At 45.6% G+C, this 144,179-nt stretch overlaps 1 protein-coding gene across 4 annotated transcripts; it reads right to left on the reverse strand.

Moving 5' to 3' along the window:
- Positions 1-7,111: 7,111 nt before the first annotated feature.
- On the reverse strand, positions 7,112-118,769 carry Sec31 (COPII coat complex component secretory 31). Of its 4 annotated transcripts, none has more exons than XM_077649465.1 (27): positions 118,696-118,769; positions 118,130-118,248; positions 117,900-117,989; positions 115,697-115,892; positions 110,998-111,093; positions 110,311-110,448; positions 106,285-106,427; positions 102,829-102,940; positions 94,285-94,590; positions 91,512-91,754; positions 90,059-90,133; positions 85,293-85,376; positions 78,594-78,693; positions 74,927-75,108; positions 70,517-70,643; positions 67,158-67,306; positions 66,438-66,608; positions 61,084-61,389; positions 60,308-60,455; positions 51,369-51,555; positions 39,796-39,875; positions 38,240-38,388; positions 29,903-30,091; positions 25,320-25,361; positions 19,831-19,971; positions 17,898-17,969; positions 7,112-8,703 (listed from the first exon to the last, which is right to left on the reverse strand). In XM_077649465.1, the coding sequence occupies exons 2-27, from the start codon at positions 118,240-118,242 to the stop codon at positions 8,515-8,517; spliced, it is 3,828 nt and encodes a 1,275-aa protein (XP_077505591.1). In that variant the 5' UTR covers positions 118,243-118,248; positions 118,696-118,769; the 3' UTR covers positions 7,112-8,514. The 4 variants fall into 4 exon arrangements, with proteins under 4 accessions (XP_077505591.1, XP_077505590.1, XP_077505593.1 ...); XM_077649464.1 differs by having other exon boundaries at positions 85,290-85,376; XM_077649467.1 differs by lacking the exon at positions 25,320-25,361.
- Positions 118,770-144,179: the final 25,410 nt, after the last annotated feature.

A 144,179-nucleotide genomic window follows, 5' to 3' on the forward strand; every position in this document is an offset into this window, starting at 1 on the left:
TCTGCCCGAAAATTAGTTAATCTTGCAGCCTACAAATCATCTTTGCGCGCCTCCCTTACATCTGATCCTTGTTCATGTAGGACCGACAGGGCTCAGCGAGTGTTTTCTTCAGCGTTGAAGGCTATGGAGAGCTCCCAGTTCACTGTGCGTTCTGCTATTTGCAATAGATCACCATCCCCATGGTAGAATGACACGTAGGAAAGCAGCGTGGAGGACCCTTTCGCATAATTAGAGCCCGACAAATTGGATCAAATAAAAATTTTTCTCGGCTTCGTTTAAACGAACCATAGCAAAGGATGACTACAATAAAAATTTGAACACATATTTGCCAAACACAAAAAATAGGAAGGCTTTGCATCGTTTTATAGAACGGAATGTGAACTCCTCAGCCATGCAGTTAACCAGCTCGGTGGTGCTCTCTCCACATGAGGTGAAAGATGAGTTAGAGCGAATTGCTCAAGGGCTTGCTTCACGTTTTCAGGAGCAGCGTAGAGTGCCTCTGTTGGCCCCCTACCCTTGCTCAGACTATGTTGTGGTTGACAAATCAGAGTTAACTGCAGTTTCTTTAATGCAATCCTCGGCTCCGGGTTGGGATGGTGTTACGGTCCGCCTTGCTAAGCGGAAGATTGAAGTATCAGCATCAGTGACACTTGACATTGCTAAAGCATACGACAGTGTTGAACATTCGATCCTTCTCTCTAAATTGGCATTATTACACCCGCCGTACTACATTTATGCATGGATCCACGAATTTTTAACAGGACGGCAGTTCTTTTGCTCTGACGGTTCCTTCACCTCAGACACCTATGCCCAGACCAGAGGCGTGCCACAAGGTACTTTTGCCACTTCTATTAAATTCGCTGATGTGCGACATTCCAGTGCACCCCAATATACAGTATATGTTTATGCAGACGACATAGCCTTCTTTGCTTCTGCAGCAGACATTTATGCCCTATATCGTTTTCTCCAGGATTACCTCAATGCGCTCGAGGTTTGGCTGCATACATTAAATTTGGTATTAAATGTGCACAAAAGCAGCGTGCTAGTTTTTAAAACCAACATGTCTTTATATATATCGCTACACTATCGCTCTGACAGCATACCTCAGGTGGAATCGTTGAGGTGTCTGGTTTAGGGGGGTTTAACGTCCCAAAGCGACTCAGGCTATGAGAGACGCCGTAGTGAAGGGCTCCGGAAATTTCGACCACCTGGGGTTCTTTAACGTGCACTGACATCGTACAGCACACGGGCCTCTAGAATTTCGCCTCCATCGAAATTCGACCACCGCGGCGGGATCGAACCCGCGTCTTTCGGGCCAGCAGCCGAGCGCCATAACCACTTAGCCACCGCGGCGGCTCGTTGAGGTATCTAGACGTCATTTATCATGCCAGTATGGATTGGCGGCCCCACATAAAGACTAACGTTGAGAAAGGTGAGCGTGCACTAGGTAGGCTACAATGAATAAGTAATAGGAAATTTGTAATGCGCTGGTCTCCCTCAATCAATTTCCACCGCAGTTCTGTACCTGGAGGCTCGTATTCCCGACCTTAACTCCCGTTTTCACCTTTTAACTGTCAGGACTTTTTTGCGGGCATTTGAGTCGGCTTCCGGTGTGGCTACACCTATTTTCGTCTCGCACCCCCAGCCCTCTTTCTCAGTCCTCATTGGCCAAGGCACCGCCTCCCTCAAGTTTTTACTCACAACCTTTTATCCAACATTGGCGTGGATCTCAATTTTGTACGCAGAGTTGGTTGGGCAGCGTCCCCTGTGGATATTGCTTTTGATTATATTTTCCCACCTAATGCGAAGCACCTGCCTGCAAGGACATTAACTGGTCTCCTTTTTGATCACCTTGCCCATTTCCCGCAACATACAGTGATTGCTACAGATGCGTCTGGGGCCGGCCGGAAGGCAGCGGTTGGTATTTTTTGTCTCTCTCTCGAGGAGCTTTTCGGTTAGAGTCCCGGATTAAACAACCACATTTCTTCGAAAATTCCCACAACTGTAATTGTCTCTGTTTTGTTGGTGCTGGAGTCCACACGAAATGCTTTTTTGATACGCCCACTAAAGTTTTTTATTCCTGAATGGGTGAAAGAGGTGCGCTTCGTTTGGATACCAGGCCACTGTGGTATTTTACAAAATGGAGCAGCAGACTTCTTGGCAAAATCAGCTCTATATGCACCTTTTGCCTGTAGCATCCCTAATCTTGTTCTTTTCGGTATGACTCGATTTCAGCGTTTTCAGTTCATAACCGCCAAGTGCAACGATCCCTTACTCTCTACTGTTGACTGCCAACATCTCATGTACCCATGGAAGGCTCGTGCGTGTAAAACCCGGCAGTGTGAGGTAGCGATGACACTCAAGCGGTGCAGGATTCCCCGTTTAAATCTTTACTTATGTAGATGCAGGTTCAGTCCCACAAACCTTTGTGCGGCTTGTGGTGAAGTCGAGACATTGGAGCATTTCCTACTCTCTTGCCGGAGGTTTGCACACCTAGAAATTCGCATTACAAAGTTGGGTCTCACTTTGTCGGTTCCCCTCCTCCTCCCTTTCGGCGCGAGCACCAGGGGTTTTGCACTGCACCAAGTTTGCGAATACCTCCACAATTATATAACAGCTACCGAGAGATTCCCTTGCTAATTGTTTCCAAAATTTCCGCATTTAAAATAGCCTTTGCTTATTTTCATATATTTAATTCTCAGATATTCTCTTCCGATATTTTTTCCTTTTCTTTTTAATTACTCTGAAATTTCCCCCAAGACACAATCATTAGCTTGACACCAGTTTACCCTATTCTATGGAGTTTCCCCACTGAACCCTGGCCAATCCCCCGTCGTGGGTATGTGCCATGTCACGAAGGACACAAAAACAACACTGCAGTGCACACACAGACAGATGTTACTGACATTTGCGTCCACAGTGGAAACCGGGCTGCCAGTTTTTTTTTTTCCAATATGTATTATATTTTCTGTTTGGAATGTTCGAGAGCTAAAATCACTTTTACGTTTTTTACGAATGTCCACCGACCATTCTCGGACAATTTACGTCCGTCCATTGATGCCTATTTTGAGTATTCAGACACAGTAATGCAGCTTCTCCGTTATTTCAGAGAAGCTGATTGCATCTTAGCAAATGTGTGTCTGTCAGAAGCATTAAATATATATTTCTATGCACAGTTTATATTTTCAGGTAAAACTGTTTGAATCATGCAGAGCCACAGCACAAATTAGTTTTACTAGTAGATATTCTTTGCTTTACCCATTAACTCCCATGCATTGAAAACGTCAGATAAAGGTTATGAATTTCCAGGACTTCATTATTAATGGCTCTTTGACCGCAAAAATGTAAAAAGCTTCGAGATTCATAAAGAAAAATTACTTAGTTGACTTAAGCTCATTTTCGTAATATCTGAGTGCCTAAGGTCCACAAAACCATGTGCTAACACGCAGGCCCGTGTAGGAATTCAGGTGCAAAATTAGAAACTGCTCTATCATTTGTGAATGCAGCATTACGACGACATTGATCTTTGGCTGCTTTGCATTAGGGCTAGCTTTTGCACGAATATCTTTTCGCGGGCCTCCTGCATCTTTGGCATGCAGCTTATACTTTGGCCTCGCGTTGATAAATATGTTGAAGAAAGTTACTTGAAGTATGCTAGCAGTTCGAGTAGATTTTTGCGCTCTGTATCATATATGCAACGTCGGGCATCAGTAAGTTTAAGGAAGGTTCATCCTTTTTTACATGCTGCTGGCAAAATTAGAAAGAAAAAAAATATGATTTCATGGTTTACGAGGTTTGACGCCCCAAAGCGCGACTCAGGCTCTCAGGAACGCCGTAGTGGCGCCCTTTGGATAATTTCAACCACCTGGGGTTCTTTAAAGGGACACTGAGGAGAAATTGAAGTTGGCTTGTATCCATAGAATAGCAGCTCCTGATCACGAAAACGTCACTCTTACTGAAAACAAAGCTCTTGTAATGTAGAAAATAGCAAGAATCAAAATACAGGTATCACCGCCACAGGCCAATCTCGCAAGTACAAGCGTGATGACTTCCTAGGACAAGAGGCGCCACCTTGGATGAATTTTCGTTACTTCATGGATGCCACGAATCTCTGAGGCTGGCAAAGGAAGGTTGCGCGCCGCATCGCTAGCCGTCAGAAATCATGGAGTCTGCGTTTACGACACGTTTCACGTCACTCCGGGGGGGGGGGACTTTTCAACTTCGAATCCAAATTTCTTTGAAATAAATGCATCTTTCGCGCCAGGAAAAGCAGCAATAAAGCCATGAAATGCCAAACTATCAGATTTTGATAACAAAAAAAAATGATAGAGTTCTCCTCAGAGTCCCTTTAATGTGCACCGTTGCCGCACAATGCACGGGAACACGGGCCTCTTGCATTTCGCCTCCATCGGAATGCGACCGCCACGGCCAGATCAAACCCGCGTCCTTCGGGTCAGCAGCCGAGCACCATAACCACTGAGCTCCCGTGGTGGCAAAGAGGAAAAAAAAAAAGACCGAGCAGAGTTTTAGGCGTCCGAATACTTGATAGTTCTGAATAAGAACTGAATATTATATACGTTCCATTTCCCAACTGATTCGCAAGCTCAGCTTCTCATACAATTTGAATATTCTAGAGGATACTAATGTTCAAGACAAATTCAGTTTTCGAAAATGTATTCACAGAGTACGTCGAATCCTGCTATAACGAAATTCACGGGACCCGCGAAAAATTTCGCTGAAGCGGACACTTGGTTGTGAAATATGGCCAGAACATTGCCAGATTTGACTGGTCAGTTCATGAACATTTCTAAACATCTGTCAGCGTTAACTTTCGCAGTTTCAAAATCAGCGCCGTGGCGCGATTTTCATGCTGCTGCGGAAAACTCGGGCAATGCACGTATTCGTTTAATTAAAGCACACAATACACTGGCTACCAAACACACGCAAGTCACTGTGCGTTAAATAGGGGCCATATGCACATCGAAATCGATGATGTTTTGGACAACATGCCCGTCATGCAGTTGCTCCGGTTCTTCGAAGCAGTTTTGAGACGCACGATACGAACATACAGGCGACATGACTTTATGGTGAGACTGCAACCTAGAACCATCGTCACTAGGTTCACCAGAAAGGGGTGAGGGGAACGTTAGCATGACGCTTACCTGCAGCGCAAAACGAGACCGGAGTGCACTCACGGCGGCAGCTCACTTCCTGCGACGGCGTGGCGCACGCCGAGCGACGCCGGATTGTTGTGCACTATAATTGCTAGGCCAAATATGCTGCGCACTTTGAAGCTCCACCGCTTATCATCAAATATCTTAAGATTGTCAGCATCGACACAGTAACTGAAATGATTCTCGTTACGCCCTTGTCAGTAAAGCGAGCGGAAAAGCCGTGGGTCTCAAGCACGGAGTCCGAGCCACCGATCGCGATTGAGCCGTCGCCAAAACCGCCGCATGCGTCGGATCGTATCTTGATGCGTGCATGCTTTCTTAATCTGATTCCGCAGGGAGTGCCAGTAGCGCTGCTGACAGTGCAAACTGACTTCGGCAGCAGTTTTTGGTGAAATTTGGATGCGCAAAAAAAATAAATAAAAATGATGGCTGCTTGTTTTTAAAAAATTCGTTGAAGCGGAACCTCACTCCGCTAATTGTTCGTTGTGGGGGGAAATAATTGCATTGCCTTGTGTGAGTTGTTGACAGAGAATTCGAAATACTTAGCTGTGGCAGAAATTTCGTTGTAGCGGGGTTTGACTATTTCTGACACAGTCAAGCCTTGCCAAGCTTCACCGACAGTGACACAACATCCCGGCTCCATGCACCGTCCCGTCAGCCATGTGGTAGCGAATAGCCGATTTCGGTGTGTGTACTTAGTGACTGTGTGCCCAATTTTGTAGTACTTCACCTACACCAGTCATGAACAAGAAGGATGGCTGCAGCAAGCCATAAGCAAAGCAAAAGAGTACCGCCAGAAAACAATACGGAAATGCTGGGAATATTTTTCAGGGGCACCAGCATTAACAGAGCTGTGCATGAGGTGTGTTGCACTTAACGAACTTGCAGTGAGAAAACGAGGACGCAAGTGCTAAACACCAAAATGGGAATTATATAGTGGCACTTGATGCACAACCCTTCAAAGTTAGCGAATACCATGGATGAAACTTATGACAGAAGGTTTTTCTAGCAGCCCAAATCGAACTCCACTCTTGTGCGTGGCGCCACTGCTACTGCCTTCACTATTAAACATGTGAACATTGTATGCATTGCAAAAGGCATGGGAGTTTCATGTGCCCTCTTCTCACTCAACACTTTCAAAACCGTTCACATTAATTCTGTTTCAACACTGTTTCAGCCTGTGATCCCAAAGATCAGAACCATGCCATTTTAAAGCTTACTAGTCCATTCATCAACAAAGTTAATAGTCTCTGCATGCAAAAATAATTCTACTATGAGTAAATGGATCTAAACTTTATTTGACAATTGAAGCTAATTATTTATATTGAATTCTTAATAAAAATTCTTTATTTAGACACCCCTAATTGGATTTTAGCCCACTGTTTTAACAATACAAGTGTACCAATGGAAAAAAATCAGAAACCAAACCGTAGTTTGTCCCCACAGTGAAAACAAATTTCATTTGCGCCTTTGGGTCAGGCAAACACTTGTCTAATGGCGACTAAGCCTGGCTGTCTTCCTTTAAGAGATGTACAGCTTGGAGTTACAAGAAACAATTTTAGCTTCAAGGTGCATGCAATAAGGACACAGGATTGTACAAATCCTTTAATATGGCCAGTGCCACCAATGTTCTTATTTTTGAGACCTCGCAACTTCACTAAATGGCGCAAAAAAAAAATAAAATGCTTGAAATTGTACATGTGCCAACTTTACATGCAAGGAAAAATATAGTATTCTGAAATAATTTATATTCCACCAAATTTTCTGAAAAGCAGATGCTCCCACATAGCGAGCAGTTAAAGTAATAACAATGACACCAGCACTGCTACCTGCATGCTGAGTAAACTGCAGCAGCAAGAGTGCACAATGCTCACCAGAACTCAGTTTGCTGTAAGCACAGCATAAAATTTGATGGCATGGAAACTGAGCCCACTATATATAGTACAAGCATCTTCATTCCTTTTATTCCTCACATTGCAGCCATGTAAACACTGTGCATTAGGAGAACAAGACAAAATGACAAAAATGGTCTAGCTTTAAAAAAATAACATTCTACTGGTCACGTATAGTTCTTGTGAAATGAAGCAAAAAGGTTCAAAACAAATATTTTCACACGGAGGTACCCATCACTATGTTTGGATAATGCTCGCATGCATTCACCCACAATTGCACATTCTGCTCAAAGCATAATGATGCTTCATGAATACAGATTTAAGGATTTGCAACAATATGAAAAGAAAAAAAAAAGAAAGCAGCTCACTCATGTACATTCTAGACATTTTCCCTTTTTGAACCAATAATAGCTGATAATATGTGCCCAAAGAATGCATAGTTATATGAACAATTTATTCACAACAGACTGCTGCTCCTCAAGACCTACAAGTTCCAGCAACAATAACAAAAGTAATCCTTTCCTATGCAGAAGCACTTAATAAGTTGTTGCAACAAGTGCACACCGGAAGTAACAGTTTCTGACACCCACCCATAATCTTGAAGTCAAAGATGTGAACAAAGATGACGAAGAGGCACATAGAGAGCCTACCAAAGCACAAACAACCATGGACTTGGAGCTACTTTCTTTCATTGTGTAGAAGTATTGCATAATAGCACGTACACAATCATCAATACATCCGATAGCTTTAGCTATCAGGGGTTCTATTTTTCAGTGCTCTGCTCAATAAAAATGACAGAGTAACATAGCTCATCGCAAAGAAAGTAATAATAGTTAACAGAGTAACCCATGCATTGCTTAACCTTGCAAACTGTTTCAATTATAATGAGCAAGCCTGAATGAGTAAATGAGCACTCCTTCAATTTGGGCTTCAGACTACTGTGTAATGCCAGCCAGAGCTCACTAAATACCATTTCAGTGCCAAGAGCTATATAGACCCCTCAAATACCAAAAAAGTTAAACGAAGGGCAACCAACCTTAGCAAATATGCAAGTTCTGACTCTCCAAGCAAGGTTCTATGCTTGCACTATACATGCCTGAGCAAACCAAACATTTGAGAAGACAGAACTACTTGCACAATTTATAAACAAGCCAAACCATAATTAAACAGCTCTCAAGAACTACAAGGATTAAAAGCAGCACAAGAAACAACTATAGAAAACTCTTAAAAATATGGACATGATTGTTGTGCACGGCACACTTCCTAGTTCCATAGAAGGAAGGAAAAATGTGGTACCGAAATGCCATCAAAGCCAGCATCCTTTAATAGTAAAAAGTGGGAGGGGACTGCTGTTTTCGTTTCTCTTAAAACAAGTAAGAAGAAAAGAAAAACAGAGCAGTATAGCTATAGCAAGGCATCAAGCACGGGCAGGAACAAACAGGAATAGGCTACTGCAGACAGACACCCAGTTGCTGGGCCACTTGAAGCAATGCCTTCAGCCCTGGTAAAAAGCTGCTAGTCTCGGAGAAGTTCGACGAGGATACCAGATAGCTGTGGACGCTCAGGGCAGTGTTGTAGTCGCTCTGCTGGATGGCCTGTACAATCTGGTGGAGACCGTGCGTTGTCGTCGGTGCAATCTGCGCAGACATTTGATTGACTGATATATTTATTTACTTACTGATTAACTTAGATTTTTACATGCCGTATAAACATTGTGGAATATGAGGCATGACACAGTAAAGGGCTCCAGATTAATCCACCTGGGATGAAGGTGGTGAAAATTTCAGTACACAAGCGCTTTTGCCATTTCGCCTTAACCAAAATGCAGACACTACAGACAGGATCAAACCCGCAACCTTGATATCTGCAACCAAACACCCCAGTCATTAAGCCAAGGCGGAATTTCTATGGGTTTAAGTAGAAATATTACAATCTCTGAAGGGTGGCACATTTCGACAGCTCACCGAGCGCAAAAATGATGCAGTCATTAAACTGCCGCACCATAAAAATGGCTGCCTGCAGAGCTTCTAGTAGCCCCAGAGTCACAGCCAACATCTGCTATATTTTTTCTGTTTCTAAGGGCCTCAACGATGCACTACTTTGTTCTCTAAAAAAAGGGCACAGCACCAAAACTTCTGGTTAAGCAGCCCTACGAGGTGACAAAAAAAAAAAAAAACATTTCTTGAGAGCACGTAATAAGTCGAACCTTGCTACAATGAAATTCACAGCAACTGCAATAAGTTCGTTTAAGCAGAAACTTTACTATCGTGAAATAAGCCTGAAATGGTCATAGACTGGGCCAGATTGTTCATGGACTATGTTTACTTCCATAAAAAATTCAGGGGCGCACTCTGCTGACCTAAAGTGCAGTGAGAAGAAAGCCTCTAGGGCAGTGTTACTGCTGGTGTCGCTGATGTGTGGTGAAGATTGCCTGGGTAGGGCTCCTCTGAATGATGGTCGCACCACACAATGACATCACACGCTTATCAGCCACAAGGCTTTATCATTTTCTTTGTGCTGCCATTAAACTTATCACGACTGATCACAGTAGTGCATTCAGACTGTTGTAGTTGCTTTGGTGCCTTATCTCGATGACATCATCAGTTTGATTGACAGTTATTGTTTGACACTTTTCTGTGAACATACAGAAGAAACAACAAAAAAATCTTTGTCTGAACATTTGAATCACCAATTGCTGGGAGGAGTGGTGGATAGTTCTCTGCCCATTCTTACACTTTCACACAATCACACCGCTCCAGATATCAGCCAACATCATGCTGTCCCTGTACACATATGACAGCATGGCAGCTGATTTCATGTACTTGGTGCTTGAGGGCTGCACTGTTGCACAATCTTCAACGTGTGCACACTATTGAGCCAAGCCCATGTAAGCAAGCAAACACGTCAAGCCAAAAACGTGTGCAGTGCCTGAAACAAGGAGGGCCCAAAACGGTGGGAAAAAAGCCAAGGAGGCAGAACAACCAACATGCCGATAGCAAGCTCTTAACTGGCGTCCTCTTTTGTAGGCTTTGAGGCATTGAGGCTGAGCTTTGAAGCCAGAGGTCCATTAATATTTGCACTTAGAGACTCGAAACGCAGTATCAGCAATGAAAGAGTCACGGCTATGAAGCATTTTGCTTCATGTTAAAGTGCTTCATGTTTGCGATCTGCACTTCGAAGAGCCATGCCATTTTTATCCGTACTCTGCATCAGCGTTGTCTCCCACTCAGTTCACTGCTTCCTTTTTTACACGTTAGGGAGGAAAACTTGAATCTGACAAGTTCCTTGAACCATAACTATTACACAAGTTTACACAGCACAGGACATGCGGCAACAATTTGAGCGTGCATTCACATGTGGGGCATATTGTGGTCACCATGTCTTGATCAGCAGGGCATGTTAGCAGTGTCACTTGAAGTGCACACCGATTTCAGCTGCAATTTTTAGTGAAGCCAAAAACCTTATTAAACTCTATGAGCATCTGGATGTGCGGAAATAAACAAACTGGTGGTTTTATGTTTTGTTGCATAGCAAAAAATTAATTTTAAACTTTCTTTTATACTTCGCAAAAACTTCACTGAAGCTGAACTCTACTCCAAAAAAGTACAATATGGGCGGGGTGCATAGGTGCCAAATATTCAACCTGCAGGGGGGGAGGGGGGGGGCAATTAGCACCCTTTCTCTTTTTAATTTGTGCTGAGAGGCTATGTATGTAAACACAGGTTTTATTTATCTCTAGTTGGACGAATACGCTAAAAAGAATGAGACCATGGTTCTTAAATACTAAATAAATAAATGAACAAAAGAAACTGAAAAATATGCGAACTCTTGGTAGACATTCATAATGTCCTTAAACTGAGAGAAAACGCTGAGCAACACAATCATTTCCATAAGAGGCTAACAATTCAAATATTACAAAATCATTACAAAACTATTCATTTGTCAACACCACTGGGCAATGCAAACACTTCCACAATAAGCTAGCAATTCAAAAATTGAAAAGATATTTTAAATGCTTTGTGTCTAAGAAAAACTGGGCAGTACTAATATTTCCACAATAAGCTAACAATTCAAAACTTAAAGACGGATTATAAAATCATCTTTCAAAAATGTAAACGAAGTACCTCTCTCGATACAAAACAAAGGAAAAGGAGTGAAGATCAGAGGTCGTAGTGATGACATGGCAACGCAGGGTACTGAATGATAATTTTAAGGAAGGCGACAATTTGAGTACAGGGGCTGTGACAGCTTGAAAAATGCTGGTGTATGTTACTGTGATGAACTTAACTCTCCTTCATCTTATACGAAGGCTACTGTACAATCAAGAATTTGCTTCTTCACACAGTTGATTACCGAATGAAATTGTCCACGATGTCACAGATTTATTTTTCGGGCAAGCTCTTTGTGCCCATGGGGAAGTGCTATGCGATTTAACCACGCCTGTTCCATTGTAGACCTCAGCTACGCTTTGAAGCGACGGAAGCACGAAAACAGTCTTTCAGGTGTGCATGACGTGATGGGGTCATTTAAAGCAATTTGAACAAGCTTATCCACCACAGGCAAAAGATCTCGCAGCTGCTTATCGTTATCACCTGAAAGCATCTATACTGCACCCTAAAATGTTTTCAGATGTGTACTGTGCTGTCTTGCTCCATCTCCGAGCATACTACGGTGAAGGCTGAGCCATACAGGATCAAGGTCTTCCCTGTAAAAATTCAACATATATGTGTTGTCATCATTCCCTGTCAAAAACTGCTCAATCTGTGCCATGTGCTGCCACATTTCTAGTGCATACATGTTGTTCAATGAGGAATGAACTGTGTCCACTATCTTGTAAGTCCGCAGGAGGTACATGTCCTCGGCCGAACAAATTGTGTGGCACGGATCCGTCGTCATATCATTGTAGAATCTTCCTTTGCCTTGGCGCAGGAGCTTCTTTCTCTTTACCATTCAGTTCCCAAATCGCAAAATCCTTGCCTCTTAAGTTCACTAAGGCCCGAATTCTAGAATGCTCCTTATATTGTACTATTTCCTTGCTTTACATGACGAACCCTTCATCCTTTCTTCAGTGCAGGAGCCTTTACAGAGATCCAGCACATATTCTGAAAATTTCCTTCACCGTCCCATATGAAAGGAGAACCGCGGAAGTGCAAGGAAGCCGCCAAGCAAGTCTGGTTTGGGGATCGGTATCAAATAAAGCAAATATACATAGGCCCAAGCAGAGAAATAAATAACCGATGGGTGGATTTGTAATATTTACTGCATTTACTCGTGTAATTTGTGCCCACGCGTAATTTACCCACCAGCAATTTATCGCTCAGGTTTTTTAAAAGAAACTTTCACTCGCACATTTTACACCCCTGCTACGACAGACCAGCAGCACAGGTGCGTGCAAGGCAGGCCTGGGAAGATCGCCTAGCCGCATCGCCGTGTGCGGCTTCAAGAGGTGTGAGTGGTCGCTTTTCGGGACAAACAGTTACGAGAGCGAACTTCCAGTAACCGCCGGCACGTGCAAGAAACCGCCGGCACGTGCAAGAAACCGGGACTACCAAGCAGTTTGCTGTTCAGTTCGCCGCTAGTCAGCCGGGCTGCATGTTAGGGCACCGTTTTATCGGCTGCTATCCACATTTGCCTCTAACTGCAGGTTTTGTAATCCGCCTTTTTCACGACGCGACTGCGCATGCGCCCATCCCCTGGCGGCGGTGTCGCGAAACATATTGGAAGGGTCGCGCGCTCCGTCGAGACCGGCCGTGGGAGTGTAAACAAACCGGCTTCCTACGCGGGGTGCGTTGCTGCAGGCGTCGGGCGTTCAGCGCGACGCATTTGGCGATACTTAAGAAATGTGTTGCATACGGCTGCAATGCCCAATATGTAAAGGGAAGCAAACTCGGATTTTTTCGCTTCCCGGGACAGCCTTCGACGCGAAGCGTGGATAAAAGCAGTTCGCCGGCTCGACGATCGTGGCCGCCCTTGGGCACCGTCAAACACGTCAAGACAGTGCGGGAATCACTTTGTGACAGGTACGGACGAGGTACTGGGTTTAAATGCGTGTGCAGTCTATCACGAAGTGTTTTATTCATGGGCAGGAAGGCCTCGAATGTCACCACGGCACCCAAACTTCGTTCCGACGCTTTTTGCTTTCTCAAGCAAGAAGGCCAAATGGGCAAGTGCTGTGAGCCGCTTTCAACGCGCGATGGAGCGGGCAACGAAAAAGAAGCTACGAGATCATTCACGCATGGTGCTAAAATTTTGTCATAATCTCCTATGGATATTTTCTTGTTTATGCCACTACACCCTGACCAATCCCCCGGTGTGGGTATGTGCCATGTATTAACAGGCAGAAGAAGAAGGTGCGTTATGCGTGTGTTCGAATCATATCCATGATGAAGAGCTCTGCGTGGTATCTCCGGAATGGATCAATGTGCGCCTCTCACGCTCGTCTTTATGGACGCGCATGCTTGTTTAACCTATGCAGCAGTGTGTTGTGGGAAAATACAGTGAAATGCTAGCAGAGCTGCTTTGTTGCGAGAACGCTTGCGCTTTGATAGCTCGTGTAGCTATTCGGCAGCGCTTGAGCACAACGATTGCTTGTGGAAACTGTTGTCCCCAGTCGTTTTCTGTACTACGGCGTGCACGATGTAGTATCCACCTTTCATGAATGGCAGGCATATACAGCGGAAAACGCCAACCTCACTGATCGGGGATATTTCATTGAACATTATGTTCCGAATGTAGCCTTCATCTCTGAAGCGGCGGCCCTTGCTCAGCTGGTGTTCGCATCGCATGCCGGATGATGGAGATACTGAAGAATTTGCTCTTCGGTGGGCACTGTAGCCTGCCTCGGACTTCGCACCCAGCCATCAGTCAACCCTAGAAATCCTCCAGGTACCAGGTGCTGCCCAGGACACGCCATGGTTGAAAGATTCCAACAAAACGTGCTCCGCAGCGGCACTCAGTCCGGCCGGGTTGGGCGCGCAGTACCTACCAGTGAGCTTCTAGCGTTGTACGCGAGGTGGCAGCACAGGAAAATGAAAAAGGCGGATTGTATCCTTGCGTGTTTATTGTTTAGCACTGCGCACGGGCCATCATGCCATGCCGTGGGGATAGCATACATAAAGCGGAGCGGAGCAGGAGGGGGTATGCGTCCTTTATTTTGAGTAAACTTTTTTCTGGTCAGCAAGGGGAGAGAGTTGGGGTGTCAATGTACAGGTGGCAATACATAGTACATATTGCTATGACCTTGCGAAGTTTTTTTAGGGCACGTTCACGAAATCTCTGCGTAATGTGCGCACCCCCTCCTTTGAAGCCCTAACTTAAGAAAAAAAAGTGATCTTATTACGCGGGTAAATACGGTATATAAAATTATCACAGGCTGCATGCACATATTTTGTGACTTAGGTGTGTGAATTTCTTTTAATGTGGCGCAAAAGTAAAGTTCGTCGAGAAACGACGACAAGTAGCTGTTTTTTCAGCTTTTTGTACAGAATTGCTTCACGCACTATAGCATGACACCCAGAAAACATTATTTTACTTCTGACAAGTAAGATTTGCTATCCCAACTAGTGAGTTTGGGTTCATGGCATTTAACGTCCCAAACCGACTAAGGCTATGAGGGACGCTATAGTGGAGGGCTCTGGATAATTTTGACCATCTGGGGTACTTTAACGTGCACTGACATCGCACAGTACATAGGACTCTAGCATTCTGTCTCCATCGAAATGCGACCGCCACGGCCGGGATCGAACTCCGCGCCTTTCGGGTCAGCAGCTGAGCACCATAACCTCTGAGCCACCGCGGCGATTCCCAACTAGTGGCGTCTATGAGGGTACCCTGCTCCTGGGTCACGTCCTTTCCCTGGGAGAGCCGTATGCACGTTTGATATACTAATGCTATCATGAACTCCATGCAACGTCATTGCTCATTCGGCGCAGAGTTGGCACCATTTGAGGGCTCCACTCTGGTGTATCCCACAGGCCCGGTCACAAGATGCATGAGTGAATGCAGCTCCGCCAGAATAGAACACACTGACTCCTTCAAGAACCTGTATCTGAAAGCAAATTCTTCCTGTGTAAAGTTGCCCTGCATTGAGCCTGTCCCTCAGCCTCTCGCTGCAGGCGACGGATGCTTTTATACCGTAATTTACACGAATGTAAGTAGACCTATTTTTCTAAATTTGAAAATCTGAATTCAGCGGGTCGACTTAAAATCGAAACCAAAGACTCGTACCATAAATAAAGGTGAGACAAACGAGATATCAGGCATGCTACAGCGTGGTTGCATTTTTGCTACGCGGCTCCGTCGCATCGCTCTTGGTACTGGCCTTGAGCAGCTGCTATGTCAACGCGCAGAACCGGCATCTCTACCCCGCGTGCGGCGGCTGATGATGATGGCTGTCGATAAGCAGCAAAACGGCACCAGCCCACTCCCCACTCGTGGCCGCAGATTGCGGATGCTGATAACCGGCCGCGGCCCGATAATGCATTCGCATTCTACTCTTCATAGGCGTTGTCCAAGTTTTTGCTTTGTTTTTGTTTACTTTCAACCGCGCACTCGGAGCTCAAGGACGCATCGATAGTTGATGGAAGGGCCAAAGTTCCAATTGCGGCGGCACCGCTACTCGGAACTGCAGCGGTGCCAGGGAGTGTCGATAGGCGACGGAAGAGCCGACGCCGCTCACGTGTAGTTTCTCTTTGGCTCTGATGCATTTTACTACTGCCGGCTGCGTTTCACAAGTTTTTAAAGTAGTGCTTCGTCATTCGTCATTTGTGCTCCGTGTCCGGTAAGCGACCGGCACTCGTTCACGGCTACATTCAAGATTGCTGTCGTTCTTTACGCCTAAGAAACGAACAACTGTGTGCCAGGCCGCAAGTTCGACGTTCTCAATGGGTGATACAGGCATGGCGGCTGCAGCAAGACAAAATTTTCAGCTGTTCCACGCGATGTCGTGATGTGGCTGTTTGTGAAGTGCGGGATTTCGCTGGACGACGACTTTAGAACGACGTGCTTTGGGACCGCAGCAGCGATCACAACGGCAGCACTAGTGTGGATGATGGCGCAGTGTGGACGAGTATTCCAGTGACTAATACTTTTTCGTTTTAGAATGTGTCCATGGGTGCGGTGCGCCCACACACGGCAGCCGACAGCGGCTGGCAATTAGCGGAGGCTTCAGGATAGTGCTATCGCGTTCTATTATTAAAGGCCAAGTGTAAACGACCCCCCAAACTTATTTTTTTTTCTCTCCGAAATGTGATGTGGGGGTTCGACTTACAATCGTGTAAATATGGTAGATAGCTGTACTGGCCATAAAACAATCTTGGCGAAACTTTTCAGACTCCCGTCTGAGCACACATAGCTATTCGCAATTTTCACTTGACCAAGTTCAGGCGGAAGGAGGACGCTCGTCCTGCCCTCCCTCGATGGCCGCAGAAACTAGCAAGAGATACCTTAGGAGAAAATTGAAAAAAAAAAAATGGTTTTTGAGGAAAGGAGATGGCGCAGTAACTGTCTCATTTCTCAGTGAACATCTCAATTGTGCCGTGAGGGAAGGGGGGAAGGGGGAGGTGAAAGAGGTACTGTAGTGAAGGGCTCCGAAATCATTTCGACAACCTGGGAATATTTAACGTACACTGACATTGGCAGCACACGGGCGCCTTTTGCGTTTCGCCTGCCAAGGCCAGGTTTAAACCCAGATACTCTGGCTCAGTAGACAAGCGCCCTAACCACTAAGCCACCACAGCATATATTGCACTTAGGAGAAACACAAACGCACTTTCAGAGCAAGGACCGCGATAAGGAGATATTAAAATTGGTGCTGTGCTGCTTTAACGAAAGGAAGTTTCAAGAGAAGCCTTATTAAGGACATCTTAGTAAGAAGCGTTTCAGAATTCGAGAAAGGTATCCTAAGCAAGTAAGGCATCCTTCATTAGGTGAAGAGTGTTCTAGAATTTGGGCCTGAAACTCTTCCTAGCGGCCTAGACCATTTTTTCTAATTGATCAAATCTCAATGCTGCTTTCTGCAATGCATCGCCAGAATATGAATGTCAGGAGCTGAGCATGAAGTATGTATTGAACTTCGACACCACTTTAAAAAATGTGCTGGCTTTGGCTCTCGCGTCATTCTGTTCTTCTGATGCTAGGCCATGTAGAAACAAGATCAGGTCGCAATAATTCTGAACAACCAAACTCAAGGCAGTGGCCCCGAGCGTCCAATGCTGTGCTGTTCTTTTTAGGCAACTGTAGTTCTTTAGTTAATTTGTCCAAAACTGCACGGAAGAAGGCATGCTGTCTCAATACCCCATAACTCAATCTCTGGGGGGTGCACAGCCCCCCCTCCCCCTCCAAGGGGGGGGGGGGGGGGGGGGGCAAATTAATTGCATTACTCCGTGTGGTCAGCTAATGGGAAATAAGTCATTATGGCAGAAATTTCACTGTACCTGCATTCGTTGTAGAGGGTTTCATAGCACAAAACTAAATGAGATGCATATCTACGTCTGCGTTGTGACGTAGTATAAGCACTAGGCTTTTGAACATGCAAAATTACTTTGCTAGAGTTTTTTACTTTTCAGTCAAAAGTAACTGTACAAATCAGCTGTGAGGCATAACCAGAAGTTGTGAACAGAATTGTGCCTAAGAGGTAGTTCACTATGCTTTGATTTAAATAAACTCATATGCAACTTTCATTATTCAAATATGACTCTATATAAGACTTTTTTTTTACCACTATTCAGCACTTTCTAATACTAAGCTGATCCAAGATGAAATTTTGCCATTCACACAACTCTACCAGAAAAAAACTTTCATATAGACATGCATTACACAAGTCACTGCTTACCGCATTGTCTCGTAACCTGTCATACAAGTTTTCAAGCTTCCGTGCAACATCGTCCAGCTTCCGCTTGATTTGCTGACAAGAGAAGCATTCAGAATATTAGTGCCACTGCTTTCATTCCTCTATACTGTATTTTCTGGTATATAAGTCGCTTTGCTTTTTCCAGAATTCTCTGTTGGTGCATCTTATACAATAGCGCAGCTTAAATATCAGGAACAATAACATGCTACTGTACGTCATCTTTTGCCATGCCCAGTAATGAGGCTTGAAAAGAAGATCGATGTGTAAAAGATGGTTTGGTTTGGTTTACGGTGTTTAATGTCCCAAAGCAACTCAGGCTATGAGGGATGCCATAGTGGAGGGCTACGGATAATTTCAACCACCTGGGGTTCTTTGATGTGCACTGACATTGCACAGTACATGAGCCTCCAACATTTCATCTCCATCGAAATGTAACCACCGTGACTGGGATCGAACCCGCATCTTTTGGGTCAGAAGCAGAGCACTATAACCAATGAGCCACCATGGCGGCTTGATGTGTAAGAGAAGTTAAAAAAACCCCGATTTGTAAATATTATTTAACTGGTAGAATCGTGTACTCTTGCAACTTTCTGGTGTCTGCTTCGATGGCGTCTTTCTTTATCGCACTTGTTACAGTGTGTTTCCCATGAGATGTGCGTTTATCTTGTTGAACATAATGCTGCCTGCAAGGCAAAGGAGCAATACAAAATTCAAGTTTCGTGCAGTTGAATATGCACTGGAGAATGGGAACCGGCCTTTAAGGAGGCGCTTCGACGCAAGTGAATAAATGATTCAGAACTGGTGCAAAGCCGCAACAGCACATCAGTTGGTGAAGGCAACAAAAAAGGCGAACGATGGGAAGAAGGCATGCTGGCCGGAGCTCAAGGATCATCTGTGCGCGGTGGCCACTGCAAGAGTATAATTTCAGCGCATTCTTTAATGAAGAGATCCTAAAAGCATTTTTGCAGTGCTTACTGAATGATGGTTTATGGTATATGGGGGTTTAACGTCCCAAAGCAACTCAGGCTATGAGGGACGCCGTAGTGAAGGGCTCCGAAAATTTCGACCACCTGGGGTTCTTTTACGTGCACTGACATTGAACAGCACACGGGCCTCTAGAATTTCGCCTCCATTGAAATTCGACCGCCGCGGCCGGGATCGAACTCGCGTCTTTCAGGCCACCAGCCGAGCGCCATAACCACTCAGCCACCGCGGCGGGTGCTTGCTTACTGAATGAATAGGTGCGTATTATCGACCAGTGTGAATTATGTGAGATTTTTTGGTATGTGGATTTAATGTCCTGAAGCAACATATAGGCTATGAGGGACGCTGCTGTGAAGGGCTGCACATTAATTTAAACCATCTGGGGTTCCTTAACAATTCATAACACACTAGTAACAACACATCTACTTCAAATAGAGAACCAGAATGTACACTGACCTGCACATCTAGCTACACAGGGCAGCCACTACTGAAGTTAAACTGGTCCTTGGCAGGCATGTGTCAGCAAGTGTTGAATGTCTAACACACACCAGAGTTTCATTTTTTCAATGGTGCAGTTGCATTTTAGGCCATGAACTGAACCTATCACACTGAAATCTTAAACACAGCACCAAAGGCATGGTTTGAAGGGCACTTCATCCACACAGCAGCTTTGCAATGCATGGCAGCCACTTGAGTATTGCAGCACTCATCTCATCTACTTGTTTGTGGTTGTTGTCCGTGTTGCATTAAAATTCCATCTCAAATTCTCGCAAAAATCAACCAATGGCACTTCCAGGATCAAGCTGCTTTTGAACTGCTCACAAGTACAGTGCACACAATCTGCAAAGTGGTCATGTGCTTGATGTTGACCATGAAAGCCATTGAAAAGCAATAAAAAGCATGCACTATTAGCAACACTTGCTAAACTTACAGGGTTGGTTGCAGTTTGGGCACAATTCAATCGCAGCTCTTCAAAAACATCCTGCAAGACTTGGTTCTCCTTAGGGATGGGGCCTTTTTCCTTTGGTGGTGGTGGTGGTGGTGGTGCAGCTGGAGATGGGGACGCTGCCGCCTGATTCACAGTAAAAAAAGTCATAGTGAATCAGGTCACCAAAGCCCTAGTGAAAACTACCATGTGACAGCAAGGAAACATTTTTACAGGCAACTGCGTCAGCTGTGCACCAACCCTTGACTAAATTCGTAAACTCTGAAAGAAGGTGGCATGAATTCTCGAAGCTCAGAAGTTTAAAGGGACAATGAGGAGAACTCTATCAATTTTTTTTATAGCAAAATCTGATAGTTCGGCATTTCATGGCTTTGTTGTCGCTTGTCCGCGAGCGAAGATGCATTTATTTCAAAGAAATTTGGATTTGAAGTTCAAAAAGTGTTTCCCGCCCTCCGATTCAAACTCAGCGCACTCTTATATAAGACGTCACGGCGTCCTCTTATGACGTTACAGGACAAAGTGACGTGAAACGTGACGTAAACGCAGACTTCATGATTTCATCTAGCAGCAGCCGAAATGAAAGCTACCGCCGCCACATGTTGAAGGCATCTATCGGGGGTTACTACCGTCGCTTCGTTTACGTTTGCACCGGCGTCTTGCCAGCGTTACGATGGATCCCGTTCCCGAATTAAACACCGAAGTTCTCGCAAAAACTCCAGCCTGCATTTCAGCGACCTCAGCCCCACAAAGCGTGCGATGCTTTTGAGGGAGCACGGTTAGGTTAGGTGCTGGCGGGTAATTTCCCCCTTCCTCAGTGAGCAGCCGCTGCTAATTAAATATCTCAGCCCCAGTGCGGGGAGTCGCGAGGGGTGAGGACAAGGTCGGCACGTCGCACCCGTCGGAGGCTGGCCGACGCTTTGGGGCCAATGGATTGTGATTCCTTGAACGGCAGTGTTACATGGTGCAGCAGGCAGCGTCGAGGAGGTTTCTCATGGTTGCAAGGACCAGGTTATTTATTTATTTTTTTTTGCCACAAAAAACGGATGGGTGTTCAAGGGCGCTCGCGTTTAAAGTTGGCGGCTTGAAAGTAAAACCCGACACACGACGCTTCAATGGGTTCCGCGCGTTTCCGGAAGTACGGGGTCCGCTGGATTGGGCTCTCTCGCCTACTTGCATGTACCTTCAGTTGTGTACTGCGAATTAATTAAATTAGCCGAGAGCTCGAAGAGAACCGCTCCGCCCAACTGCAGAAGCTACTGAATGGAGCCGCAAAAAAACGAGTTGGAGGGGAGCGGAGTCACGGTCTCTGCAGGTTCCAAATCTCTTAACTGCCTTGTATCTTGTCTCCCGTCCCTAATAAATGATTTCCGTTACGTAGTTAAAAGTTGACTGGCACAGCCAGGAACGTTTCGCCGGGCGAGCGTACGAAGACGGTTCTCTTTATACTGCTAACTGCCTTGTACGATCACCGACCATCGTGCCGTCATCATTTTTCACTGACCGTGGTGATCATCTGACCAGCCTTAACAGGCTCCTTCAAAGGTCTAGCACTTGAAGCAGCACTTGGAGTTCCTTAAGTAAGGCATCCATGAAGTAAGGAAAATTCCTCCCAGGTGGTGTCGCTTGTCCTATGACGTCATCACGCTTGTATTTGCGCGGTTGGCGTGTGGCGGCGATACCTGTATTTTGGTTCTGGCTATTTTCTACCTTAAAAGAGCTTTGTTTTCAGTAAGAGTGGCATTTTTATGATCAGGAACTGGTATTCTAACGATAAAAGCCAACTTCAATTTCTCCTCAGTGTCCCTTTAAAAAAATGCACATAATTATTTGTCTTCATTGTAACTGGCACTTATTTACAGCAGCACATAGCATTTCTACAAAGTTTAATCATATATATGACAGCCAAGTTCTAAACATGAATATTCTTTCTTGAAGTGCGCTTTCCTTTTATCTCTTTTTTCTTGTATTATGGGTTATCAGTGCATTTATGACTTTTTACATAACTGAACTCACAGGAATAGACAAAGGATGCATCCAAACAGAACAGCACATATTAATGCTGACTGCAGCAAAAGAAGCAACAATAGAGTGGTTGGTTAGTTTAAGACACTATGGGGGCTTTGTAGAGAAGACACTGAGCTTGAAATCTTCACCTCTTAACCATTTTGGACATGTCTACTTTGTCCTGTCTGAACTGAAACATATCAAGAGCTGCTTATTCAAGGTTTTTTTTTACTCAAAAGCACTTCAGACAGGCCAGGCTTGTAACAGCTTGCTTTCAGGCCTTTTCAACCAACAGCAGCAACAGCTCGAATAATGCCAGAAACATGAAGCCTGCATACACAATAGTTGGGGATCCTTATGAAAAATGAAGGCAGAAGCAAAAATGCCCAACTACAATCTTATTTTTTACAATGAGATTTCCTGGGCTGATTAAAGGGGTCATGACATGAGCTACCATCAAATAGTGCTTTTACGCTGCAGCTACTAGCCATGATGTTATTATGCATACTTAAAAAAGAAGTTGGGCTCCATGCACGCATTTGAGCCAGAAACTGCAATTAGAAGTTATCAGCTCTAAGCCTCTTCCCCTTGGCAGCGACAGCTTATTGAAGCAGCCCGAGTGATTTCGTAACCCAACAGCACAGGTGTCTGCTGCAAAACTGCCGTGCTCACGGTCAGTGCGGAGCAGAGCATGACTACTTCAGTCCAGGCGTGGCACATTGTGGTGAAGTTGCCAAGAATGGGAAGATGTTAGACAGAAAAGGGAAGGACAGAGGCCTTTGTTGCCTTTGTCCCCTGGAGTGGGGTGTAGGCTCCTCATCACCATAGCAACCCTGTATTGTCTCTCTAACCTCCCCTCTTCACCCCTGCACCCCTAGCATGAACAATGAACAACCCACTCCCCTATGCTCACTACGTTTTAGCTCAGTTGTTCAGTCATGAGCAAGCACATGACCATCGATTTATGTAGTCATGGATCGCAAGCGAGCCAGTGTTGCCTGACTGCCACAGTTCAGGAGAATTCAATTACAAATTACTCACTGCACCAAATGAGCTCATATTTTGCTAAGTTGTTCCAAAATGCATAACAAACAACATGCGATTAACAGCTTGAGTCTGAAAAATCGTGTCATGACCCCTTCAAGTATAAGTCTAGAGGAGTAAATCTTTCTTTGTGCTCAAGAAAAAAGAATCCACAGAAACTGCCATCAATGATATCCTACAGTTGGAGACAACTAAAAAAAAAAAAAGCGGCTTTTCCCTGCACCTCTTTGCACTGCACGGTCCGGGATAGTCCCTCCCCTGCATTGCCTTGCCACTCCCTGCATTGTCATGCTTGTCACTCTAGCAGGGTCATGAGGATCTGCCCACACCACTGGCTGGAAGGGGGTCCTTTGACAGGGAAAAGTCGCTTTTTTCTCTCGACTTATCTGACTATAGTGTCGTTTCAGTTGCTGAAAATGGCATCTAATTAGTACCAATCGTGTGCTTGGCCTGTCAGGAAGAGAAAGGGGCACCTTTGTCTGTAACTCAAAAACCAGCTCATAGCTTTGTTGACCTACAAAAGGTAAAAGCAAGAATGATATGGCGACAACTAGCTCTCCTAACATTAATGAAGGTGACAACTAAGGACGCACTGTTCTTGACGCTTGTCAGTGGTCCAGGATTATCTTAAAAAACATTCTACTACAGCGACGGAAGTGGCGTAGCAATTAAAAATGAGCTCTCTCTGCAATTTCATGGCTTGAAATCCACAATACAAGCCTGGTTCTTCTGAGTGCTCGACAATGATTTCAGGCTAAAGTGAATGTTCATTTTTTTCTGCTCAATTCCTGTTGTGTGGCCAACGCTTCTAATCCACCTAGAAGGCACACAAGAAACTTTGAACATGTGTTTAAATTAACCTGAGGAACAACATTAGGCAGATGTTTTTAAAATAAATGAACGGTTAAGGGGTTAACTTTTGCAGTCACATGAAACAATCCATCTGTAGTCATCTAAAACCCTAAAATACCACTGTGTTCAGTATCACAAAGAGAAAACTTTTAAACAAAAAAAAAAAACTGTGAATTGTCATAGTCACATGCTTAGGAAGGGTCGACACGTGTCATGTCTGCCTGAATGCACTAAGAACACAAAATGAAACACAAACAAAACAGCAAGTGCTACTGATCTGATGGGACTAACATATGAAAATACCTAGATGCCTACATCCATGCAGCATCATTTCAGTGCCATCTCAATTTGCACAATACCAAACTGTTGCTCAGTGTACAGCCAGATGAGGACTAATGTTTCCAGTATCATAGTAATTTTTTTTAGTACAGTAGTTTCATTTTGTGCTCACAGTACACAACAGCTTTTCGCTATGGGAGTACTACACTTTTGCAGCAGCAATGCAAGCACGACTAAGGAGCATGGTCTGTGCAACGGCATCAAGAGAGAAAGAGTGTTAGTACCAGCAACATACAAGCATATCAGGCAGAAAACTGTTAGCATGACAGGTGCCAAGCCAAGAGTGATTTCAAGCCACTACACACTGCAGTCATGGTAGCTGCAAAAAGGAGTTTGGACAGAGTAAGTGACCAGTCTAGAGTTTTACCACTCTCAATGAGATAACAAATAAGACAAAGAAGCACATTTGTTTTTGCGCTGATCTCAGACGTAACACAAGCTATTCTTCAGGAAGGAAAGTACATATATACACCTATATATAGTATATACACATATAGCATTTGGTGGAGGTAACATGTGACGACGTGCAACTAGAGTCCACATTTGCATATTTCACAACTCGGCAGTTGGCCAAAGTAATGAGATAAACACTCTGAAATTAATCATTCCATGCGATAAGTCCTACAATATTATGCTACCAAGCTTTGCAACTGTAAAGTTGCTGCAAGATGTACTGACAGGTGAACACTTACAATACTTTGATGCAGTTTGTGCCTCCCCAAGAGGAGTAACATGATGGTGCCTGTGTCTAATATGTGGCTAGAATGTGTGATGCAAGAAGTGCACGTGAACAGTGTCATGTCTGGGCCTGCTGGTACACTACTGCAGATATCATAGCATACTATGTGGGAGCAAAAGTCGATGTTTAACACTATGCAAGTGACAAACAAGTGTTTGCATGAACTGTGTACTTATGCATTATGAGTTACCTTTGTCTGCTTTTCTATGAATCCACTTCTCTGCCTCTCACACTAGCTCCACCAACCTACACCATAGCTTGAAAATACATATCTGACCAACGGTCATTCTACCATAACCACAGTACAGATTTTTGAGCAATGAAAAAACTAAGCTCCAATAAACTACTTGAGCAAACACAATATGATCTGCGCTACTCTCACTTAGTTGTAAGTGAGTAACATTTTACAGTCTGGACTTGTCATGCACTTTTCCAAACACCCTGTTGCAGCCACTAGTATTACACTCCTCAGTTGCTGATGACAACGTTTACTTACAGTGGTGAGTGGATTGAGGATTGAAAAGTGAGGAGGATCATCCTTCACCGACAGAGAAACCCAACAAACAAAATGAAAACATAAGTAAGCCAGCCAACAAGCCACAAAAACCACCACCAGAAAAACAGATTGATTTAAACTGATTTGTGAGGGTTTAACGTCCCAAAGCGGCTCCGGCTATGAGGGACGCCGTACTGAAGGGCTCCGGAAATTTCGACCACCTGGGGTTCTTTAACGTGCACTGACAACGCACAGTACACGGGCCTCTAGAATTTCGCCTCCATCGAAATTCGACCGCCGCGGCCGGGATCGAACCCGCGTCTTTTGGGACAGCAGCCGAGCGCCATAACCACTGAGCCACCGCGGCGGCCACCAGAAAAAAAGAAAACGCTTTCTCACCAGTAGTCTTTCAAAGTCAACAAAACAAAGAGAGACACCCACAAGAAAGCAATATACAAAACAGAAAAACGAGTTGCATGAATTTTAATAGCTGAAGCACTTCATCTTTTCCTCTAAGTTTACAGTAAACAACATGTTGCTGTTATGTGGCTTGAAAGAACAGAATGCAAAAAAGTGTTATGAATGTCAACAAGGGACATAAAAAAAAATTGAACTTCAGTCTCTTCAGAGATTGTTGTATAGATTCCCATAAACTACCTGCAAAAAATTCTAGCTAATTTATGGGGGACGTGCGAATAAAATGGCCAATTTTGCATAAATTTTCTATTTTGCAATTATTTTTTCTTTCTTGTAAACCTCAAGTCTCTGCCTGCCATGTGATGCAAAATTATAGCAAAATATGCAGTAAAAAATTTACAAAATGGCTTTTTGTGTGTGGTGATCAAAAATTGAGCAAATAGTGCTTCTGATGATTGTGGAATCCAAGGGTTACCGACGACAGAGCACCACTATCTTAATGTCACCATGAAGAGGAGCGATCAGAAGATGAGAGATTCCATTAGTTGCAATGCCACATTTCTCTGACCAAAAGCAAAAGCACACGAGGTGATAAATGAAGCAAACAAGGAAGTAAACTTTAAGGTTAATTTTCTCAGCTTTCACTTCATCAGTAATTGCTATCACTCATCCCTTCAGCATTTCATAACGAATCACAGTAGAATGATTTTTTTTTTTTGACATGAATCCTAAGAAGCTGAGAAGTGCAATAAAGCTCTCAATTTTTTTGTGTTACTGTCTAATAGTTTTTGAAAGTTACTTCTGTATGAAACACTATTATGTAAATATGTATGCTGCTATTTAACTTTTACTTCCATATGTAGAGGGCTTCTAAAAAAAAAAACTATACTCCGTTTTATACATCAAGTGCAACGCTCTGAAAAGTATGGAACTAGCCCGGGCGGGAAAATAAAGGGAGGCGTGTTACTCCACGCTTGTTCTGTGCCCGAGTGGTCTATGGCACGAGAAAGCGACAGCATGATGTCAGCAATAACAGTGCATTTAATCAAGATCATGACAAATGTGTCATGTGGTAAGCCTACAGGCAGAGCAATTACTATGTTTCGCTCACCACAAATAACGCACTATTTTATGGTCGCGGATGCAGGCAGCGCAAACAAGAGTGATAACTTTGACAGCGTTGCACCTGATGTATGAAACGGAGTATATAATAGATGGAACTGGGCTTGTGAACATACAGACAAAAAAACTAGTGCATTTTCACATAAATTATTTAATTCCCTGAGGATAACTCTACGAGGTTGTTAATTGTAATTACTCAGCAACTATTATACAGCTAGCTTGAAATAAAATCCAGTTCTGAAATGAGCATAAAAAGTTACATACCTGAGCCTAATTTGATTACAACTCATGCATAAATAAAAATAATTTTAATTGCTGCATCCCCCCTTAAGCCACTCTGCTTGTGCACATCAGTGCCGTGCTACAAGGTCATAACTGAATGGACTCCCATGTGCATGTGTTCTTCGAAACTAGCAAAGCAATGATGTACTTCAGGTAGCTTTGCACATGACAACTGGGCACAATCCATTCCTTCAGTGCAATAACAGTCTATCCAGCAGCATGACGGTAGTGTGCAGTTTTTAGGAAACATCGAGCAGATGTCCTAATGTGTCACATGGAAGGCTAAAACCCATAACAAAACCGTTGACTGGGTTTACTCCGCTATATTTCTGGAAATGCTCTCCTTCCATATTGCGCAATATAGCAGATGAGCATCGGGTGAGGAGCAAAGATAAAAAGATTTGATCGGATGGCATGGGAATGGCTCATGGTGCAAAAGGCTACTAATTGAAAATTAATTGGGGGAGACATCTGTACTGCTGTCGATTTAGCCTGGCTGATGACGGTTACTGCTGATGTTTCCTTGCTAACTCTGCCTGCTTTATGTTTGTCTCATATTTGGTTTTCTACTGATATCTATGTACTCTTACAGATCCTCCCATTTTGGACAGGTCCAATAAATTGAACAGATCTACAAGCTCTCGGCATGCCTGTCTAAAAGGGAATCTATGCGATATCGATCACCACAGCTAGAGGGAGAAATAAAATGACTTTCCACATGACTTTCCACAACTACATCAAGAAAAGCTGAATGTAATTTTATTACAGATCAAACAAAACTACAGCTCCCCCAGAGAGATCATGAGCTACATCCTTAAGTAGTTAATTTGCACCTCTACATCTCTGCTGGCTACAGAGGTGCTCTTGGTGGCGACATGATCATTGAAGAAATTCTTTCCACGCCACTATGGTGGCAATATCTTATAAAACCATTATGGTTTAATAAAGTATTCATTTTTGTGTACTCCAGTCCTGATTGGACTACTGTACGAATAAGAAACACAAAGTGCACAACAGCATAGAAGTGCTCTTAGTATTGATGCAATCCCTTGGAGTTCTTTCTACATCACTGCAGCTAGAAAATTTTAACAGCATTTCTTTATTTGTTTTAACACGCTGCAACCCGTGCTGGGACAAACTGATGGCACAGGACATACAAAAAGCAGATAGGACATAAAATGAAAACTTCTTAGAAAAACATAAGAGCCCAAGCATAACATATAATAAAATGGAGACAACAAAGCAGCTTTATTATTGGTGACGCAAGAAAAGTTATGACCTCTACAGACTACCATCCTGCCCACTTATACTATAACGAACACTTGCTTGGTACAAAAGCAACCTGACTATCATGATGCACATCAGGACTATGGCACGGAGCCTCAAATAAAACAAATGACTGTGGACACAGAACTCAGTTACTGCAAACACGCAGGAGCCATAAACCTGTGTGTAGAGCCATAGATAGCCACATGACTTTGGCCTCAACTACAGATGTAAATAACCATCAAAAGCTCAGCAGCTTTTTGCTTTCTGTGCAAAGAATGTGAAAAGGACACTGGTTTTGTGGATGCAAGCAAAACACTGAAAAATTACTGGTCCAGTGCAGTTCTTGGTTTTTAGTATTATGATGCAAGTAACAATAGTAGAGGCAGAATGCTTTTCACCCCTAGTGGACTTTCTTGCATGCTAAAAAGAAGCATTCCGAAAGTTTCAGTACTCTATCCAGTATCTTATTTACGGACTCATTACCAACAAAACCACAGCTGCAACATGCTACTACCTACTGACCAGTTTTCCCACAGCATATTTTTGCTAAAGAATGGACATGACTCAATCAGATTCTAAGATTTGTTTTATTTTTCTTGAACACGCTGTAAGACGGTTGAGGATACATAAACCACTAAAGTATGGATGTCAAGAGAACAGCCACATCTTCCAGTTAAAAAAGCATACAGAGAAAACTTAGCTCTCTGATGAATGGAAAAACTGACAGTAGATGAGTCCAATAGAGAAAGACTCCTCACTCCACATGAGTACCGCAGCAGTGTAAACATGGTAAATTTAAGCAATAATTGTGCATGAGGTGCTCTACACAAGTCTGAGAATGCTGCAATATGTCTTCAGTCCAGCCAACTTTACTGACAATCACTACAGCCTTTTCAACTGAAGTTTTGTTAAGTGTAATTCAGCTGTGTTTGGGAACACATCGCCCACTTCAGCACAACATATGAGCAAGTGGTACAGCATACTCATAATCCAAAGATCAACACTAGTGCTAGTCAGTACCATAATTTGTAGTGGTAGCCAAAGTGATTTGTTGCTCCTGCACTACTCAGAAGCTCCTCCATTACTGCTATCACTTGCATCTTTTCCCCTTGCTCATGAACCAGCTAATACATGTTGAAAAGTGTGCTCATCAGTGCCTCACTTTGCTACTGCGTTTGTCAGTCATATGGCTAAAACTGAAAGAAAAGAGCACTGAAAGGAGACGTATGGCAGGCCTCGGCAACACTGCCAACTTGGCAGCATGCTCTAGCATGTACTCGTACATGGTAAGGTCATACTGAGCACTGAATGACCCCATCAGCCAGCCAACATTGTACATGCCAGGCAGAGGAACAGAGGCCTCAGAGCATAGAGTGAACAAAAAGCATGGCAAAGGGCAGATGTATTAATATTACTAATTTAAATTTTGAAGAATGTTGCCTTTCATCCAAAATGTTTCGCCAGCCTCTGTGCACAAGAAATATGACACTAACCTGCTGCGGCAGCACTTGAGTCGCCGAAGGCAGTGGCTGGGAGGCAAACTGTGGCATTGGGGGTGGAACATATCCTCCCTGAAATGTTGGTGCTGGCGTTTCGGGCACAGCTGGTGCTGGTGCACCCACAAGGGGCGTCGTAATTGGTGAAGCCAGGTCAAACGTCTGCACGGGCGTGCCCTGTGACAGCTGTCAAGGAAGAAGTGCTTTTCACAGTTTACCCCAGGAAATGCCATGCTTGTGAGGCCTTGATACAATAAAGTCCCACTCTAAAACAAAAGCTTTGTATAGTCAGAATCTTAGTGCAGTGGAAGTTTTGAATTATAGTAGCTCAAATGACATTACAGGTTCTTAAAACATTCCAGGTGGATTGTGACACATTAACCCTTCAATGCCCAGTGTCACGAATTTGTGACATACTGTTTCACGTGCCATGCACTAATTTTCTACATGAAGCTTGCATACAATGTTTGATGTCAACACGTTCTCAGTAGCCAGCATTTTGCGGTCAAAATGTTCATCATTGTGAGGAAGCTGTGTGAAGAAAAAGGGGGCGCGAATGTGCAATGTCCAAACAGCACTCAACTCCTCGTCTCACATTTTCTGAACTGTTGTGGGAAAAATTAGAAGGCATTTGTTGGATAAAAAATTGCCTACTGCTTCTGGGCCTTCGAGCTGGTCTTTCACTTAACTTGGGAACAGCTGCACGAACTCCATCTAATGCCCATTGTAACAAAATGCTGATTTCTCATAAGACATTTTTTATAATGGCTCTTGGACATATGAGTACATTAGCTAGCATAATGTGGAGGTGATGATTTTTTTATAATTATTTATAATTTGGTCAGTAAGGTATGAGGCCACTTTGAAAACTCAATCAAAAATGAAAAAAAAAATTGTTTCATCAAAATACCCATTAATTTCTGAATAAACTGAAAAAAATTATGCTGTCTAATCAAACAGTTTACATTTCTGTGCATGCCGTTTTTTTTTCATGATGATGAGTCAGTCTAGGTCTGTTTATTTCAGTTGCTAAGACCATAGATTATTTTGAAAAGAAAAAAAAACAAAAGACTGCCAGGCATGAGATATTGTGCAAAGGTGGACACCACCACCACATACCTCAAAGCCCGAATGTGGAGTCCACTGACTCTGGGAGGCAGTAATCTGCCTTTCCCTTCCTCAAAATCAATGCAAGTCTAAGCCTTCCAAGCCTACCGCTGGTTTTGAGAAAAGGAAAGGCACATAACTGCCTCAATTTGTAGGTGGGCTCCACCCCCTAATCACAGCATGATTGAGTTATCCACAGACCCAGTGAGCCAGTTACACTCGCCACTTAAAGGCTTTCCCACATACGCAGACACACACCACTGAAACCCGGGGAGTGTGGCTAGAAATGCTTTCACACTAAAAAAAAAAATGAGGGCAACAACTTTTGCCTAATTACCTTTTCCTGAAGTTTTTTTCAAATTGAGCGGATATTCGATTTGATATTCAAAGGCATCTTTGCTTAAGAATTGTATTCGATTCTTCTAGTTTTTTTTTTTTTTTTCAAAGAAACGGCTCCAGTAATGAGCGTCTGGTAGTGGTGACGTACTTCCCACGGAATGATGACAATTCGGCACACGCGTGGCCAACACTCAGAGGCAAAGGGATACCAAAGACGATAAAATGGTGCTTTTTTCTTTTAGATAGCTTCACCACCAAGCTCAAAAGCTGTGAGAAGAAGGCAACTTATAGAAGTCCTTGAGGCCGTGAGGCAAAGTGCGTGGCGCGCACAGAAAAAAAAAAGTACAGCTGGCTATGAACGCAGAACGAAGGCAGAGCGGGTCGCTGAGAAAGGAAAGACAGTAAAAGTGCAGTGAAGAGTAGTGAAGGGAAGAAACAGGCAAACATCTGCAGCACGGCAGCACTAAGTGAGCAATGCGGCCGCACCTCGACTGTGTCGCGCGCGTTTAACTATTCCCTCCTGAACAACGCTGAGGCTGCAAAAAATGACGCCATGTTCACGCAAAACTGTTTTTTCACATGAAATCGAACTCGCATTATATTCGATTCGTAGCGGCACTGTATTTGTGCAAATGCAGTACTATTGCAAGATGTAAACAAAATAAAAAACGTGATAACATAGAATGTGATAGCTGAAAATAAATGCTTATTCACATAAAGGAACAATAAGAGCAGGATGGAAGGTATTTATGAGTGTTCCTTTTATAAAGCAACACTGTGTTTAGTGAGTAGTAAATTACCAGAGAACATCCTCAGAGCCATGTCATCACCAATAACTGAAATAGTAAACACCATTATATAGTAAAGATTTTTGCTGGTTCGAGTCACTTTACTATAAAGGGGATCTACTGCATTCACACACGCTAATTTTGCAGGCTGCAACACTGGAATTTTCAGGAACTTCAGGCAATAAAAAGAAAACTGTATATTTTAGAACTTTTAAACTATTTCTTTTAACAATACTGTGCAACCCTGATTATGCGTCACCCGTTTATGCAACAACCTGCGTTTTACGACAAATTGGCACGGGCACAGCGAATCTCCCAGAGGGATAATGAATTATAAGTCTCGATTACACGACAGAAAAATATGCACTCCCCGCTTCATACAATGGCCGGCGGGAATCATCCGGAATTAGACACTGGCAGAGCACTTTATTGGCAGACGTGATGCAAACCAAGTTGGTTGTAGATCGTAATCAAGACAAAGACACACGCAATGATACGATCGAGCACACGACGGCCTGTAATGGCAGTTCTGCCAATGGCTTAGACTCAGAATCCAATGCGTGCGACACGCGGCCGTCAGGCTCGCCTGGCCAGTTTTTTCGCGTGCTTCACTGACAAAGGCGTTAGGGAAATCAAATGTATGTTCATACTAGTATGACATTATTGTACAGGTGGTAACTAGATTAGACATTTCCATGATCATTGGCGGGTATTTTGAAAGCGCTTTCCGCTGTGGCTCCAGTGCGGAGCACGTTAGGTCTAGTGACACCGAGCGAGCCAGGGGCCGTATTCCGAGTTTGTGTCATAATAAAAAGCGTCATAATCTGCCGCAGCGGCCACACCTGATTGGTCAAAAATCCGGAAGCGGATGTCGGTTCGGTTGCGACTGTGAGCGGTGGCAGGATGTCACTACGTTGCGGTTGCCGCAGCAAAACGTCCAGCGGCGCTTTTGCTCTTTTCCGAGAAAAAGAACGCGACCAATGCGACAGAAGAAACATTCAGCCACAAGTTTGATTGCGCATCTGATTCCACTGTAAATGAGTAATATCAAAGCTGCTTTATTTACCCAACTGACTTCAGCAAATACAAACAATATAGTTCAGGCACTTTTTTCTGCACCATAAAGGCCAGAGGTCTACTAAAGAAGAAAATACAGTCGAACACGGATATATCGAACCCACATATATCGAATTATTGTCTGTATCGAACTCGTCAATTATCCCCTTGAAAATTCTGTGTAAAAGTATAGAAATTCGTACGTTTATATCGAACGATATTTTTATCCGCCATTGGATATATAGAACGCCGCGCGATCTCGGCACTCGCTGCACCCGCGAGCTCCGCGCCTCCCTTAAAAGGCTCGGAAAATGTGAGAGCGAGGGGGAGGGAGGCTCGGACTGTACTCCCGCTGTGCACGCTCTCCGACTTGCCGAACAGCTTTTTTTTTTTCTCTCTCCCAATGTCTCTCATCCTTCCCCGGCGCCGGCGGCCTCCTCCTTTTGCCTTTTTTTTTTCTTGTTGCTTTTTCACGAGTTTTGCTCAGCCAACCACAGCTCGTGCCTTTCGTACGTCGCTGTCGCCCTCGGAGGTCGCTGTCGCCATCGCGAGCGCTTTGTTGGCGGAAGCTGCGCACGTGAATTCTTGTGTTTTGTGCGCGTTCTTGTGTTTCGTGTTCAATATTGTTTTGCGTGCGTCTCACGACACGTGTGTGACTGGATCGTGGTGAGCTGACGCGGAAGCAATGGCCGCAGCAAGCACAAGCAGCGTCAAGAAGCGCAAGAACCTGGACTTTGCGACAAAGCTGAAAGCCATTCAGCGTGTTGAGGCAGGCGAGAAAAGTGCGACGGTGGCAGACGACTTCGGGATTCCTCGGAGCACCCTAAGCACCTTGTTAAAAAACAAGGCGGACATAAAGTCGAAAGCGGCGGAGCAACGAACGTCGGGAGCTTGTCGTGTGCGCGCTCCTGCCCACGAGAAAGTTGAAAAGGCTCTCTATGCGTGGTTTTTAGAGGTGCGGGCTAAGAACATTCCGGTGGATGGCCCAATGCTAATGGCTAAAGCCAAATGGTTTGCCGCTGCACTCGGTGATGACAACTTCGCCGACAACACAGGGTGGCTGCAGAGGTTTAAGAACCGCCATAAGATAGTTGGCAAAACCATTTCTGGGGAAAGCGGAGCCGTCATCAGCCAGGATATCCAGCAGTGGATTTCGAAGGAATGGCCGGAAATTTGCGCGAAGTTTTCACCCGCGCAAATCTTCAACGCCGACGAGACCGGGTTGTTTTGGCAGATGCTGCCCAGCAAGACGCTCGACGTCCGGGGCAGCACGTGTCACGGGGGCAAGATGAGCAAAGTCCGCGTGAGCGTTCTGCTCGCTGCCAACATGGATGGCTCTCAAAAGCTCCAGCCCTTTGTGATCGGCAAAGCAAGGGCACCGCGCTGCTTCAAAAACTGTAAGCAGCTCCCCGTTCGCTACGCCTTCAATAAGAAGGCGTGGATGACGCGTCAGCTGTTTACAGAATGGCTGCAAGCGTGGGACGCTGAACTGGGCAAGTCGGGGCGTCACGCTTGCCTTCTCGTCGATAATTGCTCGGCCCATCACACCACCTGCGAGCTCGAAAACATCGCGCTCAAGTTTCTGCCGGCGAACACGACAGCGAAGTACAGCCGCTCGACCAGGGCATCATTAAGTCGTTCAAAGTCGGCTACAGGAGGCGACTCATTGATAGGCTTTTGGTGAACCTCCGCATGGGCACCGAGCTTAAGGTTGACCTGCTGGGGGCCATTCAAATGATGACGGGCGCCTGGAGAGACGTGAAGCAGGATACCGTGGCCAACTGCTTCCGGAAGGCAGGCCTCGTGACGGCCAAACTTCCCGAAACCTGCGAAGACGGCGACGGCGACAACGAGCGCATGGACAACGCGTTTCGCGAGTTGTCGTCCCTTTTCCCGGCTGCCGTTCCAGCCGAAGTGTCTGCTGACGATTTTGTGAACGTTGACAGCAATGTTCAGGCTGTTGCGAGCCTCGCCGACGAGGACATTGTAGCTGCAGTCGCAGGGACCCAGGCCGACAGCTCGAGTGGTGACGAAGATCCTGCGGACGAGGGGGCGGCTACACGCTCGTACTCCACCGCTGAAGTGGCGGCCGCGTTCAGCTTGATTCGCCGTTGTTGCGGCGACATGGAAGGAACCGGGCTTTCGCACCTGAACAGCCTCGATAAGATCGAGGTTGGAGTCTTTAATTTCATTTGCAAGGCGAAGAAGCAGACGAACATAAGCGATTTTTTTTCACGCAAATAAAGCATTACGTTGCGTCGTGTGTGCGGAAATAGTTGTCATTCTTGAATGCTCCGATCGGTAGGTCATCGTCCGCCACAGGTAAAGTCTCTGGGCCTGTATTTTTTTATATCGAATTTTTAATATATCGAATTAATTCGCGATCCCCTTCGAGTTCGATATATCCGTGTTCGACTGTACTGTACACAACCACGCATGGCTTTTCAGCGACAGAAGGCGGCCTCTACAGCCGTCGGTCGCCGATGGTAAATAAAAGGCAGCTAGCTTGTTCGCACAACACGGTGTTTTACATTTATCTTGATGAAAAAGGAACGGAGAAGAAAATTTGTAGCATGCACTCACTCGCTGCACAATGCGCGCTTTGTGCCGGTCTGAACCAAGATGCTGTGACGACTTGCCGTCCGCAACATCGCTGAATGTAAATTGGTGCTGTGATCGCACGGTTGTGCAGATGGTAATTTACGTTTTTTCATTCGTTTTATGAAGCACTGCAAATATATAAAAGGAATGAGCTAAAAAATCTTCTCACTCTGTTTCACTGGATATATGCATTGGGAGACTTCGCAAATGAAGTTTTGATAGGTTCGCCATGGTACGGAGCGCACGCATGCCCATTGACACCTTAAAACTAACTTGCAAGCTAACTCGCGAGCTCAATGATGCAGAGCCACACCACCGCGGCTATCGAGAACCATGAGGGACACCAAAAAACCACCTATGGCATGTCAAACGCTTCAGTGTAGCAGCATGTCACTGGCGACTCACCATCCGTGCACATAAGTGGTTTCACGCTGGCAGACATTACACACGATCATGGTGTAAGACGTTTCAACAGCTAAAAGACAGTTCTAGAATAGGAAATGCATGCTTGCGCGCAGTAAACGCAAGTATTTTGCGGGTCATTCTGCTTTATGTTAAATCATTCACCATATGCAGACGAGATAACTCGGCGATAACTGCGATCCACACTGAATGAAGAGAACAATTTCTGCAACAAACCAGTGCTCGTTAGGCGTAGGAGCTACCAAATCGCCAAACGAAATAAACAGGCCGAATTTATCGTCCATCCAATTTGTTATAGGCAAAACAAGATGAAGCGAAAGTCCCGTACCCAGTTCATAGCCAGTTCAGGGGCAGAAAAACGCAGTAACATTGACGAGTTCACTTCGAAGCGAGAGGCTCCACTTCAGAGCGCGCCGCCATGTTGGCTGTCGAGCATCTGCAGCATACGCTATGTGTTTGACGTCACTGTCCGGTTTCTTCGACCATTTTCGCTGCATCAGAACAACCACATCCGCTTCCGGCGTTTCGACCAATCAGGTGTGCCTGCTGCAGCAGATTATGACACTTTTTATTATGACACAAACTCTGAATACGGACCCAGGAGTGAGCGGCGCACTATCACCCGGTGAGCTGCACATCACTGCAGACAGTGCGCCGCCAGCGCATTCGCATCACATGCAAACATCGTGTTTTCTTTGTTCCTTTATGATGCGAATTCCCTGTATAGACACAGCTGCCTGCTGCCGTGAAGTGACAGCAGTTCTAGAGGAAGACTGAACAGAAAGACATGTCTGGCATGGTCGTACTGCGCACCACAAAACATCTTCGAAGAAGGGTTTTGAGGCGGGCTAGTTGGTGGATTTCGTTCATGATTGAACTGCGCGAAAGAAACGTGTGTGTGTACGTGCTTCTTCTTGGTCCCCGTTTCTTTCTTTCGCGCAGTTCAATCATGAACGAGATCTTCGAAGAGTCTGAGCAGCTGTATTTCTGATGCGTCGTCCAAATTATCATTTTTGAGATGCATGTGACGTCTACTTAACGCACAGTGATGGAAGCGCATGCGCTCCTCGTCTAAAGCCGCCTCTCCGATGCTCAAAAGCCTGACTGCGCGTGGTCTCAGAACTAATTCTCGCAGAATGGAAACGGGTGCTTTTACAACACACGAGAAAAAGAATTTTAATAATTTTTGAAAACTAGAGTAGCGGACGTGATTATTATGCGAATACGTTAGCTGTGAATGATATGTAATTATAAGACACCCGGATTATAAGATGGTTTCACGTGGTCCCCTGAAAGTTGTATAATGGAGGTTCTACACTGCACCAATAAAGAATTTACCATTATTATTTTTATTATTAAGCATGTTATATTTGATGAAATTTTCAACTAATTTTCTATCAGTAAAAAAAATTGCAAATTACAACCAAATTTACTTCTATTTCAAATGCAGATTGCAAGAAAACCCATTCATTTAGCTTTACTTTGAAAAGCTCTATATTAGTGTAAATAGGGTATTATTTTTAATTACCAGTAATCACCAACAAATAATGCCCGTGTTCACCACGGAAAAAGATGATTGAAAGCCATCAGTTGGTTCTTGATAAGGTCCAACAGCTGGGCCTTTCATGACTCTCATGACATGGACCTTTCATGCTTGACAGCAAGATGCTAACAACGATGAGAAATTTGGGGTTAAAGATAGAATAGTTTTCATGCTACTCCAATTCAAGCTTATGATGTAGGTCATGGTATTGAGTGTCATGGATTTTATTTGTGTCATTTGCACTTTATTATTTGTGCCATAAAAGTGCACTGGTGGTAGCAATACAAAAGGCCCCTTAATTTTTCGAGTGCATACTTTACTTTCTGTTCTATTCAATAAAGTGGCAATGCATTAGTCTAAGCCAACTTCATATTGTCCTCACTAACCCTTTAATACCTGCAGGCTATGCGAAAGAGAAGAGACCTTCTTGGAACCACATGCCACTTCCAAATGAAGGATTTCGCACAGTAATCCTACCTTAGCTGATGGCTTGACAGGAGGTGGGTCATTCCAGCCTGGTGGTGGTGCACTGCCAAGTGAACTAGAAGACGGCACAGCAGCTATGCTAGAGGCTGCAGGTAGTGGTGGAGCCAGCTGAGCTGTCTGAATGGTCGTGTTGGATGAGACTGCACCATGAAGAAAGTGGGCAATGAAACAAAAGTACACAAAGACACTACATTTTCAGCAAGTCATGCACTTACATTCAATAGTGCCATCCCTCCTAGGTCAAGAACCCCAGACAGTAGAAATTTATCTCAAGTCCTATGCTATGTTGTGCCGCATATCCGACCGCTTTGCTTTGGTGCATGAAAAATTCTTGCTTTGGGAAGCAGCAGAGTGATGTCAAACAGTAAATCATCAAAGACTGTGTGGGGATAGGCTTTAGCATCTTACATCCAGCTGGTAAACCTCAATACAGGAGCAAAAATCATCCACATTCCGCAGCCCACCACAGAGGCCTCCAATGAACAACAGAAATTACTTGTGATTTGAAAAATCCCACCACTGCTATCTCAAAATGTCTGTCTTTTTTTTTTTAAAGCAAAAACTTGAAAATTGAGAACATTAGCTACATAGTCTTGTTAAAAATTTAGGTCCAGAAAGCACCTTCAAAGTAAGATCCAACTGTGCAGTATGAAAACGATAGCATTGAGGAAACTGGCACTGCTGTACAAATGTTCAAACTATTGTGTCCAAATTCTCAGTACGTAAAAAAAAGAACTGACAGACGCTCGATGGCCTGATGCAACAAACTGTGTGAGCAGAATGCACATTTAGGATTATACTTCTTCATTTGATGCTTTTCCATTCGATGTTTCTTCATTTGATGTTTTTTATTTGATGCTTTTTCCATTTGATCTTTTTCCAATCTGCCTTATCCCATTGCCTGAATGTTGCGCCAATTAATTTCACTTTACTTTGGCCAAATTGTATTGCTTGCTTTTATGACTTGGTAATGATTTTATGCTTTACATTCGCTGCATTTACACTTTGCTTTACTCTCACTGGCTTTATGACTAACTAATGATTTTTTTATGCTTTCACATTCGTTGCATCATACACGCATTTTGCCTCCAATGGCACTCATGTTAGATCAGCCAATGAAGCGTGCTCGCTTTCGATGCCGCTTTCCCTCTCTCCACATCTGCCGAGGCATGATTTTCCCTCTTGCCTCTCATAGGGGGTGCTCACTCAAGCTTGACTTGCTGCAGGCTCTGGAAGATTCACTCAGCGGCCACAGAGAGACGCATGCTGGTACGTTTGTCTAATGGCTCTCATACTGCTGACACAACAAAATAAGAAATCTCTGGGCAACTGTATTCACTACCACTTTACTTGATTCGAATTCAAAGCTTGAAGAATATATGCACAGGCCAGCTGAACCCAGACGATTACTTTGAGTGGGTAAGCTAGAACAGCACTTTCTTTATAGTGCTATTATAAACAAGCGATATTATGGCCTAATTTAACATGCAAAATAATGTGTTTTAAAGGGTGTTTCTGACACCACTCTGCACAGTGCATATTCTCACCTGCCGACGGTCCATAAACATTTGTATACTGCGGTGTGGTGGAGTTTGCTAATGTGTACGTTGAACCTTGGTCTCCAAAGCTGGAAAAGAGATGGGAAAAGGAAGAAAATGCGAAATTAACAATAAGCATACTAAGCAGTACATTAAACTGAAACAAAACTGTTATACGCAAAGGAAATAGTCAAATGTTGCTAAGATGCACTTGCTTAAGGGCAGTTCTGCTCAGGATGTAGTCACACGAATTTCCCGGCTCAGCTTCCAACAAACCTCATGCATTCGGTGCCCGCTTACGATGTAATCTGTTTTGCATATACCTATCATCACTTACGAGACTGAAAGGGTCTCTTGTAAAGTTGCACCATGCAATGCAAGAAAACTTCCCCAGTGTACCTAACACTTAGATTGCGGTGACGTGTCGAGAGACACATGCTGGAGACATAGCGTAGCACACGACGAGTGCACTTGCAGCTTCTGACACGCCTCGAGAGAGAGCCCTCTCACTTACTGTCACTGGGGGCACCAGCGTATCTCCGCCCCACTAGATGTACCGCCAACCATCCCCTTCGCAACTGCCTTCACAGAAGAGATGAAGTGAAGGGCTCATTGAAGAAGTTTTGCAGCAGGAAACCATTGTGGAAATGTCACATTTTCCATGTTTAGAGACACAGACAGTGATGTTGAGACTTCTCCAGCGTGGTCGGAAAGTGACATTGTTGCCTCTACCACTGGCGACGGCTTCGAAGCTGAAAACAGCCCAGGTCTTACCATAGGAGAAACTGTGTGCACCTGGACGTGCTTTTCCTGTTCGCCCAAGTACAAGACCTAATGGAGCAGTTGGGACACAGTTTAAATGCCTTGGAGGCTGCACTAGTAGCTGCGAGGCAGCCTCGGAGGCAGACGTAAACAAATTTCTGTGGTCCTATAAAGCTCCTACGTGTGCATTCCTTCATGGAATACCTCAGGTATAACCCTTTACTAGGTCAGTGGATATACAGCAGATTCACAATAATTCAAACTCTGATAATTTGTACTTTTGGTTAATTCAAACAAATTTCAAAATTTTTGTTGGCAGCAATATTTGCAATGCATTTTAAAGTCGCTTCATTCGTACCACGAGTTCTCTTAAATTTGGTTAATTCGAACTTTCTGTCTTGCTCCGACGCTCCAGGCATGCAAAAGGTCGGCGACCAAGGCCGGATGAGTCAGGTTTGCGGCACTACATGAACCGAAAATCTGGCCCCTCCAACCGTGTTAGTGCCGGCGTGGCCCGAAAGGAGGGGCCACGTCGATGGGAGTTGCCCCGTCGCGGCATAGTTTCGTTTTCTGAGCTTCACTACCAGCCCGCAACGATTGCGGCTGCCGGATGCGCGTCTGTGAACTAAGCCCAAATGCACGTCGGTTTGGACGCTAATTGGCGCGTTGCTGGTCTTTTTTAGCGCGAAAGCGCTACTTCACTAGCAAAGCTGAAAAACCCGAGGTATGTGTGAAGCCTTAATCTTTGACGGAGCGCCAACGGCGGAGGCCTTACGCAGCTGCTGTGTCAACGCGTAGAACCCCCCCCCCCCCCCCCCCCCCCCCCCCTTCCACCCCTCTCCCCCTCCTCGAGGGCATGCGATGCCGGCTGATGATAAGATCTTGCATGTGGCTGCCTTTGAGGCGGTGTTGGCTAGGCAACACCACTCCGACATTGGGTATGCACTACAATTCGACTTTTCGACATTTGGATCATTCAGGCCTTTTTTTCGTCCCTTGAGGTTTTTACCCTATTGCAAAACCAGAGGATTATTGATAATTTTTTTCAACCACACTTGAGTCAAAAAACTTATCACTGCTTTTCACCCATATTTTATGTTGTGATAAAGCATTTAGCTACATTTGCATAGAGCAATAGATCCAAAATACCATTTATATGCATAGATACTGATACAGCAAATTGCATTCAGCCTTGGCTCATATTAATATGCACTTCTGATAATTCAAACAAAAATCTCTGGTCTCTTGAAGTTTGACATAATGGGAGTATTTTGTATTTAAGCTGGTTTCAGTTAGGACGTACCGCCACTTTTCACGTAAGTTTTTATAAGGTCCCCCGAGGTAGGTCTTAATGAGGTTTCACTGTACTATACTCCATTTCATACATAGCAGGCAACACTGCGGAGGCTGTGGAAGTAGCGCGTTTGCGAAACCATATTACTCCGCCACATATCATTCGTTCTGGAAACCTTGGTGAGTGTTTGGACAAAAACAAAGAGCGGCATAAAACGAAGTGGTAGCATTGAAAATCACGATCGAAGCTTTGAGGCACTCAGTGTTCAGGCCCTTTGGCTATAATTTTCGCTCAGTGTGAACTAATTTTTAGGTGCAGACTGAGTACGAGCGATTCGTCCTACCAGCCGTGTATCAAACCACCACATGTGATTCTTACTTCTCTATACTCCGTTTCATACATAGCTGTCTACACAGCCAAAGGTACGGAAGTAGTCCGTCAAAAAAAAAAAAACTAACAAAATGTGTCAGTCCGCCTCGCGTCGTGGCTGAGTGGTACGAAGCGCGGGCATGTTTGTTCATTTTGTGAGGGGGCCCAGGTTCGATCCTCAGCTTAGGTTTGTTCTTTTTTTTATCTTTTTTCGGCGAATCTCTAGATAGAAAGTCTAAATGCGAGCCATATATAAGTGGCCTTTTTTGTTATCAAAATGAAATGACTTCTTTAATAAGAAGCGTGCTGTTAACTTTTTCCGCAGGGAAACGAAAGTGAAGTGAGAGTTGGCAACGGACGTGCTGAGAGGCGCTGTTTTTCGGTGTTCACGGATTTTTTCGCATGCTGCACACAATGAATCATTAATTGTGGGGTGATAGAATTCAGTGTGGCTTCAATTATTTTACTCCGCCAGAAAGACCTTCTTTCTTAAACCTCACAACTGTCCGAGGGCTCACTCCGGTCATCTCGCCCACAATTGCGAGAACGTCACGCACAGTCTTCTCGGGGTGGAGCTTCCTTATGCTTGCGTAGACATTAACTATCACCGCCTTGCAGTCTTTAGAAAACTTTGGAGACTTCACCTTGGAAAAGAGGCGAACAGGAGATGTTTTCGAAGTCGAAGCGGGGGAAGAAAACAAGCGAGCAGGTGACAGCGACGCCATTTTCACAAACAGACCTGCCGGCTCAGCTGCGAAAACCTGATACAGCCGGCGCCTGAGAAAACGAAAAATCTGCGTCACTCGGTTCTGGAAAACATAAAAGAAAAATCAATCTATTTGCAAAATAAAACACTTCCATCGGTCTACTATAATATCAACTACTGTTCACTTTGCTTGTCAATTCATTTCTATTTTTATTTTTGACGCACTATATTATGATGCGGACGAGGATCGCAAACAGGCACCGTAGCCTTGGCTGCGTAGACAGCTAAGTATGAAACGGAGTATAAGTCTTGAGTCTCAGGACGAAAAATGTGGTGCGAGGTAAAACGCAGTCCAGGAGGTGCCAGCCACAGCACTTGAAAGTTTGTTGCAACAAAATATGGTTTTATGGTTTTTGGTTTTATGGGGGTTTAACGTCCCAAAGCGACTCAGGCTATGAGAGACGCCGTAGTGAAGGGCTCCGGAAATTTCGACCACCTGGGGTTCTTTAACGTGCACTGACATCGCACAGTACACGGGCCTCTAGAATTTCGCCTCCATCGAAATTCGACCGCCGCGGCTGGGATCGAACCCGCGTCTTTCGGGCCGGCAGCCGAGCGCCGTAACCACTCAGCCACCGCGGCGGCTGCAACAAAATATGGCTATGTTCAATTTGGTTATATGACAAACTACTTTTTGAGTGCGGACTTAGCCTGTGCGATCAGGCGCACTAGCTAGCTATTTACAAAATGGAGTACATTCAATTTGAAGTATATTGTAAGCACCATAATACATGCAGAAAGGTCAAACTGAAAAATTATTTACAACCATGCAGTGCCCTCATTTGTGCAAAGCAAGTTATTCTGTACTTAAGAAGTTAGTGAAAAGCAGCGGTTAGCTAATATTAGAAAATTTCGAATACAGTCAAACCCACTTATAACAATACCGCTTTTAACAATATAGCGGATATAGCAATGGACAGCCGCGGCACCGTCACCTTTGCGATGTGTTCTATGGTAAAATAAACTGCTTATAACAATGCTATCATACTAGATTGTCGGTAATAACAATTAAATGTAGTCATTTGGAGCCAACCCTAAAAGAAAAAAACTCGCAAACGCAGCTACCACGCCAGCCAAACCACGCTTACGGCGCAAAAAATGCGCGCGCGTATGCGGAGACGCCCGCACAGCGGCCACAGCGGCTGCGAAAAGATCACGTGACGACGCATATGAGGCGAGGCGCATGGGGTGAGCCGGAGAAGCTTATGACTCGGAGGAGGAGAAAAGACGGGCACTTCCTCTGGGCAGAGGTGGAGAGGGTAGGGAGGCGCTTCCTTTTGTTGGTTTTGTATCCGCGCGGGGAGGAGTCCATTATGAGGGTGCGCCGCCCATTGAAAATGCGTCACGGCATTTCAGTGTGGGCTGCCACATCTTTCCCACTTTCTTTGGCTCCTGCTTCACGAGCTGTACATGTTCCGAGGGCAGCGTACAGCGTCAAAGCCCGTGCGTTGCCAGCGTGGTTTTTATCATCTGCCATCACCGGCCTCAGTCCTGCTGGTTCTGCAAGCCCATCGGATTCCTCCCCAGAGTTCAACAATGGACGATTCTCCTTCAGGAAGCGCAGCCAACGTGGCTCTACCAGATCAACTGCTGCAGAAGAGAAAGTGAGTGGCAATATCTTTGGAAACAAAGCGGAACATTTTGAGGGAGCACCGAGGCGGTGAAAAAGTGTGCAACTTAGTACGCAAGTACGGCCTGTCACAGCCGACGGTTTCAACCATTATCCGCAACGCGCTCAAGATGACTGAAAACGAATGCCATGCTAGTGCTGGCCATGCTATGGAGGACGGCCGGAAGAGGATTCGGCATGGTGCCTACAAAGACGTGGAGGAGGCACTGTATCAGTGGTTCCTTAGCGCACGTGCTATGAACTTGCCAATTAGTGGCCCGATTTTAGCGGAGAAGGCGAAGCACTTTGCGTATCTCCTTCAAAACACCGATTTCCAGCCTGGTGGTGGCTGGATTCAGCGCTTCAAGGAGAGGCACGGAATCGTCTACAAGGCAGTCGTGGGCGAGGCAGCGTCGCTCGATGTCGACGCTAGACGGAAGTGGTTGGAAGAGACACTGCCGTACATCCGCGAAGCATGTGCAGACCGGGACTTGTAGAATGGTGGCGAGACCGGGCTATTCTTCCAAATGCTTCCGTCGAAGACGCATGCACTCAAAGGCGACCCCTGTAAGGGCGGCAAGCAGAGCAAATTGCAGGCGACCGTTTTCCTCTGTGCGAATATGGACGGCAGCGACAAGTGCCCTGCCTTCGTAATTGGAAAATCTAGGAATCCCCGCTGTTTCCGTGGTGCTGCAAGGATTCCAGTTCGTTACCGTCATAATTATTAAGAAAGCGTGGATGACGCGTGAACTTTTCCGCGAGTGGCTGTGCGAGTTTGATCAGCGGATGCAGCATGAAGGCAGGAAGGTGGCGTTGGTCCTTGATAACTGTACTGCACACCAGACTGCCCAGAAGCTGTCACATATGAAAATTTTCTTCCTGCCGCCGAACACGACTGCAGGCTTGCACAAGCCCATGGACGCAGGCGTGATTGCGTGCTTCAAGGCATTGTATCGCCGGCATGTGTTGAGCAGGCTTGCTCTTAACCTGGACATTGCTGCGCGTGAATGCCGACCCGCTCCAGACTTTAAGATTTCACTCCTGATGGCTGTTCAATTCATTTTTGGGGCATGGGCAGAAGTCAGCTCCTCCACCGTCATGAATTGCTTCCGAAAAGCGGGCTTCGCCGGGGATATCAGTGACACGGAGTGTTGCGAAGCTCCTGCCGATAAAGCGATTACAGAACTTTGGTCTACGGTGCGCGGTGATGACGGCGACGCGGAAGGGCTTGAAGAATTCTTGCACGCCGACGATGCAGTCACCACGAACGAAGAATTGACTGACGAGGCGATCGTTGCAGCAGTCACCGGCGCGGAAGACGATGACAGCAGCGATGACGAAGATGAACCGGAGCCTGTACAAGTTGTCTCTCATCAGGAGGCCTCAAGAATGATCGAGTCCCTGCGGGACTTCATTTTTGCAAAAAACCTTTCACTCGGACATGTCCAACATTTGGATGCCCTCCAGAATGATGTCAGCAAGATTTACGCGAAGCATTCGAAACTCCCTGATTACGGGTTTGTTTCAGCAAAGAAGTGAGAAGTGCAAGCTATTTTGCCCTATTTAAATGCTTTCAAGTTTTCATGTTTTCATTGTTTTTTTTGGGGGGGCACTAAGGGATTTTTCAAGCTGAGGCAGCCGCAGCAATCTTCTCGTATATTTTACAATGCCCCTTTCGGTGCCACCAAAACGATGCCTCGGCGGAGCTCGCATGTCACTTGCCGTCCGTGACCCCTCTTTGCAGTTGTTATGCTTTTTTTCGTGCAACCCGTTTATAACAATTATCGGTTATAACAATGGAATTTTCGTGGCACTTGAACATTGTTATAAGTGGACTCGACTGTAGTGAATCGAATATCATCTTATTCGATTTGTTGAATGAATGAAATGGTGCATTTTTGAAATTATTCGAAACCAATGGAATATGTTAAGTTTTATAATAATTTCTGAATAACTAGCACAAAGTTCGAATAAGGCATGCCATAGTTTCTTTCGAAGGCTACTTTAAATTAAAAAAAAAAATGGGCCCACTGTAACACCACCCACTCCTATTTAATGAAGTCAATAAAATCAGCAGTTTACTTCGTAACAGTGAAATTTCGCTACATCGAAATTCATCTCCAAGCATGCTAAAAATTTGCCAAAATGTGCTGTGGAACCCCTCCCAGGAGAAACCTTTACTTGTGCTGAAAGTGTTCCTTTATTTCTGCCCTTTCGTTGCCCTAAACTACAGCGTGATGTGCCATTAGGATTTCTATGAGTATTGCGTGTGTTGTGAGCTTGCACGCTGCCTCAGCACACCCATCGCGCTGAGCACCTTGTGGGTTACGGGAATGACGCACCCATCTTCAATTCTGGTTTTGCTGCTGTTGCAATCCACTCGTGTGTGCCCGAGCATACCACCGACACTACGACGCGTCCTGCTGCAGCCACCACTATCGGGGCCCTGTATAAAGGAGGTAGGGAAATGAATGAAGACCATCGGCGGCTGTAGCCACCCTGGCCGCGGCACACGCGGACATGCTTGCCGGCCTCTTCCACCACCTCTTTCTGAGAGGAGTGTTCTCTAATCAAGACCCAATAAAATGATCGAAATAAAGACCACCGATGCCTCATCACTTTTCTATTGCAAGCACGATTATGTGCATCTCTTTGCACATGCGCATATCATCAGAGTGAGAAGCAAGGTTGTCAGGCGTGAAGCGCGAGACAGGTTTCACAGCTGACTGGTGCAGATGGCACTGACCTTCACAGTCCTTTTACCAAGCTTCGGGACTTCATAAATGTGATAAGCGTGGCACACTACAGGCAGCTTGCCGCATTCGGTGCTGATTTCAGGCAACGTAGCAAGAGCTGCAGGCTGGCCTGGCAGACTGCGGCGACGCTTGTATAAGCCTCGCCCATACTACCTCATATGGCGTGGCAGGTGGTATGCTAGAATGGCCCGTATCTCGCTCGCCACACAACCATCATCGTTATTTCCATGTCTGCCAGCCGGGCAGCACCCACTTTTGCATACACACTCCGCTCAGCCACTCCTGGAGAGCGGGGTGCATACACTCTCCATTAATGTTTGCAAGGCTTGCACTAACTTATCCTAAACTATGATTCACTGCACAAATAGAGAATGCAGAACCTGTGTTCTACTGCAATAGGAAAAACTGAATGAAAAGATGGCGCTTCCATGTGAAGCCACTTCCCTGGCAAAAAAAAAAAAAAATTGTTCGGCCCTTACACGACTGCATATGGTGATTCCAGAGGCCAGGAATACTCCAGAATATATCAAACCATGCCTGCCTAAAACGTGATAAACAGCAAGTCTCTCACGATTTCACTGGCCTCATTTAATTTACCACCTCTTGAAAAGACAACGTGCAGCTGCCACATTAATAAGTACAGTCATGGCCATATTAATAAGGAGCATGCTTTGGTGATCAAATTCCTCTACCAACTGGCAAGGGAACTGTTAACACACCGAAACATGCACCATGTTATTTTGGCCGCACCTGTGCAATATGCTTTGACTGTGGGGATTTTGCTGGTTGCACATGACCAAGGCCCCTAACTTTCTGTGGTGGAAAGTTCTAAGTTCTGCAAATTGAAAACAAATAATCTGCAACATTCCATGGCTGACCTCAAATGATATTTAAGAATACTGCAGAATATTTGGAACCCAGACATGAATACAGTGTGAATTTTTTTGAACCTTTTTGTTTTTAATGTAGCTCTTTTCATTTCGAACAGCTCTTTGGTCATACTTCGAAAATTCCAATGTAGAATGATGTGCGTTTTTTTTTTCCCCGTTTGCTTCAGTGTGTGCGTGTCGGCCTTAACGTTCCATGAATATTAGATGCCATGTTTTGTAACTTCTGAAGGTGCGATTTTTGTCTTGTTTTGTGGGATTTGCTACATGTGCATTTTTTTCAGTACCTGTTCCTAGCCATTCCCCCCCCCCCCCCCCCTCCTATTAACTTGTACCTCACTTCTTGACTTGTTTATTTCTGTCTTCAGCCGTTTATATGCTGCGTTGTATATTTGTCAAGTTTTCTTTGATGAATCCCCCCCCTATGTAATGCCCGCATCGGGCCTTAAGGGTATTTGAATAAATAAATAAATAAATAAATAAATAAATAAATAAATCAATCAATCAATAAAGCGACCTTTCCCATCAGACTTAAGAGCCACTAGAAGAAGCTCTAGCTTTCCACTGACCTTGGGGGTAAATCATGCAGCGAGCAAGTGCAAAACGAGAAGGTGGCTACAGATACAGAAAGAGGGCAGTGCCGGTCATTGTGAATGAGAAGGCACTGAAGGAGTTGAGTGGAGTAGGGAAAGCAAAGATAGGCAAACGTTCACAGAACTGGGCAGCTTGAAACACCAAATAGTGACGGCACGGTGATGGCGGCAGCTGCTGCTGCGCTTGGCTTCACTCGATTGTGGCACGCAGATCTCAAGCATTGCCTCTTAAATAATGTCAACATATCCGCTGCTTCCATATTTTAACATGCCGTCTGCTTTTTTTTTTTTTCGATGCTGGGCTATGGTTGACCTGGAGAGTTCGAGATTGCATTGTAATTGCAAAGTATTTTTTAAAATTCGCCCGACTTTTTAAACTCCATCCTCACGTTATATTCATGCTATTAAGGTAAATAGTAGTCGTTTCCCCAACATACTGCCGTTTCTACTGATATCCATAACAATAGCATCAAAAAAGGGTATGCAGCTCCTAGCACACAATTCGCCACAAAATGCTTAAATCCGCAATTTTTTGCGGAATCGCAGGAAACTAGGGGCCTTACACATGATTGGACTTACATTCCCAGTGTAGTCCTATGGGGCTGCTGCCATATTAGACATGTGGCAGCCTGCATCACTTCAGGCTACCAGCATGGTATACACATCTGCCCTTGCCCTCTTGCTCCACGTGCAAACTTTGCTAAAGGAGCTGGCCTTCATGGCACTCGTGTATTCTCTCACCCTACAAAGAAATGCACTCCTCTCCCCCTGTTGGGGAGAGGACAGTACACAACAGTGCCCACATCTCATCTCTATTCTCTCTGCTGCCTGCAACTAGGCCGGTCAAGGTTTCATGGACATTCTAGGAGTTTCACCCGCAAGCCTTGACAACTGCACACCACTAGTAAACATTGTATACTGTATAATCTCGTGTAAAGGCTGCACCCGTGCATGGGCCGCATCACCTGTTTGGGACTAGATACAGTAGAACCTCCATTATACGACTTCCAGGGGACTGCCAGAAACCGTCGTATAATCGAAAATCTCACAAAATTGATGCATTTACGCAGTAATTGCATCCGCTACTCTGGCTTTCAAATATTAACTAAAATTCTTTTCCCCGCCTGTTATAAAAGCGCCTGTTTTCGTTCTGCTAGTTAGTTCTGAGACCGCACGCAGCCAGGCTTTTTGGCGTCAAAGAGCCGGCTTTAGAAGAGAAGCGCGTGCGCTCCCGACCCTGTGCGTTAAGTAGACTTCACATACACCTTGAAAATGATGATTTGGACAATGCGCCAGAAATATGGCTGCTTTGACTCTTCAAAGATGTTTTGCGGCACGCAGTACAACCATGCCAGCGACATGTCTTCCTGTTCAGACTTTCTCTAGAACCTCTGTCACGACGCGGCACCAGGCAGTACTGTCTGTACTAGAAATTCACACCATGGAGGAAAGAATAAAACACGATGTTCGCCTGCGATGCAAATGCCCCGGCAGTGTGCTTTCTGAAGTGATGTGCGGCCCACAGGGTGACAGCACACCGCCCGCTCGGTGTCGCTAGGCCTTAAGTGCTCCGCACTTAAGTCTCATCAGAGAGCTCTTTTAACTAGACGCAGATGATCATAAAAGCATCTAATCTTGTTGCCTGTACAATAACTTCATGCTTGTATGAATGCACGATTGATGTCCCTAATGCCTCCATCAGCGAAGCGCGCAGAAAAACTGGGCAGGCGAGCTGCCTCACACTGACAACCGTGGATCGCATGTGCAGAGTCAGAGTCCAAGCCGTCAACAGGACCGTCATTTAAGGCCATCGTGCACTTGATCGCATCACTGCGCGCACGTCCCTGTCTTGATTAGGATCTGGAACCAACTTGGTTTGCATCACGTCTGCCAATAAAATGCTCTGCCAGTGTCTCATTCCGGATGGTTCCCACCCACCACTGTATGAGGCTAATTGAGGCTTTTAATGCATTATCCCTATGGGAGATTCGACGGGCCCGTGCCAATTTGTTGTAAAATGTCAGTTGTCACATGAACGGGGGATGCATAAGTGGGGTTCCACTGTAAGTGAGAAAAAAAAGGGTTATACATTTTTTTTTTAATTCGTGTATGGGCTGCACCTTCAAAATTCACACCCAAATTTCTTTTAAAAATGCGGACCTTACATGAGTTTATACGGTTTATACCAGCCAGTTTTCTTAACTGTTCTTTCCTAAAAACTTATTTGCGTAGTACTCATGAATCGAACACCCCAGTACCCTTCATATGTCACAGGATAGGGAAGCTATGTATCTCTGTACGTCTTAGCTGAGAGCATCATGTAGCCCGTGTTGCCAAATGAATGATACATTTTCAGACACGCACGTCTAGATTGAACGTCAGAAATTTTGAAACACTCACTTGCACAAATTAGTACATGATGCCCACAAAGGCTCATGATGTAATTTTCGTTAGCTAAGGCCTACTTAAGGTGTCAAAAGCGTCATGCAGTGTGCCTAGACACATTCTGCACTGCAAAAAGAATAAGCACATATATGTCAGCTTACCCCTGATCCTCTGTGTAGTAGCCTGGTGCTGACTGCGACTGCGAATACGGCTGGGGCATGTAGCTCTGTGCCTGGGAGGAAGGGTAGGGCAGTTGGGATGGAGGCTGGTAGTATGCCTGCCCATAGCCCTGCTGCTGCTCATTGTACACGCACGGGTCATGTACACTCGGGTATCGAGACCGGGGACCTGCAAAGCAGACAACAGTTTGAGTACAGAGACTACAAGACACCTGGGACCACCCAGCCAGCCATATGTGCCATAGCTTCGTTTCCCATTACAATCTGGGCTGTGAAAATTCATGGGTTGAAGTGACATTGCTAGCAGGATTTAGCCTAGCCTTCTCGTGTCCCCCTCCCAGGTCAGTCAAGCCAATACAAGGAGCTGGTCTCACAACTGCAGATGACACAGCCATTACTCAAGTGAAATCATGCGAAGTCAAGGCATCTGCCATGGCAGCAGGATGGGTTATTCATAGGGGACATCTATTCTCCGAGACGCTCTGTATTCTGCTCTTAGACTGTATGGCCATAAAGATGCGATGCCAACCGTTGTACAGTACAAACATTTGCAAGGTGGCATTTCGTATACACAGTAGACTCCCATCAAGACGAGCTCGGTTAACGTGAATTCTAAAATAAGACGAACAATGTGAGAACATTTGGTTGTTTTCCCATAAACTCAATGTAAGAAAATCCGCTTAAGACGAACTGTCTCGCGTGCTTACCATTAAACGATTTTCGCAGCAACCGTGACCCTCGGCAACACAGCGCAACCATACTTGCGGAGTATCCGCGAGGCACTCTCCAAGCAAGCTACAGAAAAAACATTGAAGGAACGCTTCCTCACCAGAAAACGTTTCTCCGCAAGAGCTTTCCCGCACCTTTAGCTCAACCGTGCAAGGTAGCTTCCCTGCACCTTCACGCTAAGACACTGGGAGGCAGATGCTTCTTGCGGGTGCAGGTAGGGAAGGCAAGGGTCTTTCACACTGGCCGTGGCTCGACCTTGGCGTTGCATTCGCGTCACATGTCGTGCATTGCCTCCAGCGGACAAAAAAGCAGTGAAGCGTGGAGTATGCCTGCTAATCAGCTTGGCATTTACAAAATTAGATGGAAGCTGAATTTTAAACTGATACGGCGCAACAGCATGAGTTTTCACGGCATAGAGATCTGAATTGGCTACATATTGGTGCAGAGTCCGCATCGCCTGCGGTGAATGAAATGATGTGAGGTGCATCTAGTCGTAGAGTTGATACCAGCCATGCTACAAGAGGGGTGGGACAAGAGAGAGAGCAAGAGGGTCATATGCTTTCAGAGCCTGTACCGCATAACTAGCCAGCTGGGTGCCTTCAATGCACTTGAAGCCATTGGTGAAGAACAGGACAGGAAAAAAACACAAATAGTGATTACTGCAGATGGAAAAGAAAAAGCGAAGGAAAGAAAGAACTAGGCCAATGCCACTTTCAAGTAGGATGATGTGAGCTTTTTCATACCTTCACTCTTCAGCTCACTTCATATACAATGCTGCCATTATCTTATTATGTCCGGCTACTCGAATGCTCTGATGCAGGCTTTAGCAGCTCTTTTAAAGAAGACCAAGTGCTCTCATTCTGATCCATGTGAGTCACAACACCACTCCGAGAACAAAAAGTATGAGGTTATGCCCTACCAACACAAAGTCTCGCATAATCTGAAGAGAATTGCCTCGAAGTATGGTGTACAGCTGGTGTTCTCTATGCCGTGCAAGCTGTCACAGCTTTGCAGACTTGTAGAGGAAGGGCCACGTCGCCGTGCTGATTGCCAAATGAAGCACCAACATGTGTGTGTTACCTGCAGCACTGGTGCCATCCACCAGACACCACTCAGCTGCGACAGAGTCTGCACCGGCCAGACTGGCCGGTGAATTAATGAACACCTCGGGAGCATGCATGTTCCTTGGGAAAAGGCAGTGGTTTGAACCTGGCACTCCATTCTAAAAAATGCACAAGCGGTTCCAGTACACTCCACAAAACCACTACCGAAGGACGCGGCAAAGAACAGCTCGAATGAGAGATACTATTGGAAGCCTGGCTCATTCATGACTTGGGTGAAAAGTGCGTCAGCGATACCTCAGTGACATTGCTACAGAAAGAGTTGCTGTTTATGTGCAAGTAAGGTTAGTGGTTTGGCCACGCTCCTTAGTGTCCTATCTAGTGGTATGCACATGTGGCATCAATCCTTTGATTAGATGTTGGTTGTCAGGCAGTCTGGTCACCGGAGAGAAAGATTCAGAATAAAAACAGTCGCATGTAACGTTTGCCCCGTCCAGTTCTCTTGTCATCTTTCTGAGCGCTTTGAAAATTTAGGATGCTGTACCAAGTAGCCCAGCAGACAATTTTGTTAAAGCACATGGTCAATGTGGTGATGGTGCTGCAGAACTCTGTACTTATGTTCACATCGGTCTTATCTGATAACCTTTGATGTGGCTCTCTTCAAGCAGAAAGGGCATGTGAAAGCCATTTGTTGTGGTACTTTTGTTCATAAGCTTCTACTCATCTTTCCATATGCTGCGACATCGTTCCTCAAGCTACATTCCGGTTCTTTTGTTTTTTTCCTTTATCCACCTACAAAGTCGACCCTCACGTTACAATCGTGGTTGTGTTACATTCTGCTAAATACTATGGTACATAAGTGCACCATCGTCAATTTGCCGGCAATGATTTATCCTGGCGTTTCCATGTGATTAACCTGACATCATCTGTTAATAAAACACTTGTGTTCTTAACACATCCCCTGCGGGATGCCCCTCAACATGTCAGACTACAAGCATACATTTCACTCATCAGAATTAAACTGGAATATGCATTGGTCATCTGGAACCCTCATCAGGCATATTTAACAAATACTTTCAAAGCTATACAAAACAGAGCCCAAAGATTCATTCACTTCTCATACTCATACGACGTTAGCATATCATCACTAAAATTGCAATCACGTTTTTATAATCTTTGTGCTCACCATACCACTGCCAGTCTTGTCTTGTTTCGCAAGTTGTTTTATTCACTGCTCAGAAAAGTACGCCAACGCCCACCTGCGTACGCCCACCACGCATATCCTGTCGCATCAGTCACCCTCTGCAAGTTTTGAGTCCACGTGCCCGTACTACTATTCCTCATGAACTCAGTTTTTTGTCGAGTAACAGCTGACTGGGATGACTTTCCCCACTATATTGCTGCCATAACCTGCCCATCAACATTTATGACTGCTGTCAATGCCTGCAACTTGTAAATCCCACCTCTTATGCAACACCCGAAAGGGGGTCTTTAAGGAAAATAAAGTGATGTGATGTGACTTGAAGCAAGTGGGACACATGTGTCCCGCTGTCCTACATAGGGCAGGTTGATTGTTTCGACTTGTGCAAATTACCCTTGGCTCGCACTCCAGGTTGCTGCACATGACAGCTTTACACATGCTGGGTGGGCAGCATGTGGGGTAAGCAAAACTGCGTTCTCTAATCTTGCCAGCACTTGCCATGCTTGCTTTCATCCTGCTTCAACAGCATTTGCTCATGGTTACGATGCTACAGGCCTACGCACCCACATCCAGCCATGATGACCAGACTGTTGAAAGTTTCTATGAGGACGTAGAATCGGCAATGGATAAAGTAAAATCGCAGTACACTGTACTGATGGGCGACTTCAATGCGAAGGTGGGCAAGAAGCAGGCTGATGACCACGCGGTAGGTGACTATGGGATAGGCTCTAGAAATAGCAGGGGAGAGTTATTAGTCGAATTCACGGATAAAAATAATTTACGGATCATGAATACCTTCTTCCGCAAACGAGAAAACAGGAAGTGGACCTGGAAGAGCCCCAATGGTGAGATTAAAAATGAAATCGACTTCATACTATGCGCTAAACCTGGCATCATTCAGGATGTGGCCGTCCTCGGAAAGGTGCGTTGTAGCGACCACAGAATGGTAAGGTCTAGAATTAGCTTAGACTTGAAGAGGGATCGGAAGAAGCTAGTGAAGAAGAAGACCATTAACGAGTTAGCCGTAAGAGAGAAAGCACAGGAGTTTAGGATAGCGCTGCAAAACAGATATTCGGCTTTAACTGAGGAAGATGATCTTGATGTTCATTCAATGCACGATAATCTGACATCAATAATTACGGAGTGCGCAGTAGAAGTAGGCGGTAGGACAGTTTGAAAGGATACCAGGGAAGCTATCTCAGGTGACGAAAGATCTGATTAAGAAGCGCCAAAACATGAGGGCATCTAACCCTACCGATAATATAGAACTACCGGAGCTATCAAAGTTAATAAATAAGCGCAAGGTAGCCGACATAAGGAAGTTTAATATGGAGAAAATCGAGCATGCTATAAAGAACGGAGGTAGCCTAAAAACAGTGAAGAGGAAACTAGGCATAGGTAAAAACCAGATGTACGCATTAAGAGACAAGCAGGGCAATGTCATTAGCAATATGGATAAGATAGTTAACGTAGCCGAAGAGTTCTACACAAACCTGTACAGTAGCCAATGTAATCAGAGCGTTAATGAGAAAGACAGCAGTGCACAGCAATGCGTCATCCCGCCAGTAACGAAAGATGAAGTAAAGAAAGCCTTAGAAGCAATGAAAAGGGGAAAAGCAGCTGGGGAGGATCAGGTAACAGCAGATCTGTTGAAGGATGGAGGGGACATCGTGCTAGAAAACCTAGCCACCCTGTATACGCAATGCCTTATGACCTCGACTGTACCAGAAGCTTGGAAGAATGCATGCAAACATTATCTTAACTCATAAGAAGGAAGACGCCAAGGACTTGAAAAATTACAGGCCGATCAGCTTACTATCCATTGCCTACAAAGTATTTACTAAGGTAATCGCTAATAGAGTGAGGGCAACGTTAGAGTTTAATCAACCAAATGATCAGGCAGGCTTTCGTAAAGGATATTCCACAATAGATCATATTCACACTATCAATCAGGTGATAGAGAAATGTGCAGAATATAATCAACCTCTATATATAGCTTTCATTGATTACGAGAAAGCATTCGACTCAGTGGAAACCTCAGCAGTCATACAGGCATTGCGTAATCAGGGGGTAGAAGAGCCTTATGTCAAAATACTGGAAGATATATATAGCAACTGCACAGCTACTCTAGTCCTCCATAAAGTCAGCAATAAAATTCCAATAAGGAAGGGCGTCAGGCAAGGAGACACGATCTCGCCAATGCTGTTCACCGCATGTTTACAGGAGGTATTTCGAGGCCTGAATTGGGAACAGTTGGGAATAAGAATACATGGAGAATACCTAAATAATCTGCGATTTGCTGATGACATTGCCTTGCTGAGTCACTCAGGAGGTGAACTGCAAATCATGATCAATGAGTTAGACAGGCAGAGCAGATCGATGGGTCTAAAAATTAACATGCAGAAAACCAAGGTAATGTTCAACAGCCTAGCAAGGGAACAACAGTTCCCAATCGGCAGCGAGAGCCTAGAAATTGTGATGGAATACGTCTACTTAGGGCAGGTAGTGACAGCTGATCCGGATCATGAGAGGGAGATAACTAGAAGGATAAGAATGGGGTGGAGCGCATATGGCAAATTCTCGCAGATCATGAGTGGCAGTTTACCAATTTCCCTCAAGAGGAAAGTGTACAACAGAATAATCTTACCGGTACTCACCTACGGGGCAGAAACGTGGAGGCTAACGAAAAGAGTTCAGCTTAAGTTAAGGACAACGCAGCGAGCCATGGAAAGAAAAATGATAGGTGTAACGTTAAGAGATCGGAAGCGGGCAGAGTGGGTGAGGGAACAAACACGGGTTAATGACATCCTAGTCGAAATCAAGAGAAAGAAATGGGCTTGGGCAGGGCATGTAATGCGAAGGCAAGATAACCGCTGGTCCTTAAGGGTAACGGAGTGGATTCCAAGAGAAAGTAAGCGGAGCAGGGGGCGGCAGAAGGTTAGGTGGGTGGATGAGATTAAGAAGTTTGCAGGCAAAGGGTGGATGCAGCTGGCAAAGGATAGGGTTAATTGGAGAGACATGGGAGAGGCCTTTGCCCTGCAGTGGGTGTAGTAAGGCTGATGATGATGATGACGATGCTACATAAGAAAGCAGTGAACCAAATGTAGCTGGGTGCAGTTCACATCATTTGCCTCAGGTATAAATAGATGTCTTTCACTTTTATATAACTTCGTGGCTTTTCCAAGATCAGTTCTTGATAAAAGTGATGCACTTGATATCTTGGGAGACTAATCTATCAATCTAGACAGACTTAGTATTCCTCTTTAGTGTACCGGCAATGGCTAATGACGCACAGTGTAACCTATAACTAACATTATTCGACATGTGTGACTAGCTACATGTCGAACATTTAGCACTTCTTGGGGAAAGCTGGCCCCAATTTCATGCGCACCCACTCAAATACTTTGCCTTGTAGTAACTGGAAAAACCTTCCCACCCTTCACAGCTTCACTTTCAGGAAAACCCCTGTACCAGCCATAAGTAAACAAGGGCAATCTGCAGCTTTACAATCCAAACTTGAGTCTTCCCACACAGTGCTAAAACCTGCCATCTAGCCCACTTCTGCAAGGAACAGGTACTTACTGTATCTGCTTGTGTAATTTGTGCACCCCTAATTTATAACCAGGTTTTATAAAAAAAAAACATTTACTCGCATATTCCGCGATCCCTGCTGCACAAGCACACCGGCGCGGCCACGTTGCAGCGTGCAGCTGCAAAAGTTGAGTGGTGTCCAAAAAGTTGCAATTCATTTGTAAACTGGTTCCGGTAAATAAAAGTTAATTGCACACCATTTACCCAGCTCGCTCGAGTCAGCAGTCGCTTTCCTGTACCAACGGCTGTGAGATCAAACTTACAGTAACTTCTGCAGTGTGCGTCGCGCCAGGATCCGAAACTACCAAACAGTTGTCTATTCAGTTTACTGCTAGTAGTCAGCCAGGCTGCATACGAGTGTGCCATTTTATCGCCTTGTATCTCCACGTGCCTCTGACTTCTACCTTTGCAATTTTATCAATCTGTGTTTATTGCTTTAAGCTGTGCATGCGCCGTCATACCATCACGCGAGGAACTACCGTATTTACACGATTGTAAGTCGCCCCCCCCCCCCCCCCCCCCAATCACTTTTCCGAAAAAAACAAAAAACTTCGAGGTTATTTAAGCTTGGCCTTGAATAGCTGAATGCGACAGCATTAGCCAGCGGTCGCCGTTTATCGCCAGCCGCTATCGACTGCCGCGTGCAACCGTGCCCGTGGGCACATTCCAAAACGAAAAAGTGTTAGTCGCTGGACTAGTCATCCACACTTGCGCCATCGTCCTCACTAGCGCTGCCGTCGTGATCGCCGCTGCGGTCCCACAGCATGTCCTTCTAAAGTCGTCACCCAGCGAAATCCCGCACTTCGCAAACAGCCACATCACGACATCCCGTGGAACAACTGAGAAATTTCCTCGCTGCAGCTGCCACACCTATATCACCGGTGCGAACATCGAGCTTGTGCACCGGCGCGCAGTTGTTCATTTCTTTGGCGTAAAGAATGACAGCCATCTTGAATGTAGCCGTGAACGAGCGCCGGTTGCTTACCGGACACTGAGCACAAATGATGACTGACGAAGCACTACATTAAAACTTGTGAAATGCGGCTGGCAGTAGTCAAATGCGTCAGAGCCAAAGAGAAACTACGCGTGAATGGCGTCGGCTCTTCCATCGGCTACCGACACTCCCTGGCGCCGCTGCCGTTCCGGGCGGGGGTGCCGCCTCGATTGGAACAGCGGCCCTTCTATCAACTATCAATGCTCCTTTGAGTGCCGAGTGCGCATTTGAAAGTAAAAACAAAACGTGTTGGGCGCTTGAACTTCCCGTAGAACGTGACTGCGTTATCGGGCCAGCAGTAGTCAAATGCGCCAGAGCCAAAGAGGAACTACACATGAATGGCGTCAGCACTTCCGTCGTCTAGCGACACTCCACGGCGCCGCTGCCGTTCTGAGTGGGGGCGCCACCTTCATCGGAACAGCGGCCCTTCCATCAACTATCAACGCTCCCTTGAGCGCCGAGCACGCATTTGAAAGTAAAAAGAAAACATGTTGGACGCTTGAGCTTCCTGTAGAACGCGACTGCATTATCAGGCCACCTTCGCTTATCAGCAGCCGCATGTGGGATAGCAGTTTGCTGCTTATCGATAGCAGCCATTGGCCGCCGCCCGCGGGGGGAGGGGATGCCAGTTCTGCACGTTGACATAGAAGCTGCTCAAGGCCAGCACCAATAGCGATGTGACGGAGCCGCGCAGCAAAAATGCAACCACGCTGTAGGATGCCCGATAGCTCATTTGCCTCGCCTTTACTTATAGTGGTATGTTTTCGTTTCAATTCTAAGTCGACCCCCCCCACTTCGGATTTTCAAATTTTGAAAAATAGGTCGACTTACAATCGTGCAAATATGGCACATAACGTGGGTCTGGGGTGAGCACACGGGGTTTGTGTCGACTTATTTTCAAAGTCAAGTTTTTTGAGCCAGCAAGGCTTGCGAGTTGAGGTGTTGATTTATATGTGGCAATATATCATTTAGTAGCATGTTATGACCTTTGTAGAGTTTTTCAGGATGTGTTCGTGTTTGTAGAGTTTTTCAGGATGTGTTCGTGAAATCTTCAAGCAATTTGCACACCCCTTTTCTGAAGCCTTAACTTTAGGGAAAAAAAGTATGCAAATTACACGAGTAAATACGGTAAATGAATAATGCACAGGCCAAGAAAATGAAGCGCCCCTTTTTGAGGCACAAACTAACGAAACGTGGGTGTGTGCAATTGGTCACTATGCCCCAAGGGTGATGGCATGCCTCATTTACCCTTTCTTATTCCATCAGCCATGGCACTGCCCTTTGGAGAGAGCTTCAGGAGAACAGGGAGGTCTGACAAAGTCTTAATGCTGCCCATTTGGCCTACCTTTGCTGTGCGCAGAAGATGTCACAGGGTCCACAGGAGGTGGCGGTGTGGGTGCAACTGGAGGCTGGAAGACAGGTTCAGAATGTTGAGACACAGATGCCCCAAAGCCAGCATATGATCCCGAATCCCGGTGGGCAAACTGGTTAACCTGAGGTTTAGAATAAAAAAAAAGAAAGCCATAACACACGGCTTGGTAAAAAATGTACTCACCAGTCACATTTAGAAGCCTGCCTCTGGTGAAAACCTGTACAATGGACATAAAGCCATCAAAAGAGCAGGTGTCCAGTACACTGTGCCTCCGACTGTCTCGGCTTTGCCATGCCATGGCCTCTTGATGTGTAAGCCGACATCCTTTTATTTAGTTGCAAGGCCCACCCTCTTATTACAACAAACAGTGAAGGAAGTATTTCAGTTCGAAGCCAGAAAAGCAAAGCTCTTGGTGGAACATTACACATTGTAGGATTGTTTTAAGTTACAATAAAAAAGCATGAGCGAGCCCGGGACCTTTCACGACGTCTAAGCAAAACAGCATGTGCATGTACCCCCCCTCTCTGTGAGCTGGAAAGAAGACGGAGGAGGAGACCCAGAGGGCGGAATGGTTTAATGCTATAGGAACCTGACAGTTATGAGAATAAACAGGCACGCCGCACATTTTTCCAGCACTGCCGTATTGCTCCTAAGACTGGTGTCAGCAGTGACATGCAAGTGCCTAACTATGGTACATGTTTGCAATGCAACAATCTTGCATTCAGCCTATACGATGGAGTGGTACTCACAGGGGCTCCAGCTGGTGGGACCTGCTGGCCACCTTGGTAGAAGGACTGAGACGAGGACACCGTGGAAGCCATGCGTGCACGTGATGCTGGTGCAGTGCTACCCGTGAAGCGGCCTCCAGCCCCAAGAGACGACAATCCGGGTCTTGAGCTTCCCATTGTTAAGTGCCCACCATGCTGTACATTGCCAGCTGCTGCTGCTGCTGGTGGTGAGAACTGGCCTCGAACATCCACCCTTGGAAAGGGAAAGTGTGGCGATGGCATGCCCAAGTGCTGGCAGATACGATCCCGAAGAATGGCCAGCGACGGCTGCATATTCGCCAGAGAAATTTGTGAGCAAGTGATAAGTTTCGATCTATGCAAGATTCTTATACCCCTGTCACATGGGCATTTTGAAGGCCCTCGAACTGATAGCCTATCGACTCAAAGGCGATCGAGTGCTGCTACACGGGCAGTTTCAATGGCGATCGAGTCAATAGCCTATCGAGTCAACGGAGTAGCGCAGAACTCCATCGAGATTTCGAGGGCCTTCGAGCGCTGCCCAAGGTTGCTAGCGTTGCTCCGAGCGGCGCCAAGCGCACTTTCGTACACGACACATTCAAGGTGAAAAAACATGAACAAACATTATTCGCATAAAATTTAATGTAAGCAGCCTGTAAAATTATTTTAAAATTATATTAGACTGGTTTTAAGCGCATTAAGCGCATTCATTTTGCGTTGCAATCTTTGCGTTGCTTGCGTACTTAGCGTTGACAACATGGCGGCACCCTGCCCGCCCGCTTCACATCGATAACAGCTTCGTCGCTAATCCCTCAAAGCAATATCGTGTTCTAAGCTGTTGTATTCGCCTCCGATTTGCCCATTCTTACTCTCGCATAAAGTTTCAAGAGAAAAATAGTTCTTGTTTTTCAGATATCATGGCGATTTCCCCGGTCTTAAGCCTGACGAAGCAGCGCTCCGACGCAGTTGGACTGGCTTGGTTTTGGCTCGTCTTGTATTAAAGTGGCTACAGCAGTGTATGCATATGTACGTCGCGTACGTGCAATTAAAAGGGTTTTTAACGACTTTCGCGTATGCCTGTATTTCAGCATTTAGTATACATTTATCAACTATTTTTGTTATTTTTGCAAAATCCAAAGTAGCGATTGTGGCGCCACTCATCTGTGGCGTAAGACACGAGAACCATTTCAATGGCCATTGAGATTTGCCGTGTAGCAGCGGCGAGTTCGATGGCGATTGAGAATCTCGAAGACCCTCGACTCGAGGGTGATTGAAACTGGCCGTGTGACAGGGGTATTAGAGTGGCTACAGCAGTGTTTGCATCTGTCCGTCGTGCATGTATTTCAGCATTTAGTATACATTTATCAAATATTTTTGTTATTTTTGCAAAATCCAAAGTAGCGATTGTGGCGCCACACAAGCTTGGCATAAGACACGAGAACCATTTCAATGGCCATTGAGATTTGCTGTGTACCAGCGACACAACTCCTTCGAGTTGAGAATTTCGAAGACCCTCGACTCGATGGCCATTGAAACTCGCTGTGTGACGGGTATTAACTGGCAATACTGCTTAGTGCATGGCTGAAGGCACTACAGGCCAGTACTACTGAAGAACAAATTGAACATTTATCTGCAGCATAACAATAGTAGCCAGGGTGCACACTAAGCTTTATGACAATTTATCCCAATTTATTTTGCAATATGCAGCTGACCCACCTAACTAAGACTTCCTGTCATTCTGAAATTTATACAGCAGATTCCCTTTAAGGTGAACATACTGAGACCTTGTAAATCTGATTGTCTTACCAGGAATTCAGCTTAACAAATGTACTGAAAACAGAAGAATGTTTACAAGCACACAAGCACTGCTAGTAATCCAGATATGCGACAAACAAATACTATAAAGGGGGTTGTAAAAATCATTACCACTTTGAAACAATAAAAAAAAATGCAGAAATCCGATCACAGTCAACTGTCCAGTCGTGGGATTTAGTTTTCTATGGGAATGGCTCTTACATTAAACAGAGGGAACGTGCTAAATGTTTGCTAAAACCTCCACACAGCCTTCCATGCTTGTGAAATATTTACTCGCTTAATCGCGCCCTCGTGTAATTTGTACGCCCCTATTTATTACCTGGCTTTATAAATAAACTTTTACTCTGATATTTTACGCACCCTGCTGTGCCAGACCACCATGTCCACAGGTGCGTGCAAGGGAAACTTGAGAAGATTGGCGGGGCTACGTCGCCGTGTACGGCGGTAAAAGATGTGAGTGGCGAGGGGACGAACTGCATGCAGTTTACTCGGCTTGCTCGCGTTGACAGTCACTTTCCCAAATGAACAGCTGAGATTGAAAACTTCCGGTAACCACCGGCGTGTGTCGGAATCCAAAACTACCGAACTGTTTGCTGCTCAGTTTCCTGCTAGTCAGCCAGGTCACATGCAAGGGCACTATTTTATTGCCTTTTATTTCTATCTGCCTCTGATTGCTGGCTCTGCAATTGTATCGTAGCGCGTTTATTGCTTTGCGCTGCACTCGCACTGTTATCTGATGCCACGGGGAATTACATAACATGGGGCGGGGTGGGAAAGGGATTTATTCTTTATGTTTAGAGTAAACTATTTTTGGGGCAGCATGGAGTGCAAGCTGAGAAATCAACATGTAGGCGGCTATAAACAGTACAGTCACCGACAGATTTTTCGGACACGGCAGGACCCAGAAAATGGTCCAAATAATCGAACAGCCCGAAAAAAACTATTAACGTCAAAGAAATAACTTTTCTGCAAAAAAAAAAAAGGCTTTCAAAATTGAGAAAATCGTTGCTCTTCATGTTCTGCCTGCAAGCGATAATATTAGATTGTATCTGAGCCTTAGCTGTGTTTTCGTCACGTCCGAACCCTCTCACGTCACAATACCACACAGTGCGACGCAGCCGCAAGTCATGCTGCGAACGAATGAACAGTCGGTTTGCATGGGCAATGATGCTCGCGAAGACTGTGAGGTAACCCATGGGAAGACGGGACTGAAAGAGAGTGCCCCCGAATGCACTCCCCCTTCCCTCTTCTACAGTGTTTGCTACCCCACACCGCGGGTGGCATTGTCCAAGCCGCGGCGGACACTGCAGCTGTCCCGCTGTCCCGTAGTGTCGTTCAATGCGACCACGCATTCTTTGTAGGCCATCTTGATGGCAACGAAGAACGTCCCATTTTCTCGAATGGCAACGATGGAGAGCAAATAGCCACGCCTATCCAAGCTAGACTGTCCAATTCATCCCGTCAGAGCCCGCCGATTCCATTTAAGTCCATGATGATGATGATGATTATGGATATTCATGGCGCAAGAGCATCTATGGGCAAAGATCGCCATGGCACGTGGTATTTTTCGATTATTCAAGGCGAGGTCAAAGACCCATTTCCCAAGCATTTCACCCCTCATAAGCCGAGCACTAGGCCAGGAGAAAGCTTGTACCCATTGTATCACCGATGGGTACCCGGCAGCACTGGGGATCGAACCCCGCACCTCCCACATGCGAGGCGGATGCTCAACCACTTGGTCACCGCTGCGGTGTCCCTTTAAATCCAAGATGGCACCACCCCAGTATTGTTGGCGTCTACTTTCGTCCAAAAAAACTAGCTTTGGTAGTCCGCAAAGTCCGAAATATCGGTCAAGAAAATGTACACGTTCCTATGAGGTGCGTGACATTTCCTTGGCTAAGACCAAAATATCGTGCAAGTCCGAATTATTGGAGTCCAAAAAATCGGTCAGCTAATGTATATAGTACTGTGTATTATGACCTTTGTAGAGTTTTTTTAAGACATGTATGCAAAATCTTGGCATAATTTTCACACTTGCTTCCTGAAGTCTTAATTAAAAGAAAAGTGCACAAATTTCATAAGTAAATACAGTAACCTACTGAAAAAGTGGAATGTGCTTCATAGCACATGTCATGTGCAAGGCCACCTGCAATTTACCACTGCTTAACCATGTAAGAAAAAATGTCTGTGTACGAGCCCCTTCATTTGTGTTCCTCAGGTACTGCAAGAGTATTTAATGTTAAGCAATGTGTACACGATGAACGGCTCACATTAACAAGAATTTTTCACCAGTGTGCCTGTGGGAAACAAGAAAGTCCCAAAGCTCGTCAGCTTATCAGGGAATTCAAACAGGCACAATTTCACTGTACAGCAAATTACAGCATATACAGTCAAAACTCATTATAATAAAATGGTTTATAACGAAATAATGGATATAACGAAGTAATGAAGGTTACCTTGGGGAGCTCGTCAACACAGATTATAAACTAGCTAAGGCTATAATGAAATAATCGCCGGGCCCCTTCAACTTTGTTATAACGAGGATAAACCGTAATTTAATTAGCAAATGTGCTTCCACAGCAATCATTCCTGCAGGAATTTGTACTGTGGAATGTGTGTATTGTATGTGAGTACATTAATACAGCTTTCGTGTTCTGCAAGCTTTTAGGGCGAATAGTGCACCCTTGCATATCCTGAACTAGGCCGTGCTAAGTTATCAAGTTCACCAAGAATGCACTGAAGAAATTGAGATATGAAAGCTCGTTAATTCGAACCTCGATAATTCGAATTTTCGGATAATTCGAACTACTCTACTTGGTCCGGCCAAGCTCCATACAGATCTGTGTATAAAAAAGCCCGTTAATTCCAAAGCGAGTCGGTTCCGCTACGGATAATTCGAACTACGCGCCGCCGCGTCTGGGCGGCTTGGCACACACCACGTGGCCAAAAAGAAGAAAAAAAAAGCACCTCCGCGTAGTTAGAGGCTGCGCACGTGCTAAATGGGGACAGAAGATGGAACCAGATAAAACTGTGGAAGAGTGCGTAAAGCCCAAATGGCGCCATCACAGGCGTGGGAGGGTAGGGGTTGGCGAACGCGGTGGCGGCTGCCACCGCTCTTTTCCGCGCAGCCTCCGAAACCCTGAACTACCGTCGCGGGGCAGCATCTTGGCGCACTGCCAAGAAATGCGTTGTGGACACTGACGGTGCGAAACGCAGGGAAGCATTAACGACTGACGCTTTTTTTTCTTTCAAATTCTTAGGCAAAAATCGGGGGGTGGGTGGGTTCATTATGCGAGTGGGTTCGTTCGTTACGCGAGTAAATACCGTACATGTACCGCAATGCAAATGGTTCTCGTCAGTTTTTTCGAGGCCATTCGATAATTCGAACATCGGATAATTCGAACTTTTTTCCCGGTCCCGTGAAGTTCGAATTAACGAGCTTTTACATATGCTAAGCTGCAAAGCTCACGGAAGTGCAAGCAAGAGCTGCATGCGAAGCCTCCCCAAGGTCCGCACAAACAGACACAACTGCCATGACTCACCGCAGTAGTGTCAACCAGGTAGTTGATGGCACTTCTCAGGCTACCCTGGGCAGCCAGTAGCCCAGCATAGTGGCTCAGCAAGCTTGCCAGCACTCCCGATGCAATGGGCTGCGGCTGTGATCCCAGCTGCCCGAGTGCTGCTCGCAGCATCATCACTTGTTCTACTAGTTCCTGCAAATCCCATTGAAAAACTTCAGAACTTGTCGCTATGCAATTTGTGGAACAAATTACTACATGGCTTCTTTAACATTAGGATGCCCTTCGCTGCTTTACTTTTTGAGTACGCACTGTTATAATCATGTATAATATGCCTATCTATTTGGGCAAGCATACCATTTGGAGCTTTATTAGCATACAGTAGGGCTCAGCGAGAAGATCACGTGCTCATGGGACAGCTGGTTGGTGCAAGGCATGACAGCAACCACAGTTCCTTGTGCATGCCACCAACCACTGATTCACACACAATGGTTTACATCATTGCCACCACTGATGTCCTGGTTGCTCCGCATACATGCCATGTAAATTCCAGTGAAAATAGATGCGAGACACACACATTTTAAAATAATTCATTACAAAATTGTTTGTATGCACACAGCTCCTACAAGGCCATAAAGACCTAAGCGTGCCATCACACTTTCTATAAACAGTCAGCAGAATGGACAATCTCATGCGGTTTCTATTCCGGCCGCCTAAGCAGAAAACAAATAACAGAACACTTGCCTGCAGTGATTGCTGGCTGTTGGACCTGCTTTGAACACGCACCCAACACGTGGCCAACTTCTCCAGGTTGCCCGCACAGATATAGCATAGCATTGCATATGGTAATAATGCTGTGTTCTTCTCGTTCTCCAGGCGACTCCCTAGGCTCTCTGAAAACCCAACGCCCACGAAACAAAGAGCATTACAAAACACTGCTCTTCTTGCCTGTGGCTAAGTTGCCCATTTCTGCTCAGTCCTCGACAGCCAACAAACCGAACAGAAACATGCCTGGAAAAGTGACAGGAGGCTGGTTGCATGCAGTTTTATGTACAGCACATCAGCAACTAAAGATGCGCTCTAATTACACTCAATGGCACCTATCAGCATTTCCTGCAACTGCTCACATCAAACCGTATCAAAAATCTGCAACTGAAAGGCTACATGCACATCAATGCATGTGTACCTTCCAGTTCACATCCACTCCAAGTCTATGCAGTTATGTTGGCAGTCTGAACCAATAAGAACGATCATTTGCAAAATTCAAACATGTACTGGAGCTCGTTTACTCTGCATGAATGGATCAACATTTAAAATTTCAAGCTTGAAACAAAGGATGATACAGAGTACAGTACAAGCTCCAAACAATGAAGTGAGTGAAATGACAAGAATTTTCTACATACTAACTGGAATTTCAAACAGAGCCAAATGAAGATAGTAAAAGCATACATGGTCAATCATGTTAAGTTTTATGCAAAACAAAGCAATTTTGTTACCACAAGGGTGCACTGCTAACACTAGCATCCCCCTAACGGACTTGGACAAGCGAAAGCCAGGCTCGTAAGCACACTGTCATTTCTGGCTCATGACGAGCTCAACTTGTGTGTTTTCTGGCACTCTGTCTCTGGTTTAAGGAAAGTAGGGCTCGTCCAAAGCGTAAAATGCGTCCGTTAGTGGATTAAAGTAAAGAGCCTCTGAAACGATTTGCACCAAGGCTAAGAAAGTGAAAGACTAATTAATAGATAACGAATCACCCATCATCCTCTCATTAAAATTTTGGTTCTAGTTTATGTAGCACCGAGGATATTGGCAATAAAAACGACCCTCTCCCTTTTCTCTCTAACTCACACATCAAAGTGAGCAAAAATAAAAATAAAAATTTAAGATTACAGGCCAGGACAATGCTCCGCCCACAAATATACCACTGTGCTCGATCATTTAGCTCAGGAAGGCACGCTGGCTCGCCCTCCACGGCCAAACTGGATGGAAGCAATGCACCATCACCTCCAGATCGTATGTGTCCATATACCTGCTTCAGCCGGTCCGTCTCCAAATATTGTAGCAGTTTTTCTTGGAATTACAAGGTGTGTCATTTCAAGGCAAGCCAACGACAACTCCACAAATACTGAAATCGTATGAATCGTGTGACATCTAAGAAAGGATACGCACACGAAACTGGCAGCAGATGCCACCGCGAGCCATGGGAATGGGAATTTTTAAAAATTGTTCATGAACTATCAGTTCATTTTTGTGGGCTTGAACGTGGCATGAATGCTCAATAGCCTTCAGTCCACATAATGCCCACATTCTAAAGCAACCTTCAAAACAGTTTCATAGACCATTAAGGTGAGACACCGGTCTTTGGGACCAAAAAATGATCCAAAAATAAATTTTTTAAAAATGACATTTTTGGAGCCTGTAGCAATTATTCTTCTACCAGTTTTCTCCTCCAGGAAATTGGTATTTTGACCATAAAATTAAATTTAGATCACTGTGTGGGCTCAATTCGTGCAGGAGCAGGCGATTTAACACCATGAAAATTTTGGACACCTGGCTGTCTTAGTACATCAATATCTCAACGTCTAGGACAGATAGACATGTCATACTGTTTGCTAAGGGAAGCTGAAGGCACAATGTATGCAATAATCGATGCACAATTGTTCAATCATGCTTCAAGAATTTATACTTTTGCAAAGTTTATCGATGCATGATATTCACACTTTGAATGCTGCTATTCTAAGTGCTGTAAAGTTACTAATGAGGGCAAAATGGAAAAACCACTTTGATTATTGCACTCTTTACTCACCATACTATGTAGCCAAGGGTTTATTAATTATTTTTTATTGAGCCATTTTTTTGTAATGAGGTACTAATAAACGACTAATTAAAATTAATCATCTTATGAACAAATGAATTAATTAAAAAGCAATTTGATATTTGAAATCAGTCTAAAAAACTGAGCAAGGTGACACAGGTTCATTAGGATTGGACTAAAAATAAGGTGTCCCCCTTAAATGAAGCAAACGCCTCTCAACAAATAAAATGAGGATAATCACATGGAATCTACACCCAATGAGAACGCTAATTTCCTTGAGACCTGTCTAAAAGTCAGAAGTACTGACAATAAGAGACAGACTAACTCTCTGCGTCCATCTCTGAAAAAGTACAAAACACAACTACCAGTATGCTAAAGATGGAAGGCACCCCTTCCCAACCCCCTCCCACCCCAGGCCCGTGGTCAAAACGCAGCGCGAAGATGACGTATGGTCGTAAAACATTTATTTCAATGTGATGGTATCGCAACATGTACAAAATATTATTGAGCAGTAGCTTTTAGTAGTATTGTCAGGAAACCTGCATGGCCATAACCCTGCACTTTAAACGATGGGATAGGTCCAAAAGAGTAAATATACGGGGGAAACTTGGCGCCTGCATTAAATAACTAGGGGAAGGCATCCCCCCCCCGTCACAATGCGCCTCGTGCTAGCTGCCTCTCGTGCTCATGTCGTCACGCTTGATTCGTGAATATCAGTTGGAGAAGAGCGGCTGCGGCACCTGCAGTCTAACTCGCTCCGCAGAAATCAAGAAAACCGCGCGCCCTCACACTAGAGCACGATCCGCGGCCGCTACGGTGATCCGATTCTGCGGGGAGCCAGTGCTCATGAGCAGATCGCCGTGAGGTCGTTACAAGGCACCAAGCGACGGCCATCTGTCCGCAGCTGTCCGCACCCCTGCCCCGTTGGCACCGTTTAACGCGTGCACACTATAGACGCACGGAAGCAGATCGTGGCCACCGAGCACGGTTACGGCGCGAGCGCACCGCGGGTAGCGCAGCCGCAGACACCTGGCAAGTACAGATCTGGGCTCCACACTTCGCGCGGGAGCGCATACGGGGCTTTGGTTATGTGCGTGCCGTGTTGCGATACCGGAGTATGAACAAAGAGTTACAGAAATGCTATTCGCTCGAGACGAATACTTCGAGATTTCAAATACCAAACATTCGGTTCGAATCAAATACTTTACTACTCGACCAAATATTCTAAATTATCAAAAATTTGCACATGCCTACTTCTCAACATGCGAAAACTGTGGCCAAGGCTCACCACACAGCACTGCGAAGTCCTCAGGCTTAGCATAGGTAAGTACAGCAGCCAAGGCCTCTTTCCAGCAGCTGATCTCGCAGTTTGCCACCACATGCGCCCAGTTGGAGTGCACAACAGCCGAGATGAGCTGTAAACATAGAGCAGGACATGCACCAGTTATGTTGGCCCAAGTGTCCTGAACTATAATTAAGCTGACAGCTTGGTTACATCTGCTGTTCACTGTACTTGCCCGCATAAGACATAAAATAGCCCGGCACTGTCTCTTAGTTGTCATGATGTTAAGCTGCTGAGCCAGAGACTATGGGTTCAATTCCTGCCAGCAGCAGTACCATATCTATCGATGCAAAATGCAAAAATGCTTATGTACCACGACTTCAGTGATTATTAAAAAACCCCAGATGGCCAAATTCAGTCCACAGCTCTCCACTATTGCTTTATAGCCCTCAGTAATGCTATGACACGTAAAAAAGTATCCAATAAAAATTTAAACATATAGCAAATACAGTAATCCCTCGTTATAACGAAATCGCTTTACTCGAAATATCGCTTTATTCGAAATTTCTTCTGGTCCCGACCCAAACGCATGCATTTGTGCATGCAAGTGGCGATTGGAGGCATCGCCGCCGCGGCGGCGACCCTTTTGCACGTGCAGTGACAAATTAATACCGCCGACGAATTAGCCTCAGGCAGGCAGAGAACAGGCCACAAAAGTACCAAACCTATGACCGATTACCTGCCTAGTAACGGGTACCAAGCGAGTGCTGAGTGCCCCCAGCTGTTTACAGCTGATGCGAACGGAAGCATGCCCAAATCGGTCGCAGTCGCATCACTGGTGTCCCCAGTGATAGAATACAAACAAAATAAAATTTTCGAGACGCTTTGCGATGCCAGAAAACCGCGGTCTCGTGGATGCCGAGAAGTGGCCAAAAGACCACAGGCAGACTAGCACCGTAGCATTCCAAGGGGTGTGCTCGGTGAGCAAAATTTTACCGCTCTAAAGAACATTTATGGCGCTGAAACGTGCCAAAAAGCACAAAAGAAGTGTCCCTCCAATTATGAGCCCATTCACACTTGAGAGTCGCGAGTGAGGTGAGCTTTCGGCACCGAACTGAGCTGCTCCCTGGCTGCCGTAGTCGTCGCTAAGCCTGTTTCACATCGGCCAAAGCAGACGAAACTCTCGAAAGCGCGCGAACGTCATTTCCAAGAGTTTTCGCTTCAAACGAGAAGGCGACCCGCAGGTCGCGTTTGCAAGAGTGAACAACAGTGTTGCTGAGCTGCTGTCTGGTTGCAAGCGACTGCTGGTCGCACGCCGTTTGCCGTGTTCGACGCGAGGAGCTATGTTAACAAGTCGGGAAGACGACTTTGAGGAAGCCGGTCCAGAAATTTGCTTGCCGCTTGTCATAATCGGCCTGCATCGCAATAAAACACAGCCCCTAGCTTCGTTGCACTTTTGACGGTGCAAATCGACGATAACTTGCCGAAAACAAGAAAAATCTGAGCGTTGCCAGCGGCGAGTTGGGCTGTCAACATGGCGGGTCAATGCAACCACGGTTTTTTTCCCCGGCGATTTTCTCGAGCCGGTCATACTTGATTCGCGCCATCCGACTCGGCAAACTGTCTAAATGCTTGGTAGGGTCATTGAATTTTGTTCCTAGACATCTGTCAATGGCGCGGACGCAATGCTGCGCAAACACTGACACTCGAACCGTAGAATTAGCGCAGTGTCGTCGACAATGGTGCACCGAAAAAATCTCGCTGAAAAACTCAATTGCAAATTTCACAGCTGTACACCTTGGGAAAAAAAACTGCCCATAATCATGGGAAACCCCTACTGCAAACCCGTTCAGTTTTCACGATCGTGCTGCGTACCTACAATGAACGGCTAATCGTTTTTTGAGCACAACAAACACAACCTCAGACTTGAGCCACGGCATTTCCGTGACACCCCCTCCGCATGAAAGCGGGCACTGCCTTCGCGATTCGAAATACCCCGAAGGTTGAATGCATGGGCGGCGACCGCGGCCTCGTGCAATGCTTGGTCAGATTAGAGCAGGGGTTGCACGCACCCAGTAAGAACTTGAAACAGCCAAAGCTCGCTGCCTTTCTTGCACCTGAATAAAGGTTTGCTTCGCTGAATACATTGTATTTTGACTTCCTCGCTGTTGCGGCGCAATTAAAGCTCGACTGCTTTAGATTTTCTCGGGTGGTCGCTTATATCGAATTACCGCTTATAACGAATTTTTCGCCATCCCGCTGACTCCATTATAATGAGGGATTACTGTAGGTGTTTAGCATAAAACTAATGAACATTTTAGAAAACACACCACCATCTGGTGCATGCTATGAGAACTACATTGTATCCACCATAACTTGGATCTGACACTTGCCAGACTACATGTGAGATGGACTGTAGTACTGTGTCTGGTGACACCAGGTATTTTTGCTCCTCCCTGCAATGCCGACATGTTGATTTGTGCCTTTCTGCAGCCAGCACAGTGCAAGAGATGCACTCAGAAACAAGGCACATACTTGTGCGAACTGTATATTGACCGGACGGTGTACTGAGCGCATGAAATCACAACGTTCTTCATATTTCCCGATTTTGAAAACACTTGCTGCACCATTTCCTACCACGCAAAACAGGTTTAACAGAGTTCTCTGCATTTGACATGGGGCCTACTGTTCTGATGCACTAAAGCAGGTGCTTTTTAGTGGGCTACACAGATGCACTAAGAGTGCTGCGTAACGCAAAACTTGTTAATGGTGAAAAGAAGCAGCAAGAGTATCTGCACGATGGTGAGGCAGGGTGGACGGTCAAATGATCGCAGTAAGACTTCGAAAGAAGCTGCTCTGAGAGTGCGTACTGTTGGACCGTGCTCACCTCCAGGCATCATAGTAAGCTTTCAGCTGCCTTTGCCAAAAACCATCTGGGACTATAGTCATGCTCCTCCACGACTGTTAATGCACATTTGCTTTCTCCTCCACACATGCACATAAGTTAGCAGTGACACCGCGAATTCCACTTCGGCAAGTGCCCAAGAAATGGCAGGCAGCATAGACCCGTGCAGCAGTGACATACGCGAAGTACAAAACTTGCACACAAATTACAATTCAATTAAGTAAAATTCAGAAAGAATTATTGAAAATTAAACATACAAAATAGAGGCATTTTTATATATTAACAGACCACAAGTGACATAGTCGCATGATCCAATGGTTGAACACAGTTTGTGGAAGGCGTCATGTACCTAATTGCAGCCAACTGCCCTTGTGTTCAACAGCAGCTGGAAAGAATAAACACCACTCAACTAATCAGCAGTCAAAACTGCCTGTGTAACAGAGGTATCAACCTCGTATCTCTGACATCCTTTATCAAGACTGTTCCAATGAGTGGAGTGTTTTTTACACGATCATCCAAAAACCTTTTGCACAACACTGCCTCTAAAGCACTGTAGAATTAACCACTTAGTTACTTCCCTAGTGCAGTGTGTTATAAAGTGGACCCTTTACCAGTCACCACTGCCAACATCTTTGTCCCAAATGAAATCTATGTTTCGAATGCTCTTGCTAATTACTGACAATGAACAGAATAACAGCATACTTCATACTTCACTGTGACCATAGTCTTCTCGTCCAACATCTTTCATTCACTCAAAAATCTCCCTCTCACCGATCTACATGGTGAAGAGACCTTCTAGAAGCAGCCAAACAAAAGCAGAGGTTTTTAAAAAGGAGTGCAAGCAGCTACGTTTTGCCCATTTCATCTCTCACAATGTTGTCAAAATCAAGAGAGAGAGTTAGTTCTCTTTAGAAGTGTTAAAACTCTCCTGCCTACACCATTAAAACTGGACCCAAATTGCACTAAAAATTTATGAACAGAAATGGGAAAAAAGCTATTCCTTTCTTAACAGCTTTCGAGCCACAAGTGGATTCACTTTTGCTAAGAATGGGCTGAGCTGTACATTTACAGCTGGTCCAATTGCCAGCAATACTGTCCGTAATTATAGCTACGGCATGAACAGGCACAGCTAGGGCTATGCCAATGTCACACTGGTGTCACTATACAAGTTTCGAAAAAGATGTAACCACTAGCACATTTATGAGGTGCACTTCACAACAGATGCGAAAAACAGGTGTGAGAAGTGCCTAATCTCGTCTGTTGTTTCTCTTGCCCTGTTCACATCTAAATATACTTCACGAACTAGCCTAAGCTCCTATGCTAGTGAACTATTATCAATATGCACTCGCATACGTATGACACTTAGCAGATGAGGTTGAATCATACAAACAAAGTGCTTACAACCATAGCAACTTGAAAGATTTATCGACAGTACAACAAGCTTTGACAGTTCTCAAGCTATGAAACGCTACTGAGCAATCAGTTCCGGCAAAAAAAAAAAAAAAACGTGCCTTAGCTGAATCTGAGGTAGCCTGTTTGAAGAAGCGGCACTGAGTTCTCTGCAGAAGCGCGACGCCCCCAGCCTGCGCCAAAATAAGAGCTTCAGCCCAGCGGCCTTCCTGCAGGCACAAGTTCACTGCTGCCTCCACATTGCCTGTCAGCAGTGCCTTGTTCAGCAGGCCGTCCGTATCCCCTGAAAGAACACAGGCATGCACAGAAGTTTTGCAGAGAAGTCACACAGTATGTTTCGACATATACCACGCGTCCCAGCCAAAAGTAACCAAGATTTTAAAATATGCAGTGTGTCCTGGGCGAGGTAAACCAGATGAGTGCTGTTGACAGTCACATCGCCTAGTCAGCAGTACGGTTAACCCTCGATGTAACAAACTTCAATGTAATGAAATCCTCAATGTGACGAAGTATTCTAGTTTTCATTACTTCGCCTTCATAGGCCACTGTGTATCTTTAGCTGCCGTATAACGAAGTAGATTTTGCCATACTTTCAATGCAACGAAACTTCATTGCTGGTTGGAAATGAACCTGCGGAAAAATTGTACCATGGGCGCGAATGGTTGAGCAGAGCGTGTGCTGAAGCACGCATTGGAGCCCATACATAATAGTGTGTGCCGCCTGCTTTTAGAGTGCATAGCCAGATGCAAATATACAATGAGTGTCCCGGTGGTGAGCCTGCTGCCGGCTGTGCCATTTGGGTAGTACAGGCAGGCCTGGCATGAGTGCCTGACCCTGCCAGGCCAGCCTGCAGCTCTTGCTATCTTGCCCGAAATCGCACTGCGCCAAAGACAGCGGGCAGAGTTTTTCGTGTTTACAGATTCCCAAAGCTTCATAAAAGGACTGGAAAGGTCAATGCCATTGGCACACCCGTCTGCTGTGAAGCTTGTCGTGCGCTTCACTCTGGCTGAAACATGATTACTAGCGCTAAAAAACACAAGGGACAGCTCCGCTCCTTGCGTTATTCGCCGTAAGAGTGAGTGGTACCTTTTTGTACATATATGCGTATTGTCTAAGTGGGAAGCAAGGTTGTCTGGTGTGAAGCGCATGATTAAAGAAGAAAAACGGGCTAGTTGGTGCTTTTGATTGACTGGCTGAAACATAGTTACTGGCACTAAAAAACACAAGGGACAGCGAAAAGCGTGTGTCCCGCCAGTATCTTTTCGCTGTCCCTTGTGTTTTTTAGTGCTAGTAAATATGTTTCAGCCAGTATTACGGCGAACAACACAAGGAGCGGAGTGGGTCTGATTTCATTTCATTGCTTTCATTTCATTTCATTTCATTGGAGGAATAATACCTTCTCGCTCTCACTGACATGGAGAAAAAAGGGGGGGGGGGGGCAGACGCCGTGGTCCGCCATGAGGATGGCTACTGCCAATGGCAGCTTTCCTTCCTTGGTTTCCATATCTTCTTCTCACAAGGCCGCAGCGGTGGCAGCGGTGAAATGCACTGTCGTGTTGGCAGTGTTCTCGGGCACTCACAAGATTGGTTTGGTTTGGGGAGTTTAACGTTCCAAAGTGACTGAGGCTATGAGGAATGCCGTAGTGAAGGGCTCTGGAAATTTCGACACCTGGGGTTCTATAACGTGCACTGACATCGCACAGTACGTGGGCCTCTAGAATTTTTGCCTCCATCGAAATTCAACCGCTGCGGCCACGGTCGAACCCATGTCTTTTGGGTCAGCAGCCGAGCGCTATAACCACTGAGCCACCGCAGCGGCAGGGCATTCACAAGAGGATTACGATGGTAGCAAAACCAAAACTCAAGACGGATGCGTCATCCCTATCACCCGCGAGGTACTTGGCACAATAAGACGTGCTGAGCTGGCTTGAGATCATATATGAGCAAGATGCGCGTAATGATGTTGATGGCGAAGAAAAAGGAGGAGGATCACTTTCATCGTGAATAAAGGTTTTTCTTTGAGTTATCTGCAGCGCATTTTTGGCAGATTCTAAACATGCTAGGAGACGAATTTCGATATAGTGAAATTTCGGTGTTACAAAGTAAACTGTGGATTTTACCTACTTGGTCAAATCGAGGTTTAACTATTTCTTTTGTTTTGAAAACTAAATCAGTGACGACCAACTACCGCACATTTCCGCATACAAGACGACCTTTTACAAAAACCACCACCTGAAATTAGGGGTCGACCAATACGCAGAATCGACCTTTTGCTGGGTCTAAGGTGGGTCTAAGCCACTGGTGTACGAGCCCTGTTCCTGGCAAAATAGTATATGGAGCTCCACATATCAAAGGAAATCATTAATTAGTATGCAAATCAGTTCTGCTATGAAAAATTCGAACTGTGCACTATTTACCCCGCTAGCTCAAGCTAGCACTCGTTTTCCCAGAAAAGCAGTAGATGGCGTGACAACAAACTGTCAGCTACCTCCGGAGTGTGCGTGGTACGTGGTCGTGTGGTTCTGGAATGTGGAACTGCAGTACCATTGACTGTTCAGTTTGCCACTAGTCAGTTTAGTCACTTGTGAGCATAGAAGCCAGGATGGGGCGCCATTTTATCGCTTGTGATCTCCATCTGGCTATGACTGCTGGCCTTAAAATTGCATCATTACGCATTGCATGCATGCCACAATGCCACTTCCAAGAAACTACATACCGAATGTGGCAACAGGCCTCGAGTGCTGTATGCGTCGACTTACATTTCGAGTCAACTTTTTTTTTTTTTGACCAGCGAGGACTGCAAGTTGGGGGGTCGACCTATATGAGGCGTCGACTTATGCGCAGCAATATAAGTAGCTATGTTGTTGTCAGTGGCTATTTATTAATAAAATAACAATGGAAGGAAATGATGCTAAACCTGAAGCACCTGAGCTGTGGCTAGCAGGAATAAAAGGAAAGGGAGAGGGAAAAGAAAGGGGGGAGCGAGAGTGAGAAAGGATAGTGGTAGGGGGTAATATGCACTATGTACAAATACAGAATAAAATATAAATACCTAACTTTTTAATTTAACTTCTTAAATATAGGTGTCAGGAATAAAGCGTCAAAGCAGAAGTTGTAGACTGCCTTGAAAAACAGCCAGCCGAAATGTTTGCACCAAGGTACCATTTACGTAAAGCATCTTTTTTTTTTTTAACTGGCCTTGAAAGAAAGCTAGCAAAATACAAAAGCGCCCACCAGAGGTGCTGCTTCAGCATCTGAAGGCACGTGGAGGCTGTCCCTTTCTAGGCTTTGCAGGTGCACTAGGCAAAAGATAAGCGCAAGCAGCTGTCACATCCTAGCTTTCTTTCAAGGCTAGTAAATAAAGCTGCGTAAATGGTACCTAGGAGCAAATATTTCAGCCAGCTGTTTCTCAAAACAATCTGCAACTTCTGAATTGACACTTTATTCCTCAAGCCAATATCTAAAAGTTCGATAATTTGTCTTTACTAATTAACTTTGGACAGCAAAAAATATACAGCAGATTAGGCCGCATGACTCTCAACAGCCCTCAGTTGCTTTCAATGGGCTAGGACACTCAGTCTTTTTTAAAAGCTTAGTTACTTTTAGCAGGGACACCTGGTTTAGCTATTTGTTTCCAATTTGCCTCATACCAGGAACGTAGTGCTTGCTCAAGCCTAGTGTTCCCTTTCTATATGTCTGCTTTCATGCAGCAGTTGGTCAGACACTGAAAATTACAGCTACCCAGTCAGGGTAATGTACCTCACTCACCTGAGTTTGTAGAGATGGTGAAGGGTGTGAACTCCTTCTCCTTGTGCTTGGCAGCAATAGAATCAAAGGCACTGGAACTATCCTCCAAGAGTTCACCATTCTGGAGAACAGCGGCACACAAGGAGACAAGTTCATAGCTACAGCTTTAAAAAACAACAAAGCAAGACTTCCACACAGAACAAGCAAAGCAGAACTATGCTTCAGAATCCAGGTGCTAAAAACGATGTCTGGCAGAAAACGGCATGACAGAATGCTGGCAATAAGCCAGTGCACTTTAATACTATTCAGATGACTTGGTTACAAAAATTAAGTTGCAAAGGGTAAAGAAAAGAGACTAGAAAACAGACTAGCATTCATAACCTACAGCCACATTACCAAAACTACAGGCAAAACACTATAAAACAATGATACAAAACACACTATTAAAAACATCATTTGTACATTCATTGTCAACCCTAACCAACCTGCAACCTATGAGTTTAGTGGGGTGAAAACAAGTAACAGAAAGAAAATTTGTACCCAAAGATGTTAAATTTACACTATCATTTGCACGGTGTAAGTAGAGAAGGCATGCACTAGTTTATAGCAATGACAATATCTGCAAGGACGACTTCAGAAAACAAGCAGTTCTTACTGCTGAGGATTTCATTTTCGATTTTGGAATGTGTGTAGTCCGTAGCACAATAAAAAATGAAACTTTAGTCAAGCTTTCAAGAATTACCCAAAATGCTGACATGAGTGGAGGCTCATACGCTTGCAAGTACCAGCAAACTGGGCCAGGCTTTGACACAATCCATTTTTAATCCCATTTCTGCACACCGTCAACTGTTACCTAGAAAAAGATGCTACTCACTGGCTGAATGCCAGCAATCAAAAGACGACCATGTTCATCAAATACTACATTTAAATGAAGTAGAAACAAAAACACCAATACAGTAGAATCTCGGTGATACGAATCTCACAGGGTCGCGAAAAAATTCGTATCATCCGAAATTTTGTATCATAGAAATGAACAAAATTCGTATGCAGAAGCATGAAAAATGCATTCACGCAGATCTGTTTATGGCTGACGAGATTTATTTGCTGCTGTGCGGTCACAGCTTGCTGCTCACGGTGCGTACCGCAAGATTCTATCTTAACTTTGGCGATGTGCGGGCCGAGCACCGCCGTTCACTGCGCATGATGCGTGCAGCACGATTAGCAACCGCAACTTTGGCAATATCCGGGCCGCGCACCGCCGCTCATTGCACGCGGTGCGTACCGCGTGATTTGCGATCGCAACGTCGGTGATGTGTGGGCAGTGCTTAGTGCTCGAGGGTGCAGTCGCGGCTCACACATTCGTATTATCGGAAGAGACGAGGTAAGAGAGTTTGGAACATCCGAAATTCCACACATCGTACACAATGCATTCTGGCAGGGGAATTTCCTGAATTCGTATCATCGCGAAATTCATATCAACCGGGTTCGTATCACAGAGATTCTACTGTAGTAAACATACTTTATGTGGGTATTTTAGTTCAGCCAATGTAAAGCTACAGGTTAGGAAGTAAAACGTACCTAATTTCACAACACTTTTATAAAAGTACTTACAGAGCAAAATATTCTCAAAACAAGAAAACCTTACGAACTAAAAAATGGAAATGAATAGAAAGGCTCATTAATATGCTTTCTAGACTAGAAAATCTAATGAAGCAATTAATTCAACACAGAAAAATTAATTCAAGTGAAATTCCACTACAATTTAACTCTTAGTATACACTGCTGTTTGTACCACTAGATGCAGTTGAGCACGTAATGCAGAATGCAGAAAAGATGGAGAAGGTGGCATTTTAGTAGAAACCAAAAGAAAAGAAAAAAGTAAGAAAGATAAAGCACACAGAACGAGTGCAAAAGTCAACACTTAATTGATAAAAAACAAGGCAAAGGGTGCAAAATGCCGGTATCCTTTCATGCCTTTCAACCTCTTTCCCTATCAGTTAACCCCACAATAGTTTAACTTTCTCGTCTTAGTACTACAAGAACAGTTTAATGTTGCCTACTACGAAACCTGTTTCAAGTTTGAAAGTTTTGAAAGTTTATACATACTATAACTGGGGGAGAGGAAAAAAAAAGAGCTAGTGATTTCATATTCCATACTATCATTTGCCTTGTTATCTGTGAAAGTTGCAAAAACAGGTGTACATCCTCCTAGGTATATCAGGCCTAGCAAAGTGTAAAGTGCCAAAGCAAAATGCACCTGAAACAAAGCAGTGCATAACCCACATTGCAAACAAAGCTCCTGTTATGCAGTGCTTTATAAGTGAAATGTGCCATTTTTCTTTCCGAAATCATTACTGCACCTTGAGAGAAAAGTGACATCACAGATCAATTGTACAATCGCAGTTGTGTGCAGATTGCCACACCTGTGCGTCTTGCACTGCACTCCACACTCGGGAGAGCTAGCTGCAGGGTTCTGGTATGGTGGACAGGCTTCTGTGCAAATGTAAAGCCGTTTCCAAGCCTCAGGCATGCAGTACTAAGCCCAGACAAGTGACAGAAATGGTGCAGGACATGCAAGCCTCGAGTTGAGTTCAATCTTGAGTTCAATACAGCATTCATAAGTCACACACGTTACATTATCTAAGCTTCAAGAGAAGCAGAGAAGAAGAGTGTGAAAAAGAAGCACAGCAACTTACACTGACGTCTGAAGAGGGAGAACTAGACACCTCTGAGAAATCGTCATCACTCTAGCCACAACACAAGAACATGCAAAAGGAAGAAGATATGGGAAAGAAAACAGAACAAAAGCAAGATGGCAGCAGCAGCATTTAACACAACAAGCCAGCTAACCCCTTAACAGTTCACGGTAAATTAACGTCTTGCACTGTCTGGTGACAATGGCACTGTCTTGAGCTCATTAGATGGAGTTGCATCAGTCAATGGCAAATCGTTTAAGCATTAGCCTTTTGGAATAGGATTTTGAGGCGGGTTAGTTGGTGGATTTCGTTCATGATTGAACTGCGCGAAAAAAACGGGGACCAAGAAGAAACACGTACACACACACACTGCGCTGCGTGTGTGTACGTGTTTCTTCTTGGTCCCCGTTTTTTTCGCGCAGTTCAATCATGATTGGAATAGGAGGTGGTGCAGCTCAATTCACCGCCAGGTGCATTGCAGCCAAGACAGCTTGCCATTTAGTAAGGTGGCCATGCATATAGATGTTGAAGGAGAAGGAGCTGCCATCCTCACTTTGCACAATGGATGGTCTCAGGTGTACAGGTAAGTGCCCAAAACTCCACAGATGAATAATTTAAAACAAAAAAAGAAAATGAGACATTATAAAATCAAGGGTAAGTGCTAGGAAGATGGCATGGCCCATTCTGCTGCACCCTTCACAGTATGAAGGTGCTAACAGTGATAACCAATCTGTCTTCAGTTGAAGCAGACAAACCTTCCCAATGGCTTACTTTTGAGGGTTCACTCAGAGTTTCATTTAACATCACGACTACCACTCTCCAATAAAAAATGTTCCTTTTGAGGCCTTTTTTTTTTTCATCTGTGATTACTTGGCTGATACAATTACCACTGACACAAACAATTAGGCATCATGGCATTTAAAAATCCAGCAAGCTAAAAGCCCACTGACCACTGGGTACTCTGTTTGGAGAAGAATGCTGACCATTAAGGGGTTAAAGCAGGTAAAATGAAGAGGCGGAAATGTGCATGCTTTGAAATGGATGTGCAGTAGGTGAAAAGTCTTGCCCTTTAAAGCAGTGCTCATTCATTACAACCTTTTGACCCCAGGCAAAGAAGTGGCTCATGCTAAATGCAATAAAAATTTATGCGGAGAACAGCTCAAACCTAGGCATGTGCGAATAGTGAATGCTTCATTTTGAAGTGAATAGTTATTCTGTTGAAATACTTGTTTTGAAGCGAAGAGAAGATTTTCGAACCTTAGTTTGCAACCGGAGGTGCAGTAGTAAAAAATAAGGCATTTTATTAGAACTGAACAGCATGTGCTGAAATACATGGTTTGCAGTATTCACGAAAGGAACTAGAATAAAAATCGGACAAAACAAAAATAAATGCTTCCAAACTTGCATTAGGCAATGTTCAACCAGCAGCAAGCCAAAGTGCACTGAGCATCATAGCCTCAAGCTCTTACCATAAGATTCTTTACATGCCGCTGATTTTAAATATAAAAGTAGCTAACAGATGTTTGGGAAACCGAAATTTTAGACACTATTCATACTTGCGCGGCACCGAGTTACACATCCCCCAGAGTTCAGTGTACAACCGTAGCTAAATGTCTCGGACATGTCTTATCTGATGCCGCAATTTCTCTGACCTCATTCGTGCGGCGTAGTGCCACTGCAGGAAGATGCTACTGCCCGAGTATTCTGTTACGTGAAAGTCGCAAGATGTCAACGTAAGGCACCGCACGCGCCGCCACACACCAATCGGAGGACGCAGTAACCACGACTTCTGGGATGGGCCTTTGCATAGACCAATGTTGCGCGTAGCGCTATTCCAGATGAAGGCATGCCGATGGCATGGGCCAGCACGAGGAGACGCAAGCAAGCCCTGCTCCCCCGCGCATATGTACTGCTGCACAACGGTGCAGGAAGCACCTATCCATGCAGGGCAGATTTAAATAAAACTTTTCTGCGACAAGTCTATCTGTCTAAACATGTGAAAAAGAGAAGCGTGGGAGGCATACCCCTACACCAAGGTTTAACCTCTAACTCAATTTATGCAAACAATGGGGCATCACCTGCTTCGAAGTTGGTTTTCAGTGACGCTGCAACTAAGAAAGCCAACGTCGACGAAGCATTCGCTTCGCGCTTCGGTGATGTTGGTGGTTCTGCATTCTTATCTCTTAAAGTGTCCTAGCACTAAAGCCTCCCAATCTCAGATTTCGCTGGTGTTTGTTTGTCCGAAGCCTCTAGCAGGTGTCCCACCTGCCACAGTTGCCACCTGCCAATTGAGTTGTTGGCAACCTGCCAGGAGGCCAACTATGCAAAACACTTTATGGCAAAACACTCTATGCCTGCGAGTGGGTTTTGAACCAGTGGCCGTGAACAGATAAACTTCGCTGGCCACTGCATTAGACCACCAGGTCATAGGCACGGCCCAATATCCCATGTTTAACTGCCAGTCTCTCGTGCTGTGCTCTGGATGTCATTGTCTTTATCAATTTCCATCCATGAGCAATGGATCCAGAACACACCGCTCGCTATCGCAATGCCCTCTTAAACAGAGCCTCGAACTGAAACCAAAGTGAAAGACAAACTGTGAGTGCACCTAACTGGAATTTGGCCTAACCATGCTATATCATCTGTATTTTTTTTTTGTCACCTTTGTGTTCGGGGCCTTCTGTGTGGCGAGCTCACTTTAGCATCTGGGCTTTGTCCCATCACATGCACTCATCAGCGACGTGCCCAACAGTGCAGCCATCGAAGGCTGAGTTTGTGGACGCAGCCGTTGAAGGCAGAATTAGTGGACACAGCCGCCGCGCTGTGTGCACGATACATGCAGACATTCAGCACAGTGTGATCGCACTGAAGTGTCACAGCGTGCATAAGACCATCGACTGCTTCTCTCAGTAGCTTCTTTTGTCTAAATTCCCAAACTTCGAAAATATTTAAAGTTTTTGAATACTGCTATTCGCTTCGAAGCCCGCATCAAATACCCCAGTATTCACTTCAATATTTGAAACGTTCAAATATTCGCACCGCCTTACCAAATCCAGTGGTACTAAACTCTTAAAATTTACCACATTTTTTGAAAAGGGAATTGTTAGAAAATGTAAACTATATCAGTATTAATATTAGAACTGATAAAAAATACTCAATCATTCAAATATTATATATATAGCACTTATTTTGCAATTAAAAATTCCATATTCACACACTTAGTTTTCTGTCACAAGGTAAAACTTGCACATACCATGTTTCTCATCCAATTAAAGCATCTACTGCAACATCACAGGTGCCATTTAGCAGCACTAAAGAATTTCTCAGTGCAAGTTTATCCACTACTGTTTTTCAAAACCTGTTGTGGTGTGCAACACTTAATAACTAATCTTTCTGCTACAAAGGCATCTGTGAAAAGTCCAATGAACATAACAGACTCTCACGGCCTTCCTAATGCTATGGCCACCTCCATCAAGGCTTCTTTTCTACCATGATCAAACTCATTTCACAAAGCTTCCTGCTGCAAGCAGTCATGCAGCGTTACCAAAAGCAAGCATTCAAGTGAGTGCTATTCATTTACACCAATTTTTAAAGTTTTAGGCAATTATCACAAGCAGGCAGTCTGCATTCACTCCTATTGCCAATTGTAAGGTGCTAGCAAAGAAACGCAGCTAGTAACAAAGCTTATGCTTTACATATGTCCTTTGTCTAACCATGGCACACTTCTTTTTCAATTCTGGAATGAGTTTGCATTTGTAAAGGCAGGGCCTGCATTTCATTGTAGCACTTATTCTGCCTCAACATGCCCTAAGCCGAGCACACTGTCATTGAATGCTCCCACAAAAAATTTGAACTCATAATGACCAATTCTAAGAATACAGCTGTAAGTCAGGATTCCGCAACGCAAAGCATTACAGGTTCACTACAAATGTAGTGATCTCAACTACCCAGAACACAGGAAGCAGATTCATGCAAAGGCGACAACAAAGAATAGACAAGACACAATCATGAAAATACATACTACCGTTGCACTGAGCGACACACTGCCAATGTCATTGGAAAGGTCCTGGTCATCTGTATCTTCAGACTCCTGGCCAGTCACAGACAACTAGTCAAGACAAAATGTAAAGAGCAACCACTCTAAGAGCACTATGCAGGTTTTGATGTGGACGGGTCACATGATGCAGAAAGACAGACTTCATTTACTATAGGCTGCAAAAGCAGCATGCCAAAAATAAGTTTCTTTAAGACAGGTGTGGTTTGTGTCGCAGTACAGCCCTAAAAAAAAAAAAACAGCTGGGGGCGATACTCTAGAGCTATCACTTCAGGCACGTTTTCTCTTTGATGATGATGATGAATTTTTATGGCACAAGGGCATCTGCGGCTGGAGAGCGCCATGGCACATGGTATTTTTTTGTTCACTCAAGGTGAGGTCAAAGACCCACTGTCTAAGCACTTCATCTCAAAGAAGCCGAGCACCAGACCAAGGGAGAGTTTGCACCCATTTTTTCACTGGTGGGTACCCGGTGGCACTAAGGACCGAACCTCGCATGTTTTCTCTGTGTGACACCTTATCTGGTGTGGTGCCTTACTGCAGCACAGGGCACCTGCCAATGTCATCATGCTTTTGCTCCACATATCATTGAATGCAGTATACTTGGGCCACATCCAATCTTGCCCTCACCAGCGGTACCAGACCACTTTCCCAAGCGTGTAAGACTGCAATTGTACGAGAGTGCTGCTCTTATGAGAGGGCCATCACAGAACATTGCATGGTTTGCACTCAACAACACAATTCCATATTACATTTACAGGAAGTCTTTACACTTCATATTCCAAGTGGTGCTCATCACTGAGAAACTATCTGCATTCAGTACAACAGTATTACAGTAGATTAACATTCATGCGATATTTCATGGTGCATTTCGTTAAGCACCAAAATTCCTGAAAAAACTTGCCAAAGAGCTCTGACAGTAAATGATGTTATTAGAAAATCCCTACTAGCACCACTGAAATTACCAGCTTCCAAAAGCTCACAGAGAAACTCAGAAGTGCATGTCCCAAAACAACACTTAGACTTCAAAAGGCAATGTAATTGAGATTGTTGGACTAATTATTTCTCAAAGGGTTCTCAGTGTGCACTAAAGGATTTAGGCAAGAGAATTTTTGCATCTTACTCCCATTAAAATTGCAGAAGCCCACAAAGAACACCATCAGCAAACAAGAATAATGCAACAAAGTTGTGTTTTCAGACTTGGATACGAGGCAGCAATAGCCAGATGGCAATACAAAGTTAGTAAGAACGTGTGCTAAAGATTGCCATGTGCTACACATTTATGTACACAAAAATGCGTAACATACCCCCAACAACTAGTTTCACCACAAGGCAAAAAAACAAACACATGTAATGACAATACAGTAGAACCTAGCTGTGACAAAACTAAAAAAAAAAATACATAAAATTTTTACCAAGCAAATTGCAAACAGCAAGGAGAATAATAGAGTAGCACAGGAAGATGCTTTGATCCCAAACATTTGGGAGCCTAAATTCCTTACGCTTCTATGGAAGGTGCTTAATAGGAATCATTCAAGCTCAGTCAACTCTCAATAATTTTAACTCGAAGGGGACCAGAAATTTGTTTGAATTATGCTGAGTTTGAAATAAAGGTTTAGGTTTTAGGGGGTCTAATAGCCCAAAGTGACTCAGGTAATGAGGGACACCATTGTAGAGGGCTCCGGATAATTTCAACCACCTGGCATTTAACTGCACTGACATCACACAATACATGGGCCTCGAAATAAAGGGAGCCTTTAATACACTTGATGCTTGTGGGAAAAAAGCATGAGCTTCAATCCAGACGTTCAAATTAAGCAAGTTTTACTAAATTCCACTGTATGTATTTCGTTTTGGAGGGGATTTTGAAAAGCAAAGCTTCAGTTGGGCACCTGATGATCACACAATACATGGGCCTCGAAATAAAGGGAGCCTTTAATACACTTGATGCTTGTGGGAAAAAAGCATGAGCTTCAATCCAGACGTTCAAATTAAGCAAGTTTTACTAAATTCCACTGTATGTATTTCGTTTTGGAGGGGATTTTGAAAAGCAAAGCTTCAGTTGGGCACCTGATGAGAAAAAAACAAACAGTTCAATAAGTTCACAGATACTATGACACCATAAGAGTTCACATGTTACAAATCTCCTCTGACAGTCGGGATGTCTAACCAGAGACTGATATTAATTATCCCCAAGCATTGCAATGAAAGAAGAATAAATAACAAGCAATATCATCTTAAGGAATTAAGTCATGAAGAAATGTTAGTTTACCTACTTATCTGGAAAGCTGAGATGTTTGCAATTAAGGGCTGGACTTTTCAGTTTAAACAGAAAAAATAAAAGTACACATAATTCATTTTTCAAAATTCCGTTTTAACCAAAAAAGGTCAGTATACTTGACATTCAAGTCACAGGCAGCTGGCTAGTGTTACATTCAGGCAAAGAAAGAAATTAACAAGGTGCAGAAGCCAGGGGTGGGGTGAGATGGTGATACCGCTGGATTAACGCTCGCAGTTGTGCATTCTGATGCCTTTTATCCAGACAACTTGATCGTCAGTGAAAAATCCATGAGATTAAATGTCAGACAGATGCATTAAAAAATTTATTTTTTCCACTGACGATCAGTGACTGAAACAGATTACCTGCTGGCATTGTTGAATGCTCCACTGAAAGCCAGTTCCACTTATTCACATCAGATGTGTGGCCGGACCTACAATTGTCCTCTTCTCTGTCTGTCTGTCTGTCTCTCTGTGTGCATGCATGTGTGCACGAGTGTGCGCATGAACACGTTTTTATTTATTTTTTGTCAGTGTATTTTTTGTTTTCTTGGCCTTACCTGCATATGAAAAGTGTGCCATTCCCCTCTGCTATAATGCCTTTGCAATAAATAAATAAATAAATAAATAAATAAATAAATAAGTAAACTGTGCCGCTACCTTGCATGTCTTAGCATACTAAACGGCTAAACGTCCTCGCCAAATGGCGTTTGTTAATGTAGCACTGTTGATTCACTATCATCACTTGCTTAAGGCAGTTACTTGGTTAACAAGGTTTCTCCACTGCATGTAACGGCACCTGATGCAAAACCATGCATAAGCGTCACAAATGTGTGTTATATTCTGGCTCCTGTAACTTTTCAGCTGCAGTTCCATCACTGCAGTCAACACTCAGACCAAGTGATGCCTTGCCTTACTGACCAACCCTGCACAACAACCCAAAGATAACATGATGGCCAAGTTTTTAAAAGTCAAGTTGTGTTTTGTCAGCCGGTTCCATCATTTAACTTTCGTTACTTTTTTCAGGCATTTCCTTCAACAAGTACAGCTCTATGCTCAGTCACGAGGCAAAGGAAAGTCAGTGCGAATGATATAATTTTTCTCTTAATGTGGTTTGATGTTCCAAAGTGACTCAGGCTACGAGAGATGTCATAGTGAAGGGCTCCGGGTAATTTCGACCACCTGGGGTTCTTTAACGTGCACCGACATCACATAGCACACGGGCCTCCAACATTTCACTTCCATCGAAATGAGACTGCCGTGGCCAGGATCAAAACTGCGTCTTTAGAGTAAGCAACCGTGCACCATAACCACTGAGCCACTGCGGCGGCACCTGCAAATTGTAGAAATATCGGAGGGGAAATGCGTTGTTCATCTGCCGGAAGAAGTATCAGCTTAATGGCTATAGCAAAGCTACTCAGAAAGAAATTTTGTCTTTTGTGAACCCATATCCAGCAAACTTTTGTCCATGACTGTACGATGCTCGGCTGCTGACTCAAAAGATGTAGGTTCGATCTCAGCCACGGCGGTCGCATTACGATGGAGGCGAAATGATAGAGGCCTGCGTACTGCACCATGTCAGTGCACGTTAAAGAACTCCAGGTGGTCTAAATTACCCAGAGTCCTCCACTATGGCGTCCCTCACAGCCTGAGTCGCTTTGGGATGTTAAACCCCATAAGATAAATCAATTTAGTGCACTTTCTTAAAAGGCTGCCAGATATCATCGCTCTATTCCAAAAAAATTAAATTCACCTCCGAACCCTCTTTAATACCAGTAGTCTGGGGCTTCATAGATAGGTCTCACACATCAAAAATACATCAGCTCCACGTGCAAGTTGACTACCCCAATTTCTGATCACCATTTTTGCAGGACGTCGACATAGCTTCAGTTAGCATGATGAAGCTTCAATACTCTCTCCCTTTTTTTTTCATGTAGTGGCCTTGTGCGTTCAAATGCCTGTTGTGCTGTTCAACCTTTTTTGTATGCCAGAAGTATTCAAAATATTCACTAAATGGCTTACTACCACTCATGAATACCACTTTGTCACGGAAAGAAACTAGTAATTCATCCATACAAAATAATAGTCGCCGAAAGAAATGCAAACTGTGTTCTAGAATAAGCGCCAGAAATTTCCAACGATTTTCAAAAAATAAAAAATTAAAAGTCCAACCCATATTTGTAATGCAAAATAGTGAACTTCAGTGCGACCCTCAATATTCTTGCCATACCATACCACTAACCCTGCATGCTATGTCAAATATCTGGGAGCATTACAAGAGCTAAAATATATCGCTGATAGCAAGTGTGCTGTTAATTGAATTAGCGAAATTTATTTACAAAGAGGTGTGTTCTTAAGTGAATTACAAAGCGAAATTTATTTATAAAAAGACCAAAGTTTCAAAATTGCAAACGCTTTGACAAGAAAGTTAAGCACGAAGCATAGAAGACAAATTGTACCTGGCTTGTCACATCATCAGGGTCATAGCCAAGGAGTGAAAGCATTTTTGCCCTCGGAGATGTCTCAAAGTTAGCCTGCAAAGAAAAGCAAACAAAAATTAGAGTTGAGGTCATCTATATACCAGATGTCATGGATGCTGCAACCATGCTCTCAGCTATGAAATCCTTAACCACATAAGAAAAAAGGGGAGGAGACATCACGAATACTACATTAACAGTTGACGTTGCCAAAACGAGATGAAAAAGGAATGTTATGCACAATGCTAGCATGATAGTAGCTTTGGTTTTGGAAAAAAGAATGGCGCCTTTCTTGGCCTTTTTGTGTGTCATTTTTGTGCTATTATTTTTTCCAAAAGCTACGCACCATCTTGCCCCATTACAAGCTTTGTTGAAGTAGCTTTGGTGGAGGCGTTAATAGCAAATACAGAAAGTGTGGTTTCCTCAAGCACACCTTATACAGTCACCGAGCAATTTTTCGAACTTGAAGGGAACCGAAAAATGGTCCGGATAATCAAACAGTCTGAAAAATTTGTGAAGTACAAAAAAATCACTTTATTGAGATGAAATCGGCTTTAAAGTCACCGATTTCACCTTGCGGAAAATTTCTCTTGCTTGCGACGATTTGCGACTATATTTGCACCAAAGTTGTACTTTCACTGTACACGCTAGACAGCAAGGTCACGGCGTTCAGTTGAATACTACCCACGCTTCTATGACAGACCCGGCGGCACCGGCGGGGCCATGTTGTCCACAACCTGGGTGTGCACCACACCGCTCGTCAAAGACACGCAAGGACAAGGCACTTTTCGTTCAAAATGGTGGAACCGCCGGACCCAATCACAAAACGGCGAACAGATGTAACTTCGTGAAGACAGAGCGCCACTCGGTCGACGCGGTCGGAGAAACCCAAGTGACGAATGTACCCAGGCTCGAACCCAACGGTGGCGGCCGCGTTTCTATAGAGGCGAAATGCAAAGGTGCCCGTGTGCTGTGCGTTGTCAGTGCCAATTGAAATTAGTCCGAAAAATCAAACTTTCGGACTTTTAAAGTCTGAAATATCCGTCGCGAATATCTATGCGCTTCTATAGGATGACTGACGGCGCCTCATTGAAGTCCGAAATATCCTACAAGTCCGAATTATCCGTCGGCTACTGTACGCTAAAGCCTTCAGGCACTTGCAGATCATGGTGAGTAGGTCCTCTTGCTTACGATAAAGTTACACATGGCAATTTGTGACCTGAGTGCAACAGAAGCTCCCGAAATCAGCAGACGAACATCATATGCCACAGGCAACCTGAGCTAGAACTTTAAATAAAAGAATGACACAGCATATCAGCTTGATTCTAACAATCTCAGAAAAACATGCGAAGAAAATAGCACGCCCGTGTCTAAGTACCACAACACAGCCAGTGGTAGACATCCAATGTATGAAAGTATGTCAAGCTGCACACACCTGAATGAAGGACCAGGCTAGCCTGAGATTAGGGTCTTCATGGCAGTCTTGAGCCTTGCGCTGGCAAAAGTCAGCAAAAGCGCCCGTGCTCAGTGCAGCCTCCAATTCAGCTGACTGGGCCATCAGGGTATGTTCTGTTACTACTTGACTGATGTGGATCAGCTGAGCCAAAGGGGCACCTCCAGACGACTGCTGCTGCTGCTGGTGCTGCTGCTTGGTAAATGAAATCAGCTTGCCTCCAAACTGCAATAACAACCCAAAAGTTGCATTTTACCTGTTGACACTGAGATGAGGAGCCGCCCACCATAAGAGAACACAACCATATCTCTGGAAAACCCCACCAGAAGTAAAACGTTAGCCAAGTGCACTGCTGTTTTTGCCAATTTATTATTGTACAAACATTACTTGGCTCATGCATGACGTTCACAGAAAATATAAATGTGTGGACAGAAAGTGTAGACACTTACCCGAGCTTACCCAAGTTACCAAGTAACTTGGGTAAGTTCGGAGGACACCGCCCAAGCTGCAGCCAATGGGAGAAAGCTCAGGTAAGCTTGGGTAAATTCAGAGGAGCGTCGTGCCAGCAGCGCGAGAGGTTGCTCGGTAAGAGCAACATGAGTCGCACAATCCCTATAGGTGGCTGTGACAGCAACAGCCACCTGTCAGTTGCAGTGGTGCATCGCATAACCGCTGCACCACTGCGTTGGTAGTGGTCCGAGGACTCGCCGCGATCTGTGGATGTTGAGTAGAGAGTGACCAATTCTGCATATGTGGGCATTAACCCGAGTGGTGTGCGGTTTGGTGGCCAATGTGAACTAAGTTACACAAATGCACCAACAGACACAGCAGTAGTGCACAATGCTTTTGCATTCATAGCACGTAAGCAGACTTAAGTGCCCCCGGTATTTTTACCCTCTTTAAAGCATTAAAACTAGTTAAAAGCATGATGTAGTATAATACTGCTCCAATAATAGCAGGTGCTCAAAAACCCGTTTATTAATAACGCAGGCATCAGCAAAATTTTATTCATTTCTTGATGTATTCACATGAAATTTTTTTAGCATATTCAAAATCATTTTGACTACTCTCACAAAATTTCGCTGTTATATCACCAGGAAATTGTTTTCCAATATATATATATATTTCCTCTGATTCTTGTAAAAAGGCTAGAGTTAGGAAAATGTGGCAGAAGGCTGGCTCAACACTCATTGTATTCCTACTGGCGTGTTACAGGTCAAGACATTTTTAGAATTTTTTTTTCACAAAGCCCAAATTTTGGTTTTGAATTTTTGTGACGCAGTGTCCATTAACATATCTAGAGTGGGAAGAAAACTTCATACAAGAAATTTAAAATTCACAAATTTTAAAAACAAAGAATGTCTTGACCTGCAATATAGTCCTAAGAGTGCAACAAACAAAACAAATGAGATCAAGATAAATAAAACAGTAGTGAAGAAATCTCCTCAGCAAGGTGAGTCATCTAGGCAATATCGAAAAAAAAAAGGCCCATTGTTCGAGCGTTTCCCTGCAATGCGAAGCAGCCGAGGTTCACATATGAATTTTTTTAGAGTACTTCCCAGTCAATTTCAGCAATGAAAATATTACAGCACAAAAAACAAGGCATACAGGCGAATACAACAATTTTCAAAAAATCAATTTTTTCGCCTGTTTTACGAATTTCAAAGCTGCATCCCCACTTCATAAGCTGCCTTAGTGACACCATTTACACACATTCGATGCACGACACTGAACTGTCATATTATTTTACATCCACTTCAGGGTAAGGGTACAAATCTTTTGGTAATGAGGACACAGCTACCACCACATAACAGCAGGTATTAAATAGCATCGGCAAAAGATAGATACACTTTTCTTATCATTTTATCGGTCCCCATGAGTACAATATTATCTACTTTAACTGCTCTGCTTACATCACCCTCTACAAACGGTTCTCAATCTTTTCACCTTCATGGAACACCAGTGGCTTTCATAAAGTCGAGAGTGTGACGGAATCCCGTCTGGCCGGGGGGATACATTTCAAAACAAAGAGACGCCGACCAGTAAAACGAAAAAATTGTATTGACGTTTCGGCGCCCAGAACGGGGGCCTTGTTCACAATGGAAACACACCAAGAGGGTTCGTCTTTTTAAAAGCTATAGTAATCGCCGTAAAGATCGCGCGTAAATCGGGTTAAGATTGCCCTCGTAATGAGGATTAATCGTAACGAGGGCAACCTTAACCCGATTTACGCGCGATCTTTACGGCGATTACTATAGCTTTTAAAAAGACGAACCCTCTTGGTGTGTTTCCATTGTGAACAAGGCCCCCGTTCTGGGCGCCGAAACGTCAATACAATTTTTTCGTTTTACTGGTCGGCGTCTCTTTGTTTTGAAATGGCTTTCATAAAGTGCTGAGGAACCCCATGTGTAAGGACTTCTGTCTCTTTCTGCTTAACATGCATACCAAATACAGCATGGAGATGCATGGCCCCTCGAAAAATGCCCAAATTCAATCATGATTACCTCCGCAGTGAAACATTCTACAATAATTGCTATATAGCAGGTGAAGAGAAAGGTGAAGGTTAAGGCATGCATGACTTAAGGTGCCTAGGGAACTCAAGGGTTCTATGGAACCTACTTTGAGAACCCCTGTCCTACACAGTGCATATGCTATTGCGGAATTCTCAAGCAAGCTTAACAGCAAACATAAGCAAATGCAAACAAGAGCACAAAATAATGTAGCAGTTCCAAGAAAGGTCATAAAATGCACAAACCCCAAAGGAAGCACCAACAGGCTTGCGCAGCCATTTGGGTGGCTTGAGGAGCGAGATGGTGCCACCACGCTGCTGAAGCTGCTGCTGCTGTTGTTGCTGGTATGCTGGCGGTAACTGGGCGAGCGTGTCAGCGCCGGGAAAGGATTCAGCCAGCCGAGAACTCGCTTGGGCCTGCTGCTGGCCACCAAGCAGCGAATAGATGCCAACATGGCCATCAAAGGAGGCACTCGAGATGACCGCTGGGTTACGTGGGCACCACGCCACATCAAAGTTCCACTGGTTACCAGTTGGAATTTCACACACCACCTGCATACACCGGAAGATTCCATTGATATCTCCCCAACAGACTTTATCACAGTCAGATAATCAGAGTGCTGCCTCAGCCACAAGCTCAACTATGGGCATTCCAGGATGACAACCACATTCACTCATGAGTGGAGACTGCAGATGCGTTAGCCCCCTCCCCACCAAAAAATCCCCTTTATGTCATCACCCATAGCACCCATAGGGCTTCACTGTAGAAAGGTCTGCAACATGAAGCATACAAAATTTTGAGAACATTCATACATACAGCCAGCATCTAAAGTTTACAGGATGTGGGTTTATTTCAGCACAGGCATATTTCAGCACAGTCGGTACAGCAGTCGACGCAAGTATAAAAGATGACATGCATACTTAAGCCACTCGTATCAATACCATAGGACTGGGTCGCAAGGCAGTGCTACAATGTATTTGTTGCCAAATACATGCATGCTGTAAAGTTTTGTTTACGACTGTACATTATGTACTACAGTAGAACCTTGATAATACGATCCCGACTGATACGAATTTCGGGATGATACGAATTCATAAAATGCCCTGGCCAGAGTGCATTGTGTGCAATGGGCAGAAATACAGATGTTACGAACAACACCCCGCCCCACTGAGGATAATACGAAACGCGCGAGCCGTGACTGCACCCTCGAGCACCAAGTACTTGCCCGTACATCGCCGATGCCGGGCACCAGTCGCGTGATGTGATCACCAGTCGCGTGATGTGCACTACGAGTAGTGAGCGGTGGCGTGCATCCCGTACATCACCGACGTCGCTATCACTAAAACAGTGAGTGGCAGCGCGCGACCAGCACAGTGGTGACGTCGCGAATCAGTAGCATCGCATGGCCCGTACATTGCCGACGTTTCAAGTCATCAGTGGCGCGTGGCCGTATATAAACCCGGTCAGTAGGAAACAGGTCTGTGTAAATTCTGCATATGAATTGTGTTCACTTTGGAAGTTACGAATTTTGGATGATACGAATTTCAAATGGTATGAATTCTGGATGATATGAATACTGGATGATATGAATTCTGTATGATACGAGCATTTTTCATGACCCCTTGAAATTAGTATGATTGAGATTCTACTGTACTATGTAGTCACGGACAAAAGTTTGCGGGATGGGGCTTTGCGGCAGAAAGTCTATTCCAGCATAGTCAAGCAAAACAGGTCAATTGAAATCAGATTACTGAGGAGACATGAATGGCCCATCCGCTGGAACAAAATATACCAGCTGATTTTCTAGCCAGTTAACAAGAAATGAATTTTTCGCATGAATCCGTACCCTGCAAACTTTTGCCCATGACTGTACATTACCACCTGCTGCTCTTTCTTTTGGTCGTCCTTACGCTCACTGTCTTCTTCTGCACATATTACTTTTTTGAACACATACTTCCAGGTGCATTTTTTTTTCTCAGCACAAAGCTGCACCATGGATCCTTCACATCATCATTTTGTACTTTTTGGCTACACTCTGTCATTGCAATCCACCTTTTTCACAAACTGTAGCAACCCCTAGGGAGTAGCAAAAATTTGCTACTGGTGGAAAAAAAAAAAAAACGCATGTGGGAGAGAACAGGTGCAATATGGTTCCGCGAGGAGCCAGCTGCAGCACCTGCTAAGTGGCAAGCGCGTGCTTGACAGCTACTGCCACCTGTTGCAAGCGCCTGTCACTGACATGAACTGCACATGCACAGCAGGAGCTGGCAGTTTTTGTTTTCAACCAGTAGAGCTGGAGGAGAAGAGGTACAACACATGCGCACAGCAGCCATGTGAAAAAGGTGAATTGTCCCCTTTTTCTTTCTATTCTCCCTTTCAATGCCTTTTCCCACACAATGCCTGCTCACTTATGCCCTTCACCTTTTAGTGTGAAAGCATTACTTATTGCGGTCCCCACCAATAATCTCGTGTGAAGCCTCACAGTAACTTGGGTAAGCTTGGGCTAGTTCGGAGGAGTGTTGCGCAAGCTACAGCTAATCAGAGGAAGCTCAGGTACATTTTGAGGAGCATCGTGCCAGCTGTAGCCAATGGAAGGGTGACCTTGGCCAAACCTAGCATAGCAACAGCTCATGCAGAAAAAAATATATATATTGCCGCAACTGGGTTTTGAACCCGCGGCAGTGTGAGCAGATCAGTTTCGCTGGCCACTGCATACTATGCTATCACCGCAGCCGATTACGGCTCGTTTTTAAACTGCAACACACTCTTGCGCTGAGCATTGCACACTGTCATCTTCATCAACTTCCATGTGCGAAATTAACAGATCAGCTGAACCAATATCGTCACCAGACGTGCCGACGACTGAGCAAACCAAAACCATGAGCCGGCCAGGCTAAACACATACTTTCACACGTCTACTCGGATTAACTACGTTAAAACCCTACCACTTTTCTAAGGTGTTGCTCACTTTCTCCCTTAGACTCCCTTTAAGATGAACTGAAGAGACCATAAAAATCTGTTCATGTTACCAGATGATCATCTTAACAGATGTGCCCCCCCAAATGTGAACATGCTAGGTGTGTCCAAATACTGTAATCACCCATGTAATAAACCCACATTTTTCCAGAAAAATTGACATCAATTTAGGGGCAAGGTTTATTACGAGGAAAAAAGTTTTTACTGATATTATTGCAAGAGTTGAAATTTCGTAACATACGTTCTTCCGCATATCTGCCCGCCCGTCTATCGTCTATTCATCAACAAAAGCATGTGGTCAGCAGTGTTTCGTGTTGCCGACGTTAAGCATCAATCATTGCGAAAGGAGTTTGCTGTATCACAGCACCATCCAACAGTTCTGTGATAGTTGATGGCACCGGGCAATTGCGCCGAGATAAAGCGCACATGCTGAACATGCAACATGCACATGCCCTTAATATCAAGTGCACGTTTTTTACGCAAGGTGAAAAAAAAATTCGCAGGGCAGTTACAAGTGTGTAATGCAAACATTTAAGCATTAGCTGTGGTGTGAGAGAGGGTCAGGAATTTTTGCTCCTGATCTCGAGCTCGCCAAATCGCTTGCGGGTCTAAAGGTCCTGCTTCCTTCATAGCATTTCAGTGTAGAGCATGTTTCATAGGGTTCTGGTTTAAACTGCTACTCTCCTCTCCGATGCTCGAGATCTTGCTGGCTTTACAAGCGTACAATGGCCCCAAGCAAGCCACCACAACCGCCGGCGCTTCTGTCAAGTGTGCACGGTGTCTTGACACCCTGTCAAGTTCGCCAAGCGTGCCACCCCCGCAAGAGCTCTCATCAAAAGGTAAACATGCCATGATGTTATCAGCACACAGCATCTTGGAGCGCTCCCAAGGTCTGTGTAGTGGACGGCGCAAGACTGAGGCACATGCTAAGAAAAGCTAACGCTTAAAAAAAAAGTTGATTCTTTCTGACAAAAGTGTGTTGGGGGGGGGGGGGGGGGGGATTCATTACATGAGTAAATACAGTATACATTACAAAAAAAAACAATAAAATGACCTTGCAATGAGAGGATAATTGCAGAGGGAAAGCATACTGTACTGCCTATATATCCATGAATTCAGTGAGCTGAACAGCGAGGGCATGCAACAAGCTCCTACTATCCTACCTGAAAACGGCATTCTTTTCGTTTGTCCCCATCTTTTTGGCTCTTCCACAGCGACCACTACTTGTGTGAAGTTTATGATTTTTGTTTTCCCCTCGGCTCCAAATCCTCTAAGGGTGCCCTGCAGGGTAGTTGTGCATCTCTCTCTTATCTGACTCCTTCCACAAAATGCTACCAACTCTACAAGCAGGCGCACACATGCTTTTCCATCCATCGCATGCAATGCGCACACAGCGCCAATATCTCACCACCTCTGCATCAAAAGAATGCTTGCTGCTAAGATGAGTCAGAAGAAAATTCAACTTCCAACTGCCTAAGTCGTAAGTAAACAAGTATGGTGCACCCCATGCCTACACGCTTATTAGTCCTACAAAGGAAACGTGTCATGTTAAGCATGCATGATGTAGACATCTGGCCTCGTCGATCTCTGCACTGCACACAGGCAGGCGCGAAGGTGCTCTGCCTTCACCACCACACTGCAAGAAACCTTTCCCCTAAGAAGTTGCAATCTTGCAAGACAACTTCCCCACACGTTTGCACAAAGGTGCAAGGAAGCAATCTTGTGACAGGGGGGGGGGGGGTGCTTCCTTTCTTGGAATCCAAGCGTTTTATTATTGAGCTTCCGCTCAGCCATTGTTGTACCGGGTTGTAGGCAACCTGCCCTAGGTGGCAGGTGGCCACCTACATCACGTGACCATGTGACGACTCACAACCTGCTTGTCGGATTGTGATCAAACTGCCCACCGTGGCACGTGATGGTTCAATTGTTGAGTGGTCATGAGAGGCTGCTCGGGAAGAGCAACCTGCGTCCTGCAAGTCTCACCGGTGGCAGTAACTGCCATCATAAGGCAGCAACTCATCGCTTAACCGCTGCACCACTGTGCCAGGAGTGGTATGAGGACTCCGAGCGCTCTATGAATTTAAAGTAGAGAATGACCAATTCCGCATATGTATGGGCATTAACCCATTAACACTATCGCATCATACCCTGAAGCTGGAGTCCTTAATCATCAAGTTAAACTAAGCACAACAACTAGTGCCCGCACACCTATGTCGCATTTGGCCTAACCAAGCTAAATCGGTCGTTTTTTCTTTCTTTCTTCCACGGTGCTGTGTGGACACGCCACATGTACCATTGCACAGTGTTACCATGGTCCGTGGCTGCTGCGAAAGTCCATCTTAACCAAAGGATACATGAAACAATTCGTCTTGAGCATTTTTTTTATTTTTTTTACATTGAATCTCACAAAAAAAGCAACCAAATTTTGTCATACTATTAGTCTGAATAGATATTTACTGCCTTTTCCCTCCAAATGCAACACAGAAAAACACTTTGGCAACTTGGTAATTGCAAATGCTAGTCAGTGCAGCAGTTGCAAGAATTCTTGCTCACTGAGTACAGTTGAATGAATACAGTTGCCGGCAGATTTTTCACTCCGTAGCGACCATAAAAAAATTCTAAAAATCAAATTTTGCGGTAAAAATCATTATACATCAATTTCTAACTGCCAGTATGTTGGAGTATATGAACACTGATATGTACATTTAATTCACTACAACACTTATACCAGCCTGCTTCAAGGGCTGGAATGATAAATGATGTACAGTCAAAACTCGATTTAACGAAACCCGATTTAACGAAAATCTCGATTTAACGAAGGTATCCTAATTCCCCCTCAGACGCCCATAGGGTTCAATGCTTTGACTAACCCGAAATAACAAAACCGATTCCGTGATCTGTCCCGATTTAACGAACCTTTTTTCGAGAAATAAAGGTGAAAAAGTGTTAATTTTTGGTCTATTTTGTAGACAGCACCCCAAAATTTATTGATTGCGAGTCAGCGGTAACAGCGCGGAGCATCTTCATCCCGTCGCTTTTTTTCAAACTGCGCGGCGCAAAACGAGTTTTAATTTTGAGTCGAGCTCACGAGATGGCACCAGCAGTAAAAAAGTTTCGTGCCACATTTCATAGATGGCGCTGTTGCAGTTCGCGTGTTTTTTTTTGTGTGTGTTTGTGTGTTGTGCTCTGTGTTCGCTCTTGTGCGGATTTCCCCGTGCCTTTGAACGCACGTCTTTGTCAAGCTCAGCTTGTTAGGCCTCCATCAGTCTAGCCTTGCTATCGTGAACGCGGACGTGGTGTGGGCGAGCAAGCGCGCCGCTAACCCTCCTGACTAGCAGATGGACCCCTGCAAGGAACGAAAAAGGCTTACCCTGGACGAGAAAGCGGACATAATTCGTGCTTTGACAAGTGGACAGAAGAAATGTGACGTGGCTGCATCACATAGCATTCCAGCGAGTACTCTCTCCACAATATTGAAAGGGAAAGATGACATCCTCCGTGCCACTTCGTCGGGGAATCTCTCGCGCAAAAAAACGCTGAAGACCACTCCTCAAAGCAAAATGGAAGAGGCCCTCTTCGCCTGGTTTATGGATTTGCGGGCGAAGAATAGTACTATTCCCGTGAGTGGAGACCTGCTCCAACAAAAAGCTCGCTCTTTCGCGTGCTTGCTGGGCGACAACGAGTTCAAGGCAAGTCCCGGCTGGCTGTCGCGCTTCAAAGAACGACACGGCATCGTCGGGAAAGTGCTTAGCGGTGAATCAAGCAGCGTAAGCATGGCTGTAGTCGGCGACTGGCAGTCTGAAAACGTGCCCGACATTCTGGGAAAATATGCCCCCAGCGACGTCTACAACGCCGATGAGAGAGGTCTATTCTACCAAATGCTGCCTAAAAAAACACTCGCCCTTAAGAAGCAGGCGTGCCACGGCGGCAAACACAGCAAACAAAGGCTGACTCTTTTGCTGTGCGTCAACATGGACGGCACCGACAAACGAGACTCGCTTGTCATCGGAAAGAGTGCGAGGCCGCGCTGTTTTAAAGGCACCAAAAAGCTTCCTGTGAAGTACGTTGCCAATTCAAAGGCGTGGATGTCGCGTGCCATTTTCGCTACATGGCTGAAGGAATTTGACAGCGACATGTGTCGCCAGAAAAGGAAAGTGTGCCTGTTGCTGGATAACTGCACGGCCCACTACGTTGCAGAGGTCGAGCTGACCAGCGTGGAGCTCCGCTACTTCCCCCCAAACGCAACGTCCGTGGTTCAGCCCTTGGATCAAGGGATAATTAATAGCGTGAAGTGCGCATACAAGCGTCGAATCATCGACAGAGTTCTCCTCAACCTGGAGCTGAAGCGCGAGACGAAAATAGATATTTTTATGGCGGTTGAGATGGTGGCGGCGGCTTGGAGAGCATTGAGGCCGTCGATAATTGTCAACTGCTTCAGGACTGCCGGTTTCGGTACACTAGGCCCTGAAACTGCCGAAGCTGGTCCGGACTGCGCGAGCGCCGTGCACGAGGATGAAGATGCCTGGGAACACCTTCGCTCAGTGGATGAAGTGCCCACAGGCATAAGTTTCTCAGACTACGTGAACGCCGACGCAAACGCAGTCACAACGGAAGTTTTGACTGATGCCGATATGTTGCGGCTTGTAGGAAGCGTGGAGGGAGTGACGGCTGAAGACGCTGCCGACGACCCTGCAGGTGCCGAAGCTCCCGTGCCGACACCAGGTCAGGTGATGGATGCTCTCGATCTGCTGCGACATTTTGCCGGCGCACACGAGGGGACGGAAGACGCGCTGGACGCACTTCAGACCTACGAGAAATCGGTGCGGCCGTTGCTCACAAAGCGCACGCAGGCAAAGATCACCGACTTCTTTGGCGGAAAATAAATTTGTAGTCCCCTCGGGCCTTTCTTGTCGAGTAAGAATTTTTGTTGTTTCTTTTCATACGCGCTAGCGGTGCCGGTCGTGGTGTTGGCGCTACCCACTCGAAAGTAGCGCGGGGGGTCATGACGATGACCATACGGACCCCCAAAGATTGCGCTAGTTGTATGATTACCAACTTTGGCGCCAATTTGTCATTAGCTGTGTGGCTTGTTGTCCCATCGGCGGTATTTAGGGAAGATTGTTGCGCCGCTAGCCGAACCGTCCTTTGGGTCGGTGCTACCGGCGTGAATTCGTCACGCGCGAGTGCGACGAAAAGTGAAAATGGTACGTGCTAACCGATACGACCGCGATAAGCTGGTACGGTTTATGCGGATGCAAAATGCATTATGTTCAATGGGTGCTCAGTCGGGGACTTGACTTTACTACTTTTAAAACGAAAGTACTGTTTAAGCGGGTACATTTTAACGAGGTTTTACTGTAATCGAATGTACTGAATTATGTGTCCAAGAAATGCCTCATTCAATTTAACGAAGTTCTCTATTTAACGAAATAATTCACGGCTCCCCTCAACTTCGTTAAATCGAGTTTTAACTGTATAGCAGTTATAGTGGAGTTTTTTTTGTGTCTCACGTGGCCTAAAGACCAACTACACATCACAGATATTGTTCACTTGATGAAACCAAATCCAAAACATCGCCAAAAAGAAATTTAATTATGAATTATTTAGTGGTCATAGGCAAATATCACATGGTGATCCACGTAATTAATGTCTAATGCATCATTTGAAAGAAGAAAATATGCAAGCAAAAGTCTGGTACCTATAGTCCTTTAACTGTTTCAAGGCATTTGGTAAGTTTTCAAGGTCCTTTTATGCCACTACATAGGAACAACAGTAACTTGAAAGCGGGGGAAAATGGACACTAATTGGCTTACCTCTCCACCTGGTACATTGGAATTTGGGTTCCAGCAGAGAATCCTGTTGTCCTTGCCACATGATAGCAACAAGTCTGGGTCTTGCGGGCACCAAGCAATAGACAGGACACCTCTATAAACAAGATGTGCAAGTTTGATGAGCCAGACTAGCAACTCACAAGTATCAGCTACAATCACAAAATCTGCATGCTCAGCAAGGAACATTTTTTTAGCAAAATGTCTCCAGAAACTGAAGTCTGAGATGCCTTTCAGTTGCATTTTTGTCAGCCAGTATCAGCTCTAATAAAGAAATACTATACTGAAGATACTAACTTGCACACATTCTTGTGGTTTCATTCAGTAATGATGGCCAGCAGGCCCCAAAGGATGCACATACATGGACCCAAGATAAACCCACTGCTATCTAGCACCACACACAGGAAAGGGCATTGGTTTTGTGCACATCTTCACTCTTTTGGAAAGAAAGTTTAGCCCGACTAGACTTGGGGACAATTTTCTGTGGCATTGCATCAGAAGCTAAGAGTTCGATGTAACAGCTTCTACAAGTGTACTGTTTTGACGCACTCATGAGTCAACCACACAGATCAGGAAACTAAAGGCTCGCACTTGTAGCTTCTGCAGCAGTGCCACAGGATACTGTCCCTGAGTAAGCTTATTCTCACCTTCTTGTACTCATGGAGACAACTACAACATATGCAGCAATTGTTTGCAGAAGGCCATTAAAATAATTTTTCATTGTCTGTACAAATTAAAACATCTGCTTTACCGAGTGATTACTAACGCATGGCCATACTATACAAAGCTCAAAAAACAAAAATAAGAAGTGCTTTTTGATAGCGCAATTGCAAGTAATTTGACAGTATTTCAAAAAATCAAATTAATTTGAAGTATGAATTCAAACATCTGCTCCTGAAACTGAATTCAAAGTTTTGAGTGCACCATTTGCACCTAGAGTGCACATCATGTGCAAATCAGTTCCACTATGAAAACTCAAATTGTGCGCCGTTCACCCGGCTCACTCACGCTGGCAGCCACTTTCCCTGACGAGTGGTAGACAGCGTGAGAGAAAGTTCCTGGTAATCTGTGAAGCGTGCATTCGGTTTGCTGCGAGTCAGTCAGCCACATGCAAGTGTGGAAGGCAGGGCAGAGTGCAGTCATCACCTTTGATCTCCATTTGCCTCAGACTGCAGGGCTTGTGACTGCATCGTTACATGCTTTCTGCTTTCAGCTGCATGCGCCACTATGCCACACCACAGAGGGTGGGGGGTGTTCGTGTCAACTGTACTACCTGTCCACACTTGCGCCATCATCCTCACTAACATTGCCATCGTGATCACTTCTGCGGTCTCACAGCACGTTGTTTTAACGTCGTCGTGCAGCGAAATTCCACACTTCGCAAACAGCTGCACCACAACAGTGCGTGGAACAGCTGAAAATATTTCCTCGCTGCAGCTGCCACACCTGTATCACCCATTGTGAGCATCGAACTTGCGGCCCGGCGTGCAGTTGTTTATTTCTTCGGCGTAAAAAATGACAGCCATCTTGAAGAGCCGTGAGCGAGCACTGGATGCTTACTGGACCCACAGCAGAAATCACGACTGACAAAGCACTACATTAAAAACTTGTAAAGCACGGCCGGCAGTCATGAAATGTGTGGGAGCTAAAGAGAAACTATGCGTGAGCGGTGTCGGCTCTTCCGCAAGTTACCAAAACTCCCCGGCACTGCTGCCGTTCCGAGTGGTGGCACCATGACGTATCGACACTTCCTTGCGCGCCGAGTGTGCAGTTGAAAGTAAAAAAAAAAGATTGGATGCTTAAGCTTCCCCTTAAGAGTAGAACGCCATTAGCGTTATCGGGCCGCCGTCGCATATCAGCAGCCACAATCTGCTGCCACGTGTGGGGAGGGTGGGTGCCGGTATGCTGCCTATCGATAGCCGCCATCGGCTGCCGAACAAGGAGCGGGGGTGCCGGTTCTGCGCCTTGACGTAGCAGCTGCTTAAGGTCAGCACTAAGAGCGATGCGACGGAGCCGCGCAGCAAAAATGTAACCATGCTCTAGCATCCCCGATTTCTCGTTTGGTGCACCTTTCTTTATGATGCTATGCTTTTGTTTCAATTGTAAGTCGACCTTCACCACTTCGGATTTTCAAATTAAAAAAAAAATATAGGTCGAATTATAATCGTGTAAATACGGTATATTTGGAGCAACTTTTTTTGTCAGCGAGGACTGAGAGCGGGGGGGTGGACTTATATTCAAAGCCGACTTATCTGCGGAAATATTAAATCTAAATCCATTTTATATTATAAACCTCTTGCAACACACTTTGTACTGAAAGGAAAAAATGTTGAAAATTTTAGATGTCAGTGCATTAGAATAAAAATATTTTACATTGATGTACCAGATGAACTACCGTAAAAACCGAAATATAGGTCGAACTTTTTTTCAGAAAACCATGGCAAAAAGTCGACCCCCATCTTGTATACCGATCATTGGTGGAAAAACTACGGAAGTCTTGCAACAATGGGCGGCTGAAGTGAACAGCCTCCATCACCATCGCCATCAGCAGCAGTTGTCGCACCGCCATTTTGCGTTTCCGTCGTTACAAAGCTATTGTGGTTAAAGGCTGGTTTTTCACATTTTGTTTCAAAATGAGTGGAAGCCAACGACAATTCACCATCGCCTTCAAGAAAAACGCGATTGAGTATGCGGAAACTCACGGCGACCTGGCAACCGCAGCGTATCTAGAATTGGAAGGGAAGGTTGAGCTCCGTGCAAGATCGCTGCCTATGACTGCCGAATGCATCTGCGTGAAAGCGGTAGAGATCGCGCGTGCCTCTAGACTCATGAGGGCGCAATTCAAGGGCTTGCCATCCTGGGTGCGGCGATTCATGATGAGGAAGGGCTTTGCTCTACGGCGCCGTACTTCTGTGTGCCAGAAACAAACACGCGTGTCAATGGGCGTGCGATACTGTTAAAAAATTGGCCAAGTGTACATACGAGCTACATGTAAATGAAAATAAATACTGTCACCATTGTGCAACCTGTTGAGTCGCATTTGTTTCGAGGTAAAGGTGTCTTTCGATACTTTTTCCATTAAATTTTTTTTTTATTTTAGAACTGGTTAGTTGGAGGGTCGACCTATATTCCGGTCTGACCTATAGTCCGGTTTTTACGATATCTGTGGACAACCTCCATGAAAGATATTTTCTAAAACATCAAGTTTTTTTCAAATATGACTGCAATACTCTTTAAAGGTCAACTTGTAATGTAATAACATCCTCTAATATGCCCCAAAGCTTGTGTACACAGGGGTTTCAGTAATTTTATCAGATGCTATGACAGCAGTTACAAACAAGACCTGTAGTGACTCTGGGCTCTCGTAAAGTGATGCAGTGACTTTGGCTCCGTAAATTTTGAAGTAAAACGAGCAGAGACAGAAATGCATGGAGCACTCACTTTTGGTGGTGTTCGAGGGTCTTGAGTGGTGAGGTGGCAAAGCGCAAGTCCCACAGCTGCACAACGGGTGCATGGTCATCTTCAGAGGCCAAACAAAGTTGGGTAGCCACTTCAGGATGCCACGCTACAGCCTTGCAGTGCACCTGCACACATACAACACAGTGCAGGCAACGCCGTACTGACACACACCTGGAGTTCACAGGGCTTAAGTAACAGAACTAAATCAAATGCATGAATCCCCCCATACTGCCTTGGCAGCATCACATTTTTTGGCTGAGGTCAACATTGTGCACCTTCACACATTCCTGTTGTCTTGAACCCATTACTGTATTCTGCAGAGGATGGAGACCAAACTACTATAATTCAAAAAGCTTTGAGCTTGCTCCTTCTCAAGAAAAAAAAAAGAAGTTGATTACAACAAACTTATCACTTGCAATGAAAAGCTTTCTCATTTTCTTGTCCACACTAAGGTTGAGAGGCACGCATGTGAGCACCTGCATAATTCAGAAGCATTGCCTCAATCCTTGTCATTAAAAGAATTTCAACACACTAAAGCCAAGCTGTCGTCCACTAGTGCTAGCATAAAGCTCCCCAGCAGCAGAATGTACTTTGTGGAGGAACTTTTTTTCCTTGTGTGAACTTATTATGTGCCACTTGAACTAAGACACTGCCAAAAGTAAACTGCCAACTGTTCCCACAGTTACAGTGGACTCCCATTAAGATGAACTGCAAAAAGTCGAATTCCCGAATGTACCAATGAACAATGTGAGAGCATTTTACCGGTTTCCCAAAAACCCAATTTAAAAAAAAATCGATTTAATGTGAACATTTTTGCATGTGCTTCCTGGTCAAGATGAATTTTTTCAGTGACCAGGAACCACAGCGATGTTGTACATCTATATTTGGAGCATTCATGCAGCCCTATCAAAGCAAAGAAGGCAAAAAAAAAAGAAATAAAAGCTTCCATAGGCCTTCTTGCCTGCCAGAGGTGCGTGTGGCATGTGACACGCACACTGATTAAGTATGGAAGGCAACACATGCGCAGCACAGATATCTGGCATGGTCATGTATTGGCACAACATGTTGCTTGCGGTAGAAAGTGAAAACACGGTGCAGGTGAGCCAACTATTTGAGTTCGTAACAGCTACACTGCAGAAGGAGCAAGACAAGAAAAAAATCACAAGCATCTAATCTTGGCACCATTAGCCTGCAGGGGGCATTCAGCACAATTACCCCCATGGCCGAGGGAAAGCATGAAAACAAGGAAGAACTAAACACAGCAGTTGCCACAGAACAAAGAATGAGAATGAAAAACAAAAACAAATCAGGGAACCCTAGGGGCCCTTTCCGTTTCTTGGGGCATGAGATGTTCTAGTGCAATAGCTGTGGGACCTGCTTTGGGCCCACTTTGATAACTGCTGTGGGCAGCCCTTTGAAATTGCTTTGGCATGGGAATTTGTTAAATCTCGCTGCTCTGGAAGCTCCTTTGAAATACTTTGTATTCTTGTGGGAGTTTCATGGGAAGCATTTTGGTAACTGCAGTGGAAAAGAACTCTCAGGCAGGGGCGAACCTTGCATTGCGAGGAGGAGAAGATTCCGAGAAAAGTAACTGTCGCACAAAGAGCAAACTGTGCACTTGAGCTCAGTCACAGGAATGTCATTTTAGATTTTACTGGTCACGAAACTTCCCACAAAGTTTGATACAGGGACAAAACCAGCCCCTACAAGAGGCGCCGGCATTGACTGGTGGGCAAGAAGCTGCAGTTCTGTTATGAAGAAACCCTTGCACACGGAGAGGTATATTGGTGCAAAATAAGTGTCAAAAAGAAATTGTCAGTTTAAAAGGTTAAGCACAGAATAGAATTCAAATAATTAACCCCTTAGCAAACTAGGACAAGCCAAGCTCATCATAAGCCAGCTGTCATTTCTGGCTCATGACAAGTCCAGCTTATCATGCATGTGCATGTGCGCGTGTTCAATGCTTTCACAGTGCTTTAGTACAGGTCCTAAGGACAACAGGACATCAATGATCTCTCAGGCCATGTGTATATTGAATGGCGCCAATCTTTGTTCAGAGTGAAGGCTGCCTTTTCCAATCAATGGACGTTATGGTGCAATCGCCTTAGGTGGCACACCAAGCTCTCCCATAGTGTTATGCAGAGATTTCCAGACTTGTAGGAAAGATCAAAGGTCTTGACTGCAGTTAACACTGCAAGGAGGAGAAGCAGGTTATAAGAACAGGAAAGGCAAAGCGCCTGTCACACGAACTGCAAACTGCACGCTAGGGCACTCCAGCCCAGTCACACTGGGCACTACAAAACCTACCAGACAGCTTTCCTCAGTGGTTTTCAGAGCTACTACTAGGGGCACTGTGGTTTTGTGTTCACAAGCCAAGCAATATGCGAAAAGAGCAATCCGAAGAGTGTAGACCATACAGCTATCACAGTAAAAATTTGACCAATGTCATTTCTAAGCAGGATCAGGTCAGCTTATACCGTCGTGCTGCTGGCATTGCTGGTCATACCAAACTCCAACCCCACCAGTCATGCCAGACTACATCGCTTCTGCCCATTCCAGTCATTGTTTTCATGTTACAGTATTTGTACACACCTGGCACACTCACATATCCTTCTTGAGGGTCCTTCTGACAAGATAAACTTCTCATGCTGCAAACAAGTTTCCGTGGTCCCTTTAAGTTCGCCTTAAACCATCATAACCATTCAAAAGCTCAAAAAAGTGAATCATGAAACACTAATGTAGATCATAACAGTGCACATAACTCTTGGCCCCAAAGTTCTGCCCATGCTGGAAAGGTAGGTGGCAGGAAGAGTGTGCTTCAAGTAGCTGGTATTTTTATGCATCCTTAAGCACAAGCGACACTCTTCAATTTCACATAGGTTTGAATGAAATGGTCAGATAATAACTTGCACAACAGGTGCATCAACTTGGCAGCTATTGGGCCAAGGTGTGCTGGGCATGGCAACCTGTGGTATGCTATGACCATACTTCCATTATTTCGCTAGTAAATAATCTGTAACTGCGACACCAGCTTTTTCTGTCTAGCAACTGCTTAATGGGAGTCTACTTTCAAGTTCTTTTGGAGTCTACTTGTCAGCACATCATTCTCAATTTTGCCTGTTTTCACGTCTGGGACATTTGTTACGGCAGCAAGGTCTTGAAACTGCACAAGCAGTTCCATGATAACCAATATTTAAACAGATAGCAAATGCCGTCTTAGCAGCCAGATGGCAAATGGTAACAGAGTAGCATAAATTAAAGAAAAATTAAAACCAAAATAAGCAATGGCACTTGCCGTGAGACAAGTGAGGCTCTTGACTCTGGACAAGTGTTTGCACAAGGCCATTAAAACAACCCTATCTCCCAAGGGATCAGCTTCTTTACATACATGTGCATTATAACATAAGGATTCCATTAGCCTTTCTCAAGACCCAAAATGTGTCTCAGAACAGCATACATAACATCTAAAGTCTGACGAAAACTCGTCTGGTCGGGAAGAAGATTCATGAATGAACAGCATACATAATGGCTGATTAATGCAGGCCAGCAACACATCAGAACAACACTTTGTGCTATATCAGCACATGCTATTTATATACAGTCGCTATGCTATTTATATACAATTGTTGCGCCACACTCCATGGGTGAGCCACAGCCAACACCAGTCACACTTTTTGATTAAATCCTTAATCTCTGACCATAAACTGATGATTGGGGCTAGTTGATGTAGCATTTTTGCAATGGAAGTGCCAACTTTGACACGACACAGAAACGACAAACAGAACGACGCAACATGCCCGTTCTGTTTCGTTGTTCTGTTCGCAGTTCTGTCAAAATTAGTGCTTCCATCGCAAAAATGAAAAAAAAAAAAGTAATCTCTGTTATCGAGTCTTGTGTCTCATTTCGCTTCAACTCTGCATGGACCCTCGAAGATGTTGTGTGATGCAGCTCCAACCAGGGTCGTCACAATACACTACTATCACTAGGTAGTTATTCATTAACACTCACTCTGGCAGTGGTGTCCGACACTTTGATAATGGGCTCATTCTTGCGCAAATCCCATACAATGCAGCGTGCTGGAAAGGTTGACGCCAGGATGTGCTGCACTTGCCGGTTCCATGCCAAGCAGCTGATGTCCTCATGAGGCTGTTAATAAAATTACAAGACACACTTCGGTCACCAATAACTACCAGACCATAACCTGCTCTCTGGCACAAAAAAAAAAAGCAATGGCAGCCTTATTCTTTTACTACCTCCCTCCAAACAGCAAATTTTGCTAACATGATCAAGCAACACATATATCATGCGTAAATGACCATAAAAGTGATGGTTTCATTCTGACTAAGCACTGGTTACCTATACAATAATAATACCCGTGCTCGTTGTAATGAGGTTATCCAGATTTCCAAAATAACGGGGTTAATTAATGATATTTTACTATCATGAGAAGTACAACCAGGCCAGAATTATGAGGTAAACCATGTCTGACATAAGCATGGCTACCTGCAGCGAAAGCAGTAAGCAAATAAAGTAACACAAGGCCAGCTGTGAAGTCTCTCACAAAGTGTGTCAGTTTCATTTCCAGCAACAATAGCTGGATGCTTAAAATACGCAGGTTATTTTAATCATAACTAAACATTATAAATACAACATTAAGAATAAACAGAAAAAGTAGATGCATCATGAAAAACTCACCTGAGACTTGGCTCCTGGAGTCATTGGTGCATTAGGGCTGTTGAGATCCCAGATGAAGATTTCTGAATCAGTTGACCCTGATGACAGAAGGTTTGCCTGAAAAGAAGTAATTAACAGTTAGCCTTCACTGCAGCTGCAAAGAGTAAATGACTGGAAATCACTTATAACACTTGTGAAGGTCATCACTTCACGTTCATGGCTTCAACTGCAAGCCACAGAAAGTTGTCAGTGAGTAAAGGAGTAAACACAGTTTTCTGACGTATGGAGGAAAGCAATCATGATGCAGGGGAGGAGATTGATACATCTTTCCTCCTCCTGCTTACTTATGCAGTGTTAGAATTTAAACCTAGCTGAGTTGGTATATACCAACCTGATGTTTCTTGAAGTACAAGAAACATGGACAAGGCACACTTGCACAGAGAACATAACAGTGAACAAGTGAAAAACTCAGTATATGATATGCTGAGCTTGGAAAACAATTATTTTTGTGCTCCTTTAGTACACTTTAACAGAACAAGATTTTTTGAAAGCATACATAAAACCCAGATGAGTCTTCAGCAGGAATTTTTACACCTTAGCTAATTCGGATTTTGAGCAAAGAAAAAAAAAGAGAAAAGAAGGTGTACTAGGCTAGCTGTCGTGGATTCATGCTTTGCTTTGAGCTTCTACATATGGCATGATAGACGCCATACATCTGATTTCAACTGCGCGCCTATGCAGGCAACCATGGTGCCCAACAACATAGCAGTCTCATAATGCCACACAAGCGTGACAATCTCCTGTTCTCTGATAATGACCCTGCCCCAAGGTGTGGTAGAGAGGGCTCAGTCAGCGCCGTTAAGTTGATGTCTTTGGGGAAACAGGGTAGTGTATGGGATTAAATTGAACCATTCTTCACACCTATTAGAAAGGTAGGATGCGATGTCACCTCCCTTTGTGCAGCAGCTTTTGGGCAACGAGCAGCCCTCAGTTTGAGCTTTAGTGTGAACCTTGCAACAGTATGGCGGCTCGCAAGGTTCAGGGTTGCCACACAGGAACCTTCTGCCACTTACCAAATCCGAGAATGAACAGGGTCTACAGACATAGTGTGGTTGCTTTAGTCGCACAATGCCACATAGCTATATATATAAGAGAATGCACATCAGGGCTGAGATAATATAACGATTCTGAAACTAATTCCACTCCATATTTGTATTTCCCACCCTCTTCAATGGTTTAAGCGACACCACACCTCATGTTCGCTCTTCGTTACTGGCTCAAGCCAACAACAGCAGCACTGTGGTGCCTCTTCAGCCACTGAATAAGGGCAGGAAATACAAACACGGAATGGAATCATTATCCTATACCAGCCCAGGCTTCACCTCAACATTTTCAATCCCAAAGTGCTGCACGCTGCATGCTTTATTTGTAATGCTGAGGAATTCTTGTCACATTTCTGTGCAGAAAATATTTTTTTGATGAATCAGTACGTATATTAAAACCTCGTTGATATGTTCCCGGTTCATACAATTTCCCGGTTCGTACGCTCAAAATAGCGGGCATTAAAAATGTCCCGTATAGTTACACTATTTCCCCTGGTTAATATGTTCCCAGATAACACGATTTCCCAGCTACTACATTTAAAATTTCCACAAATCGTGACCGTATAATACCTTTATTGACCAACCGAGTATGTGAAAACATAGAAGTGGGCCAAACATGAGGGCACGCGACTTGAAGAGCTGGAATGCAGCGGCAGTCACCCGCCATGGTGGCTTCTCTGCAGTGCCTCGGTGCGAGGAGGCGAAGCACCACCACCGCCACCATTGCCACCAATAGACTATTTCGCGACCCTCGGGAAAATCGGCTTTTTGGGCTGTGGGGAGAACGTGGGGGAGCTAAATCCTCAACTCTTTCCTGTACTGCGAGCACAGTCCTGTGCCAATATGGCGCTAGGATACGAGAGAGCCGTTTTTGCGGGGGCGCGACATGAAAGAGGAGAAACGCTCAGGTTTCTTCGCGGTGCATAAGGGCAAGGGGCCCTTATAGGCCCTATGTAGTCTATGAACTACAGCGATGCGCTTACATGGGAGCGAGCCGGGTCTGGGGAACGCAGCTTAAAAAGTAGAAACGCTGCGTCAGTCAGCCGCCGCGATGGCTTCCCGCATTACTTAGCTGCGAAGCGGCGAAGTATCCCTAATATGACAAGGAACAAATTTTGCTAATAGGTGCGAAGGGGCGAAGCATCCCTAAAATGACGAGGAACAAATTTTGGTTACTTTTGTCATTGTCGTCGACGGACCGGATGCGTGACGAAGTTCCTTCTGCACTTAAAGGGGCTGCGAAACACCGCATGAACGGATGCCAATTACACTTCAGATGGATTCTTTGTCACACAGATGCTGACTCAAAAAGAATTACGAGAATCGATGCATAGGAACGGGAGTTATTCAATCAAGAAATTTCAAAATACAACCAAACAAAATGCTGCCCTCAACTCGATTTTCGCGCAGCTACCCATTCCCATTTCACTCTCCCAATGACGACACTTAAAGCGACCAATCAAAACAGCCTATCTGAGCACGTGGCGGAAGTTTGCACTCCATGGTTGCCTGTTCTCTGTAACTCGTTCATGCCAAGGCTGGCAGCGCCGTTTGCATGGTTACAACAACCATGTGAACGCCCAGCTGACCCAGCGATGCTCCACCGTCACGTCGACGGTGCAGAAGGCAACACTGATCAGTGACGTTCCCTTACTTATGGATCCGAACTCGAGCGCAAGATACTGTGACGATGTGACAGCCTGCGCAAAATATCAGACACATTTAGCATAGCACGTACCGCTACTGCTTACTGCCAACCATCGCTCGTCGCTCCTAGCGCGCTGGTTGGTCACGGCGAGCAAGGACCGTGCGCTGTTGACGGGAACGTGGCGCCATCTGGCGCCGCCGCCCGGTGATCCTCCACAAGCTGAATATGCGCACTGCCTGCTAAATGTGAAATGAACGCATCCTTCCTTGGAACCGAAACAAACGCTTATAGAGTGCAATGGCGCGATCGGATCGATTCCGCAAAGCCACTCTCCGACACATAGAGAGTAGCCGTAAGTGATGAGTGCTAGGTCATAGGATGTTTACAGAGAGGCGCAAAGTCCTTCGATGCAAACAGTAGCCAGAGCCTCTGGTGGTGTATTTTGTTTTACTTTATTGACAGTGCTTTTATCTAGGGCAAACAAATTGGTTTTGTAAATGTAATATAAAACACAAAAACTTGACAGAACGTATCTCTAGTTATGAACACAATTTGCAGTATATTTACTCTTTGTCCAATGATCAAGCCCGCTCTAAGTGATGTCATATCCGCTGCTAAAAACTGCCACTGTATGGTGACACCGTCAGCACCACGAATTTGTTTCTGCGAGACAATTAAAGTATTAAAAACCGCAGTATACGCGGTACGACCGATGCTAATAGCATCACTATAACTCATTCTATGCAACCAACAGGCAAAACAAATCACTGAAAATGTGTTTCGGGGCCCCTTTAATACAGTGCAAATGAGGACTAAATTCTGCGGGCATAAGAAAATGATCTAGTCAGATCTTGAGCCCAGAAATGTTAATCGACACTTTTATCAAGTGAAATTGTCGATAAATGTCTGTACCTCATTCGACAGTTACATTTTTCAAAATTAGGCAGTTTTATCACAATGCATTTTTTCAGCAATTTTTTAAAAAACGTATCAACGAAGTTTCACTGCAATATATAGCAAATTCAAGCTGCACATGCCATCAGCCAGGGTGAGCAAGAAAGTGATACATATATAAGGTTAAAATCTTCCAGAGAAACAAAAAAATGATTATTAGCATGTGATGATTTGTGCATTGCTCCACCACATGTATGTGTGGAAAAAGCATTAGGTGGAACAAATTAAATCCACCTTCAGCCTCTGTTGAGTGCTGACTAAGTAATCTGAAAGTTAAATACAAATAATTAGCAATTAAGAATCCAGAGTACAAATTCGTTTAATGCATTCAATATTGCTGATCTGTTTGTGGTGTGCCAAATACAGAGCAGTGAATGTACAGCTATGTTAACACAGCATGATAAAATTTTTAATCTCTGAATGATTTTATTTATAATGAGCACATGTTGCTTCTCTGAGCTAAATTTGTCATGCACATCAAGCATGCAAGTTAAGCAATAGCGGCCAGCACCGCAGAAAGAACGCTAGTAGCCTCAAGAGCCATGGGATCAATGTTCAACACATCTCTTTACCCCATGCAAGAAATGCTCAAAAGAATGCCACTGCATAGCACAGCAAACAGTTGCGGATGTTTTGCCGAACGCAGCTTCGGCCAACTGCACAACCCATTATAGCCGCCACGATCAAACCAGTGGCTAGACTATGCTACTTCCCCAGCATGGCGGCAACCTCAGGAAAAGGGTCTATAGTAGGTATTACTATGGGTACAAACAAGACAAGAAATGGGCCCGTCGAGCATCATAGTCACAATCGCATGACAATGTGATATGATATATACCAATAAAGTAAATAACATTCGCAATCTTAGAAGCTGGAAAAAACTGACTGACACCTGTTCTTTAAAAGGTGTAAGCACCAGCAAGTGAAAATAAGGACTCCCTTTGCTTGTCCCTGTGCTTGACTGAAAATACTAATCAATGATTACTGGATAAATAACACACCTCAAAAAACATACCTGAAATGTGTTGAAGTCCAAAGCATACACGGGGCCTGTGTGCTTATTCTTCTGACAGATTAGCGCATCCTCTCCTTTGATGAGCTTTGCTGGGTCGTAAACCAACAAGTTGCCTGCATCAGCACCGCCAACAACCACTCCGCTGGGCATTTCACCATCTGATATCCCGTGACAGCCCCAGGCAATCTTGTGAAACCTGAGCGCATTAAACACCAGTACTTAGACACATGAACAGCAGTATAAGAGCACTTCGACCAACCAACATTAAGTTATGCCAATTAAATGCACTTCACTATGGCTTAACAGCATAGCTACGCCCCTCCACAGTGTCAGGGTGATAAATGGTAAATACAGAGTGCTTATCCTCTCCAGCTCCATACAATTTCCTATCTTTAAAATGACACACCCAAACTAGCCTCCCTGTTCACAGCTCTGTGTCATATATATTTTTTCATACTTTCACATTAAAAAAATAAAGGTAATCATGCCTGGCCACAGCACCAGACCGAGGACTCATTTATAAAATTTGCAGCGAGTTCACCATGGATGTAAGCAAAAATATGGAGAATAAAATTACTTGGCTTCAAGGGTTCGTAACATTCAACATAATGAAACTAGATCATGCAACCACAGGCATGCACCATGAGGGGGCAAGGGGGGAAGCTGCCCCCAACAGACATGGAGATGGGGGATGCAAATTTTGTACCATATTGTTCCCTGCTGCCCAGAAGACAAAAAAGGCCACTACCTGAACTTATCCTTCCCCCCAAATGGAGAGATCTGTGCACGCCTATGCATGCTACAGTTGCAAAAAAAAAAAAAAAAGATAAGGCTAAGGGCTGCTACACCTCCTGAATCTCTAAGGCCCTTCCATATGTGCAGACTCCCAACATTTAAACTGAAAGTGCCCCCTTAAGTTTAGATGGAAATAGAATGGCAGTAGCTACAGTAGACAGAGCACTTGAAGCCTTAAATGTAGAGTATATTTCCGTAACGAGCCTGTCCAACTAAAGATCAATTAAATAAACCTAGTGAACCGACAATGGTATAGAGCTTGCCATGCACCACATTATTACCTTAGTAAATGCATATGTTTTACACAGCTCCTAGCTTAGTTCAGGCAAACCAAAAATTTACATGGGACTGTACAGCCCGCCTTATGTTTTCATGGATCATAGAATATATTTTAGAGAATGATAAACCCAAATATTGCCTATGTTAAATATATAACAAAAAAGGGGGGGGGGGGGGCACCTTTCACGGGTTGCACTGACACAAAAGCTTTACCAAACTCTGCAATATGACGTGTGTCACTGGGCTACATAAAGTAACCCTTATGCTATCACTGTTTAACTACTTGTGACAGCTCAATGAACAATAGTTAAAATTCTTTCACAAAGCTGCACTAAAGCATTGCAATGAAGAGCTGTGGCCAGGTCAGTCAGGCGTAAGCAGACATAGCATGCATATGTAGGCAGTGCAAACTGATGGCAGCAGTGTAAGCAAACATATAACATGCACACTAAGCAATAATTGCTATATTTTAGTCTTTGCTATGACAATTTTTTACCACAATGTAACTTTTCTGCACCAAACGTACAATTACACAATGAGGCACACACACTATACTGGGGATGTCCACATTAATTCTGGCACAATGCAATTGTTATAAACAGGCACCAAAATCTTCGTACACAGGCATCTTTGCATTCCGCCTTCAAAATTTTATACCAGCTTACACACACCTCTTAAACATGATACAAATATTGCCAAAATTATTGGCAGCGACCAACAAATAATGTGAAGAGGAAAGACCAAACAGCAACAGGCCCAATCTTGCAATTTGATCTATCCTTTGTATTAAAAAAAAAAATTGCGCAGAGTTTCAGGCACACACGGGCTGCACAAGGGCAGAGTAGCCCACATCAGAGAAGCTTGCAGACCTATCCTGCAGGTTAGCCACGGTTAGGTCTGCAAATAAATGCCTTAAAAATCTAAAATTACATGAACAGGCAAAGCAATGAACGTCCACTCAAGCTAACATTTTAAAAATATATACAACATGATTTAAATTTTCAGTGCCGCAACATACACGTATAGCATCAGCAAACTTTTAGTTTCTTCGCCCTCGCACAAACCCCAGCCATGACATACCAGGAGTCTGCCACGACCAAAGGCGCACTGAAGCACACTTGATGCTCACCTGTGATCCGAATCCAGTGATCCCACAAGCCCCATATCCAATCCGGGTTCCGTAAGGTTGAGTGCATATATCTCCAGGGCAGCCGTCGTGCTGGAACACAAAGTGCAAATGAATGAACGGGCAGCAAACGTAATGCAGCAAACGATGGAGCAGCCGAACAACAAGAAGGCATATAAAAATCAGCGGTTACCAAAAGTTACCAGAAGCAGAAATCTCACTAGCGACAGTACCTGAACGTAGAATCCAGCTGTTGAGCTGCTGTGCCAGCTGCGATGTAAATCGGGTGGTGCACCGCCGGTGACCACGCGACATTAGCCGTTCTATCTATTTCTTTCACCTTCATGTTTGCCTGAAATCGGGAGACAAGCATAAAACTTAATGACGGTACGAGGAAGATTTAAAGCGTCTAACAGGAACAGCCTACCGTCTCGATCAGTTAAATCCACACTCAATGAACAACGCTCAGTCAGCAAGATGTTTATACGCGATGTCACAAGTGAGGCGACCTGACACGTCTGAGAGCAAGCAAGAGCTGCAGGTAATTAAGGCTGAACCTAATCAGTCGTGGTGCATTCCACGGGCAAATGCACGAAACCCTGAGGAAGACGGATCAGTGGAAAGCGATTTCATTTTGTCGAGCTACCATCAAGCTCAGCTGAGCTTACTAGAGAGCAAACTGGTCGTTCCCTACAAACTGTCGCCGGCACGCTTGAATGTCGGTCGTGCAGCAGTTTTAAGAGGTCCTACGATTAGACAAAAAGTTCAGAATAATGGGAGAAAAAATTAGGAAGAGTACCGGCAATCAAATCCAACGTGGCAATAATGCGTGTCGCTATTTCGGCGCCCCCTGGAGGAAGTTTTTCTTTTGACAGCCATAGCAAAAAATCCAGTAGCCCCGGTTTGGCTGGCTGTGGCTTCACGCGAGACGCGAAACTGAAACTGATTTCAGTGTGATAGGTTCAGTTCATGGCCTAAAATGCAACTGCACCATTGAAAAAATGAAACTCTGGTGTGTGTTAGACGTTCAACACTTGCTGACACATGCCTGCCAAGGACCAGTTTAACTTCAGTAGTGGCTGCCCTGTGTAGCTAGATGTGCAGGTCAATGTACATTCTGGTTCTCTATTTGAAGTAGATGTGTTGTTACTAGTGTGTTATGAATTTTAAATCTATCAGCACGTGTTAAGGAACCCCAGATGGTCTAAATTAATGTGCAGCCCTTCACAACAGCGTCCCTCATAGCCTATATGTTGCTTCAGGACCTTAAATCCACATACCAAAAAATCTCACATAATTCACACTGGTCGATAATACGCACCTATTCATTCAGTAAGCAAGCAGCCGCCGCGGTGGCTGAGTGGTTATGGCGCTCGGCTGTTGGCCTGAAAGACGCGGGATCGATCCCGGCCGCGGCGGTCGAATTTCGATTGAGGCGAGATTCTAGAGGTCCGTGTGCTATGCAATGTCAGTGCACGTTAAAGAACCCCAGGTGGTCGAAAGTTCCGGAGCCCTTCACTACGGCGTCTCTCATAGCCGGAGTCGCTTTGGGACGTTAAACCCCCACAAAGCAAACCATTTAATGGCAGCTAGAAGTGTGGCAGGGTATAGCGGAGCCTAAGGCTTAGCACTTTTTCATATCAATATATTGTCATGCAGTGGTGACTGCTATCCGGAGAGCGGAAAGATAGCGGGAATGGCGTCTCAATACAGCTCTTTATTTGGGCTGACATGCGCCCACAATGGGCTGAATCACTCGGCGGAGGCGTAGGAGCAAGCGTACTCTGCGGTCGCCGAACTGAGTCCCCGCCGCTTTCGGCCGTGCTCAATTTAAAGTTGACGGAGAACTTTAGGGACAAAGCGTGCAAAGTTACTACAACATCCTAGAACAACGTAGAATCGGCTCCGCCTGGATGCGATCAATCGAGATAAATCTGGTCGCGTCTTGCATCACAAACAAAGCGATTATGTGGCGTGCCGGTAGCTTTGAAGAATGAACGAACACTACAAAGATTTGCGGCAATACCATCTTTAAAATCGCAGTCCAATCTACCAATCCTTGCGGATCGTCACCGCATTGGTAGTTGTTTCGCAAGTTTTTATGGGGAACTTGCGCTGAAGTTTGCGGTGCCGATTGAAGCGCCATTACACACTGCCTAGCGAGAAGAGCAAGCAGTTTTGGGTAGTACTCTCAGTACTGTTCCGCGCCACCTTCAAGCGCTTATTGGCGTGAGCCTCCGAGCTCTACCGAAGGCGCACGTGCCGTGCGTCAGCTATATGGGTTACACCGAGAGAAGCTAGGCAATGAATGCTGTCAACCAAACGCGGGTATCTAATCGCGCAGAATGTGTTCTCGCGTTTGCAGCGGCCCAAGCAGCTGACAAAAGCAGTTTTGAGTCACCGAACGGAACAATTGCAGTGCCACCTTGGCAGCGCAGGTTCCCTGAGCTACGACAGGAACCTTGCATTTGTGCACCCCAACCACGCATCTCAGTTTATGTGTAACGTTAAGAGGCCGGAAGCGGGCAGAGCGGTTGACGGAACAAACGCGGGTTAATGGCATCCTAGTCGAAATCAAGAGGAAGAAATGTGCTTGGGCAGGGCATGTAATGCGAAGGCAAGATAACCGCTGGTCCTTAAGGGTAACGGAGTGGATTCCAAGAGAAGGTAAGCGTAGCAGGGGGCGGCAGAAGGTTAGGTGGGCGGATGAGATTAAGCTTAAAGTTTGTGTGGATACAGTATCCGCAGCTGGCAAAGAACAGGGTTAATTAGAGAGACATGGGTGGGACCTTTGCCCTGCAATGGGCGTAGTCAGGATGATGATGATGATGATGATGATGACGACCACGTATCTCTCTTCGCACCGGCCATCAGCAGCAAGTATCACGATCACGCGCCCGTACAATTGCCTTTTCTTCGTCATTCTTCCCCCTGACTGCCAGTGACTCGAACGGCCTTCCCTGAGAATTTGCTGCATTTCCTGCCGATCAGTGTTTCTTGACCGCATAACACGTGTTCTTTCATAATGAAAATCTTTTGTACGTGTAATTTTCTTCAATTTTTTTTTTCATTTCTATGTACCCGACCTCTTATGTAATACCCTCTGGCGAGGGTCTTTAAGGTAATAAAGTGAAGAGAAGTGAGGAGAAATTTCGAGGAAAGCTATTCGTGCGAACATGGAACAAGTAAGTCCATCTTTTTCCCACTCCGTCTTGACCTCTTACGTATATCTACCAGTACTCGCTTTTCAGGTCTATTGATGACAAGAACCTGGAATTCCACGACCGGTTTAACGCGTCATCGATCAGTGGTAATAGGTAAAGCTTCCGGCAACCAGCAGAGGACCGTGAAGTGTTATCTTTCTTTCTGGCAAGAACCCCTGGCAAGGCTCACGGGCTTGTCGCCGGCTGGAATACATCGTCCGCTAGCATCAGTCGTCGCTATCGTCGGCGTAAGCGGCAGAGCTATAGCTAAATGAAGAGCACGGCTAGGGATGAAAGACGGTAACGAAGGGAGGACGAGAATGGAAAGGCTAGGGGGGGGGGGTAGCGATAGCAGAGAGAAAGGTGGAAGCGTAAGGTGGAAAGTGGAGGACGAGGGTACGGTGGGGGAAAGCGGTATGGGATCGCTCTCAGTTAGTGCGGGCATTTGCGTAATGACTTCCTTAATGCGTTTACGGATAGCGGTCCTGCTTAGAACGTGCACCGCAACCACCTGCGCAAAAGAGACGGTGATGGTTGCGGTACAGGCCGATAACCCAGCAATCCCTCCGTGTCAGGCGGCACACATTAGAGGGTTTGTGAAAAAACGCCGCACTGTCTTGTCCACGTGAGGCGATTCTTGCGCAAAGATTATGAGCCCCTTAATTGTCGAACAGGCGCGTGGCTTGTCCTGTTCGAATCAGCGTAACCTACCACAAAACTGCTAATCGCTACTTGAGTCAGCCATGAATCGGCACTCGAACCGTCAACTAGCACATATATACATGCGGTTCTTGGGGGCCCATTTGTGGAGTGCACGCCGTTTACCATGGGAACGCGCATGCGCTGCTCCCAATGTGTGGTCCACGCGTCTCGTGGCCCGTTACAAACGAAGATGCTCCTGTGTGGCTTCAGCCATCCTCCTTGAAGCAATGCGATAAGAAGCAATGCGCGTTGTCGCAGGGAGCAGCAGCAAACGCAGGAGAGGACGCCGCAGCCGGGAAAGGTTTGCACCGCGCCGCTCTACACCACTGGGGGAGCGTTTGCTCAGTGTGATAGTGTAGAGGCCTTGTGCGACAAAGCGGTAATTCTTGGCATTGTACGCTTAACGCGAAAGCCCTGAGGGTGAAATAAATGAAATGAAATGAAAGGGTAGCTTAAGAGTCGTCCAAGTTACCCCGAAGGCGCCAAACAGACACCGTCGTTTGGCAATGGAACTGCCGCAGCATACACCGAGAACAAGCTTAACTCAACCTCTGCATTGCGCATACCCCACACTCTCCTCACGTCATTGCCCTACAACAGGAACTACCAACATAAACATTAAATGTTATGAGGTGACATCTTCCACAACTCGGACAGCAATCCTCACCCTCAAAACCTTACCGGTTATCGACCGCACACCTACCCACACCCCGACTACGGGTACGGAGTTTTCGGCTATCGAACTCATCTCCCCGACCCAATCACATGGCCTCACTACCTCAACTTTTACTGCCTTCCCAAATATAATGGTAAAACTATCCCAAGCATTCTGCGCTCCTTTCGCAGCTCGCAGCTCCGCTGGTGCAGGCCTATTTCCCGTACCTTTATTTTTGCCTTTGTTTTTCGCCCTCCTAGGGTTTGAGGGGGATCAGTATAGGGGCGCTCGACAAGGCGCCTTTCTCTGCCGATCCTATTTAATGTCGCCCTAGAAACGCTGGCCAAACAACTTACCAACATACTTGACCTCCACGCGGTGATATAAGCCGACGACATCACCTTATGGACGACTGAAGGCTCCACAGGGGATGTCCAAGACGCTTTATAATTGGCAGTTGATATCATCACCTCGAACCTGGCCAATATGGGTCTTAAGTGCTCCCCGCTCAAATCGGAACTTCTCACGATCAGACCATTTCCCCGGGATCCACGCATACACTTCCGAATGTACGACGACCGCATACCCCTGGTCAATAGCCTCAAGATCCTTGGCCTTTATATACAGAACACTCCGGATGGAACCTTCACTATACAACTCCTAGACAAGCTAACCAAACAAATCGCGGGCCTTATCGCAGAGTAGCGGCACGCAAACGCGGCCTCTCGGAGAGGGAAACACTTTATATGACAGACGCCCTCATCGCCAGCCTCTTGACTTATCCCATTCGATTATCACTCCCCAAAACGCAACAAGACAAAGCTGATGTTCTTATTAGAAAGGCGAAAACCTCAGCGCTCCACCTACCACAATAGGTTTGCGGAAATCACTTACTCGCAACGGTCACCTACAATACTATCTCGAACTACTTGAAACCCAACGAAGGAACCAGGTACTTCGACTAACCCGCACAGAAACCGGCCAACATCTCCTACGGCATCTTGGCCTGGCCCCCACTACCTGCTCACCTGCCCCCAGCTACCAAATCACCCCACCTGACATCCAGGACCAACGGCGCATGAAATCTCTACCCAGAAATATAAACCCCGAGCTAAACGTGGACAAAAGCCAGGCCCGAGCTGTACATTACACCAAACACTACAGAGGCAGACCCGACATCCTCTACGTGGACGCGGCTCAACACACCCTACCAGGATATTATACCGCTGTGCTGTATACCTAACCACCACTCATTACGAAAACAGCCGCTTCACCCTTCCGCCACCTCACCGCACACTAGATTCAAAATACAGTGCGGTTTGGCGGCAGCTGCAGACAACCTGCTACATCTCACCCTATTTCCTTCATCACCACCACCAAACTTTGATTCTCCCACTCTGCTCATCATGTGGGGCGGCCAAGGCTGCCCTCATTCACTACCTGTGTGAATGCCCACAACCCATGGCAGTTCCCCCATACCCAATGCATCCCCCTCCTCATGGGAGGCTGCTCTGCGATTTGCTCAACCAGCTGGCCAAACATGGCTAGCAGACAGAGCTCTCCGTGAAGCCCAGGCCCGTTGACTCTTGGACAAGTAGGAGCCCACCCTTGAGGGCCTTTTGCTCTTTTGTTAAAATAAGCTTTCTACCACCACCACTGCGGTACCGACAGCGAGAAGCTCTTTCAACTCAGCAACGTTTTTGAGGAAGGCAAAATTCCTTCCTTTCTCTAGGTGCTGGAACTCATTTGCGAAATTCGCGAGCAGGAGGTTACAGTGCGCCCGTCCATTTAAACGAGGCCCGTATCCATTCCCTTTTCGCAAGCAGCAGTTGAACGTGAACATACGCTGTGCCTTCGCAGCCATGAAATAATTCATTCTCACGCTCGAGCCTTCTGTGATGTCGATTTCTTGGGAGTGCCCACTATGTTCCGCATGCCCCTTATAGCTCAAGACCTCCTGGACAGCATTGTTCTCATTGGCCAGCGCTGTAAAGCAGCCGTCTTTGGTCGTGACATCGACGCCACTCATTCTGGAGGAAAGCCTTGCTATCAGGACTGTAAACCAAAAAAGAAGAAGAAAGCACGAATGATTCAGTTTCAACCAACGCAATGGCTCAGCGCGAATACGTTCTGCTGTTGGATACGAGATAGGCGAGGTTTCCTTTTCTGACCTTGGGGGTGGCTGCGTTTCTATGCGGGAGAGGTGAAAAAAACATCTCTCTCTATCGCTTGGAGAGCACTCGAAGCTACGAGAACTTTATTTGGAAAAGTAACAATGGCGACATCAGTTTTCTTTGAACTGGCAGTTGCCGCACGGTTCCGAAAGCGGAGTAAACGTACGCTGCGCATGGCATGCAGGCAGGAAAATATCTTGTGCAGCTTTTATAAACATGAAAAAAAGAAAAAACAATGTCAGCGATAGTTTGAGGACACAAAAAAAAAACAACCGTCGAACGGTCGGGACAATTCGAATCTCTTTACCACCACTGGAATGATCTTGTCCCTTTTTTGTTGTTGTTTACACTTTTATTTGTGCTACACTGGTGTTTTAAACGCCTCCAAACTGAATGTCATTCGACTGAGACCTATTTTTGCGCCGATGCACGAGGTTTTTCAACAAAATTGGATTCAGCACCACGAAGGCACTCGAGAGGTTCAAGTGGTTTCGAGACACAAGCGCATGTGTATCCCGCGGCGCGCAGTGTCTTTGCTACATCATTTGGAAGACGAAAATGTTAACTAAATATGTGCTTGAAATTGGCTCATTTTAGCACACACTGCACGCATTAATGCATTCATTTTTATTACTGTGGTTAATTTAGTTGCACAATGTAACGACACCGGTAGCCAAGCAGTTAAAAAAAAAATTCAGCAGCTCTGCAGTGTCCAAGTTTTCGAAGTCCTCCTCGATAATACCAGCCGTTCTCGAAACACACTGAAAGACTCCATCGATGCGCCTCTTTCACCGCCATTTGCATTCATAAAAAGCAGAGATAATAAATACGCAAAACGAACAAGTGGACTAAGATGCGGACGCACTGAGAGGGAAAAATGCAGTTTCGCTAGACAGTAAAAAAAAAAAAAAGTACGAGCACGTAGACCGCACCAGGACATTCAAATATATAACTTCAGTAGACAGCAAAAAAGGAGAAGAAATGCAAGGCATGTACATAACAGCCTGTCGTTATCGTTGGCACCCCCCTCTCCTTTCTTTTTTTCGGAGTTCATCTATATTCTTAAAAAGTTTAAGCCAGCTTATCAAAACGAATCTTGTCGGCAGTAGCACCGCAGCAGCATGGCGAGTTAATGTTGAACCTTTCGACTGACCGTGGAGCTGTGTAGCACCACGGAATACCCTCGAGCCAGAATGCTAATCCGAGCCCGCAATGTCATTCGGCTGAAATGTCGTCTGAACGTGTCCGTTTAACACCGTAAATCCTGCTCTGTTATGTTTTAATTCTTAAAATTGGAAGTATTTCTGTCGCATTTAACCCCGACCGCTCATTCACTTTGCGAGCACTCTCTTTCAAGCGCTGTACAAAAGCGCGAAGGACTGTTACAACATCACAGACCGCATATTGGATGCTTACTGCACAGTTTCTTGGAAGGACGCTCCAGACGGCAGACGAGGCGGTAATGTAAGGAGCGCATATCACGGATTTCGAAAGGGACTGACAGCAACGCCACGTCCCGTTTCCTTGATACGGGAGTAGAGCGTAACGTATGTGTGGACTCCCCTGCTGTGAAACTTTGCCTCAGAATGTTGCGCTTTAACCTCCTGAAGCTGCTGGTGGGCTGTGGGGGACGCCGTATTTGAGACCATTTGGGGTTCTTTAACGTGCGCTGACGTCGCGCAGCGCACGGGCGTCTTTTGCGTTGAAGCGCGGCCGCCACGGTCGAAATTTGATTTCGCGACGTTAATGAGTGCCAGCAGCCGGACGCCAGAGCAAACTGAGCCCCCACAGCGGCTGCTGAGCTATAACTTGCAAATTTGGTGTATTGGAGCCCAATGTTTTGTATGTACATGATATTTTCTCGGATTATCTTATGCAAGCAAACGTCAACTGTATTCTCAAAGCCGGTTGTCTAGTTTTGTTTGTTTATATCTCTTCCTTCTTTTTTTTTGTCTGGTCTTAGTTTACTGATATCTTAGCGCTCTCAGAAAGGCGGGGACCCCATGGGTACACGTGAAGAATAGCGATATCTCCAGCCAGCATTTTGCTAATAGGAAGAAATCCAACAGCCTCGAGGGCACTGTGCAAATGGGACACAAAAGTCCCGTGTACGCGAGATTGGTGATCCAGGTGTATAGGCGCGATGCTTTACAACGAACGCCTGATTTAGCTTGCACAAATTAGAAAATATGAATCCGACTTTTATCATCACGAGCTTTGTATGCAGCCACCAGCAGTTATGTGCCTTGGCTGGTGCTCACATGCGTCCAGCAGACTTTTGTCCCCGATATTACACGTTGTTGGGGCCTCGACACTGCGCGTTTTCGGCGTCTCTGGCTTGGTGTCGCTCCCGAATAGGCAGATATGCGTGATCTCTGAAAAAAAAAGAAAAAGAAAAGAAAGCTTCCTGTAGAGTGTTAAAATGGTGACGAACAAGTTATATTTCAGTTTTCGAATGAAACTTTTTTTTACCGCACTAAAACTTGCACTTGAGCTTATGGGAAGAATCAGACTTATGCACAGTAGCAACCAATATTTATTAGCATATTGCCGCGAATATTTGCAGTGTGTTCGGTTTTCAAATATGCCGCCACATCACTTTATCGCTTTGTATGCTACGCAAGAAGCGACTAGATTTATCTCGATTGATCGCAGCCAGGCAGAGCTGATTCTACATTGTTCCGGAATGTTCTAGTAACTGCGCTCTTTATCTCGAAAGTTCGCTATCAGCTTTAAATTGAGCACGGCCGACAGCGGCCGGCATTCTGTTCGACGACCGCCGAGCATACTTGCCGCTTCGCCGCCGCCGAGTGATTCAGTCCATTTTGGGCGCAAGTCAGCCAAATAAACAATTTTCTTTTAGAAGACCCTTTCATCCGTCTTCATCGCTGCTTCGACTGCCGTCACCACTACGTGACATCTGGTGGAGGTGCTGGGTAGCCTTCCATGTTCCGGACGCCCCCTTCAAGTCGTGAACGAAGCACTAAGCGCTTCGCACCCGAGGACGAACCAGCAGTTCAGCGAGGCCAGCCGACGTCTCCAGGGAGAGGAGCCTGAGTTCGGGAAACTGCCGGACCGCACAAGACAGCGAAAAGACGCGGTTACGAGCACCGCAACCTCGCCGAAGATGTCGACACCGATCATACTGCAGCAGCCGCGGGTGCCGCCAACTTTCAATGGATCCCTAGGCCCATACAAAAAAGTCCTATGGGCGTCCGTGTAAAAAGTTATGTCCGTCTATGGCCTTTTATCAACGTCTATAAGAACCCATAGAGGTGATTTGCAACCATACAACTGTCTTAAGCTCTCTATAGAAAAATATATCAGCCTGTATAGACAGCTATAGACAGAAATAGCAAAGGTCTATAGCTACTTGGGCCAAAATTCTATAGCCGGCCATAGGACATTTTTGTATGGGGGCGAAGACCCTGAAGAATGGTTGGATCAATTTGAGCGCGTGGCGTCATTCAACAAGTGGGATGATGCGGCAAAAATTGGACACGTGTTCTTCTCATTGGATGGCTCCGCACGCACGTGGTACGAAAACTACGAGTCGTCCCTTACGACATGGGAGCTATTCAAGAGAGAACTATTGAAGGTATTCACCAGTGTCGTGAGGAAAGAAAGAGCCGAACGACTCCTCGAGTCCAGGATCCAGCTTCCGAATGAGCCCGTCCGCGTTACGTCGAGGAGATGAAGCGCCTATTTCGCCGCGCCGACCCCGGGATGACCGAGGAAAAGAAAGTTCAGTTTTTAATGCGCGGCGTAAAAGAACAACTCTTTGCAAGCCTCGACCGCCAGCCGACAAAAACAGTAGAGGAATTCATGCAAGAAGCCTGGACGATTGAGAAGACCCTCGACGTCCGAGCTCGGCAGTACAACCACCCTTCCTCTGCCTGTGCAATCCGTTCGGACACGCCGGCCACCACCAGCGACAGCTTGCGGGAAGTTATCCGCGAAATCGTCCGAGAGGAGCTACGTCGATTACTGCCATCCTCCCCACAGCCACAAGCAGCGACTCTGATGGACGTGGTACGGGAAGAAGTGCAACAGGCACTTGGCACCCCGACGGCTACAGAACCCCAGACCATGACCTACGCCGCTGCAGTAAGGACTGCTCAGCCCCAACGACCACCCCAACGTCCTGCCCGAGATGAGCCACTTGTTCCACAACGCCGCCTCCCAGCCCCCGCCCGCCCAGCCTCAAGCCCCAGGAAATGCGACGCCTGGAGGACTTCCGACAACCGGCCGTTGTGCTTCCATTGCGGTGAGGCCGGCCATATTCTTCGTCACTGCCCTTAACGAAGTATCGGTCTTCGAGGATTTGCCATTAACGCCCCACGACCACGCTTCGGGCAACGTCCGCAGGAAATCGACGAGTACCTGCGCCGAGAAGAGTACACGCCGAACCGCTTTTCGCGCTCACCATTGCCGTCAACCTCGCGCTTTGCGTCGCCACGCCGCAGCTACGCAGCCGCGGTACGAGGAAGGTCTCCCAGCCCCCGTAGGGGAAACTGAAGGCAGCAACCTCTGGAGGTGAGGTTGCTTAAGAGCGAAACGCCGAAGATCCTCCACCGACCACGCCCCATGAAGACGCTGCACCCGCGACGCCGAAAGAAGAACCGGCACTCGTTGCACCGACGCCGACACAATGAGAACTCCGACCACGACGCAGGCTGTCTTGAAAACGAAGCCGCCACCCAGAAGAGCTTCGACCACACGCTCCACCCGCGACTCGCATACGCGACGAAGCCGTGACCCGACGCCAAGAGCGACGTGCAATGCAAGAGCCAGGACCTCTGACTGAGAAGTGACTATCGACGGCCGGAAAGTTACCGCTCTAGTCGACACAGGAGCCGATTACTCGGTGATGAATGGAACATTCGCTGCGCACCTGAGAAAAGTCACAACGGCTTGGGACGGCCCACAAATTCGCACCGCAGGGGGCCACCTCATTACGCCATCAGGACGATGCACAGCGCGAGTGACTGTCAAAGGACATACCTATCCTGCGACCTTTGTTGTGCTACCGCAATGCTCCCGAGAAGTGATCTTGGGTATGGACTTCCTTAATGAGCATCAGGCGATCATCGACCTGCGATCCAAGCTGATCACGCTTTTGACGGACGAAGCCATCGCTTCGATGAAAACTCAGGAAAATCACGTTGCCCTGAGTGTCCTGGACGAAGAAGTGAGCGTCCCACCCCGATCAAGCGTTATCCTGACCGTAGGCGCCACGAAAGCCATTAACGCCGAAGCCATCATCGAGGGCAACATGCAGTTGCTCCTAGACCGAGGAATCAGCATCGCAAGAGGCATCGCACATTTGCGCAATGGCCAGGCCGAACTGCTGCTGACTAACTTCAGCGAAGAAAACCGGCACATTAACAGAGGAACGCCGATTGCTTTCTTCGATGAAATATCTGACGTACGAGACTCCTTCGCCCTATCCGACCCCTCCGCAGAAGATTCGCCTGACCAAGAGAACTCGCCCACTTTCGACATCAACCCAGCCCTGCACAGGAACAGACAAGACCAGATCCGCAATCTGCTTCAAAGCTATACAGTGAGTGTTTTTCGACGTCGCCGAAGGTGCGACAGACGCCAATTGCCAAGCATCGCATTATAACGGATCAACACGTCCGACCTCTCCGTCAAAGCCCCTACCGTGTGTCACCGCGAGAACGACAAGCCATCCGAGACCAAGTCCAAGAAATGCTTCGCGACGACGTCATCCAGCCTTCAAACAGCCCATGGGCGGCACCGGTTGTTCTAGTGAGGAAGAAAGACGGCTCACATCGATTCTGCGTGGATTACCGCCGCTTGAACAACATAATAAAGAAGGACGTCTACCCCCTCCCCCGCATCGACGACACACTGGACCGCCTTTGCAACGCCAAATATTTCTCATCGATGGACCTCAAGAGCGGCTACTGTCAAATTGATGTCGATGAAAGAGATCGCGAGAAGACAGCATTCATGACTCCGGATGGGCTGTTTGAGTTCAAGGTGATGCCATTTGGTCTCTGTTCCGCACCAGCGACGTGTCAGCGAGTAATGGATACAGTGCTGGCAGGCCTAAAGTGGGAAATTTGTCTGGTATATTTAGATGACGTCGTTGTCTTCGCCTCGAACTTTGAAGAGCACCTCAAAAGACTTCGAACAGTACCAGACGCAATCAAGTCGTCTGGCCTAACCTTGAAAGCAGAGAAATGCCACTTTGCTTACGAAGAGCTGCTGTTTCTAGGCCACATCGTTAGCAAGGAAGGAGTACGCCCAGACCCGCAGAAAACAGCGGCTATTGAACAGTTTCTACCGCCGGCCGATAAGAAAGCAGTGCGCAGATTTCTCGGACTGTGCGCATACCACCGACGATTTGTGAAAAACTTTTCGCGCATCGCCGAGCCCCTGACCCAACTGACGAAGGCAGACGTGCCGTTTAAATGGGAAGCGCCACAAGAACAAGCCTTCAAGGAACTTCAGCGTCGATTACAGTCCCCACCGATTCTTGCGCATTTTGATGAAAACGCCGATACTGAAGTTCATACCGACGCAAGCAGCGTGGGACTAGGCGCCGTTCTCGTTCAAAAAAGTGACGGGCTGGAGAAGGTCATCGCATACGCTAGCCGTTCCCTTTCCAAGGCCGAGGCTAACTATTCGAGTACTGAGAAGGAGTGCCTTGCCATCATCTGGGCTACGTCGAAATTCCGCCCCTACCTCTACGGACGGCCGTTCAAGGTGGTCAGCGACCACCACGCGCTCTGCTGGCTTGCCAATTTGAAGGACCCCTCTGGCCGACTCGCTCGATGCAGTCTACGTCTCCAGGAGTTTGACGTCACCGTCGTTTACAAGTCCGGACGCAAGCACTCTGACGCCGATTGCCTCTCACGAGCCCCTGTAGATGCACCGCCGCCGGACGACGATCAGGACGCCTTCCTGGGACCCATCAGCCCCATCTCTTTTGCTCAGCAGCAACGCTCGGACCACGACCTAAAAGGCCTCATCGAGTACCTGGAAGGCAAGGTTTCTTCACCCCCCGCTTCATTGAAGCGAGGACTGTCTTCCTTATGTGTGCAGAATGAGGTCCTTGTGAAGAACTTTACAGCGAACAAAACAGCCTACCTCCTTTTTGTACCTACTCGTCTCCGCGAAGAAGTTCTACAGGCTTCACACGACGAGCCGACAGCTGGACATCTCGGGTTTACTCGCACCCTCCGCCGCATTCAAGACAAGTATTACTGGCCCCGACTGTCTGCTGATGTCGCACACTACGTGAAAACCTGCCGAGATTGTCAGCGACGAAAGACTCCTCCCACTCGACCAGCAGGATTTCTGAACCCCATTGAACCTCCCTCAAGGCCCTTTCAGCAGATTGGCATGGACTTGCTTGGCCCTTTTCCAACGTCAACATCTGGAAATAAGTGGATCATCATAGCGACCGACTACCTGACCCGCTACGCTGAGGCGAAAGCCCTACCGAACGGAACAGCGGCAGAAGTCGCCAAATTTTTCTTGGAGTGCATTCTTCTTCGACACGGCGCCCCCTATGTGCTCATCACGGACAGAGGAACGGCATTCACGGCGGAACTAACGCAAGCCATCCTGCGCTACAGCCAAACCAGCCACCGGAGGACAACAGCATACCATCCGCAGACCAACGGACTGACCGAGCGCCTGAACAAAACCATCGCCAATATGCTCGCCATGTATGTCGATGCCGAACACAAAACCTGAGATGTCATCCTGCCTTACGTCGTCTTCGCCTACAACACCGCAGTGCAGGAGACCACCCAAAAGACGCCTTTTAGGCTCGTCCATGGCAGGGAGGCCACGACCACGCTAGACGCCATGCTGCCCAACGTTACAGAAGAAGGGAACGTCGACGTTGCCGCCTACATTCAACGCGCAGAAGAAGATCGAAGGCTTGCCCGATTACGGATCAAACATCAGCAGCGGTCCGACGCCAGACGCTACAACCTACGAAGACGCAATGCGGAATACAAGCCAGGAGACCAAGCCTGGGTGTGGACGCCCATTCGCCGCCGTGGATTGAGTGAAAAGCTTTTGCGCCGCTATTTCGGCCCGTACAAGGTTCTTCGTCGGCTGGGTGAACTGGATTATGAAGTCATCCCTGACGCAATGACTGCATCCCAGCGACGCCGCGTACGACCAGACGTTGACCATGTAGTCCGTCTGAAGCCGTATTATGCGCGCTAAATAAAGGCCGCTGCATTTCCATGCTCTATTTTCGCAAGATCCGTTTTTTTTCCTTACTAGTCGCATTATTTGTTTTAATGCATCGGGTCGATGCTTCTTTGAGAGGGGAGTAATGCCGCGAATATTTGCAGTGTCTTCGGTTTTCAAATCTGCCGCCACATCACTTTATCGCTTTGTACGCTACGCAAGAAGCGACTAGATTTATCTCGATTGATCGCAGCCAGGCGGAGCTGATTCTACGTTGTTCCGGAATGTTCTAGTAACTTTGCGCTCTTTATCTCGAAAGTTCGCTATCAGCTTTAAATTGAGCACGGCCGACAGCGGCCGGCATTCTGTTCGACGACCGCAGAGCATGCTTGTCGCTTCGCCGCCGCCGAGTGATTCAGTCCATTTTGGGCGCAAGTCAGCCCAATAAACAATTTTCTTTTAGAAGACCCTTTCATCCGTCTTCATCGCTGCTTCGACTGCCGTCACCACTACGTGACAATATTAACCCTTTCATGGCAAACATTTTGATTTATACAGTGCATAAAAACCATAAATATGAGGTTGGAAAAAAGTATGTTTTACGTGCAGCTGAGCACTGGGAACTGTCTCTTTATTCTCCTTAATCGCAGGTTCACAAGCCACGCAAGGCTATGTATATGTAATATTCAGCCTGTTTGTTCTCTTATCAAGTGATTGGAATAGAGGGTATCCACGTGACATCACGGACGCCATTTTGTTTTCCAGGGCTTAGCTTCAGCAGAGCAGGCCGCAGCAGGAGGCGATAATCCTATTAAACACGCCCGCAGCCTTTCGCAGTGCTCCGCAGGCAACAAAATGGCGGTCACTGTAATACTCTCTATATCCTGCCATCATGAAAAAAATCAGTCGTCGCTCACCTTTCTCATCAACGTGCGAAGGGCGGCCAACTGGCTTCACTGAATGCCACTTTTTATCAAAAAGGCGCGAGAGCAGCCGTCTGTTTTTTTGTTATGAAGTTCAAAGGGTGTTGCTTTACAACAGAAAGGCCCCGAAAAATCGAAGCTGGCCTAGTATGCGAGAAAAAAAATATGTTTCTGCTGTTGCTCAGTGAACAACGGCGTTGGGCATTAAAGGTTAAGCCAAAGTTTGTTCCCACAGCAAATTTATTGAAGAACCATTTTCTGCACTGCGTGATGATATCGGCGGTAATATGGGTTTTTATTACAAAATGAGGCACAAATTTCAAGAATGCCTTTTCGTAATAACGTAATGCTGTCAGCACTTCGCACGAAAGCCATTTGCGTCGATCACTGCTTGACACCGTCGAGGCATGGAGTCCAGGAAGATGTCAGTGAACATCTCGTTTCTGTTTCCCCACTACTGCAGCAACTGTTCGACTTTCTGCTCAGAGTTGCTGGCATTTTCGTCCTTCGGACGATGCGCGAAATATATTCAGAGATGGTCAACTGAATTAATGTCGGCAGTCCGGCTTGTCCTCTCCTTCTTCTTCAACCACTTTTTCCCGAGTGTAGAAGAGTAGTTAGGGTCATCGTTCTGATGAAACACGTATCCAGAGCCAAAACTCTTGCACGCCCAAGAAAGATAACTTTTTGAAGAACTCCCTAATAAACAGAGGGAAGGCAAGGGGGAAGTGTCCCTCCAATCGGCATGAGGGAGAGAGGCGCCAATTTTGCATCCTGTTGTTCCCTGAAGAGGCGCTACCATGAATGTCGCACCCTCCGTATGGAGAGACCTGTGCACGCTTATACTTTTTGGTCATGGTACCTTGAATTTGGTGAAGAAGGCCATGAGCGGAGAATCAGCCTCGTGCCATTACGTTCCCGCATCTATGGTTAAACGTCGAAAGTAAGCGAGGTCCATATCAAGTGCATTTGAGGAGACGTATGTAACGAATCCCATCACTTCCACCACTTCCACAGGACAAGAACTTCGAATCGTCTAACGCAATCACTCTTTCCCATTGGTCATCCGCCCACCCCAAGTGTTTATTTGCCCACCTCATCATAGCAGCCCTATTATTCTCACTGATGTGCGGGTTTCGAGCCATGGGCTCCTGGCGTCGTCTCACAGCATAAGGAGCCACTGTTGAGCCGTCTTGGTGGCGTTATGTGCACCTCGCGCTCAGCACATTGCAAGAAAAATATGCAGTCATGCCTGCATCAAGAATCTCAAACGCCTTCATAGGTCTACATAATGAACCATCACTGGGCTCCCTAAGCACACCAAGGTGCCTGCATTTGAACTCACTGCTGCCTTGCCGCCACTGCACGACAACATCCGCGTGGCCAACATCGACATCAAATTCACTTGGAAAATACCTTAGAAGGCCGGCGCCTTATGGCTTGGAACTTCCAGCGACATGACCATGCTCCCCGCACTCAGTCAGTCTCTCCGACCTTCCGATCGTTTCTCGTTTTTTTTTGTCGCCCCATAGCTCGTGAAAGTGTACCCCTCTGCGAGCTCGTTGCAATGTGTCAGCTTGCGGATGCGCACTCAGATGCCCTCGACATACACACTGATGCCGCTCTCTGGCGACCAACCTCGAATGGCGTTGGATCTGTACCCAGACCTCTGCATACTGGGGGCCTACACGTGCCACATTCCTTCCAGTGCCGACCTGCACGCTGAGCTGCTCGCAATCTGGAGAGCCATCGCCGCCCTCCCACACGCTGGTATCAGTCCAGTGAGTCTTCAGTGATTCACATGAGGCTTAGAAATTCTTCGCCCCGGCCGTTGGATTCCATGGCCGTCCAACGTATCTTCTGCAGGCATGCACAGGCAGGTAATCAGATCGAAATCATTTGAACACCGGGGTATACAAATGTGCCCAGGGGCAATATGGCGGCACATGCCGCTGCCGGTACCGCAGGTGGGACGATCCATCCGTAGGTCCGCCGTGGGTCAAAGAGCACCTGGGTGCATGTTTGTTTTCGTGAGCAATGATAGTGAGGCGCTTGCAGGAGACGTCGTCTGAGCGCTTGGAACAGGCCGTGGAGCCGGTCGTATTCTTTCCTCGAGTCCTTTGGAAGATGAATCCGGAGTCTTGGTTCAGACCGCGACGTTCAGTAAACAGAAGAGAACATTTCGAAGGCACGGTGTAAAGAAAGCACTTGGGTGGTCATTGCTCAGGACCTGTTCTTGCCTGTGATCGCGTAGGTCGCCAGTAATACAAAAATGCAGGGTAAAGCGACCGCGCTGCACTAGAGGCGGTTTACATTTGTTCTGAAAGAAATAAGCTCTGTTAGGCGACCCATTCAAATCGCTGCCCAGGCAGAACTACATTGATGAAATCTGCAGCCATGTTACAAGAATTCCCAAATTCCCCCAGCTGGCAGGTGCCACACGGTGAACAAGCGTTTGGTGGCCACAGCTTTGTTTCCACCTAAGAAGAGCACAGCGCTAAAAGTTGCGACGAAGTTTTGCACAGATAGCATAACTGCTGTAGTACAGTACTTGGAAGTTAGGAATGTTACATTTATGAACTACAGATTCTTCAAAGCAAAAAGAAATTAATGCAATTTCTTTTCAGTGATATTTTGTCTTGATACTCATGGGGCACTCGAGCTATAATAAGCGGTTGCTGCTTCACAAAAAGCTATGCTGTGATGAAGTGAAACCTCAAGGTCCCCAGGTATACCACCAATACATGACAACGATGTTACATTTCTTTTTGTTCAAACGTTAATGCAATGTTCTTAAGGTCCTTTTTTTCCTTAACCTTTTTGTAATGTTACAAAATAACGTTCGGATAACCTTTCCCTAGCATTAACTGAGCTCTGAAACAACATGAATGTGACATTATCGAAAATGGTGAAGCAACCTTACACGAGCGTGAATATCCGCCAGTTGTTACAGTAAACAACTTAATCAACTATTTGCAAGGACCAGCAGTGAGGGCGGCACTTCAGTTCCACTGTACAGCACAACATGCAATTCTTATACACTCACCTCCTAATGGATACAATGGAGTAAGGCTTATATACCCATTACTAAGGGATTTCCCATGAGTGATAGTGGCGAATGGGTAATAACCAAAGTTTTCTAACAAAACATTGGGACCGTGCATGCAACCAATGGCAGAGATGGATTCAAAATAACACCAGCGCGGAGCGAGCAGCTCCACCTTCGCAGCCACTGTATACACGCAGCTTCTGAAATGGCAAGACCAAGCCACTCGTCAGATACAGGTGGGCGCCCTGATAAACGGGAATAGGCGAGGCCAGGGATCCCAGAACGTTTTCAAGAGTGTTGGGGGGGGGGGGCAAGTGTTGTTGTCTTTTTACGAATGTGATCGCGTAGGTAGCCAGTAATGCTGTGTTTATTATTTATTTCTTAATATTTGTGATCAATTCTTATTTATTTACGTTACTTTTTATTATTTTAATTAGTGTAATTGGAATGACAGCAGTTATAATGTTTTAACTTATTTTAGACGTATTAAATTTTACTGATTTTCAACTTCACTTATTCTGCACTGGTACACACATGAAAAATGGTTGGAAATTTCAGAAGTACTGAGAACCTGCGCAGACCGCGCAAATAACAAAACAGGTTCGAAGGTTGCGAAAAATCATTTTTTAATATATCTGCATACACTCCCACAGTGAAGCAAATGTGATGTGATATATTCATACAAGCAGACAAGAAAGTATGAAAGTATATGTAAGCATTAGGTACAAAGCTATTATTGCAGATTGACGAGCTTCATGGCTGGCATGACAAGAGGGCGTTAGGCAGGAGAGGTTTTCAAAGGAGGCCGAAGGTTACTGCTCGTTCAGCAGTTCTAGACACGAACTCTTTCATAACGGCCTTCAAGTTGAGATCCGCAGCTCTTTTCTTGTTAACGTGGAGGAGGAGAAGTTGAGTCAGCCTCCTCTGCGTCATTGGATTGCTCAGAAATGGTTTTACTCGCCTTAGATCACTGACAGATCGCTCTCCTGAAGCAGCTGACGCAGGCACAGAGAACACGAGTTGCAGATACCGGATAACTTGTTCCATCGTCTCAAGCATGTCTGCAGACTTCCCCTGCAGAATCTGCAAAACGCGCTCACTTACGACGGGACCGTCGTCACACAGGAGCGTTGGGAGAAGCACGAGTTGCGCTGAAAGCCTGCTGATTTCAAAATCTGCAGCGTGTGCGCCTAAAAAAGCTCATTTAGGTCATTTGCCGCAAAGTTTCCACCTTCAGCAGCGTCAGTCAGAATGCGCTCGAGGCTAATTAGCTGCTCCATGCCAGGCTGTTCAAATCGCCGTCGGATCTCGCTGGTAATACGATCCATAGCGGCAAAAACTCTTTCCTCTGCGATGAACCTGCCGTCAAACGCTGCAGGCTCCTCAGACTCATCTGTGAATTGAAGCCTTCTGGGCGGCTGCCAAACTCTGGGCACACGAGGCTCCTTTAGACCTAACTCTGTTGCTCTTTAGTTCGTCCGCTGCCATAGGACGTCGAATGAGGCGTCAGACGACAGCCTTGACAAGCGGCCACAAAGATCCTCTGCTGCTTCTTTTGCTCCTGCAGCGCGGTAAACTGGGCGTTGTAGTATCCTCGCTAATTCTTCGCACGGGCCAAACAGAGCTATAGAAAGGTTTATGCCCAATAATGTTTCGAACTTCTTTAATACTTTCTTATATCATTTTATGGCTGTCTTGCTGGTGCCACTAAGATCCTTGAACTTCTACCAGTCCCTTCGAAGTCGCCAGCACCCTTTCATAGTTTTCAACGAACCTTTCCATTGATTTTACTCTTACTGTCCACCTCGTTAGACCGAGTGGTAGCAGTAGTGTGTTGGGCCTGAAATAATGGCGATCATCGGCGTCATTACGCGGAAGAAGTACAACGCTCGAATAAACAGTCTCCCTTTTCTTCGATTCGAGGATTGCATTCGAAATATCATTTACTATGTTCAGAGCGTCGCCGATGACATCGAAGTTCCTTGCAACCTCCTGGAGTGCCAAGTCTAGGGAGTGGTTACTGCAGTGCACAAATATCCGTAATCCTTTTCTGCACGCCATTAAATCTGCCTGCCATGTTCGCGGCCCCGTCAAAACAATGCCCCCTTAGGTTGTAAAAGTCCAGGCCCAGACACAAAACAATGTCCCTCACGGCTTTATACAAGGTCTCGGCTCTGCTGTCTGGTGCATTATACATGCCAAGATGGTAGATGGATGGATGGATGGATGGATGGAAAAACTATTTCATCAGAAGGCATGTGTCATCGTCTGTTCACTGCGTGCAGGAACCAGCGCCAAGGCCCAGCAGCGCCCCACCGCGGCTCGGCACGGCCACGTCTCAACAGACGGCGCTTCCGTTGGGTGTCGGTCGTTCAAGAGAACAGCAGCAGCCGCAGGCAGGGGCGCAGCTACAGCCGCAGCTGCAACCGCAGCTGCAGTTTGTGGGATGGCCGCATGGCAACACGGAACGTTTCTACGCGCTGCACGTACCATCGTTGCAGGACTACGCTCATCAAGAGATGCACCCATCACTCGGACGCCGATGTAAGCACCCGTACAATGCCCCCTTTCTGTGTGGGCGTATCTGTGGCAAACCTACGCCACGAATTTTAATTATTCGGCTTGAAGCCTGTGGAAAGCATGTGCCGAGCGGTCATATTGTCGTGCCCTATAATGTGGCGCACCAAGATTGTTACAATATGTGGCCTATGGGTATACAATAAAAAGAACACTAAGGAGTGCATATGTGAGATGAACGCCAGCGCGCGCGAAGTGAAAACGATGCTAAACTCAGTGTCTGCGTGCTTCCCAGCATGCCAGCCACCTTAGTGTCCTATCGTTATTGAGGCTGTCCAGTCGTACGTAGTTGTCAGGAAAGAAAAAGTATTCAAAGGAGCCCTTTATGTTGACACTGTTACTGTCCGAAAATAAAGCTTATCTCATGGCGCAAGCTATTGAGAGGGAATAAGCAGTATGTTGCTCTGTACGTTATTAATGCTAAAGCATTAATTGGCTGTATCAGCGAGGTCATGTCATCACAACGCTTCCGCATACGTTGTGGCGGTCTCAGTATAGGTAGGATCAAATGAATGATTGTAATCGAAAGAGCATGATGTGAGGATGATGAGCAAAAAAATTATGTTGATAGGATGAATAGTTAATTAAAGCCAAAAATGTCGAAGAACCGTCAAAATATCGCGGACGTCGACATAGTGAGTGGACGGGAAAAGTACCGTGGACGGCAAAATGGTGGGAAAATAGGCAAAGGAGTTGAATTAAAGTTTCAACGAACTGAAATGTGTTTCATGAGTGATAATTGAACGAAAAAGTTTGAGTGATATAGAGTAATTCGTTAAGCGTTAGAAGCAAATTGCGTTAGGCTGGACGGTGATATAGTAGGCGGACGGGAAAGCCGATCTGGCGCCAAATTTGAAAATGGATATGTGATTGGAGTAAACGGAGATGTAAATACAGTAAACGTGATTAATTAACAAGAGTAAAAAGGAAGAAAATGGGTAATATAATTGCAATCGATAATCCTAGCCAATGAGGACGTTTAATTGATAGCGAGAAACTGAAAATAATTCCTTAACTAATAAGTTTATTAATGCTAATATGGATGTGTCGACTCAGGGTTTGTACCTTGCTCTAAACTTGCCGCGAGAAACAGCTGCATCGTTCGTGTTTTGCAACATGTCCTTGAATCTGTGTAATCGTCCGATTGTTGTAGTAGATGATTAAATTTAGAGTGCCGAGGAGGCGTCAATGCTTTCGCGTTCTCCCGCTGCGGGTCGCCGCAGTGATCTCTAAAGTATCGGTAGAAAACTAATATGAAATTTTTACTACGCTAGTAAAATATAAAGCATCTTGAGCCTCTAAAATTGGCTCGTTATCGCAACCTTTTTCGCATAGAAACAATTTTGTGGTTGCTGTTGCTTTTGATTTGTATACATTGCGCTGACCCCGCGCAATGTTTCTATCTTGACTATGCCTCGCCCTTCCGCTCCGCAGGGCCAGGTGACTACAGCCTCAGCTGGGACCTACACACCAGGGTCGGGAATGCACTGTCCGAGGACAACTTTTATTCGGGTCTTCCCTACGGCACTCAACCTCCGACAAGACCGCAAACCATAATTCACTCGGCGCGGCATAGGCCAGAATTGCGATGGACACCGATGGACGCCAGCTTCGTACAGCTGCTGCCTCAAAGAGAACCGCCGCTGAGTCGGCAGGAACCTCTGTCACGACGGGTGAGACCGGGTTCCCAACAGGAACTGTCGTCACAACAAGATCGACAGTCACTACTGCAGGAGGAACTGCTGCACGAAAAGCCACTGCTGCGCAGTTGCCGCCCCCAAAAGGAGGGAGTGCCACGGGTAGAGTTGGACGTGATTCGCCTGAATGGCAGGCCATACGTAGTTCGGAATGCGAGGCGCTCCGCGGACGACCCTCGCGCGGTCATCATCGAGTGCTATGCAGCGCTGGAGCGGCCGACTTAGAGCCACCAGAGGTCAGCGCCGACTGCGGCCAGCGAGTCCCACCTCCTCGTCCACCCGCGTAACCGCATTCCTGACGCTGTTTGCAAGTCGCTTGAGAGCAGGAACTTGTTCCTCCGGTTGTTCAGAGCGTGTATGGACACAAAGGGAACGAGCGTAGCTTCTGTCCGGGCTTTAAACACCATTTCCGGTTGGAAAGTGCGCGCTTGTGGTGCCACGGCTTGCCAACTTGTTTCTCTGTGTGTTCTTGGCGTCGTTGAAGTCTTTGCCGTCAATTTTTCAATCAGTTTGTTTTCGCAACACGGGGCATACGTTGTGTTCTGCGTGGTGTTTTGGTTTTTGCTTGTTGCTATGTGTTGCCTGTTGTTTTTGAAAAAAATGCCGTGCTATACCGAAATCACGTAATAAAGAAAAAAATTCTGGCGGCGCACTTCTCTGCTTATGTGCAGTGATGCGAAAGTACTTATCCCAATGTTGCCAATTATGGTGCCATGTTTTTGTTTCTTTATGCCTCAGCCGTTGACTGGAAGCACAGATACGAACTCTTCACGATGAAATGAACAAATGAATGTAACTTAATTTAATTGATAAATTTATTCAGCTATCAAGTAGCTAATCAGTTGGATTAGCTTGCTTATCAGATTGTGGAGTAATTCACTAGTTGATTCTGTCAGTATATTTAACTGAATGTAATTGAAACTAAATCAGTGATTACATAATTCCTTGATTCGATAAAATTACCGACTAATTTGAGAAGTAACTATATTTATTTACTAATTTTATTATATATTTAATCAATACCTCTCAAGGCTCTCACGGCTGAGGCTATTACATAGGCAGGTACAGGCAATGGATCGAAACCAAATTTAAAAACAAACAGACGAGAAAAACAAACTTATTATTGGATATTGGAATAAAATACACGGCAGTAATAATTAAAACAAAAACAAAAAATGAACAGAGCAGCACACTGTGAAAAATTCTTCCCTGGACTATACAACTTCACTGAAACCACAAAGTTAAAGTGAAACAATTTGAATCATCATTAATAAAAATACACGACAAAAATACAAAATTTCTTGATATTGTCACGTAGTGGTGACGGCAGTCGAAGCAGCGATGAAGACGGACGAAAGGGTCTTCTAAGATAAACTGTTTATTGGGGCTGATTTGCACCCAAAATGGACTGAATCACTCGGCGGCGGCGAAGCGACAAGCGTGCCCGCGGTCGTCGAACAGAATGCCGGCCGCTGTCGGCCGTGCTCAATTTAAAGCTGATAGCGAACTTTCGAGATAAAGCGTGCAAAGTTTCTAGAAATTCCGGAACAACGTAGAATCAGCTCTGCCTGGCTGCGATCAATCGAGATAAATCTAGTCGCGTGTTGCGTCGAAAAGAAAGCGATAAGGTAGTGTGGCGGCAGATTTGAAAAACGAACTAACATTGCAAATATTCGCGGCATTACTCCCCTCTCAAAGAAGAATCGACCCGATGCATTAAAAAAAATAATGCAACTAGTAAGAGAAAAAAAACGAATCTTGCGAAAATAGAGCATGGAAATGCAGCGGCCTTTATTTAGCGCGCATAATACGGCTTCAGACGGACTACATGGACAACTTCTGGTCGTACGCGGCGTCGCTGGGATGCAGTCATTGCGTCAGGGATGACATCATAATCCAGTTCACCTAGCTGACGAAGAACGGCGGCGAATGGGCGTCCACACCCAGACTTGGTCTCCTGGCTTGTATTCCGCGTTGCGTCTTCGTAGGTTGTAGCGTCTGGCGTCGGACCGCTGCTGATGTTTGATCCGTAATCGGGCAAGCCTTCGATCTTCTTCTGCGCGTTGAAAGTAGGCGGCAACGTCGACGTTCCCTTCTTCTGTAACGTTGGGCAGCATGACGTCTAGCGTGGTCGTGGCCTCCCTGCCATGGACGAGTCTAAAAGGCGTCATCTGGGTGGTCTCCTGCACTGCGGTGTTGTAGGCGAAGACGACGTAAGGCAGGATGACATCCCAGGTTTTGTGTTCGGCATCGACATACATGCGAGCATATTGGCGATGGTTTTGTTCAGGCTCTCGGTCAGTCCGTTGGTCTGCGGATGGTGTGCAGTTGTCCTCCGGTGGCTGGTTTGGCTGTAGCGCAGGATGGCTTGCGTTAGTTCCGTCGTGAATGCCGTTCCTCTGTCCGTGATGAGCACATCGGGGGCGCCGTGTCGAAGAAGAATGCACTCCACGAAAAATTTGGCGACTTCTGCTGCTGTTCCGTTCGGTAAGGCTTTCGCCTCAGCGTAGCAGGTCAGGTAGTCGGTCGCTAAGATGATCCACTTATTTCCAGATGTTGACGTTGGAAAAGGGCCAAGCAGGTCCATGCCAATCTGCTGAAAGGGCCTTGAGGGAGGTTCAATGGAGTTCAGAAATCCTGCTGGTCGTGTGGGAGGAGTCTTTTGTCGCTGACAATCTGGGCAGGTTTTCACGTAGTGTGCGACATCGGCAGACAGTCGGGGCCAGTAATACTTGTCTTGAATGCGGCGGAGGGTGCGAGTAAACCCGAGATGTCCAGCTGTCGGCTCGTCGTGTGAAGCTTGTAGAACTTCTTCGCGGAGACAAGTAGGTACAACAAGGAGGTAGGCTGTTTTGTTCGCTGTAAAGTTCTTCTTCACAAGGACCTCATTCTGCACACAGAAGGAAGACAGTCCTCGCTTGAATGAAGCGGGGGGTGAAGAAACCTTGCCTTTCAGGTACTCGATGAGGCATTTTAGGTCGGGGTCCGAGCGTTGCTGCTGAGCAAATGAGCTGGGGCCGATGAGTCCCAGGAAGGCGTCCTCATCGTCGTCCGGCGGCGGTGTATCTACAGGGGCTCGTGAGAGGCATTCGGCGTCAGAGTACTTGCGTCCGGACTTG

Source organism: Amblyomma americanum, chromosome 1, assembly GCF_052857255.1.
Source record: "Amblyomma americanum isolate KBUSLIRL-KWMA chromosome 1, ASM5285725v1, whole genome shotgun sequence".
Classification (NCBI taxonomy): Eukaryota; Metazoa; Arthropoda; class Arachnida; order Ixodida; family Ixodidae; genus Amblyomma; species Amblyomma americanum.

Bases quoted from the DNA above. Each gene is read 5' to 3' on its own strand.
- Sec31 (XM_077649464.1), bottom strand. From the start codon at position 118,242: ATGAAGGTGAAAGAAATAGATAGAACGGCTAATGTCGCGTGGTCACCG. The intron at 25,362-29,902 runs GTTAGTGTCATA...CTGTCGGTGAAG, and splicing joins CTCAAGTGCTGCCGCAGCAG to GATGATCCTCCTCACTTTTC. The intron at 17,970-19,830 runs GTAAGTTTAGCA...TTCTCTTGTCAG, and splicing joins CCCAAACTGCAACCAACCCT to CAAATCAAGCGGAAGCTGGA.